The 114,334-nt window shown below is 39.3% G+C and overlaps 3 protein-coding genes across 9 annotated transcripts; all 3 read left to right on the forward strand.

Annotated features, from left to right (window-relative positions):
• The first annotated feature begins 3,867 nt into the window (after positions 1-3,867).
• Positions 3,868-43,810, forward strand: syt3 (synaptotagmin III). Its single transcript, XM_041974995.1, has 13 exons — positions 3,868-4,227; positions 8,838-9,205; positions 11,591-12,021; positions 16,130-16,525; positions 20,254-20,362; positions 20,730-20,906; positions 25,694-25,820; positions 31,140-31,358; positions 33,326-33,446; positions 35,390-35,561; positions 36,186-36,315; positions 38,685-38,778; positions 40,580-43,810. Exons 3-12 carry the CDS (start codon positions 11,871-11,873, stop codon positions 38,772-38,774), a joined length of 1,692 nt encoding a protein of 563 aa, XP_041830929.1. The 5' UTR covers positions 3,868-4,227; positions 8,838-9,205; positions 11,591-11,870; the 3' UTR covers positions 38,775-38,778; positions 40,580-43,810.
• Positions 43,811-50,078: 6,268 nt separating this feature from the next.
• On the forward strand, positions 50,079-71,901 carry med25 (mediator complex subunit 25). 7 transcript variants are annotated; one of them, XM_041971251.1, is made up of 20 exons: positions 50,079-50,215; positions 51,830-51,964; positions 52,054-52,099; positions 52,203-52,327; positions 52,427-52,525; positions 53,191-53,311; positions 53,532-53,688; positions 55,061-55,185; positions 55,333-55,408; positions 55,622-55,872; positions 57,711-57,812; positions 59,593-59,678; positions 59,754-59,811; positions 59,921-60,028; positions 60,984-61,160; positions 68,838-68,954; positions 69,222-69,293; positions 70,108-70,278; positions 70,377-70,500; positions 71,212-71,901. In XM_041971251.1, the coding sequence occupies exons 2-20, from the start codon at positions 51,840-51,842 to the stop codon at positions 71,313-71,315; spliced, it is 2,244 nt and encodes a 747-aa protein (XP_041827185.1). In that variant the 5' UTR covers positions 50,079-50,215; positions 51,830-51,839; the 3' UTR covers positions 71,316-71,901. The 7 variants fall into 7 exon arrangements, with proteins under 7 accessions (XP_041827185.1, XP_041827204.1, XP_041827194.1 ...); XM_041971270.1 differs by having other exon boundaries at positions 70,380-70,500; XM_041971260.1 differs by having other exon boundaries at positions 68,841-68,954.
• Positions 71,902-77,466: 5,565 nt separating this feature from the next.
• Positions 77,467-114,049, forward strand: lrrc4ba (leucine rich repeat containing 4Ba). The gene is made up of 3 exons (XM_041971317.1): positions 77,467-77,582; positions 103,340-103,873; positions 111,424-114,049. Exons 2-3 carry the CDS (start codon positions 103,628-103,630, stop codon positions 113,371-113,373), a joined length of 2,196 nt encoding a protein of 731 aa, XP_041827251.1. The 5' UTR covers positions 77,467-77,582; positions 103,340-103,627; the 3' UTR covers positions 113,374-114,049.
• The last annotated feature ends 285 nt before the right edge of the window (positions 114,050-114,334 follow it).

Consider the following 114,334-nt stretch of genomic DNA (forward strand, 5'->3'; position numbering starts at 1 on the left):
TATACATTCTTTAAAGCATGTTGCTAATGCAAGAGCATTTGCCTTGCCATGCCCTCTTAATGTGATTCTTTTGTAGACTCTACGTTTTTTTTAGATATTTTTCTTGCTCTTTGCTTCCCATTATCATAATAGGAATAATATTAAAATTTCATTTACTTATGCTAAAATAGTTCAAATGACTGTGCCCTTGCCAAGCCCATTATAAAGCTTTTATTATCATTTTTAGTAATAAATAACAGTATTTGAATATATGTATTTAATTGATTAAATTTATATTGCGCTTTTCAAGGCACTCAAAGCGCTTTACATTGAATCCATTATTCATTTCGTTGTCACTCATACTTTGGTGATGGTTAGGTACATGTGTAGCCACAGCTGCCTTAGGGCAGACTGATGGAAACATGGCAGCCAATCTGCACCACAGGACATTTATTCACCAGCGGTGCAGACACTGGAAGCAAGCAGAGTAGAACATCTTGCCCAATGATACAACGATGGACTGGAGGAGCAGTATTTGACCCACTCTACTACCTGCACCACTGCTGGCCCACTTAGATAGACATACATATGCATTGAAAATAGATTATGAGACAAATGCATGTAAAATTTCCACACTTAACTTTCTAACAAGACCTACATGTTCACTGTGCTTGTACCTTATTAGGTGCTCTGTGGACAAAGTCTCAGAGAATGATTAATTTATTGGTATGCTGCTCTTTAAAAGTGAAGGTGCTTGCTTCTGTCTGGGCTGCAGAACTCAGACTACCAAACTTTCTTTTCTGAGTAAAAATGATATGTTTGTGCATGTAACGTTACTCAGAAATATGATCATTACTTAATTTTCCTTTACAGAGAAAATAAACTAAGGAAATTTAGGAATAATATATAGAATCAAGATGAAGTTATTATAGAAATGGATGTATAAGTAAATACCCCCCCCCCCCCATTCTTTTTTCAGTGAATGGGCAATTTTAGTTTCCCCTTGTCGTTGGTGTGTATCACTGCCGGTCTTTTCAAGGGGGAAGAGGGATATATATATATATATATATATATATATATAAATACCATCCACTTAGGAAGAAACACTGATTGACAATTAATCAGTGCTGTTGTACAAATGGAAAAGACAACAGGTGGAAATTATAGGCAATTAGCAAGACACCCCCAATAAAGGGGTGGTTCTGCAGGTGGTGACCACAGACCACTTCTCAGTTCCTGCTTTCTGGCTGATGTTTTGGTCACTTTTTAATGCTGGCGGTGCTTTCACTCTAGTGGTAGCATGAGACGGAGTCCACAACCCACACAAGTGGCTCAGGTAGTGCAGCTCATCCAGGACGGCACATCAATGCGAGCTGTGGCAAGAAGGTTTGCTGTGTCTGTCAGCGTTGTGTCCAGAGCATGGAGGCGCTACCAGGAGACAGGTCAGTACGTCAGGAGACGTGGAGGAGGCCGTAGGAGGGCAACAACTCAGCAACAGGACCGCTACCTCCGCCTTTGTGCAAGGAGGAACAGGAGGAGCACTGCCAGGGCCCTGCAAAATGACCTCCAGCAGGCCACAAATGTGCATGTGTCTGCTCAAATGGTCAGAAACAGACTCCATGAGGGTGGTATGAGGGCCCGACGTCCACAGGTGGGGTTGTGCTTACAGCCCAACACTGTGCAGGAAGTTTGGCATGTGCCAGAGAACACCAAGATTGGCAAATTTGCCACTGGTGTCCTGTGCTCTTCACAGATGAAAGCAGGTTCACACTGAGCACATGTGACAGACGTGACAGAGTCTGGAGACGCCGTGGAGAACGTTCTGCTGCCTGTAACATCCTCCAGCATGACCAGTTTGGCAGTGGGTCAGTAATGGTGTGGGGTGGCATTTATTTGGGGGGACACATAGCCCTCCATGTGCTCTCCAGAGGTAGCTTAACTGCTGTTAGGTACCGAGATGAGATCCTCAGACCCTTTGTGAGACCATATGCTGGTGCGGTTGGCCCTGGGTTCCTGTTAATGCAAGACAATGCTAGACCTTATGTGGCTGGAATGTGTCAGCAGTTCCTGCAAACGAAGGCATTGATGCTATGGACTGGCCCTCCTGTTCCCCAGACCTGAATCCAATTGAGCACATCTGGACATCATGTCTCGCTCCATCCACCAACACCACGTTGCAAGCATGCACAGGTGTTGTAGGGAGGTCATGCAGGCACGTGGAGTCCACACACCGTACTGAGCCTCATTTTGACTTGTTTTAAGGACATTAGATCAAAGTTGGATCAGCATGTAGTGTGTTTTTTTCACTTTACTTTTGAGTGTGACTCCAAATCCAGACCTCCATGGGTTAATAAATTAGATTTCCATTGATAATTTTTGCGTGATTTTATTGTCAGCACATTCAACTATGAAAAGAACAAAGTGTTTAATAAGAATATTTCATTCATTCAGATCTAGGATGTGTTATTTTAGTGTTCCCTTTATTTGTTTGAGCAGTGTGTATTTAATCATATTTCACAAGATTTTGGCTGTTGAATTTCATGGGGATTTGGTTTAGTTACTGAATACAAATTAAACCAAAAGTGAGATCAATTAAACAAATACAGTAAGATTTGAATGGGTCCTGGATCACTCTGTAAAAGTTTGGCCCCAGTGTAAAGAAAGAGTAAGAACCACTGCTCTAGACAAGGTGATTAGTCCTACAGAAGATGTGGACCCCATTAAATGAATGATAATGAAGTATTGTTTAATCATGGAGATTTTAAGTAATTACCAAACTACAAAGATTTATTGATTTATGTCTTTTGTGAGGTGACCTTGGGTCTTGAAAGGCGCCTTGAAATAAAATTTATTATTATTATTATGTCAGTATAATCTAGTAAAAAAATCATCATTGTGCTGTACTTTAAATTATTAGTAGTTCATATGATAAAATCCATCTGTGAGAGAATTTAAAGATATTTTGTTTAATGATTTAAATACACTTTAAAAGTACCTCAGTTCAAAGCATTCCAATGAAGGGCCAAAAACTGAATTTTTGTTGTTGCTGCTGGAATTTCAGGTTTTTAAAAAAAAAGTGCATTTTTTTTTACATATTTTGTTTTTGGGAAGTCACAGTTTAGGTTTGCCTAGAGATCCACATTACCTTCAAACAGCACTGCCCTCCACAATATGCTCCCCAGGACAGATCACCCTCAGGAATACTTAAAAAAAAAAAAAAGCTTCAATTAAACCTATTTCCAATCCAGAAGAACAGAAGAAAAACAGAAGAGCATCTTTATGTGCCCCCTCCTATTTATACAAGGCCTGAAGGAATATCATAATCAAATCATGTCTCCAATAAGCCGAGTCTCAATCTAACTAGATCATGGCCTCTGTTACTTCTGCTGCTTGTTTCCATGGTGCACACACATATTAAAACATGCACCCACCAGCGCACATCCAAACAAGCTGGAAGCCATGTCCTTTTTATTTGGCTGAAAGCCGAACAACACTGACCCTCCATCCCATTGCTGCTCTCTACCACCTGACATCCAAGCAACACCTCTCCCTCACACTCCCCTACCCCCACCACCTCTCTTACTCTTCTGATCCCACTGATGCTGTCATAAAAAAAACGTAACATTTAATATGCCCTCTCCAACCCTCCCACTACCAACACCCCTTTCACCTCTCTAGGGGTCATCTCTAGGGGGATTATTATCTAATCAAATCACTAATAAGACCAAACAAGATCCAGGACCTTTCATATCCACCATGTACCCTGCAGGCTCAGAGACTGTCACCATCACCACACATACATCAGTATGTCTTTAGCACTGGCCGGTCTGTGCAGGAAGAGAGAGGAGAGATGGAGTATTAGTATTCAGAGCACAGGGAGGAAAAGAAGGAGAGGTAGCGAGTGAGCAAAAAAGGGAGAGTGAGAGGGAGGGGATAGTGAAAGGGAGAGGAGGAAAAAACACAAGGAGGGGAGGATAATGTAAGAGAAGAACACTGGAAACCGGAGGTAAAACAGGGGAGGGGAGACATATCATATTGTTCATTTCTCCCTCTCAGTCTGTCATTCCGGCTGCGGGGCTTATTGCTCGGTGCGTCTTGGAGAGAGGACAGAGAGGAGGAGGAGGGGGGGTGGACTAAGTGAAAGAGGGCGGAATGGCCCTTTACGAGCGTCGCATCTGACTAAACCAGCGGAGAGGCTCGTAAATCGGAAACTGGTCACAGAGGAAGACAGTGGTTTCTGCAGCCAAGGTAGGAAGATGCTCGCTTTGTTGCGCCTGTAGACAGCGTGCATTCACCGTCTAAGATATCAACGATACGTGTGTGTGTGTTTTATTCGCATCAAATCTCCCTTTGATCCTGCATCCCGCACTGGGCTCTGCTGAATATGCCCTAAATCTAGCAGCATGTGGCTGTTTTCTATAAATATTTAATGTAAAGCCTGTTATATGTGCTTCACCCTAGCTCCTCTTTATTACATTCTGCCATTGCAAGGTAGCCTATATACCTCAGGCATAGTGGGATGTATGTGTGGAGGCAGGGAGGCAGTCTATAAGGTGAAGTAGGCTGTACAAGCCTTCAGAACAAGTAACAGGCTTGGATTTGTATTACAGGTGTATGAACAGAAGCGATCATCGCTGGTGGCAAATGGTTTAACTTTGTTTTCACGCGAATGACGAGATTTAGGGACAAACAGACAAGGGGGAGCGCGCACGAGCACGCAGAAAATACACAGAAGACAGGTTGACGTGCGTAAGTCGTGCGTAATTCCACCTCCATCCACACCCCCTCGGCCTCCACCCCATCCCATTCTCTCCCTACCCCTTTACCATCAAAGCTACAGATGATCCGGTGTCCCACCGGAGAGGAACGAGTTTATAAAAAAAAAAAAAAAAAAAACTGAGACACACTGAGTCACTCTGACATAATGGTCGGTGAAAAATGAAGTCAGGGTGGCCCGTCGTCTGTGTGTGTGTGCGAGATTACACTCCCTGTCTGTAAATGGGTCCTGCTCTGCAGCTTCACTTGTGCAGGAGACAGGAAGAGCAGCACCAGCATCTCTGGATTCCTGGCTGGCCACTTGCTCTCTATTTCCTGTTCCATGTTATAGATAATTTAGACACTTTCCACTCCAACCGGCCCGAGTGGTAAGATGTGGAAGCTTCAACTGCAACCTTTGATATGTGTGAATGTGGGACAGAAATAGGTGGAGATAAAAGGCGACAGATTCTACTTGAATGTGATGGGGTGTTTGATTGCATGTTTATGGAGATATATGTTCTTAAACAGATATTAAGTCTCACTCTCACCCACCTCATGTTATTTATTTGCTGAAAGGGTTTCCAAGACCTATTATAGGACAGACTAAATTGGAAAAACCTGGAGGCTGAGGCACAGCAAAGCTATTACCTCTAGTCAATAGACATTAATATCCCCATGCTCAATCTTGGCCTCATATGGTGGCATCTCTGTCTCGGTGAAACACAGTGCCGCTCCAGTGGAGTAACCAAAAAGATGTGTTGTAGTAGCCCTATTTGTTTACCCCCCTGCATCAATCTGTCACAGATGAATAAGCAGAAAGGAGTGATGATAGCACTGTCTCAGACAGACATTACTGAAAGGAAGTGATGCAAAACAAAAAGGAGGATGTTCCAGCACTGGCAAAGACAGGTCATAACCCCTATGAATCAGTGATAGTCCTGACGAATGGCGGGTGATCTAAGGGTACATGAGCACATAGATTTGAGGTGGTACACAACATGATACTGCCCAGCAGGGTAAGGCAGGGCAGACAGCATCAAAGTCAAGAGCAGAAAGGAAGAGGTCAAAGAGCTAAGTTGCCAGTCTGTAGAGCTCAGCAGACTGGAAAAAAGAAAATGCTGTCAAAACTGCCATAAAGGTGGAAACATGGGAAGTGTGAAATTTGCTTATACACTTAAGCTGATTTGCAGACTTTAGGGGGTGGGGGTGGCTATAAAAACATCCAGGGCAAAAATGAGAGGTTCAATTAAAGATGACTTCCAGGTATAGATGACAACAAAAGGAAAACCGTGGCAACAAATAGGAGGACTTGAAAGCAGGTTCGATGAGATCTGCCTGAAACATCCTGTTAAGTATAACCAATGGATTAGTCTCCTTTGTCTGCAAATACATTATGTTCATGCAGGGAAAAAGGCGGCTGACTGTGCTCAGTTTTGTAATTACAAAGGTGTTCAGTTTATTCCCTATAAAAGAGTGAGACATTTTAGCAATAAACAGTAATTCCCATTAGTCTAAGCTTATAAAGAAGGAGGAGGTTAATAAGACGGGGCTGAAAGAGATATTAATGAACAGCAAAAAAAGGACATGATCTTAAATCCCCCTGATTATGATGTGAACTCTAAGATTCAATTCAGGAAAACCTCAAGTAAGTAAAACTTTAGTGATTTATTTAATCAGTTAATAGATAAACATATAGCAGAGCCAAATGATGAAGCAGCTAAAGTTGTGGTTTTGCATCTGGATGAATTCTAGGTTTCGCATCACATCTGACAGCAGTGTTTTAAATGCATTATCAGTTTAATTCCCAAACCCCACTGAGGTGTGTGATTATTCCCACAGAGACAGATCCCATGTAGCGATTTGAGATTTCCGTCATACTTGCTGACATGATCCTTCTTAAGAACCTATCCTCTGCAGTTTTTTTTTTTTTTAATCAAATTCACATTTTCAGGTGAGCGAGAAAGAAAACAGATTTTTTTCTTTAAAAAAGTGATTGCGCTGAATATCAGTTATGTATTAGTGTACTCCTCAGCCATGAAAAATGAGATTATGATGGTGTGGAGGTTTGGTTATTGTATAATCAAACTTGGCCCTCCTTTGCAAATACTATTACGTTCCCCTCATTAAAAGAGGATGCAAATATAAATGTTTTATCTGCTTTATCACCTGTAAGCTAGGCTGTGGATGAAACGCTGGGGTGAGCTTTAAAAATGAGTCATTGAGCTGATGCTCTTATCCTTAGAGATTAACAGGAGCAGCTATAACGACCGGCAAAGTATCTTGCTCAAGGACAACCACGTGGGTTTGAACTTGCAGCCTCATTCTTACTGATATACCCTTGGCTTTATATCTAGCTACTAACGGCTGTCTGGTTCATTTTTGTCTGGTGCAACTGCCTTTTTCTTTTTCTTTTTTTTTTTTTTTTCTTTTTTTCAGGCCAGATTTAACTCGTGATCTGATTGGCTTATTTTTTCCATGATTGGAGACTGATCTCATCCAGTTCTCATCTTCTTTCTGTTATGTGATTGGACAGGACTGATTCTTCTTCCTCCGTAGTGTGATTAGACTGTGACCTTGCACGCAATCCTGTCTTCTCCACTCAGCCGGACAGTGACCCTTCTGCTCGACCGGTCTCTGTTGTGGCGTATTCGTTCCCTGAGAGTATTGATCTCAGGCAGAGCAGCAGTCAATGGAGCGTCTGTGGCAGGTTTAGTGTAACTCTGTAACCTACAGTAGGAACATATGTTTCTGGGCTCAGCGTTATCCAACTGATATGATTAGCCAATGTATTTCTGAGGGCATGTTTACCTATGAAGAACCATTCTCTGTAAATATTTGGTTTGGAGGAAATTGCGTCTCCAAAACCTTGATTACCATTGTTGCTGTGTCACCCTCGCCACTGCTTTCTATGATTTTTTTTTTCTTCTGTACCCTTTAGTGCTCCAAATCTTCCTCCCTCTTTATCTGTCTCTCCTTCAATTTAATGTCAACATCTCAATTATGCCTCTCTCTCTGTCTTCCTTTTCCTCCATCTCTTGCTATACAATCGCTCTATCTGTCTGTCTGTCCTCAATTATTTTTTGCCTCTCTCTCTTGATGCCTCTTGATGCTCTCACTGGCATCCGAGGCAGCCAATTTTGTGCCAGACGGCCATTTCTCAGATTGAGATATCGTTGGTTTTAAGTCACTCAAACAGATTTGCTGTCTTAATGGGAGAGAGTGAAAGTGAAGTAAGGGAGGGAGGGTTTGTGCAGGATGTCAGGATGTTGGGTTTGGATAGCGTTTTGGATAGATTTCTGGGCTGGGGTGGACAGAAAAATGGACTGACTTACAGACTTTCTTGACATGACAATGAGAGCTCAAACAAGAGGAAACGTAAAAGCCAGAAAAGCAGAAATTGAGTTGAAGCGCTTCTTGTTTCTGATCTTGTTGAGAGTGAAATATGTCTTTGCCCTAATGCAGTGACTGACTGATGGCAGGGAGACAGATGGGCACATAAGGAGCACTTTGCAAGGGAGGTGCCACTCACTGCATAAAGACTGACGCTGACATTTCACAGAACAACATACATCAGATGATCAATAGTCCTTGCAGCATTTGACGTGGCACCTTGCTTGAGAAATAGGTCCACTGCTTTACAAGGACAAAACAAGTCAGTGGAAAAGTGAGTTGACCTCTTATCATGAGCATTGTCTTTTTGCCGGTGATTTATTTTCCAACCACATCACTTGTACAAGGTTTGTAACACTATATGTTCCATACTAGGGCTTTTGCAGTGGATCAGTATTATTAGAAGTTACTTTGTACATATCCTCTTCGGTCAGAGCCCATGGAGACTTACAGACTGTGAGAAAGCAGAGTTTGGGCATTGACCTGTTCTTGTTTTGACAGAATGGGATCAAAAAGACAGAAGACAGGTTTCTCCTGGATGCAAAGACAAGAAAAACTCTCTATGATAAGGGTCAGATTTTGTTCTCCTCTGAATATTGATGTAGGGTTTAATTCATTGGTGCCTTTGCTGTTGTTTGTGTTTACTGTAGTGTTACCTGTTTTATTTTTAACCCCATTTAGTTGATTGATTGTTTTGTATTGTTTTTCAGGTGTTGTTGGAGAGCTTTGACAGAGTCTCCACAAGTCTGACCGAGGCTTCCATACCATGCTGATGTGTTGGAGCGACCACCTGCACGAAACTACACCAGTTTCTGTTGGAGCTAAAGGACAAAAAGCCTAAATCTGCTCCCAGCTTGCAGTGGAGATATAAAGAAAAAGAAAGCATCTACTGAATTCCATTTTGGATCTTGGAATCATTAGGGAAAATAACAAGCTAAAGGTTATGTATGCACTGCAGAGATCCCTCTATGTCCCTTAGCTAAATCCAGTTCCAAAGAAAACTTTCCATGTAGAGTGTCTCTGCTCTGGCTTGTAATTTCAACATGCCACAGAACCTGGATAGCTGAGTTTAACAAAGGTAAACATCTAAACTACACCTTTATCTATTGCTTTATTACATTTTTAAAATAAAAAAAATGTGGTTTATTTTATTTTCTGTCAAGGCAGTTTATCTCTATTACAGCACCTAAAGCTAAATCTAAAGTTAGGATCATGTGTAAAAAGGTTTTATGCATCAAAAATGGAATAATAAAAGGTACTCGTAGGCCTTAAAATAATGTTACAATTAACATTAGATAAACACCACTTGATATTTTACACCCTGTCATTTACAGTTAAAAATAAGCTGAAATGCAGAAGCAGCATGTGAAAACGAAACCCACCCTCATTCCTTCCATATAATTTAAGAGGATAAGTAGCAGCCAGGTGCTGCTAATCAAATGCACTTGATTAATTGATCATCAGCATTTGAGCACTTCAATAAAAGCAGACGTTTCAGCAGTTCGATGGTCTGGTTCCTTCAGGCATGTGTAAACACAATTATATGAAGGAAAGATATCAGCAACTACCTTAGAGAAGCAATTATTGCCACCTATCAGTCTGGAAAGGGTGATATCCAAACAGTTTGGAGTCCCTGTAAGTTCACTCCAAACTCAGACCATGGAGAGCTTACAGATACATTTCAGACTCCAAACGCCTCAGTTAGCATCTTAAATGTTAAAGTTCATGAGAGCACAATTACAAAATGACTAAACAAGTGTGGTTTGTTTGGAGGGGGTGCAGGGAAAAGCATATTCACTCTAAAAACAACTTGAACTCAGTTTACAATACTTCAGGAATTATGTCCTTTGGACAACATCACCAAAGTGGAGACGTTTGGACATATTGCACTGTGCGTTGTGTTTGGAGAGAACTAAACGCAGCATGTCAGCACAGGCTTCCAAGCATGGTGGTGAAGAAATGATTATATGGGGCACTGGGTCCTTTCAGTCACTCAAAATGTCTGTTTTCCAAAGTATTCTAGCGGCAAATGTGAGTTCATAGGACTGATAGCTAAAGCTTGGCTGAAACTGTCGTGCAGATGGATAATGAGCCAATACACAGCAGCAAATCTTCAACAAAACAAAGAATCAAGGTGTTGTAATGGCCCAGTGAAAGTAAAGACCTCAACCTGATAAAGGAGCTGTGGATAAACAAATGCAAACCTCAATGGACCAAAATGACCCAACAATGTGACTGACTGTGTTGTACAGTTAACAATTGCTGCTGAAGGTTGTTCTACAAAGTACTGAATCATGTGGAGGGTTTAGTTTTTCACACACTGCATAAATAAATAATGACAGGACCTGGTAAGGACCTTTGTTTAATGTTTTGATACGTAAAGCCGTAGAATTTAATCTGTTTTTCACATCACTGTAGATGGTCAGCCAAGAGACACATAAAGAACAACTATTATAAAGAAAACATCTCCCATTCCTACAGTGATTTTGGTGTTAATTATAGCAAAAGTAACACACAATTATGAGAATACACAAAGTTTCAGACTTTAAAACAAAAATATCCATATATAATATCCAGAGATTATACCAACATGGTTATGTGCAATTAAGTGTGCACATTGTTGTGTAAGAATATGGCTGCAATTAGGGTTAGGAGGTTCATTTTTTGATAAATACAAAAGAGAAAAATAAGCTTTTTCTAAAATAAAAATGAAAGCCCGTGAGATTAAGCACGATCTCTGTTGCAATCTTTGTCATAGGTACAGAAGATCCTCAACTTCTTTCGCATAATACTTGTACAATACCACATATTTACCTTGTATAATTCCGAAATTAATAAAATGTATTGTGGACTAAGCCCACACAATTAGCCCAAAACTCTGTTTGTGCCCTTAGAAGTTATCACAGGCTCATTGACACATTGTTTTGATCCTTTCAGCCATATCTACTTTGTATGGCACCTTCATTTACCCAAGAGCTTCTTCCTGGCTGACTTAAAGAGGTAAATGAAAATCTAGTAGAAGTAGCAGTGTGCCCTGCCTGGAGCAACCTCTAAGTCTAAGAAAATCTGTTGACCTATGTGTTACTAGTTTTTGTGTGCAAGGATTAAATACCAAATTTTTTTATGTTACCACCACTGTGGTGGTAACATGAGGCTCATCAGCATGACTTGAAACTAGATAAGGGTAAAATGCTACTTTATCACATATCAGGAATTTTGGCATTAATTTAGCCTACAGCATGATCATAATTAAAATTTTTTCCCTATAAAACTTGTTTCCTGCAATTACTCCTCAGAGGGAATGCTAATGCATCAGAGCCACTGATCTTAAGGATACACACTGATGGTTCTGGCGTCCGTGTTCTCACTTAATGGCAAAGAGGACCAGTCTGCCAGAAACTTGATTTGTACTCTTTTATGTCCTTAGATTCACTTTAGTGATTTTCTCCTACATCTCTTTCAGGGACAGTGAGAGGGGAGGGTGTCGCTCAATCGTACATGGGCATGTCTGCCTGGTCTTTGTGATCCAGACCAAGACACCCTGCAGGGAGCCCCTCCTGTTCTTCCTGCATCACTGCTGCCCCCCTCCTCACCTTCCTCTGCCTTATTTCCCTCACTTCACACCTTGCGAAAGGTGGACGGGTCAACACTGTACTTCTCCAGGTGCCGTCCGATTGGTGAGGGCGGCGAGGGCTGCGCTGTCATTGGCTGACTGCTGGTGAGAGTGCGATGCGGATTGGAGCATGTCGGGGGACTGGGATGAAGACCTGTGTAAGAAGGCGCTGGTGTTGGTGGAGGAGCTGTGCTTCAACTCCCCGAGGGGATACAGCCAGAACGAACGATGCAAGGAGTTCAACTACCTGCTAAGGGGTCACAACAGACAGATGGACACAGGTAACTGACACACCTGGAGAACAATAAATGCTACATTCTGGTTGACTACTTTCCTTTGATAAAACCTATGTTAAGATAATTTTCAACATATAGCCTTACTTTTTTTTTTTAAATCTTTTGCACTGTTGCATGTTTGATTTGTTTTGAAGTGTTTTTAGGCTCCCAAAACACTGGTTGCATGTCAATGAAACACCAAAATGATCAAAAATGTAAGCAAATACATCTCAACTCATTGCTGTGTGGACATGGCTTAAATTTAAACCACACTGGCTCTAAACAGTCCCCAGGTTGGGAACCACTGCCTTAGAGTAACTTATTTCTCCTCTTTTTGTACCACTACACTCACTGTCTTCTGATAGTCTGTCCCACTTTCTTCTTTCACATAATCCCAGTCTTTCCTTGTATATGATTGGCTGCATGGTATTACAATGAAAAAATTAGTCCAACAGCTTTGTAAAGATTCAGCTCTTCTTTTCACTACAAAGAATCAGCTCTCAGAACTAGCTCGCTCATGAGTGACATCGCTATGGGATAGGAGCTGTGGTTAACTTGATTCATGTTTTGTTTAACAAGCTGATAACATGCTGTCACAAACTTCCTAAGCATAGCTCATCTGCTGTGCATAAACATGTTCAGCACGTTCTAAATAGTTCTGATTATTTGCAAAATGTCACTAAAGTTGCAAAAGATACTATAAAGTTCATACGCTTTTCTCTCCTCATGAAAACAACAAAAGTTTTGATTTTCTATTTAGGAAGACCACAGACACTCTGTGGGTGGGGATAATAAAGACCTTTTGAGCCTACAGGGAAGGATTGCAAAGAGCTGATCACCAGCTTTCTTGTGCAACTTATAATTTGATTCCCATTTTATGATTTTTCAAAAAAGTGGTACCATTAGATTAATATTTCTATTATCAACACATCACAACACAACCTGACCGAGGTTATGAGGGACACTCAGAACAACAAACCATGAAATATTTATGTGTGATATTGAAATGGCTTCGGTACAAGTCATTCCATTTCTTAAAAACAACAGAAAAAGAAAACGTCTCAGGTGGATTCTGTAATTGTTCTACCAAAAAAGATTTATTTATACCTCACTAGTCAGAGGATGTACATCCTGTTGAACTGTTGCTTTGTGTACGAGTTCTCATGAGACGTTTGGAAGAGAAATGCAGATTAGTATGGATCTATGGCTTTGTATAGATTAGCCTGGATTGGCTGCGTATTGCCTCCAGAGATTTGGATGGATCTATGAAGAAATGTCATGCCATGGTTTTAGGCATTGGTCCTTCTCGCTTTACCAGCTGTGATTTTTCTGTGTTTGCTGATGGAAGACTCAGATCCCTCAGAGGACTGCTATTGCCGAAAGCTGTCAGCGAATGGCTTGTGTAAGCAGCGGAGACGCGTTTGATGTGGAGCAATGTACGACTCCCAGCAGGGTTGCATCAGTCACTGATTGACAGGGAGTCTCAGTCCCGCTTCATGGCACACTTCACAGGCCCGCTACCCACCCACCTATCCCCCTGCTGACTTGCCTTTTATGCTTTGTGGATTAGCGATGGATCTTTGGCAGGATCAGTGCTCTGGAAGGTACTGCGACTGCCGTAAAGAGAGACAAATGGAGGAAAGTAGTTTGACCCCTGACAGTCGCTGCACACGTTTGATCACAACAGTGTTTTATCAGCGTACCCTGATTCGCCAACCAGACACAACCTATTCCTCTGTCTCTTCATCTTGCTTTTCCCCTACAGATCAGTGCATTAACCTTTCACATCCCAAAGCTCCTCCTCTCTTTTGGTTTTTCCTCTATATCATTGTCAGCTCACCTTGCTCCATTTTTTTGTATCCATTCTTCTTTCTGTATATAACTACCTCTTTGGTTTCTACTCTTTCACCCATAGCATGATAGTTGTATCGACTTTATGAGCCTTCCTCGCTTCCTCTTCCTCTACCTCCTCATTGGAATAAACCCAGTCAGCTCATATGTCTGTTTCAACATGTGAACCAATCTGTTTTCAGCATTCTTCTTCCGTCTTCCTCTATCATCACCCTGCAGCCCATTCTGTTTAGATCCTTTATTTTTCTCTTCATTCCACTTCATCACCCCTCCCACTCCATTACTTTTCCCCCTTCCTGTCTCCTGATCTCGGCCGTCATGTTCATTCTCACCTTGCTCTCCCTTTTTTTCCATCCCTTGTTCCTCAATTCCCACCCCATCTTGTTCTCCACCGAGCCAGATCGATGTCTCCTCGCCCATCCCCCACCTTCGCGGTCCCCCAATCATATCTTTTGAACAAGTGCTGATTAATGACATACACAGAGTGATGAATAATTCACAGAGGAGAGAGAACGAGGAAACAGAGGCAGAGCGAGGGGGGGAGATGGGGAGAAGGTAGAGGTGATGAAGAAAGAGACAGATGCTGAGGAAAGCGTGCAGCGGCAGCCAGCACGGGAGAAGAAATGACAGCGAGGAATGAGGGGTGTTTGAGGGGATTATACAGGAGACAGGGAGGGAAACACTGAATTCCGGGAGATGCAGCCCACAATTGGAAGGTTGGCTGCCTTTGTCTTGTTTTCACACATTTCTCTCAGTCTTGTCAGCTGATTATAAATAAATTTTCATTCTTTTTTCATGTTCATGTTGTCTGAGTCTTGCTTATGAAGACCTTTTAAAATTAAATGAATAAAGGAAAAAAGGGATTTCAAGAAAAAGCAGCAACATGGTGCAATTCTACACAAGCGGCGATAGATTGCACGGCCTGCTTGCAAATAGAAAGGATTGCTAATTAGTGGCGTTGTTGTCTTGAAAGAACCCAAAAGAGGAAAAGACACAGTTTTTACTCAGAAGCCTGAAGGTGGACAAGAGTACACAGTCTGCGAAATCTCCACACAGTATTGTAATGAATCTTCCTGGTCTACTTATAATCCATGCATATTTATGTCCAGGGATTTAGGACTTATTCAGTGTGGACTCTGATTGGTACTTTTAGTCAAGACAGTCACCAGACCAAAAGATGCTATTTATATTTAAAAAAAAAGAAAGACTTCAAATGGCACAGGATAATAATAAATATTCATTGTATATTTAGTCTGTTTATCCATAAATATTCATTTAGTATTTATAAAGGCTGGAACACATGCAGATGCTCTGAACCCCATCTATAAAAGTTCCAAAGCTCTCCAGATGCTCATGTCGGCTCCCGTTCATTTATGGTCTCTGTTTGTCGGAGGCTGTTGCTGGAGCTGCCCGGCAGTCTGATGATGAAACTGCGCTTTTCTTTTCGTCTGTACACTTTTTCATTCAGATGAGTCATTATCCATCTTCCCCAACATCCACAATCTCACCAACCACCCCCATTTGTCAGACCCAATCCTTAAGCTGGCACAGATTAAAAAGCTCATAACCGCAAGGAGCTGCAGGATGACATATAGTAAAGAGACATCACTGTTTTTAATCCCCTTTTTTTCATTAATTGCTTGCCCCACCCCCTCCACTTTGTCTCGTCTTTTTCCTCAAGAACATCCACTCTGCCATCGTTTGCCCCCATTTTACGCTCTAGATTGAAATGTGGGATATGAGCTTCGGAGAATAGCTGCAAATTGCAAATTACGCTTACAGCAGGTTCCCTCTCCTGCTTCCTGATGTGTGATTTGTAGATATTGTGGCAAGAGCGCGTATGTGTGTTAAGCGGGTGTGTGGATTGTTGATTGTGCAGCAGTTTACTGTAGATTTGTTGGGCATATGTGTGATGTGTTAATGTGCAAATACCAATAGCATAAAGATGAGGTTGTTGTTGTTTTTATTCATGCAGGTGGCAAAAAAGACAAAACAAACAATTATGGTGGCATTGTAGATCTGCCAGACAGACCAGCTGGATATTTTGCAAACATGTGGATCTGAGACTTTTATTCTTGCTTCATTGTCTCAGTCTGTTTTCAGTGGATAAACATTAAATGTTTACTAGTGATTGTTTTGATTCCCTTTCTATTCCTCAAATGTCTATGGTCTAAATACCCATAAACTAAAGACATCAGCCTCATGCTGATTGGCAGGTGTTGCTATTTTTAACCTCTATGTTTCTTCCTCTGGTCCTCTACAGAGATCTCTGTCAGCCTCTTGTCGGTAATTGTGACATTCTGTGGCATCGTCCTCCTCTCCGTCTCTCTCTTCGTCTCCTGGAAGCTCTGCTGGCTGCCATGGCGGGACAAGGAGGGTGGAGGTCTGAGCCTGACATCAGGGTTGCTGCCCGGAAGCGCCGGTGTCGGAGGCCTCGGAGGTGCTACGGGGTCATCGCTCTTACCCCCGCAGCTGCAGAGGAAAGAGGGCCACTCCTCTTCCTCCCTCTACCCCTCCCTGGGCCAGCAGGGACAGCACCACCCCCATTTCTCTGACCTGGTGGGATTGGAGAGGGGGGAGGTCGGAGGGGTAGTCGGAGGGCCACATGAGACCCAGGAGCACTCCTACCTGGACATGGACTCCTACCCTAACAATGCTGGTAAGAAAGAGCAAACACCCCTACATGAAACATTAATCTTGGCCTGACTGTGAACACAACGTAATGCCTCAGTCCATAATTTTTATGTTATTATACTCAGAATTAAATAAATTTACAGACTATGAAAATAATTTGTCTGTGCTGCACCAGTATGATGAATGTTGACCATCCTTCCAAAATAAATTAGGTTTCTTTAATGCATTCAAGGAATATGCCTTTATTTGTTCTTATTCTCCTAGCTCACAAAAACCACAACAAAAACCAGCTACAACTTTTCCATTATTAATTTCCTGGTGGCAACATGCTAAACTATGTGTTTAAAACCTGAAGACAATTTTTTCCTGTTTCTCATGAATGAATACATGAATGGTGGATTTTCTTTTAGCCTTGTTTAGGTCTCTGTAAACATGAAAGAAAAAAAAATATCTCTGTGCTAAACTTTCATTAAAGTTTGTTTGCAGCAAACAAACTCAATGCTCTAAAGCTTGCTATAACTGTTTGGTGTACTGATCATCAGTTATTTTATATAGAAAGTATAATAAAAAAACTGACCTTTACCTGGGCAAACATCAGATGCCCAAAGGCAAGTAAATGCAGCATGTGATGTACTTCTATATTTTGTTCTACATCAACATGACCAAACATGACCATGTCGTTGATCATAAATCAGCATTTATACTGCTTCATCTTACCGACTGATAATATTTGTCTGTCTAGACAGTTTTAGATTTCATTAAGAAGATATTAGTTATAAAACCACCAGATGTGATGACTATGCAAACAGCCAATAATGTTGATCAATAATAAAATAAAACTAATAAAACTCGTGATATGGCTTAAGGCTTGTAATCAATGAAGTGCTAGTGTTTGTGCATCAGTTTATATATATATATATATATATATATATATATATATATATATATATATATATATATATATATATATATATATATAAACTCTCCCTCACCCAACCTCCCATATTCCTGTTCATCTCAAGCTCGGGTCCTCTACCAGAGTCCTGGGAGCTTGAGGGTCCTGTGCAGTATCTTAGCTGTTCCTAGGACTCCACTTTTCTGGATGGAGATATCTGGGGTTTCTCTAGGTATCTGTTGGAGCCACTTCTCCAATATAGGGGATACTGCCCCCAGTGCTCCGATGACCACTGGTACTACTGTTGCCTTCACCTTCCAGGCTTTCTCCAGCTCTTCCTTGAGTCCTTGGTATTTCTCCAGTTTCTCATATTCCTACTTCCTGATATTGCCATCGTTAGGAATGGCTACATTGATCTCTACGGCTTTCCTTTGCTGTCTTTCCATGGTCACTATGTCCAGTTTCGTAGGCCACCATCATTTTGTTGGTCTGTATCTGGAAGTCCCACAGGAAGTCCCACAGTTTCTTTGGAGGGTGTTTCTCAATGGGACCTAGGGATCTCCAGTCCACACTCTGCACAGGTGTTTCTGTACACTATGCTGGCTACTTAGTTATGGCGTTCCATGCCTGCCAGTATCTTGCACCCTGCTGTGAGGTGCTGGATTGTTTAAGGGACCTCTTTGCAAAGCCTGCACCAGGGGTCCTGCCTGGTTTGGTAGATCTGGGCCTCGATTGCCCTGGTACTCAAGGCTTGCTCCTGTGATGCCTTTGTGCTGTCCTTCAGTCCAGCCCTCTCTAGCCATTGGTAGGACTTGTTCATACCCACCACTTCAGCTATCTGTCGATGGTACATCTCATGCAGGGGTTTGTCCTCCCATGATGCTTCCTCCATTTCATTCTCCTCCAGGTTCCGTTGCCTGAGGCATTCACTCAGTGCTTCATCCCTTGCAGCCATCTTCCTTGATGTATTCATGGAGCTTGGATGTTTCCCTCTTTATGCTTAGTGTATAGCCTCTGGACACTGGATTTGGAGTGGAACCTTGCATGCATGGTGAGCAGCTTCTGTGTTTTAACGTCTGTAGTCTGAACTTCTTCCTTTGGCCAGCTTATTATCCCAGCCGGGTAGCTGATCACTGGCAGGGCATAGGTGTTAATTGCCCAGATCTTGTTCTTGCCATTGAGCTGACTTCTCAGGACTTGCCTTACTCATTGTAGATATTTGGCTGTAGCAGGTTCCCTTGTGGTTTCTTCGTGGTTGTCATTTGCGTGTGGTATGCCAAGGTACTTGTAGCTCTCCTCAATATCTATTATTCTGCCCTCTGGGAGTGCAATGTGTGGTATTATCCTGCCACTGGGAGTGGTTGGGTTAGAGAAGAACAGCCGGTTAATTTTCCTGGCATCTATTTCTCTTGTGTATGTCCTCAATCGTGCAGCCAATGCTTGGAGTCTTTGTTTGGTAGTTTCCAGAACCTCAGGTATGGGCATCTGGCTGTACCTCTTGGGTACCCCTTTTGTGGTTGTACTCTTCTAAAGTTCTGACAGTTGAATAACTTCCCTTCAAATTGCCTTGATTTTGGCTTCCAACCTCTTCCTCCTATATGGTGCCTCCTTCTTGCCTTCTGGCCAAGCATCTCCAGGATCACTGTTGCCGTACTCATTGGTTTCAGTGATGGTCGCAGTAGGGATTGTTCTTAGTGCTGCGTTCATCAGCTTGAAGATTTTCTGATGGTACTTCACTTATTCTTGCTAGTCGGTGTCGTGGTTGACAGGCTCTTATCTTAGTCATGATAATATCCCTTTGGTCAGTTGCTCTGTCATTCATGTCATTCATCATCATTAGGGCTTTGTACTTAGTTTCTGGGGGGGAAGTGATGTTAACTCCTTCTTCTGACCTATCGTCCTGGCTCCCCCTTGCCGTAGCGTGTTGTATCACTTCAGTCTCTAACTGTGATTGCAGTTCCTGTTTGCGGATGTTGGAACACTGAGCTATGAGTTGTTTTGATGTCAGTGTATAATGTATCACTGATTGAGAATTTTACTGGACCCTGACTGACCCCATTTCAAATGAGATAATGTTTTTTTGTTTGTTTGTTTGTATGTTTTCTTGCTGTTTATTTGTTTAATTATTTTGTTTTTATTAAATCAACTAGAGTTTCATTTTTCAACAATCTTTAGGTTCCTGCAACAATAAATAAAATAAAATAAACACCACCCAAATGCACAGGTTTTTTCCACGGTTTTAATCATGCTTTATTCCCAAAAAAATGATCAGCACATTAACTGTTGAATAAGATAATTATTAGTTGCAGCCTTAAAACAAATAATTTTAATAATGCAATAATACTTTGTCATTTAGTACCTTATGTTGAATTGGTCAATAAGCTAAATAGGAAGCAATTAGAATGAGAAGTTAAGATATAATTTTAAACTAAAGAGATATTTTGGACTTTAAAATCAGTTCCATTACATCTCCTTGGTATCAGCTTGAACCATGATTATTTATTCTGGTCTTGTGCTTCAACTGACTCTGATCACTGATGCAGAATGTTTGTCATTTTTCACGATGAAATGTTTGCTAGCTGCCTTTATTGCAGTTGCATGTTCCTTTCTTTCACATCTCTATCTGCCTTTTTATGCTGCTCATGTTGTGCTATTGTAAATATGTCTGCTCATTCACCCCCCCCCCCCCACCCCCCCTCTCTCTGCCATTAAATCACTGCCTGCTAAATCAAAGTAATGAAATCAATGGGATCAATGATGCTGACAGACACATTGGTCCTAGTGCTTCTGTTAAGAGTGACATTGCTACAGTATTAGCTAAGAGGAGTGTCTTTGGTTTATTTTTCACATTTTGGTAGGAACTCTGAAGCTGAGTCAGACATCTCCAGATGTGCCCAACTCAGAGGGTGGAGCCCATCCACATAAAGACCTGCCTAATGCTCATTCCCAGCAGCAGGTCACCCCACGGTCAGTGCAGAATCTGTATGTATGTGTGTCTTTATTCTACTAAATCCAGAGCAAGGGATCATTAAAGTAGAATCAGTAAAAAATAAATAATGAAAGAGAAAATTTTCTCTAATCATTTTGTTCAAAACAATCATCATTACACACCTATCCCCATTTTGAATTGCAGTGCTGCAGGTGTGAAAAAGGTGTGGCAACTGAGACAAAAAAAACACCAATGGCAATTTTTTTTCTTGCCTCTGCATCTCTTATGTAGCTGCTGAATCACATTGTTGTATCTTGTTTTGATTTTTTTTTTCATATAAGTATGTGTGTGTTGTATGTGCTTCATTTAATATTCACCCTCTGAGCTCTTATGTGTCTGTTGCAGGCCCAAACCCATGACTCACCAGCTCTCCAGCCCTGATTTCCATGGTGAGGAGAAGGAGCAGGTAACCTGCATCGGGCAGATCAAGCCAGAGCTCTACAGACCCAAAGGCGACCAGGGAGATGGCAAACAGGGCGACACCTGCGGCAAGATCAGCTTCCTCCTGCGCTACGCCTTCAAGTAAGTCAGTGGGTTCAAACAGAAACAGCCTACTCACTCAACTCATGTTCATTTTATGCAAAAAGTAGTCATTTTTTATATGCATAAATCATTTATACTATAAAGCTGAACTGCAAATAATGAAACCATTACATCACCAAGTCAGCTGAAAGGTGCTGCACATCGTCCTTAGAGTCCTCATTGATTTTCTCTTTAAACAAATATATATATACACACATATATATCTATATATAGATATATAGATATATATGTATAGGAGCTTAATCACAAATTTAACACTTAAACACAATAACTTATAACAAAAAACTATATTGTTTCATAGTGTTAAAATGGCAGAATTTTGTGGCAATACATCAAAACGTCGTTGAGAAATTCCAGGTTGTGATGCTGTTATCCACAGAGGAATACTGCTACCCTGAATAAATGATGACTGCAGTGCTCCATGAGAAAAAATTAAACACTTAAAGCTAAATCTTAATATTATTTCAAGAATGCAATCAGCCTTTAGTTTAACATAAATATCCATACTGGATGTTAATGGCTCTTTGCATCACCTTAATAAAAAGCAGTGAGTTTCATTAAAAAGCAAAGCAGATACTGATTTGCTGAATTTCTTTAAGGCACAGAGCAATGAGAGGGTGATTCTGTTGATGGAAAATATCCGCCACTGTGATTATTCTCCCTATAAACACAAGAAAAACCTTCACGTCAAGCAGAAATATTTCTGACAGCAAGTGTGGGTTCATCCTCTGACAAAACATCAACTAACACACCACTAACACAAGCTGTGAGTTGCCTCAAATGTGAGCTTATTTTCTCATGATTTCAGTACTGAAATATTAATGTTAAAGAACATGAATCACATGTAAATGACAAAACAGCGACTGTGTCCTGTACTCAACTGAATTCCTTCTCTGCTGGAGATTTTTAGATTAAACACAAAACCGCTGCTTCTGCCATGTGGATGCAGTGACGGGAGGGTGTACACGAGTCGCGGTGTGTGTCGGGTTTCTGGTGGGAGGCTGGGGAGGTCTGCGCGCCTCGCTGTGTCCCAGTTGGCAGTCTTCATTTCTGCCTACCCCTACATGTAGAAACATTGCAAACGGGTGAAAGTGCTGATGGTCAGAAAAGCAAGGAAGCAAGAGGCCGTTTCAATCATGAATTATATATAGTGAGCCACTTTTAACAGCAACCCTGTCAACACATAATAACACCAGACGGCGTTATTGTCAAAGCACAGAGAATTAGCGAGGGAGCTTGATGGAGAGGAGGGGGGAGGGCAGTGATGAAAGCTATTCATGTGTCTCCTTTTCTCATTTAAGTCACAAGATAATTTATGTTGTTCTGTAGTTGCCTGTCATTACACTGAAGGAAAATTGTTTTAGCAAGATGAATAAGAGGAAGCCAGAAAGGGGTAGAACAGAAAAGAGCTCCATGTAGCAAAACCGGTGAGGGCCTGCGTGCAAACACATGTAGAGGTGTGTTAGCACTGGAGCTGTGATCATACCAGTATGTTAATGTGCAAGACCCCATTGTTTGGAGTGTAACAGTCAGAACAACAATGTCAATCTTGCTCAGGTCTGCTGGGAAAGGAATTTCTATTGACAATCCCATTAAAAGCTGACACATTTCCACTGTGGGAATTACAGCTAGCTTTCAGCATTGTCTGCCAGGAATAAGGTTGTGAAATTCGGTCTCTTCGAGCGGTAATAGGTGTATTCTCTCCATCTTGCCTCTGGGATTGTATAAAAACCTTGGGCTTATGTCTTGCTGTGTAAAAAGACATGTGAGTGCAGGAAAAACCTGCCATCTTTTTATGCTATTCAATATCAAATGCAGGAGAATTCACCGTGATCAGGGAGAGGTGTTTCTGTCTGTTTGCTTTTTCTTTTTCTTTCTTTTTTTTTTTTTTTTTGTACAAGCTTCCTGTCATCTTTAATTATCCTACATCTGAATGTTGCTGTGAAGCGCACTGATTCATCACAGTGACTGCAGAGTAACTACAACCAGTATGTGACAAAATCACATTGAAGCTTTTTGGAGTTAGTCAGAGTTTTCTGGTTGAGATATTTATTTGGCTGGAAGCCTAATGGCAGTTTGGTCCGTACATCATCGACCTGATTTGATGTGATTGCAGAGTAGGCATGTTAATCCGACTACATTAACTGGATGTGAGTCAGATGTAAACATGTGTCCCGATTAACCAAGGTTGTAATGTCAACATGCATGTTGCATTTGTGATCGGAACGCATGGACAGTGTACAGTTATATTATGGTTGCTGGGGTCACAGTTTGTATTCGCCCTGCTCATCCTGAACGGGACAAAGTTCACATCTCTCCCCTATAGTAGCTAATGAAGTGCTGACACACTGGTTAACACAGGGAGACACAGTCTAACAAGGTCTGATTAAAGGCCTTCGAGCCATCTTCATCATTATCTGATAATTAAATACATAATAATGGCATGAGAGATGCAGCCATGACTGTGCGATGGAGCGTTCAGATGTTGTGAACATCAGCCTGCTTATCTCTTGCATGCATGCATGTTTGTTTGTGTGTCAGAAATAGTCACATTGCTTATGTGTGCATTTATGGGTTATATATGCTTGGTTTATTATTTACAGAAAAGGGGCACTAATGCTATTTTTGAGACAAAGCTGCTGATTGTTCAATTTCCAATTCTCCTATGCAACCTTTGAACATGTTTTTTCCAAAGAAAATATGCATCACATTACACAGGTACCTTTTAATATTCATGTTATTTTTTTTTATTTATTTATTTTTTTCTTTTTTATAAGTGGAATGAGCTTTAGCTTGTGAAACTAGGTCAGTTTTTCATAAAATATTAAGTAAATGAGTCTAATTTATTTTAGTTCAATAAGTTGTTGAATTTACTGGAGTAAGAAAAATAACGTGACCATTTGACAACAAAAAGACCCCCAAAACATCAGAAAACCTAGAAAGTAAAATTATAATATCAAAATATTTTCTGATTCATATATTTTATGTTATATCTCCTGTTTGGTCTGTTGAACCGTAATACATTTGGAGGCTCAACAGACTATTTTTTTCATTTATATAGGTCAGCACAATCAATATAGAAATTTTTTAGCAGCATATTAGGTGTATTTATTTATTTATTTATTTAGTCTTCCAATAATGAAAACAAATACTGATTTTATTTTAAGCTGAATAACACAGATCAACACCTGCAATATTTATTGTTATTTATTGTTTGTACTTTACTTCAAATCAAAGATGTGCTGATTTGTATTATAAATATTTGTGGTATTTAACTTAAAAAAGACCAGGATAAATAATAACCCCAGAAATTAACTAATTTGTTCAAGAAACAGAAGTTTAGTTGTCTTTGGCAAGCTCTTACATGATTTCTTTGACCTTTTCTGGAAAAGAGAAAGAAAGAAAAGAGCATTGTTTCAAAGCTAGAAATAATGCTTCCAAGCCAAAGCTTCTACTTGGACCTCATAGATATACATCTTTGCAACTCATGACAACTAAAAAGCAAAGTAGAAAACAAAAGTGCTGCCTGAAATATGAGGAAGGTTGCAGGTGCATTAGTGCAACCTTCCAGTCTGAAGCGAGGAGCCAGAGTTTATTGGTTTTCGACAGGCTGACTGGGTCTGTGCATGTTCTCCATGTGCAGATGTACGTTCTCTCCTGCTACTCTGGCTTCCTCCTGCAGTCCAAAAACATGACTTTAGGTTAATTATTGTTTCTAAACTCACCCAAGGAGCATGCCTGGGCTCGTTCCAGGTATTTTGGCCTCCTCCCACAACCCAAAAACTTGCATATTAGTAGAGTGTGTTTGAGCATGCACGGTTGTTTGTCTCATTCATCTTCGTGATGACAACATGTCCAGAGTGTACCCCGTCTCTCACCTGATTAGGGAGTAATTAGGAAATGCTTCAGCCCCTCAGTGTGAACCTGAATTGGACAAAGAGGTCCCCAAACAATAGTCGTTCTATTTTGGTCAAAATAAATACTGCCCAGTTAGAGAAAAACTACAAGTAATAAGCAAACAAATTAGATCCTTCAAGTGCCAACAGTAAAGCTTCAGACGTTTTTGGTGTGTATTTCTGTTTTCCACTTTAATTTTTTCCTCACTCTAATTATTTTTTTTCTAATTAACTGTTTATGAAATGTCAAACATATCATAAAAGAATGCCAAATTTCCAGAGATGACACCTTCAAATTGCTTGTTTTGTCAGACAAAGAAAAGCAGCGACATGCAATAACTGTCTGATCTGACATAACAACTTTTTAAGGATTTTGCGTGATCGTACATTTAAGCTCAGTTTTTTGTTGTTTTTTTTTAGCATTTGTGCTGTAAATAGTCAATCAGCATTGGGATAAATAGATTTATTTTTTTGTCACTTATAAATGAATTGGTCAAAGACATTTGTATTAGTCTTTGTCTGGTATATAATATGACCTCTGTGACTACAAACTTTAGCCTAGTGTGTTAAAGATAATTAATGAGCTCAGATTTGGGCCGACTCTGTCTCACTGACTGTACATCTGTGCTCACCAAGCTCACATCTAACATCGCTGACAATGCAACCATGATACAGCTGCAGAGATGACACACAAACACTTACTATTTTTGCTACTCTTTGCTCCAGAGACTCAGAACCTCCCACACCAATTTGTGTACAGTTCTGTACAGGTGTTGTGTGTGGGGGCTAATCCTGTCTGAGAAACATGGAGTGATTGTGTCCACCATGCTTAGTTTAAAACCTTTTTTTATGTGTTTGTTTTTGTCTCAGTACGGAGCAGTTGGTGGTGAAGATACTGAAAGCTTTGGACCTGCCAGCAAAGGATGCCAATGGCTTCTCTGACCCATATGTGAAGATTTACCTACTGCCAGATAGGAAGAAGAAATTCCAGACAAAGGTACCTCCCACTCACTTCACAATCACCTCTGTCCTCCATGGCATAGCTATGGAAGCTAAATTTAAATAATAACTTCAAGATTTAATCTTAATCAGGTCTGATTTTCTGCTTTCCGTCTGTTTTGTGTTGTTTTGATCATCCTATTATTGTAATCTATTCTAATCTGGGGGCCACTGCTATTCAACCCCTGCTTGTTTGTCTGGTGTTTCAGGACAGCTAAGAACATTTTGGGATGTTTTGTACCAAGAAATATATTATTAGCACTGAAGAAAATTGCTCCCCTCTCATCTAATTTAATCCCTGCAGAGAAGCTCAAAGCTTAAGACTTGACAGCTCAGTGTCCTCACAAATGAAACGTGTAACTCTGATGATATATCCATAAATATGACAGGTACTTTTGAAGAATATTGGAATAAAATAGAGTGCAAATCTGTAACTTCAAGGATTGCAATTGCACACTGAGCTGGTGGAGTGTCAAATGTGGGCTTTCAGTGACAATGAAGCTGTACCAGTTTGAAAATTTTCCCCTCTGGTTTCCTCTTTTGTGCGACTGTCTCCTGCATGTAACAAAAGGCCCTTCAGACATTGAAAGGCATGAATGCTTCACTCATTTGCATAATGCAGCTTCCCCATTGTTTGGCATATAGGTGATTGTTTAATTTCAATCACATCCTAATTAACATTGAATTTTTACACCTTTTGTATTTTGTGCGGCTTTTATCCCTTTTCTAAAAGAGAAACAGATATCACCCACATGTAGATGTCAGGCTTTACTGACTCAGAAACTGGCAGCGTTTCCATTTAATCCACAGCTAACAAGTAATCATCAAGTACTAATAAAGTGGATTGACAGAGCCACTCATGCAGTGACAAAAGTTGTCAGAAAGTCTTCTAAGTGTCACGATTCAATTACAGTGTGCTTTATAACAAATTAATCCCAGCGGTTAATTAAAATACAGCTAAATTTAAAGTTGGAGAATGAGATGAAAACAAATTTACAAATGATGGCCACAATGTGCATTAGTCTAAGTAGTGATTTTAGCTCTCTTTCTATCAGACGGATTAATTTTACATTAAGGAGAGTATTGTGGGCTAAATACAATTATGATCCAGTTTCTAAAAAAAAAAAGAAAAAAAAGTTTTAGCAGCTCAATGATTTTTTTTTTTATTCGCCATTGATCATTGAAAATATTACAAATTTTTACAGAAAGGCTTTTTACTATTTCATTTAAACTCTTAGAACATGTTGAAAAGATGCAGCAACACATGTTAAAACTATGAGGACAGTGCCATGTTTACCTCTCTTCTCTCTTCTCTTCCAAATTATTCTGCATAATAGTTTAAAATATCAAATAGGTTGTAAAGACTTCTTTTTTGTGTGTTTACATTTTGTAGGATTTCCTTAAAAATTCCAAAAAAAAAAAAAATCCAGTTCCAGTTCTATGTCAACAGGTGAACTCTTCTGTGAAATCACCTTAAGAATTCTGTCATCCACTAAACTTGGAAGTCCATGGATAGTTTCTCTCTAGTATTTGAGATACTAGACTTTTTGGAAGCATACTTCCCCCCCATCCTCTTTATTTTGACTTTTCTCTCTTTATACCCAAAGGAGCCTAAGATTCAGCTGTAGTTTCTGCAGCCTGGGTTGGTGGATTGTCTTGCATTAAAAAAGGATTTTACGGTTCTTCCTTTAATACCATGGCAGGAAATGTTTCAGTTACAACCTGCTAGTATTATGCCAAGATCATTTTGACACCCTCATTCATCCTAAAGGGGCCTGTAGTTGCCATATGCATAATTTGTGTACTTCATTGTAATTTCAGTTCATGACTGATTTTATTTAATTTAATCTGTTTCATGATTTAAGTATAATTTAAATGCTGAGTTATTTTTTGCACCGTTATTGTTTGAGTATTGGTATCTCATATATTTGATCTGTTATATGTCATGTGCATGGACAAAATATGAGAACCTGTACTTGAGACGGTCGACTGCTGAAGGGCAGTGAGGAGTTTTATTTGGGTTTGTGGGAAGACATGAGGACTAGGAGAGCTAAAGGTTCTCTGGTAATTTCAGTTTATTAAGCAGTGGTTCTACTGAAGTCCTGAATTTTTATTATTATTATTGAGTTGCGCAATAAAACAACAAATAGGCATTTTTTTTTTTTATTTATTTATTTTTTTTGTGGAGGATACAATTTTTTTGGGAACATGTGTCAGCCATAAGCTCCACATTTAGATGGGTTTTAACTGAAAACCTCCAGGGTTTACCATCTCACTCCCCGTTGCTAATGTTACAGCCTATTTGGGACATGGCAGCCACCCACCATCCATCTAGAACTCCATCTGCAGTCTGGACCATCCAACGTAGCATGGCATCCATCAGTGAATAGAGCAGTTCATGTGCTTCTGAGCCCACTGCAAACATTTTTCTTTGTAAGCATTGGTTAAGGATGGCCCAAATATAACTTTATACACAACTGAAAGCCTCTGGAGAATCCTGTATGGAGGGATTTCATGGAAACCAGCCGTTTCGAATACACTGACAATCATCGCTTACGTTTTCCTGAAATGTCTGAAATATTTGTTTTATTGCTTTTGCAATGATTTCATGTTTCTTACTTGCAGAAAGATATTTTTTTCCCATACTGTATGGGAACAGCGACTTGCTTATTAATGTAGAACAATTTCTGTAACTAGTTTTCCTTAAATTAAACTCAGTTTGGAAACTAATTATCAAACCTGCTTGACATTATCAGCAGTCTAAACAGACAGGACAACACAAAGGAATCTTTTAGAGAAAAACTAAAAGTCAAATATTTTATTAACTGTGCAGAATAATCTGAAACAATCTGTCTGAGACTAGCTGCTGGACCACTGCGGAAAAAATGTCATTTCTAGTGATCTTTGTAATTTATTTATTTTTTTATAGTTTCAGATCTGAACATAGCTATACACTTAAGAAAAATAATCGGATTCAGTTTATTTGATTTTTGGTTGTTTGGTTTGATCTTTCATCCCAGAAGGAAAAATAAAATGTTCTGTTCTTCCTCTGGCAGCAGAACAAGCTCTGTCCTCATGTTAAATGTTCTCCAAGGACAAAGTACGCAACACTTTTAATCAAACTGCCCTCTCCATATTATTCTGTCCTGATACATTTTGTTTTTGAAACACTAGATCTATATAAAAGACATTTCTGGCATGTGTGTGTATTGTTTCCAGCTCAACATGATTCATCCTGTCGGCAGCCAGTCAAACCTTTGAAACTCCTAACAAGTCTCTGGTAGCTCTTTGGTTTACAGCAGCTGATGCTGTTTATGTTTTGAGCTTGCTTTGGAGAAAACTGTAGGAAAGCTGAGTGGTTTGGCATTGGCAAAATGGAAATAAAAACAAAAGGAGAGGAAGAAAAGAAAACCACCTGCTGAATCTCAAATCTGAATAAAGACAGCTCAATGCCAAAAATGTTCCCTAAAAACAACAACTGCTTTCAAGTCAAGTACTGTTACCAAATATGGTTTTATTTTGAAGCCCTCAGGTAAATGTAATTTCACATATGGAACTTTTGATTGTTTCTCAGATAAAAGCCACAAGACACAGACTGAACAATTCAGCAGGTTCTTTGACAGCACTTAGCATGTTTTTAAAGATACAAATCCTCAGAGACGCCTCTGTTCTGCTTATATGAAAAGCACCTGTTTCTGTTTGATTCCTTTTTTTTTGTTGTCAAAGAAATAAAGTTTGTGATTCAAAATGTGGAGTGCAGCAGGTTAGAACATTTTTGAAGATTTCTGATGCATCTTTAACACAGCGTTCAGTCGAGTCAAACAACCTAAAGAGTTTTTGGAATTGATCCTTTTGGAAAGTTTTTGGCTCATGTCTGTGACTAAAATACAATAATCAATGGCAAGACTCAAATGTAAAAATAACTGTTTCATAAAAGGGCAACAGTATAGAATAGTGTTCAAATTGCTATGTAATTATTCAGCATATGCACTGTTTGAGTAATATATTTATTGGGCAGTTAGCCAGTGATGGAGTACAGGATGAAAGCACGATGCATGCGAGGTTTAAATGCATCTCTTCTACTCTGTCAAGTGGCTATTTATTAATTGTAGAGGGCAGTAATGTTATTAGTTGCAGACAAGGAGAGAGGACTGAAAGTGTCATACATTTCTGAAAATATACAGCATATAGGAGATTGTTTTCTTAACTTATCGTCTTTGATGCATTTAGTTCTGTAGAAAAAGAAATTGGTAAATGGCAGAGACGTAACCGAAAGAGTAAGAAAATTTGTGTTTGGTTGATTATATCTCACTTTTAATTATATTAATTGGTATTAATTAGAAATTGGTATTACTTCTACCACCTACCTGCAGCCCGCTTAAGTGTGCCAAAATCCCCTGCAATGTTCTCCTGTTGGTTTTCAGTCCTGTTTGGAGATAATCAAGTGCTGCCAGGTGTGTGCAAGTCACTGATGTATCACTGGCACTTTATTGATAAATACACATCTCATAAATTCTGGAGCCAGGAGCAATCCCATATCTCTAGAATCTGGGACCTAACTCTATCCTCCAGGATGACAAAACTCTCTCCAACAGAACCAGGATCATCACAGAGTTTTTGTCAGCAGAGAGGATGAATGACCTGCTATGAGTCCAGACCTTAACCTAACTGAACACTTGTGGGATCAGACTGGATGTGCTGCACATGTTAGAGTGACCACAACAATCATGCTGGTTGCCCTTCAACAGCATTTAACTGTGGTCCTTTACCACAGCTAAATATGACCAGGCTGGTGACCCGAATGAGGAGCTACTAAACTTTTCTGCCTGCATATGGATATTCCACATTACTAACATCTTTGTTTATTAAAAGAATAAAGTGTAAAAATGTCCAAAATATGTTCCAATTTCCTATTTTATGTGCTAACTTTATACAGCAATGTAGTTGTTATCTGCGTGTTTACTGATGACGCAGTTTTGGAAACTGGTGTAAACATGGTCAGATACTCAAAATTGATATTGCAGAATAATTGAGGCCTTAATATCACTGTCAAATTATCAGATCCCAAACATATGGAGCCAGACACACATCCTCTGACTGTCTTTTCACACAAGGAATACTGCAGCAAAATGTTTCAAATGTGATCAAATTAGCAGTGTAGAAGAAACAGCTGTGAAATAGTCTCTCATTACCTCTTAATTCTACATATTTACCTACAAAAAAATTCAGTTGTACAGTGTCTATTCTAAAAAAATCCACTTGAATCTGTAAGTTCGCATTCAGAGTTTCATCATAATTTTCTGTCTCTGTCTCTCAGGTCCACAGAAAGACCTTAAATCCAGTGTTCAACGAGACGTTCCAGTTTGGCGTGCCGCTGAACGAATTACATTCCAGGAAGCTGCATTTCTCTGTGTACGACTTCGACCGCTTCTCCAGACACGATCTGATAGGTCAGGTCGTGGTAGATAACCTGCTGGACTTCAGCGAGGGCAGCGGGGACAAACCTATCTGGAGGGACATCGTGGAGGGCACTGCGGTAAGACACAACACATAATGTCTGCAGTGGAGATGCTGTAGAAATGATGGTATTAAATTTGAATGAGCCTTGCTGTGGTTTTTGGCAGTTGCAGCTGCAAACTAAGGGCCATAGCTGAGATGATGGGACTGAACCCGTAAGGATGCATATGAAACAAGACAGAAGTCACAGTTTCAGTTGCAGCCTGTGAGAAAGAGAAAGTAAATAAAACATTTTATAAAGACAAATAGTCATAAACTTACAAAAGTCTAAAAGACTATCAGCATGTGCTGCTTCAAGAATGAGCTAAATATGTTTGTAAAGGATTATCAATAAGTTTTAGATACTAAAAATGGCAAATAACATACAAAAAAAAGCCAACAAATAAATCAATATTTGGTGTGGCCACCTTTACAGCTGGATTATAGTTGGCAGACTTGTTGCGAGCATTTTGGAGAACCTGCAGCTCCTCTGTGGATTCAGGTGTCTCAGCTGCTTCCCTTACTCCCTGTAATACCAGACTGACTCTATGAGTTTAGCATCAGGCCTCTGTGGGGGTCAGACCATCTGCTGTAGGACTCCATGTTCCTTTGAGGCCGACAGCAGTTCTTTATGATGCCGCTTGTTTGCTTGAGTTCATTATCATGCTGTAGAATTAATTTGCAGCCAATTAGAAGCCTCCCTCATGGTAATGTCTGACTAATAAAAATTTACAGAAGTGGCCACAATGTTTGCATGCAGTCTGCGTGTCTTAAAGTCCAGAATTCTGTTAATATTATTCATTTTGAGTTCACGAAAGCTAAAAAATTTTAAACTAGAAATGCAAATAATTTAGCTAAGGGCAGATTTTGTCCTGCTATTATTTACAGTCTGATCATATATCCCTGAGTGTTGATAAACACAGAAGCCAAATTACAAGCAAACTAATTGCAAAGTATTTTTATTTTACTCTATCTACAGCCCAATTTACACCATTGAAACTATTTGATTTGAACTAGATTTAAATTCCATTGCAACTTTTGAATGCTGTGACAATCAGGTGAAGTAAAAATATCGAGGGGTTGAGACCATACTGGTGAATTCAGACACCCAAAAACTATGATTATTGATATCTTTGACAGCTGAAAATAATCACTAAGCTCCTTCAGGATAGTCTGATTTTTTTTATTTTATTTTATTTTTTTAAGAATGAAATCATAATAATCATCTTGTCCTTGATCAGACGAGTAGGTGTGTAGAGAGGATGCATTGGAGCTGTGCATACTGCCTGCAGTATAGATTAATTCAGTAATTCAGAGTCTGTAGTGTGAAAAAGCAGTTCAGAAGAGTTGAGATAGATTACTGGAAAGGCACTGCTGGCCACATCCAAACTTTATATTAGGCTATGTCCAAGTAGATTTATATGAAATATTCATATAGGGCTATTAGCAAATTAGATAGAGCAAAGCTTTAAATTTTTTTGGCATGGGGGTTTCATTTATTAAATAAGTTTAAAGCATCAGCATCTCTGTGTATTTCAGTGGTTCACTTTGGGAAGTATTGATTAGTGAGGCTCAAAGCCACTAAGGAGTCATCACGCCACAGTGTGACCTGAATACCAGTAGTGCCATTACTCCGGTGCCACTGAGACCACAGGCAGCGAGAGGCTCAGTAGATGAGAGAGTAGGGAGAGATATAGAAAGGCCTAGGGAATCGTTGCCTCTACTTAACACTTTCCTCCACTCTGGGACTTCGACAGATTGGCATATGATTCATTTACAGTGACGGCACTTCCCCTCTGTCTAAACACTCTGCCTGTCCACATTAAGACTCCTGCTGTCACCCGCCATCAGTCATGATTAGCTCTTTTCAGGCCACGGACAATCATATCACACCAAAGGATATCTGTCTGTTTCTGCTCTTCCAAGCTGTCTCTGTTTCAGACGTAACATGTGTGTGATTGCAGCATCTCTGCTCTGTTTCTGATGTCTGTATGTGGTGATCTGCAGGAGAAGGCGGATCTCGGGGAGCTTAATTTCTCGCTGTGTTACCTGCCCACTGCAGGCAGGCTCACTGCAACAGTCATCAAGGCCACCAACCTCAAAGCCATGGACTTGACTGGTTTCTCAGGTAAAGGATTCACACACATCGTGTACTCAGAAAGCTGAGTGGAAAGTCGATTACAGAAAATGATGAGAGGAAACAGCTGCCAAAACAACTGCTGGTTATGTACATTGCTTTCCTGAGTTGTTTTAGGTCAAAGCATCATTTTGATAAGGAACCTCAAATTTCACATCTATATTGCAAGTAAGCTTTAGATAAAATAGCAGCTTTGATTACATTTAGCACTTTACAGTCATCATCAAGCATCACTAGACCAGAATGCAATGCTGCTCTTCAGAATTAGTTATAAATGATTCAAAATATGCATTTAAAAAGACCAAATCTTCAACTGAACATTAAAATTAATCATATGATTTCTAAATCATTTGTTTGTTTCACTTTAACAGTACTCAGTCCTGTTATTCCAACTTAATAGGTCAAACCAACTTAAATCATTAATGATTTAACGTATTTACTCCCACTTGATTCAGTTTAAAGGTGCAATCAAGGATACCTTAGGTTTGTGTAATTCTATATAAATGTAATGGGTCTAATATAACTTTTATAGTAATCATAAACTGGAATTATGAACAAACTAATTAAATAATATTTTATGCAAAGTTGCACACTGAGATCTTACTTTAACACTTTGCAGAAGTATCTTTAGAAATGCAGTTTGTTGTGGATATGCTGCATTTTTCTGATCTCGCCACAGATTTTCTGCAGGTTTTAAATGTGCCGTGTGTAACAAAATCCTATTACAATGACAGAAAAATTTCATATTACTGTGTTTCTATTGTTATCAACTGACTTTACTGAAATTACTGTTATGTTTTTATTCTCGTAAAATAAGCCATTGATATCTACTTGCCATGGGTCCACATACATGGCAGCTGCCATTTTTGTGCCACTATTTGTGCTACGGTGTCTCTGAATGAACAGCTGAGTGTGGAGTGAGAGTACTGGCTTGTTTGATAGGTTTAAAATGCTGTTTGGGATAAGTAAGAATTTAAAAGGGCCATGGAAGACTGTACACATGTAATTTTTTTTAAGGTCGTTACCTGTACAAGGCCACTGGGTCCACCAGCAGAATGTAAACATACTTGCGTCCACCATTCATTCACTGTGCTCGGTATTTAAGGTCATTGCTATGACCTTCTTCTCAACTTCATGTCAGTAATTAATACACATTAATTTGTTTTATTTAGTCCATTTTAAAATGTTTAGGTCCTTTTCTAACTAATGTACTATATTTGTTTCCAACTCAGTTTGAGTTGTTCCAACTACTTTTACAGTAATACAATTATAATATAATGTAAAGTGCAGTCAAAGTGTACTTTTCATTTTAATGAATTCATTGTTCATTCTCTCCACATGTATACACTGTTGGTGGCAGTCTTTTTTGTTGCGATCAAAACCAGCTCTAAGTGTTAGTTTTAAGTATGTCTACAGGGAAAGAAGCATTTCATAAGCAAATGACACTGTTTACAGAAGCTTATTGTGTTGTTATCCCTCCCTTCAGTATTTGAAAGCCATCATCAGACCCTGCCATGACGGCCATGTGCTGCCACTCCTGCCACATTGATGTAAATCTGATTGATGCTCTATAAGATGCTTACAGGCTGCATAAAACCTGAGTTGTGTGTGTGTGCGTGTGTTTGTGTGTGTGATGTGTGTGTTGCACACACAACCAAAGTTAGTCAACCTTTGTTGCTTTTCTCCCTTTGTATTCTTAATCCAGCTTTCCAAGGTGACTTGACTTTTATGCCTTTCATGTGTTATAGATGCAGATATCTGTGAACAAAATGCCAGTGAGTTAGCAGGAGTCTCCCCCGTATCTTATTCTTATTCTCTCCCTGTCTTCCTGCTCTTTCTCCATCTCTCTTTTTCCTTCCTCTACTTCTCATTCTACATCCCTCAATTTAATTTAACTCCATGTTTTCCTTCCCATCCCTCTTCTTCTGTTTCAGACCCGTATGTGAAGGCCTCCCTGATATGTGACGGGCGAAGGCTAAAAAAGAGGAAGACCTCTATTAAGAAGAACACATTGAATCCTACATACAACGAGGCCCTGGTGTTTGACATTCCTAATGAAAATATAGAAAACGTCTCTATATTCATCGCAGTGATGGATTATGACTGGTGAGCAAGCTGAGGTGTTATTTTGTCGTCGCATGCTCCGGGCACATTAAGAACAAACTGATGATTACCGTCAAGTAGCTGTTTATCTAATTCGTGTTTTGCACATGCAGCATGATGTTGATTTTGGGCTGTCGCATTTTGATGGTGTTGCGGCTGTGTTAAACATGATGAGGGCCTCTCAATAACCAGCCTCCTGGTGGATGATCTCTGTTTTACATAGATGGGCACCTCATGAATAAGCATGATTTATGCTAATGGAAAGGAAGACGGGTAACCCTGCCAATATTTATCTCACTGCTGTTTGCAGCATTACTTGGCTGCTTTATGTGTTTGTATATAAATGCACCGCCTCTCGATTATGTAGTCTACCGAACATTTGGCATCTCTATAGGTGTGTACTTTTGTATGTCTGCCTGCATCCCCACTGACATCAAGCTTTTATCCAGGGCAGTGTGTGTTTGTGAGTTGCTGTTCAATATCCTTTCTCAACTCCTGTATTCTTTTCCCAGAGCTCAAAGTTGATAAATGAGACTCTGCCTGTTTTTTTACCAGCAGTCCTTCTCTCTCTCTGCTTTTAAAACCTGTCCTTTCATCTTTTCTTTCATGTCCCGTGCTGCGTGTCAGCATCGGTCATAACGAGGTTATAGGGATGTGTCGTGTGGGCAGCGATGCTGAAGGTCCTGGGAGGGAGCACTGGGCAGCCATGCTTGCCAATCCACGTAAACCAATAGAGCACTGGCATCAGCTTGTTGAGGTGAGCACATGACCATTCATGTGTGCTCTCATGTTAGCGTGTGTGTGCAAGCACGTGTCCTAAATGTGTGCTTTTCCAATTTTCATTTTGGTGCTAAATGTCACGTATGGTAATTATTAGGCAAGCAGTGACTAAAGCAGCAGCACTGACAACAAAAGAACAAGTGATTGTGTTTTTTTTTTGTTTTTTTTTTTTGTCTTGAAAATAATGAATTGAAATATTCTAAAATGAATAAAAAGCACCATATAGCAACAGAAGAATTTCTTAGCAGGTGATCTACACCTGCTGAACATTATTGTAGCATTTAATTACAATAATGACCACTGCAATCTGCCAAGATCAGTCCAAATTAGCTAAATTAAGGGTCGCTAGCAATCATGAGTGGGTAATTTACTCATGACCCTAATTACCCAGTTGGTTAACATTCCTTGTGCACACAAAATAGCTTAAAAGAATGATAGTAACTAATCTACCAATTTTTACCTTGTTAAAATATATACGATATGGGCTGTTTAGCTCTGATGGAAAAACAGTTAATTATGAAATTCACTGAATAAACTCTACTTTTCATATAACTGTCATCAGAAATTCTTCAACTAAATTACATTCATGTTTCTAATCATTTATCACAGTTCAGCACCACGGACAACGCAAAAGCATCTTGATTGCAAAATTATTAAAGTGTTGCAATAAAAACAATAAGAAAAACACTTTGAACTAAGGTGATAGCCATCTATCACTGAGGATGGTTGCTCCATACACTTCTATTAAAGGGTAAGAATCTAAAAGATGTAGGCATAATTAAAGGGAATATTTGATTCCTTTTGGAAATACTACTGTATCATTTGCAGATAAAAATTCAGTGACAGCATCTCCCCCTGACACATTAAGTCAGGAAGCATTTAGCTGCAAATAGTAGTGATATATGTGTGTATATATATATATATGTCACAAAATATTTAAATTATAAAAAACATCTTGTGAAAATCTAATATTATTATAGTTCTGATAGATCTTAAATCAGCAGTTTATAGATGCGTGTTTTTATCCCATGCAGAAACTTATTCTTTCGCATATTTTCTGGTGTTATGGATCAGTGAAGATGTCAGTTTGATGCAAGGGTAGAATTTCTGAAAAGGAGCTGTCTGTAAATATCGAAGTTCTAATCATTTGGCATTGTGTCCACTCAAATTTTGAGTGTTGTTTTTAATAGTTTCACTGTTCTCATTTGTACCACCTGTCGTCTATGACTCAAATCAATGTGAAATGCACGGTGTTTGTAAGCAGCTTGTCCAGTCTAATACCAGCAGTAAGACAGCTACAACAAGATGGGTGACAATGATGCCAGACATCAATGCCATTCAGTGTTAAAAGTTTGATGATCTGTTCCTTCTACAATTTAGAGAAGGACTCTAAGATTAATAAGCATTGTAAAGCTTGCTTACCAGCAGCAAATTTAGAAATGCTTAACCAGAGTTAACAACCACATCCACTGGAGGACTTTTTATTCATATTGTGCAGTTTAAAACATGGTTTAAAAAACAATCATATGCAGTAACTGTTCAGTTAATCAGTTACATTTTTAACCATAATAAACCACAATAATTTGCATGATTATTTTTACACTACAGTGCAACAACCCAGTCTTACAGGAAAACTTATACATAATGTAGAAGTGTCACACTAAACACTCAGAAACTGTGGGATGTTAACATTTGTTCATTGCATGTTGTTTTAAAAGCATTCAAATAATTTTTCAGTATTTGTTTTGTTTTGTTTTTTTTCTTTTTGTTTTTTTTTTTTTTTGCTGTGGGCCCACATAATTTGGGCAGGCCTAAAAATACATTTACCTCTAGAGAAGTAAAAGATAAACTGGACCTTATAGTTCAAGCTTAGCTAAACATAAAGGATATCTTTTTTTTCTTTTACCCTATCTTGTGAGACAATCAAGATATAAACTAATCAGTACATACAAATAAGCGATACACTTAGGACTTAGAAAAGATAAACTCAGAAACTTAGATTGTTTTCTCTGCTGAGCCAGATGAACTTTCCCTTATTCTCACTCTCAATGCTGAGCTAATTTGCTGCTTGCTATACTTTTCTATTTAATGTGTAAGTTTGAGGCTGTTTTCGGCTCATTCATTAAACCTTTATCTTGAATGTTAATATAAACTATCCCTTTTATGTAAATGACTTGAGTTTATCAACGTTTCAACACTATATGGTAATTATAATAGCGGTAATGGAGGTGATAATGTAGCAGCAGTAGCTCCAGTAGCATTGTTAAAGTATATTGCATAATATTATAAATTGAATTCATTCCTTCTGAAAAAATAAAAATGAACAAAATGTCTTCTTCCTTGCAGGAAAAAGCAGTTGGAACATTTGTGTCAAAGCCTGCCGCAGCATCCTCCCCAAAACCACATATTGTGGTGGACAGTCCTCATTCTGATTAGAACGGTGAGTCTCTCTTGATTTCTTGTTTGTTTTATTTGTTGTTTTGTTTCTTTTTTTAATAGGGTGTATGAAGTACTTATGAGTAGCCATGTTCTCATAGGCACAAGTATTCCGATCAAAAGCCTGATTGGAAGAAAAAAACTGTGAATGTAAACATACCAATCAAAATTTTCCTGATCCAATCACACTCACTTAAATTAATATTTCATTCCAGTTTAGACAGATGGGTTATGTCAGTTGTAGTTGGCATGCATAAAAAAACATATTCCGAAATTTGAGTGGAAATTATCCTCACAGTGCATTCCTGTTATATCAGGTGTACGTCAGCTTTGTGAGGTCTTCCTGAACATTAACATCACAGCTAGTGGAAGGCAGGATTAAAACAGAACTGGTTGATATGCGATACAAATGCATTGTTCGTCATTTTGGAAAATGGACTTGTACTTATTTAGTGTTTTTTCCAGTCAGCTTGACCACTCAAAGCGCTTCACACTACATATCACATTCACCCCATTTAACACTCATACCCTGATAGGCACATCGGGAGGCAATGTTAGGTGTGTTTCCCAAGGACACTTCGACATGTAGTCAGGGGAAGCCTGGAGTCAATCCACAGATGTTCCACTTGGAAGGAGACTGGGCTTCCCCCTGAGCTACAACTGCCCATTTAAAAAGAACGATAACAACAACAACAACAACAAAAAAGTCAAACTAAAATCTACAAGATAGCAATAGATAGGCACACACATCTTTATTTAAAATAGAAATCACCATTTTACTTCTTTTACTGCTGTTTCCAGAAAGTCAGTCCAGACAGCTCTGCACATGTCAGAATGACTTATTCCATTTAAACATGTGATGCTTGTTATAACCGGAATAAAGTTTTCATAGTTCACGGAAACAGAACAGGTTTTACAGTTTTTACAGCAGTCACAGCACTTTTACTTTAAAAAACAAGTAGTGGTCCTGATGGGTGAGCTAAAGCTAAAAGCTACTAAGAATGAGCCCATCAGAGGAGTGACTTCTCACCGAAAACTCAACAATAGGATTATAGCGGCTCAAGCAAGAGCTGTATTGTGGATATTTACACTGCGCCACCTGCATGTCAGTTGTTTACATTTAATCAAGGGCAGAAAATTCCAGAGCAAGAACCCATTGAGACAGTCCAGTTTGCCACACTATGTGGAAAAATGTTCATAGACCTAATCTGAGTATTGTTCAAGGCAGAAGTGATGTTTTTTACGTTGGGAAATTAGCTTTTTCTCTGGCCATAGTCAGAGTTTAGCTTTAGCTCACCCCTGAGTAAACATCTGGTTCTCTAAACAGTGAACCCTAGATTAGAAACTGACTACTCATAAGTATTACACACATCCCGACCTCCAAAAAAGTGAAATATCTCTGTAATCATCATTGAAATCAACAGTATAAACAGTCGAGAATCTCCTTGATATGACTTTGTTAAATGCATGCACTCGCTTGGACTCTTTAAGTACAGCACACAACCACGTACTGTGTGGCAGATGCTCTCCAGTAAGATTAACACAGGAAATCTAGTCAAGTCTTAAAAAGCATGACCAAACTGTGAGTGTGTGATAAAGTGGAGGCTGTGAAGTTGTCAGATGTACGAGCTCTAAGGCAGTAGCATCTGTATAATCTAGATGTTAGGGGTTATGTAATGCATCTCCCCCCTCCTCCTCACAGACGTACAGTACTGCATGCTGTTTATATATTCTCTCACCCCCTCCCCCCCACTGTCTCACGCTTGCTTAATCTGCCTTTTCTCCCTTATTCCCTCTTTCCTTAGGTCATTATCATCTCTCCAGCTCCAGACTTTCCTTTTTTCCTCTCATCTGTGAATAATTCTCTTCATCAAAGAAAGAGAGACGCAGAGACGCTGCTAGTGTCTAACTGCTAGTGCTGTTTTGCTCCTGCTAATGAATAATCCAACTCATGTGCTGTCTCTACTGAGCCGGAAGGGGCAAAAAAAAAAAAAAAAAGAGAGAGAGACAAAACATAACAAAACAAACAAAAGACAAAAAACATACATCCATCACAAGCTACACTTTGAGGGTCAGACTACACATCCGGACATTAAATGATCCTACAGGACTGATATCAGATGTAATTTTGGGGTTTAGCAAGGAGATGCACACACTCTTCTCTTTCACACACACACACACACATGCAAATACACAAAGTTTGTAGTATGTGTGTAGTTCATGTGCTCTTCGAATTAGTGTAGTATGTCATCTAGAAGGGAATGTGTTGTGACAGACTTTTCTCTCTTGAAAACAAAAGAAAAAAAGAAAGCCATCACAGAATGGTCATTCCAACCAGGACCAAAGGTTCATCTTGTACAGACTACGAAGAAGAAATTCTATGTCTAGAGTTTTTCTTTGTGATGTTGGTGTACAGTATATGCCATACTGTATAGGAAAAAAAAACATCTCACATTGTACCTAGCAGGACAAAACATCCATGGTGGATTATCCAGGCTATTTTGGACGCCTTCTCCAGGGTTCGAACCCTCTTGTTTCAGAGTTAACTTGCTTATTTTCCCCAGAGGAAAAACAATAAAAGCGTCCAGTGGTTATTATTGATGTCAAGAGAAGTGAAAAATGAGGACACACTCATCGGTCTGAGCATGTTAGCAACCTTGAAATGTGTCCCTCTTCCTCATGCTCTTTGTCTTGGTCCCCATGGTACTCTAAGTTTTAATTTATTTTTTATAATAATTTTCTTCTGTCATTTTGTCATTTGTGTAATAAGTTTATTCATACCATTGTTACAGTCCACTGAGGATGTGACGGTCTGAGCTCACAAGAGACATGGACTGTGTTCTTGGCTTTCAGGCCAAACCGCCAGACTTTTCCCAGAACCAAACAGGTTTATTAAAAAAAGAAAACAAGCAACCAAAAAACAAAAAAACAAAAAAAAAACAAAAAAAAAACCTGTGTTTGGGATTGGACCAGCATCTATTTGGAGTGCATTCGCTGGAGGATGCATCCTGCAGGGAAGGATATCACCACTCTGTTATTTTTCTATCATTCCAGGACTTAATATTTTCTGTTCTCAAAAAAAAAAAAAAAAAAAAGTCCCCATGCTTCGACTGATCAAATGTTTTTGTCTACAAGTCCTCATCATGTCCCTGACGAGACTTTAGAAGGACACACACGGCCATGTTGCTTTTATTAGTGAGTGTTTCAGTGTTTGTGGGTGTGTTTGTTTTGTATTTGTGCATGTTTGCGTGTGTGTGAGTATGGATGTGTGCCTGCGTGACCTTGTGTGTGTGTGTGTGTGTGTGTGTGTGTGTGCGTGCTTACCGCCTCCCTCATCCTTTTTCTGTCCTCACTCACCCAAAACTCCTGCATCCATGGACTGAAAAGCTTGTCTTGGAGCCAAATGTGTCTTCTGTCTTGTGTCTTTAAAAGGAGCTATTTTGTGTGTGTGTGTGTGAGAGAGAGAAAATCTGTGTGTGTGCGTGTGTGTGTGTGTATACTACTCGTGCCTCATTGCACTAGGTGGGGAAACTGTCTTTCATAGGCATTAGTTTGTATTGTCTATGTTGTCTCTGAAATCAGCTGCCAGTCACTCAGCTCTCCTCTCCTCAGACCCTTTGCCTGATGTAAGTAACTGTGTTGATCGTGTACTTCTTTCAGTAATTTGTGTACTGTATGTCCAAGGGAAAAAAATCAGATGGCATAGGGATTGAAACTTAACATTGCTGGGTGTGTTTTGACTATTTTATTAGAAGCGAGAGAAAAAATATGAGGCTTGTCTGTTGTTGCCAATGACAAATTTTAATCCCCTGAAAGCAAGCAACAGGGAGGTGGTGGTGTGAGAAAACAAGCGCCTGAAATTTCTGCACTTCCTGTGTAAACTGATACAGACTTATAAAGCCATGTCTGTCATTGCTACTACTACTGTAACCTCAGCAAAACAGTACAACACCTCACTACAGCTACTTGTATTGCTATTATTGCCCTTTCGCTCTAATCCTCTCACACACTAACTTGCTTTTACACAGGAGTGTGTTTGTTTTTGAGGGGATAGTTTCTTTCTTTTTACCTCTGGATAAAGAAAAGCAGATACACGGGAGGTTCCATCTTCCATGTTCTCTGTGATTTGCCAGATGGGGGATTATTGATCAGCTTGTATAAATAGATATGGTATTGATCCATCGGTCCAGAGGCCCCATAATTCTTCTTTCCCAGCCTTTCTCTCCCTGCTCGTGTCTACCCTATTTAGCCCTTGTGTTACTGCCTTGTGATAGATTACAAAGCTCATCGTGGAACCAGCACATTCCCCTTATTCTAGTCCTCCCATATCTGTCAGCCAGCCCACCCTCACCCTCTTTCTGTTTCTGTCTGCCTGATTACCGTTTGATTACTCATTCTCTCCTCCAGCAATCCCTACCTTTCCTCCTGCTCTCCTGCTCCACTTCTCCACCTCTCCCTCACCTATCCATTTCCAGCTTTATTTTTCTTTCCAAGCTCCTGCATATTTCCTCACATCCCTCCATCTTCTCCATTGTCTCTCCTCCCTCCAGTCTCTCATCTCTCTCCCCCTCGCCATCTTCTATTGTTTGTGCAGTCCGGAATGGTCATGGGGAAACATGTTTGCATGCTTATATTAACATGAATGATGTCAACTTGATGCAATGAAAATTATATAAGTGATGCTTTAAGCAAAATTTGACAATGAACTTGATACTAATACTACTAATGACGACTAAATGGAGACCTTGCAATTGTTTATCTCTGTGGTCAAAAACAACAACGATGAAATAACATTGTTTATGCTGTATTTATCTTTCTCAAATGGTTATTCTTTTTTGATTTCCAATTGTTTTTTATATATAATTTATTCAAGAGGTTTACTTTTTTATTGGTTAATGGTGAGAATTTGAGTGAGGGGTTCAGTAAGGGCGATTGTTTCAGTCAGGACAGCTGTACCAGGTCACAGAATGCCGGTGAATGTGTAAGTAACAGTGTGGCTGAAGCAACAATGAAGAAAATAAAGGATATGTATCATCCAGCCTTGTGTTTCTGACTTCTTTTAATTGGGTTGGGAGGGAGGAAAAGTGATGAAGCTACTGTCACACAGGCCAGGCAGTGTGTTTTTATATCCAAAGTAAAGCCCTGGGCATTTCAGTCTATATTTGACTCAGGCATTGGAAGGTAACATGCTCTACTTGGACAGAAGCTGTCTAAACCCAACTGTTTTTTTTTTCTTTTCTTAATTTAAAGTACCAAGCTCCCTGAATTTCAGCTGTGCATTAAGTCATGTGTAATTATTCAACCACTTTGTCATGAATTCTTTATTGTGGCTGCATTTTGTCTAAATGCAAACTGGAGCACAACTGCTTGCCCTCTCTGCACTCCTACATCTGCCCTCCTTCTGTTTTGTGCCGCTTTTTTTAAAAATTGCTCATAATATTTGTCATGCGAGTTATTATCTGACGTTACAATGAAAAAGCCCACCAGTAGCAATTTGCAACTCCGGCATTTTACAAGATCTCGACTGAGAAGGAAGCCCGAGCTCAGAAAATGTGCAGGGGAATGACAGAGAAGGAGGAGTAGGAGAGGATTAAACAAATGAAAGAGGATGAAGAGCCGGAGAATGCCAGCGCGGAGGAGGAGGAGGAGAGGAAGAGCACAAATGGGAAAACCTGGAGCAGAGAGAGGAGATAGCTGCATGCAGGATGTGTGTGAACGAGTGTAGAAGTGGAGACAGGAGGTGGAGGAGGATGGTTCTGTATATAGACACACTCATCATGGGGCACCTGCAGTATACTGACAGTGTTAACAATTCAAGAAGAGGGAAACACATGCGCACGCATTTCCATTGCAGACGCACACGTGATAACGTGCCAGTTAGCATGGTTGTAATGCTATAGACTGAGAGAGAAAAAATAAGAGGAGGGGCTGGGGGTGAACTGCTGTCTCCATGGCAACTTTCCCACCGTGCAAAAAAAAAAAAAAAAAAAAAAAAAAAATCATTTAGTCGGAAAGACATTTCACTCAGTTCACTGAGCTGAAAGAGGCAAAGAAGAAGGGAGGGAGAGAAACTTAGACACTGGGGGTGGTGTGTGCTTTATAGAGCTGCTTGTATCACACTGGAGGCATTTATTTAAAGGTACCCAAAAGCTGACAGCAAGGCGTTAAACTCTTTTAATTTTTTCACCAATTTATCAGATTATTATACATAATGACTTCCCTTGCATCATTAAAGATGAATGCAATAGCTTTGGGTGATACTTGGGCACGCTTGATGGGACAATCTGCATGTAGCCAAATCTACATCTTTTATATAACATGTCATTAAACCTGACCCCACCCCCTATTCATGCATACTGAAAAAATTTTGCAACTCAACTCCATCATCTCGTTCGGAAAGTGTTGCTCCAAGAGATGCCAAACTATACGACCACTTATCTTGCCATGTATACAGTTTTGAACATTATATTTGAATTTTTTAATAATACCTTAGTTAAGAGTATGAAAGCAGTTTGCCTCTGCAGGGTGAACAGTGCATTAATACAAGAGTGGAGCCCTGAGATCTGACCTTTTCTGTAAACTGCTTTCATGGAAGATGTTGGTACTCACCTAACATGCAGAAAACTAAGGGAAAACATCCTTTGACATAACATATCTTTTATTTATTAACTAAAAGAATAAAGAGTAAATGGAAACAAAGAGCATGTTCACGACTATCTTTTTTTCTGAACTGCCTTCTTTTACTACATAATCAGCCTAACAACAAGTGCTGGTGGGGGCCGCTGTCACTGATTTTCAAATGCACGACGTAGGTCTGGTGACCTATATGGGCCTAAGTGTATCAGCATGCTGGCTGTGATTACCTGTTGTGAGAGACCATCTGGCCCTCTGTATCCCAGCTGGGTAAAATGGTCAAGAGATGAATTGTCTTTATCATACCACCTGGACCTTGCAGACATGGAGCACAGAGGCCCCATATTTCTCATTCATATTTTATTATGTCATTCTGTGACCAAAACAAAGAAAAGAGAAGAACAGAAAACACGGGAAGAAAGAGAAGATCGTTTGGCTTTCCAAAGGCACACCCTTACAGCAGGCTTTCTGCAATTGCTGGGCAACTGCTTACATAGTGTGTGCTGAAGTTCAAAGCTGCAAGACACACAATGTATCTCCAAGCAGCAAAAAGCATCAAAGAAAGAAGTAAAAGAGGTGCCTACGCATGCAGGCATATACACACACACACATTCACAATCCATCCCGTCACTTTCATTTGACCATGTTGCCCAGTCAGGATAAAAAGCTCTGGTAGGGAGGGTGTTGAATATTTACATACAGCGGGAAGCCCTGGGCATAAACCCTCGCTCAGATAAACTTTTCCTAAGGAGCAAAAAGCAGCCTTGCAGACTGGCATCCAAATGGCAAAGCTGCTTGAGCTCACATATTGTTTTCCCATCAGAATTTGGGATAATTTAATAAAGAACTTTCTGTGGGAGGTTTTGAGTTTGATCAGCTCTGAAGCTTGTATGCTGAATACTGCACTGAGCTGGCTGGCGCTGCCACAGGGGAGTCAACGCCATTGGACCAACAAGGAAAAGTGTGCTGATGTGTTAAAAACATAGGTTTAGCCACTGGTGTATTGCTCTGATCTGTTAACTTGCCAATCAAGGAGCTATTTATGGACATACACATGTGTGACTGTGTGGATATCCTGAATGGATGCTTTTCATTATATTATGAGCAAACATATGCGACATGTGTGTTTTTATGAAACTACAAAAAAAAAAAAAAAAAAAAAGAAAATCATGCTCTGCTTTGCTGTACTGAAATTTTTAAGAGGTTGCCTTTTAATGGAAATCCGAACTTATGTAACCCTGAAAACCAGCTGACATATAAGTTTAGTCTGTCAAGTATCAAATTAAATTGAATAATTTATGATCATTTAAATATTACAAAGATCAAACTATCTTTTTAATTAAGGAAATTACAATCATCATGGCTGTTGTCCTTGGAGCTTTTCTTGTAATTAACATAATATAAATATTTATTAATGCAAGTTGACACGCACTGTAGAAAGAGATTTTTAAGGTACAGTATAGGCTTTTCTTTCTGATAAGTACCCACTATACTTGTTGATATTTGCTGACATCTCCTGGAGAGCTGGATCAACAGCATCTGAATTTTCAGCATTCTTGCTCAGGGCTCTAAAAATAATTAATGGGACTTTTACAATCATGCATTAGACTATGATATAGTACTGAAAAGTTTTTTTTGCCATATTTTGCCTTTTGGGGGCACATATTAATCATCTTTCAACGTCAGTAAATGGCTAACTCAGCAAGTGTGCAAAACACAGTTTAGACTTTGGAATATAAGTCAACTGTTGTGTCCATCAGGAAGGGCAAGTTCCTTCAGCAGGACCTGATTAATAAGCTTAAGCTCTACAGGAAGTATTTATCCTCACCTTCCCCTTTAAATTTAGCTAAATATAAATCTTATAGAAATAAATACACTCATCTTCTTAGGGTGGCAAAGAAAAAATACTTTACTGAGTATTTTTCAAATTCTGTTAAAAATATTAAAGCCACATGGAAAAAAATAAATCAGCTTCTTCAGAGAAAAAAAGCATCACCAAGTTATCCATCAACTTTTTCAGATGGAAACAATACTTTCTGTGACCCATATGATATTGCATGTAAGTTTAATGACTTCTTCTCAAATGTTGGTCCCTCTCTTGCCAAAAAAATTGACAGTTCGAACCTCAATCCATTAGATTATTTAAAAGGTTCATTTACATCATTTAGTCATTTTGTTCCGCCTGATTTGAATGAAGTAAAGGAAATTCTATTAACTTTAAAAATGTCTGCTCCTGGACACGATGAGATCAGCGCTTCTCTTATTAAAGAAGTTGCTTCAACAGTCATTGAACCATTAACTTTTATTTTTTCATTGTCCATGAAATCCGGAATAGTGCCATCAGATCTAAAGACAGCTAAAGTCTTACCATTATATAAAAGTGGGGATCAAACCAACTTTTCAAATTATCGTCCAATTTCAATATTACCATGTTTCTCAAAAATCTTAGAAAAACTAGTATACAAAAGAATGAATCAACACCTAATAAAAAATCAAATTTTATACAATTATCAATATGGTTTTCGCAAAAATCATTCTGCTTATATGGCACTTATTGAATTAACTGATAGAATACATACTGCCTTAAATAAGAATGAATTTGCCATAGGGGTATTTTTAGATCTTTCTAAAGCATTTGATACAGTAAATCATGATATTCTACTTTTAAAACTTCATAAATATGGTTTTAAAGATACTGTATACAAATGGCTTAGAAACTATTTATCAAATAGAAATCAGTATGTTTTTATCGATGATTATAAATCAAGAATGAATTTGATCAAATATGGAGTTCCACAAGGTTCAATATTGGGACCGTTGTTATTTATTATTTATATAAATGATTTTGCTGCCGTATCTAGTTCTGCATTTCCATTGCTTTTTGCAGATGATACTAATCTTTTAATCTCAAACAGAAATATGGCTACTCTAATTAATCAATTAAATCACAATCTACGTAATTATTCAAACTGGTTTAAAGCAAATAAATTATCATTAAATATAAAAAAATCGAGTTTTATTTTATTTGCTGGAAATAAAACATATAGTGATCGAATTAAAATTAAAATGGATAATGAGGAAATAGTGCAAGTTCCATCAGCATGTTTTTTGGGTGTCTGGATTGATGAGAAACTTAGTTGGAAAGATCAAATTGGACATGTCTGCAAAAAGATAACTAAATCAGTTGGAATTTTAAGCATAATAAGACATTATGTTCATACTTCATGTCTTGTAACATTATACTATAGTTTAATTTATCCCTATCTTACTTATTGTAATATTATTTGGGGAGCAACATTTACAACTCACTTAAACAGAATATTCTTCTTACAGAAAAAGTTTTTACGGATAGCTACTTTTTCCAAATCTGATACACCAAGTGCACCTTTGTTCAATAAATTACGAATCTTGAATATTTTTGATATAAACACACTTCTTACTTGTACATTTGTGTTCAGAACTCAATATGATTCCAATTGGCCTTCTTATATTAAAAGTTATTTTCAAAACAACACTCAAATTCATAATTATCCTACTAGACAAGCTACAAATTTACACCTTCCTTTATATAAAACCTTGCGTGATCAATTCTCAATTAGATTCCATGGTGCTAAACTTTGGAATACTAATATTGATCTTGTGGAACCCTTTGTATCACTGACTATGTATAAAAGCAGACTAAAAAATAAGCTGATGGCGAGATATTAATGATTTAAAATGTGAACTGTGAAGATTATTATGTTCTACATTGATGCTGTTTTATATTTATACACATGATTGTACTAATAATATGAATTGACTGGGCGTGGGTTTTTTTTTATAAGCCCATTTGGGCTTCCACCACTTCCATGCACATGAATTTGTACGTTTGACTTGTATTTTTGTATTCTTTTATTATACAGTCTTTTATTATGTGCTAAATAAATAAATAAATAAAAAAAAATATTTTTTAATAAATCTGAAAAAAAGATGAAAAAATGAAAAGACAAGCAAAACTTACATATGCTTTTATCTCTAGGGGCGTTCGAGAGATATAGTGAGTGGTTTCTTAACAAATCCGTAAACACAAACCTTAAAACTGCAGTTTCTCACAATGAATGAGCCAGTTTTACATATTGTCGGTTTTCTCTCCAGATCCCTGGACAGTTTCATCCCTCAAATCCTTGTTCAATACCATACCATACCATATCAGATTTATTTTGAAAAGCACTTTAAAAGAATAGTGGGTGACCAATGTACTGCAAAATAGATCAAATGACAACACAAATTAATTTTATTCATCGTTTGATTGTGTTTTTGTTTATCATAGTTGGGAATAACACGACATATATTAAGGTTTGTGTAATGAAATTACAAAAATTACAAAATTTACAAATTTACAATATATATATATATATATATATATATATATATATATATATATATATATATATATATATATAAGCACTTTCCAGTGAGTTTGTGAGTTTTCAGTTAGTTTGTGACAGAGTTTGACTTACCTAGCTTGTGATGAGACGACGATGTTTTCTCGACAAAAACAGTTTTTTAATGTGTTCGTTCAATAATGACTTCATTGAGATAACGCTTTAAAACCTGAGCGTGGCGGCGCTGCGACTCGAGCGTTCTGTCTATAAGTAAAAAGTGGCGAAGAAGAATTTCCCATTAGCGTGCGGATCATGGCGTCACTTCCGTAAATTGTACAACAAACGCAAATGCTATTCTGTGCTTTCAGTTTTAATTCAGAGTAAATTTACGTTATATTTAGGTTTAACGGATCCCACGCGCCTACTGACGGGTTGCATCGCCAGGTTGGTCCACATCAGTTTTCGGTTAAGTGGTAGATTAAGGTTGTTTAAACTGTATTAGCTTAAATATCTTATTAACGGTTTTCAATGTAGCTAATGCTAAATTAAAAATCTCTGTGCAGATCAGCTGTTAGTGATGTAGCCTTGGTTTCATTTACTTGCATTTTTTGCGTTTTTAACCCTTTAATATAAAGGTACAGAGGCGATTGTCCCGAAAAGACTGAAGTTCACCTTCTGCAATAGTAACAGTAGAAAGCTGCCAGAGGTTCACATCTTTCTGCTTCTTATAGGAGAGCTCCTTCCCAGTTTAGCTTCAAAATGTTATTTTAAATTCGTAATAGAAGTTTGAGTGTAAACTGAAGCAAGATAGATAGATAGATAGATAGATAGATAGATAGATAGATAGATAGATAGATACAACAAAAAATATATTTATTTTTTTTCACTGCTGTGAGGAACATTGAACGGGAATTTGTGGTTTTAAAAAAGACTCAATACCACCCTGATTGTGGCATTGCACAATTTAATTTCCTGTCAGTCAAACTACGAGAATGTTTCTGATTTCTTTTAAGACTTAGTGAAGCGGACTTGAGTAGCAGTTTTTCGCTTTCTCCTGATATATATAAATATATAATATGTATACATATATATATATATATATATATATATATATAGCCTGTGTGCTTCAATTTCTTTGGCTGCATCTGTAAAAAAAAAAAACACACACGCAAAAGCACATAAAAAGGCCAATAATAAGACTGTTTCACAGAAATTAATCACCTCTTGACAAGGCCTATTTCTTCTGCCTCCAGTCTGAAATGACATGACCCAAATAAATGAAGTCTATCTTCACAGCTACAAGGAAAGAAAGCTGAGACATGTGAGATAATTAATTGTGTCAGAATCAGTATATGTGTTACTGTGTCAGAGTGAATTCACCTGGACCACAGTAGAAAATGTCAATGGTTATCTCCTCAAAGAGTCCCTCATTGCTTTCAGTTAAAATTAGAGGACAGCAGCCACAGGTAGTTTGTATTCATTATGTAGGTATGCTTTACGTTAAGACTGCTGCTTCCTGGTTTGGACAGAGCTCTTCTGTGCACAAATCTCATGTTGCCCCTTATACAGGGAAAACTTATCAAGAAGAGATTAAATTGCGTTTTTGCACCAAGAAGGTGATTCCCAAAGAGCTGTTAGCCAAATGATAACATATCTATGGTGTGTAGCATATTCCTTCAAAAGTTCGAGGAAACTGGACAAGTGAAGGAGAAAAAAACAAATTGGTGGGCCTTTAAAACAAAATAAATCTTACCCTTAAGAAATTAACTGAAAGTGACATATTTAAGATATAGAGGGAAAAAAACAACGACCTGACACAGGACTTGAGATAAACATTTTCTGTTTGCTGAAGCCAAATCAGAAATGGTTTCCATGGAATCCGGTGGCTGTCGAGAGGCCATTCTAAAAAAAAAAATGCTGTGTGTTTGTACATGTTTCATTAAATTGCAGCCACTGTCATATAGAAATGAGGGATAGCTTCAGACTTTTGCCCTGTACTGTATAATTAAAGTCTTTCTTTAAAACATACATGGACATACATATGTTCTTTATATCCAGATCGGGACTCATGGAGCCCTCCAGTAAACCTGGCTCCAACCAGGTGGCTGATGTGGTTTTTGTCATTGAAGGAACAGCGAACCTTGGACCATACTTTGAATCTCTGAGGAAAAACTATATACTACCAGCTATTGAGTAAGTACCTTGAACTGATTGCTATTCACTAAGTTGTGTATTTTGTGTTTTAATGAATCAGCATCTGTGTTATGTGCCACCAATCTTAGATATTTCAATGGAGGGCCCCCTGCAGAAACAGATTTTGGTGGAGATGTGAGTGTTTCTCTAATTCCTGTTTTCATTTTTAAGTTTACACTACCATTGGGTTTGAAGGTGGCTGGGATTGGATTATTTCAATTTTTTTTTTTTTTTGCAGTATGGAGGAACACAGTACGGTCTTGTGGTGTTCAACACGGTGGACTGTGCTCCTGAGTCATACGTCCAGTGTCACGCACCAACAAGCTCTGCCTTCGAGTTTGTTTCATGGATCGACAGCATCCAGTAAGTTGCTGAAATTTTTATAAAGTAGAATCGTCGTTTAGTTTAATATTGCCCTTTGTTTATCAGAAATAAGTTTTATTTACATGTGTTTTCACCTAGGTTTATGGGAGGTGGAGCTGAAAGCTGCAGCCTGATTGCAGAGGGACTTTCTGTGGCGTTGCAGCTTTTTGATGACTTTAAAAAGATGAGAGAGCAAATGTACGGCCTTTTGGTTTCATATTGCCACCAGATTCTTCTGATGTTCAAAGTTGCTGTAATATTTTTGCTAGGGATGTACTGATAACACATTTTTTTTTTTTGTGGATTCAGTTCACCGCTGTGGCAAAATAAGCTTCTCTCACAGAGATAAGGCATGAGTAGTAGCTTTGTCATTAATGTGATGAAAAATGTGCACGCTAATTCCTCAGATCCATTTCTTTGCATTAACATGTTCATTTTGACATCCCTCGTTTTTCCACATTGGTATCTGGTTCTGTAGTAACGGAACACTTTTATGAATACTGAGTACAAAGACACGCACATACCGGTACTATCGAACAAATACCTGATACTGGAATCGGTGCATCCCTAATTTTTGCTGTTTTAACCCAAAGTAAATCGTAATCATCTTAAAAGCCACAGAGGGAGATCATTCCACTTTTTCTTAAAAATTAAGAATAACAACCCCATAAAAAGTGCTAGTAATCAGTATTTCTCTTCATATTCATCAGAAGCAGCTGACAGTAGTTCAGTTTGAAAGTTATTTTTTAAAAAATTAAATTTTGTTTACAGTTGCTTGTTCTAGTGTTTAGTAGTTAAAATTCTCGTAGTGTCTCTTTCAGTGATAAAATTGTTGACGCCTTTCTGTCTGTGCGCCATTGCAGAGGTCAAACACACAAAGTGTGTGTGCTGCTGTGTAATTCTCCTCCATACCTGCTCCCTGCTGTGGAGAGCGTCAGTTACACCGGCTGCACAGCAGACAACCTGGTCAAAATCATCCGAGATGTGAGTTACTGTTGACTTTAGACCTACCAGTTAGCTTCACCTTTCCACCACTACTCCCTGATCCCCTAAAGGAAAAGGGACATCTTACCTCTGCATAATTAAACAGTTACCTACTTGTATGATAGATATTTGTTTAGAAATGAAAGGTCTTTTATAAATTAGGTAGCACTTTAATAACTAGGTTTTAATGAATATAAATACTTTTTTTTACCTTTTGTAGAGAGGAATTCACTTTTCTGTGGTGGCTCCTCGGAAGCTGCCTGCTCTGAGGTCTTTGTTTGAACGGGCGTCTCCAGTAGGAGGGGCAGTCGAGCCTGTTCCTGACTATAGTCAGGATCCCTTCCACATGGTTCTCGTCAGAGGCATCTCGCTTCCCGGTGAGAAAAATCATTTATGAGCTTGTTTGACCAGTTTATCCATTTCATTTAGAATGTGGAATCACACCAAACTGCAAAATCATTTGACCATAAACACGGATATGATTAACAAATGTTTCATAAATGAGTTTTCTTATGGTGAAACCTCCTGTAAAAGGTTGAATCACAATCAGAAAACCTTCGACAGAATGATTCAATAATAATTGCTGGTAATGGCGGGACAAAGTTAGTGACTAGTTGAAAAGAAAAGCTAAACTTCTTGCCACTCAGGGAGCCGTTGGGAGATTCAGGGCCTCACAATGGTTCACCACTTTTCCAACCCTGGGGGCTTAAACTCAGGTTGTCCAGAGCCAGCCCACCTCTGTAACCACTACGCTAACATTCCCCAATGTGCTAACACGACAAAGCAACAATCCCAACCAAAAAATCCTCTCTGTTCTTTAAACGATACATAAAAACAGCATATTAACTCTGGATTTCTCTTTGAACAGTCAGAAAAGGCTACAGGTCCTCTACTTGGACTTGGAAGAGTTGTTTCTGTAAACTACATTATAAAATTGAACATTTCTTTTGAACCTCAGCAGGGATTTTTAAAACACAGTTTATCTACCATTTTAAACATTGTTTTCGTTCAGTGCAAATATTGCACTGATCGGACAAAATGTTTCTCTTGAAAGTGGGGCCATTGAGAGATCTTTATGATGAATTAATTGATGTTAAACCCTGTGATTAATTATGAAATCATGAAATCTTGACATCTCTACCAGGATTAGGTGGGTATGCTACAGAAAATGTAAAGTATACGTGTATATATAAAAAAATTATAGAACACAGTAATTGGATTGTGTGATTATGAAGGGGTTTTGGGAATTTTTGTATTTATGTGCGTTATCTGCAGCAACATGCAGAATGGTGCAATTGCTTACAGCAGTGGCAGCTGCATTCTTGTAAGCTTCTTATCTCCAGACACACTTTGGACAGAATGGTAGACATTTTATTTCTCAGGACTGCAAACGACAGGTTTGCATTAACGCTGTTTATCTCTTAGCATGTGCCTCTATTTTATGTGATTTTCATTGTGAACAAGCTGTTTTGATTTCCCAGAATGTTTCTTTTTTGCTCCAGTTAGGACAGTTTCCTGTTATTATTTTTTTACTAATGGGGTTGGAAGATGCTGAATGTTGATTTTCATCCTTAGATGTTAAAGTAAAAAAAAAAAAGATAGCTGTTGGTTTTTCTCACATTTCTGTGTGAGTAGGAGTGATTATATATAATATATAAGCATCTTTCCCTGTTCACAGAACAGAATTCAGTCATTTTATCTCTCAAATACAAAAAGAAACCACTAAGCTTTTTTTCCCACTGTCTTTAGTTTCCTCAGGTGGAGGACCGGGGCCGTTCAAACCTGTCCTCCCTCCTCAGCCGCTGCCGAACAGCCAGCCTGTTGTTGGAGCTTTGCCGGTCGCTCCACCCATCAACCCAACCCACCATTATCCGGTAACAGACAAGCAGCCACCAGCATGTGGCTCCCCGGAGGCCAATTCCCACTATCAGCTTTTGGCTGTGTTTGAGTTTATGTTGTTTATATTCCATCTGTAAAACCTTAAAGCAAACATTGTCTTCATTTATTCTGCTTCCTGACAGAATTCGAACCCCCTGAATGCTGCTCAGATAGCTGCACAGATTGCCGTAACTATGGCCAACAACCAGAAGAATCACTGTAAGTTAGCGGTAGATTGTTGGCCTTTGTGAGCCAAGTTTGTGAGTGTTTAACATTGAAGTATGTTTTTCTTTGGTTGGAAACCCATTATCTGAGACATAGAAGTATAGAATAGAATAAAATAAGCCTTTATTTGTCCCTCACCAGAGTCATTTGCATTAATAGTGTGTCAACAATGATGACATTCCTCCTTTTTTTTAATGGTCCTTCTAGTCACAGGAATGGGCAGTCAGGGTTCTCAGTTCAACAGTCAGCCGACCATCCCACCAGTTCCTGGAATGAAGCTCAGTCAACCCATCATGTCAACAGTTACCACACCAAGCCAGTCAATAATGCCGCAAGTTCCTCCCAATCAGCCACAGCCAGTCCCACCCACCGGACAGCCGGCACCCAGTCAGCAACCACAAGCACCACAACAGTCCACAGCAAATCCACCCACGGCACCGTCAGCACAGCCCAACATGGTACAGTTATTATATTCAAGATAAACAAATACCAACAATGTATTTAAACCAAGGGGTTCCAGTGTTGGTTGTTGTTGCATGGTCACTACTTTTGAGGCAGCCCACTGTGCGATGTGGGTACGTTGTCTTTCACTCAGCATCTGTAAATCCTACAGAACTCACAGCTAGAGATTAAGAGTGTCTGCTATACTGGGTTAGGGTTTGCATGGTGGATTTATACTATAGGTTGTTTAATCTTATGTACAGAGTTGCATTTGCTCTCTGATTCTAAGCTTTGAAGTATGCTAAGTAGGGCTGCAACTAATGACTATTCTGATGGTTGATTAGTCACCGACTATTAAAACGACTAGTCGACCAATCGGATTATGTATCTCATGATTATTATAAATGGATCTTATTTCACTTTCAGCTTTGAAATCTTGCATGAGGTTGTTAAGTAAGTCCGACGTGCCTCCTCTTTAAATGTTCGAGCATTGCAGACGTACTTCCGTGGTACACAAGGTCCACTTTACAAATCTCACATGTATTTAATTTATTTTGTAAGTTTAACGTGAAGTTATCCCAGACTTTTAACTTTCTCCGCCGCGGTTTTCCTCCCTGGTCAGCCACCATATTTTTCCCCTGGTGGACTTTATTGCGCATGTGCAACTCTCAGCAGAGATAAAAAAAGAAGACAATGTCTCACTCTGTATTTTTTTCCCCTCTTTGTGCATGTGCATTGTGCAACTCTCAGCAGAGATAGGATTAGAAGACGATGTCTCACGCTGTAGTTTTTTTTTTTTTTTTTTTTTTTTTTGCCGACAATAGTCGACGGCCAAATTCGTTGTTGACTATTTTTATTGTCGACAACGTTGACTAATCGTTGCACCCCTAATGCTAAACTAACCTTACCATCTTCAGTCTGTTGCTTCAAATGTGTGGATTTTTTTTTCTGTTATTGTGATGTGCTATTTAAAAAGGCTGACAAAACAAAGTGTAACATTTTAACCTCATGTCTAATTCTAGAAATGGGATGCTATAGTTGATGGTAGAAATGTTTTGTAGCTTCTTGTCCGCAGCTTTCAAATCATTTTTATTTTATTTTTTTGTTCTTATTCAGGTAATGTTTTCAGTCATTTACTTAGTTGCCACACGGATCAGAGGAGCTACATTTTTACTCTTTTCCAACAAACTCTTGCTCATATGTGTCTTTGTAAAAACTTGATGTAATGTCTGTCTGAATATGTCTGTATGTCTGGGTTTGTTTGAGGGTCTGTTGTTTGTAGATGGATACATACATGTGACCAGAAGTCAGCATCTTTTTTTAAAAGAGAAGAGTTGAATATGAGACTTTCCTTTTAGATGGATTTTTTTTAAGTGAAATATCGTTTATTTCACATTGAAATATTTTTTAAGACCTTGGCCTTCTAGCTTTTAGATATTTTCATATGTAAGCAATTTAAAACAAGCGCAGGACTGTAGTTTTTGTTGCAGCAATGCAGCAACCTTGGGTCTGAATTTTACCGACTAACACATTAGCTGAAGTCTATCAAAAAGAATTTTAAATGTGAGCTCTACTGTCAGAACAAGGAAATATTAATTTCCCTTTTTGCCAGCAGATGCTGCAGTGTTATTTGTCTTCAGATTTTTGAAAGGAATAATAAATAAAATGAAAGAATAATTTTAGGGTTTTCCACTTAAATCAACTTTACAGCGTTTTAATTTCATATTTCTCTTGCAGACTTGTGTTAGTCACTGGGTTTTCTTTAGAACTGAAAAGCTTATGTATATTTCCAGTCATTATCCTTGCCTTAAATTGTACTGATGGACATCATCTAACCACCTCCTTTCTTTTATAGCCTGTTGTTGCCGGAGGCCAAGGTAGCACCACTTCAATCGTACAACCTCAAGGCGTTGCAAATAAGATCGTGGCATGGACTGGTATTCTGGAGTGGCAAGAGGTAACGCAAAGAGTTTCAGATTGTGTGACAAAACTGTGAGGAACTGATCTAAGCTCTCCACACAGTGAGGATAAAGGTATTTTAAAAACCAAAAAGGTGATCATTTTAAGGATACATTTCTAGCGGCAGACAGAAGATTTCTGTCTGTCTTTGAAAAGTAACAGAATTTGCGTAACGGCTAAAAAAAAAGGTAGATTTTTTATCTACATAAACATTTATGTCAAGGTATCTTCTTTTTGCCTTTCTTAAATCTATTATTTAAACAGTTTTTCGTGTTTTAGGAGAAGTTAGGAGGAGTTTTGTCTGCAGGAACTGGATAAGGCATTAAATTGTAGAGGAGGTCTCTGTTTAGGAGAGCCAAAGAAATATTTCCCTCATGTTTTCAGGATTAAAGAACGGCTCAGAAGATGTTTATATTTCATCATGCATATGTGGGGATCTGTCTTTCAATCTTACTTTCAGCAATTAGAGGATGATCTGATTGTTTTTGTGAACTTGGATGGCCTGTCATCTTAGCGACGCATCAGCTTGCATTAAATCAGAAAAAAAGGGCTCCTGTGATCATCACTGTCTAAGATCCATCATGGTGGTGTGTCTTAATAACCACTTATTGATTACTGTTCAGTATGATTAATTGCACATCTTTTTGCTGTCCTGCTGTTTTGGGTTAGGCACAAGGTCAGATCGATCAGGTTTACGGTTGCAGTTCTGAGCCAAGACACTGGAAGTTGATGGCATTTATGTGACACTCATGAGGTCTTCATGTGTTTGCATTTGGTGGACAGGCTTGGATCAATCCCATCTATGGACAATAGTCCATCCTCCCTCATCTGTTTGTCAGAAGTATTGAAGCCAGTTAAATGGATAGGGAAGCGAATGGGAAGCTGTGGAAAGTTTGAACCTATGAAAACGTGCAGTCACACTGAACAAATTGAGAGCATGAAACATTGCTCTTAATCCCCATCTTCCTCCCACAGTTAACTCATTGGGGCTTTCAGTGCAGGAATTGATTATTTGCTGGAGCAATTTGTAATGTTGGGAAGAATCACACTGCAGAACTTACAACTCATTTGGAGAAAATGGCTGTTGATAAGTAGAGGGATGCCAATACCCTTGGTTTGAGCTTACACTGAGCATAGTGTTATCAATATGTTTTGTTCTGTATCTTTTCTGACTTTACATTTTCATTTACTAAAACACTTTTAAATCCACCAAGATTTAAGGTCTATTGGATTTTGTTACAGTCCACATTGTTGGCTCCATTCCTTTCCTGCTTTTGCAAGCTCTTGAAATAAATAAGCCATTTGTCCGCACTGCATGCATCTGTAATTGAGTGTAGTAGACTTGACTAATGTGTGATTGATTAATCATTTATCCAGTATTGATGTCCTGAAGATGAGATCTGGCAGTTTTCCCAGTGGGAGTTTCTTCTTTTTAATTGCTTGTCCTGATTGGGGTCACTGACAAAGAACTGAGCAGGACATACGACATCCTTTCTTTTTTTTTATCAGCAATCTTCTCTAGTTGCACCCAGGTAGTTTTTAAATCCCACAGCCTCTACAGGACATTTGGATTTTTTAAAACAGCTGCAACAATGTTTTACCTCCATTACCCCGCCTCAGACATCTCTTTTCTCTGGCCCAAATGAGTTGGTGTTACTGGAGAACCACTTTTGCTAGGTTGGACCCAGTGGTTTGACATTTGAAACAGAGAGAAGTTGTTAAAAGTTACAGCATTGAACTCCTTTCTCATTAACTCCGTTATGTTTCCTTCTCTGCAGAAGCCCAAAACCTCGTCTATGGATTCAGCTACCAAACTGACACGTTCTCTGCCGTGCCAGGTCCATGTGAACCAAGGAGAAAATCTGTGAGTAATTAAGAAAACACTAATCTAATCTGTTTGAGCTGTGATCTTACAAATTCTGTTTTTGTCTCTGAACAGCAACACAGACCAGTGGCCACCGAAGCTCGTCATGCAGCTGATTCCACAACAGTTACTGGTGAGATGCTTTTTTTTTTTTTGCTCATTAACTCGTTACACTCACTCTTTCTTTGCAGCAGTGACATCTTAATGGATGATGCATCTACTCTTGCCCGCTTTTTCTGCAGACAACCTTAGGTCACCTCTTCAGAAACTCTCGGATGGTTCAGTTTATCTTCAACAACAAAGACCTGGAGTCACTAAGAGGCTTGTACCGCATCATGGCCAATGGCTTTGTGAGTGATTAGGTTGTATTGAACATGACTCTAGAAGGTGTTCTTGGCTCTTTGATTTATTTTAAAGCTACATCATTTCATTTCCACTGTTACTTGTTTTTTATGTTTGTTAATTAGGAAGTACTGTTAGGAAAGAGGACATGTGAATAAAATTTAGTCTCTTTGGTGAATTCAAGGCAGACTATGAGTTAAGTTGCCACCATTTACTAATTATCAAACAATAGATGTAAGGTATAATGCCCGACGAGGTGTCCATTATCATAAATTAATGGATGAGGCGGAGGCGTGAACCGTCCGACGTAAAGTCCATTAATTTATGATAATGGCCACCGCAGAGGACATTAACCTGCTTATACTATGGTCATTTATGAAAGAAATAAATATTAAATAAATTATTAATGCGTTAGTGTTGTTTTTTACCGTTAAAATCGTGCGTTTTTCACAAGAAGCAGCTGAGTGGACTATTTTGGTGTGACGCGTTGCCACGGTAACCGGCTGTAACACAGAACCTGCGGCTCGTCGACCGCAGTTAAGTTACGTGACACAAAGTCTCATTTCAGAAGACGGGTGCAGCTCTTACAGCTTGTGTGTATCCAGAGGATGATGCGACATTTTGTTTCAAACAGTCCACAGATAGTTTCCTACATCGTTCAATAAGCCTGCAGACTGCTCTGATCTGGTGCGTCTGCAGCCCGGCGTTGGAGTTTCTGTTGCCACGGTTACCAACTACCGTTTAGTCAGCGCAATAATTTACAGCAATAAAGCTATTTGGCCGGAACTTCTTTCATAGGTGTCTATTCTCACTTTTTAATGGACACCCTCCAGCCAATCAGAATCGAGTATTCACCCAGACCATGGTATAATTAAAAGTTTTGTCCTCAAGCCTAAGCCCATCACAAAATTAAAGCTGGCTCCCATGTCAGGGTCTTGATCTGTCCTGTCACCCTCGCTGCAGGCGGGCTGCGTCCACTTCTCCTACAATGGCTCGCCATGTGAAGTGCGGGTGCTGATGCTGCTCTACTCTTCCAAGAAAAAAATATTCATGGGCCTCATCCCCAACGACCAGAGCGGCTTCGTCAATGGCATCCGGCAAGTCATCACCAACCACAAGCAGGTCCAGCAGCACAGAGCGGTGAGTACTGCCAGGAGGAAGAACTGGAGCACATATCTGAGTGGTCAAGGCACCATTTGTAGGGGTGGCGAGTTCCATCTATTTCTTCTCTGCTTGTCTAAAAACAAAAAGTCACCCCCTTGATTTAACTAGGCAAACTGGTTAGACAATTACTGCAAGGGTAAACTGGCAACAAGCTATTTAACCCCAACTGCTGCAGTGAGCAGCTTCTCATTTCTTTAACAACCATGTGGTCATGGAAAAGATTTTAATGTTTCAGAAGGGTCAAATTATTGGCATGAAACGAAGAGGACATCTTGAGATGCTGAAATTAAGAATTTGCTGAGAATTGTCCGTTTTATTAAAAACTGGCAGTATATTGGAGAACCCTAGTCTTCCAGGAAGAAATGTGGTCAGAAAAGAAAGTCTTGAAAGATAGCAATCCGTGATCACTTAAACATTTTGGTATAATCAGATGTTAAAAAACATCAGTAGAACTCACAACTATTTTAATAATAGTCATGATAATAGAAGGGCGCCTCAAGGGATTGGGACGAAACAGCTATGTAGCTTTAAGAGAACCTTATTAGTGAGGCTAACCAAGGAAAAAAATGACTTAAATTTGCTAAAGAGCATAAAATCTGGGCAGTGGAAGAAGGTCATGTGGTCTGACTCCAGATTTACCCTGTTCCAGAGTGATTGTTTGTCAGAGGACAATGAAGTGATGCATCCATCATGCCCAGTGCTTACTGTACAAGCCTGTGGGGAGTAGTCTGTGATCTGGGGTTGCTGCAGTTTGGTCAGGTCTAGGTTCACCAACTTTATGTGTCCAAAGAATGAGGTCAGCTGATACCTGAATATACTTAATGAAAAGGTTATTCCATCTTCCCTGATGACACGGCCATATTCCAAGGTGACAATACCAGGATTCATTGGGCTCAAAGTGTGAATGATGGGTTCAGGGAGCATGAGATGTCTTTTTCATAGATGGATTGGCCACCACAGACTTTAACCCCACTGAGAATCTTTGGGATAGGCTGCGCTTCGCACAGCGTTCCGACTCTCCCATCACCACAACAAGATATTGGAGAGAAATTATTGCAACTCTGGAGAGAAATAAATGTTGTGCCATTGCCGAAGCTTATCGAAATGATGCAACAGAGAATTCTATTGAAATCAAAGCTGAAAGAGGTCCAACGAAATGTTAGTGTGACCTTTTTTTCTTTTTTTAACAGCAGTATATTTTCCCTTCAATACCACCTCCTTTGTTGGCTCAGTGGGTCAGTTATGAATCTCCAGACCACTTCTCTGCTACACACATTACATCAATATACAGTCAGTCCCAGCTTGAAACTCATATGCAAAACGATAGGAGACAGGAGACCAAAACGAAATGAAAACAAGGAGGTGTTACACAGGTGTGTCAGTGAACTGAGGTGCTTTGCTTCAGGCATGATGTTGCATTTTTGATGACCTTTCTTTTTTCAAACTCACTGTCTGTGCAGCCACTTTATTGCAGGCTAATAGGGTTAACATTGGCAACAGGAGCACTATATGACTCCCACATACTTTTGCTTATTAAACATAGTCAACCATCCATGCAATCTTCTGTACCCTTGTTATTCTATTCACACCAAACATCAGTTAAAGCAATAATCAAATAATTAACTGGAAAGGCACTTGTCTTCTTTTACAATAACTGTGCAGTATGGTTTTATTTTTTACTATATAATGCACCAGTAACTTTATAAAAACAACATGCACTACTTGCTCTGCCATCTTTGCAAACACATTTTTAAAAGTGTTAAGTTGTGAAATTCAGCTTTAAACAAGCAAAGTGCTGGGTAAGAATTAAACTTGCAGATTTAGATTATGACTATCTAAAGCAATGATGTGTGCTAATCTTTGAGGATGTCATTAAAAAAAAACCTGATGATGAGGCCTTCAAGTTGTAAAGGTTCGTGTCTCTGAGTTCAGTAGCGGTTAAAAACACTGCTGCCGTGTTCATATGACATGAAAATATCACTGTCTGTATTTGCTCATCTTCATCCCCTGAGACTAGGTGATTTAAATGTGTCCTGTGAATTAGCAGTCTTCTCCATCATGTGGTTCCACTCCAGCTTATTGCATTCATGGAGAGGTTCTCTTAAAAAAAAAAAAAAAAAAAAAAAGCCCTGTTCTGCCCTTCATCTGACATCAGGCAACAAATTTTGAAAATTGTTTACGCTAGTGCCCCCTGCTGGTCATCTCACACAATAAGTATTCATCAAGGAAGTCCCTTTAGATTTGTGTAGCAAGTCTGAGACGTGCTGCTACTATTCAGTGGATCAAACTTCTACATTGAGGCCTTACAAATGATCCCATGAGTGTTGATTTTGCAACCAGTTTCACCTGGTGGTGGTTGCTAGGAGAGGATCTGAAAAAAAAAAATTAAGCTTGGTGTGGTGTCAGTTTGGAGTGAGTTAGGCAAATAGTCTGTTTTAATGTTACAAGGTGTTTTTTTTTTTGTTTGTTGTTGTTTTTAAATAGATTAGATTCAGGTACTTATTATTAATGTTATATTTCTTTTTTGATATTATAATGTGACCAGACAATATTTTAAGAGGGGTCCTTTGATATGTAATGTAACTTTTGTGGGGCATTTCTACGTAACTGATGATGTGCACAGTCAGTGCTGGAGTTTAGATTGTTTTTTATTATGATTATTAAAGTTGTTAAAGTTGCTTCCTTGGATTGTTTAGTATGGAAACTCATGGTGGCCATTCCTGCAGTTGTTTAGTTATGGTGCCGTCTCGAGATCACAAAACTACTATTCATGTGAGAAGTTAATTTTTTCTGATTTATTTTGAAAATTTCGCTTTTTCCCCCCAGATAACCACTCTGTACTGGTAACTGTGAGATAACAAGCTTCATTTTCTCAGTTACAAGAGGCCAAATTCAAGTTTAGTTCAGCTCAGTTAGTGCCTCAGCCTAAAGCAATATTTCAGATTTGTACATAAAAACTCCAAACTTTTTATTATTTTTTCCCATCAAATATTAAACTTGGGCATAAATGAATGAACACAGCAAAAACTACGCCAAACAGGAGTCATAATACCTTAACATGTCCAAAAAGAAGCAGGACAAAGCTTGTTTAATCCCTTCCTTCCCAATGAACATTACTATTGCTTCTTGTTTGCATCTGCCCTCTATCACAGTTACAATTACTTAGAAAAATAAAAAATAAAAAATGCCTGCACATTTGTCAACATATATATATATATATATATATATATATTATGGCTGCCATATGATTAATTAATCATGATTAATCACAACTTTCAAATTAATCATGATTAATCACTATTCGCTATTCTTTATGCCTTAAATTTGCCTGTTTTTACTGCCTTGTATCAACAGAAAGAGCCAATGCTTAAAAATACTTAATGTTAACTGACCTTCTCTTGGGTAAACATCGGATGTCCAAGGGTCAGTAAATGCAGCATGTAATGTGCTTCTATATGTTGTTCTAAATCATCTCTACCATGTTCTAGATCATAATTCAGAATTCATATATCATCATCTCACCAACTTTTTCCATGGTGAAAAAAAAAAACCCAGCAGATGTGACGACTGAAGTTAAACAGCCAACATTGATGAAGACACTCTGATAAAACTGATGATCTGAATAAACACATTTTTTCCTTTTATCATTGAAGTGTGTTTGTGCAGCAGTGATAAAAGTCCTACAGCAGCATCACCCAAAGTAAACACCTGTTGATAAACTATATCATTGGCTGTTTGTTTTACAAGTTTTTCTTCACTTTTTTACTTTAGATAATAACTTTAATTGTAATAATTACATCAATATTTCATAAGAGCTAGACCTAAACAAAGGTCTCATTTGTGACCCCCTTTTCCTGGTCAGTGCTCCTGGCCCCCATCAGAACTTTTCTAGACCTGCCCCTTCATAGCTGAAGTATAAATCCTTTCTACAGTACAGAGTTAAACCGATCAGCTGAGAGCCGTCGCTGCACAGAGACAACCAGAGATCCACTAGAGCAGACACGCTGGTGCAAAACACAGCTGGGCTGTTGCAAGTTTAAAAAAAGAATCCGGGAAAAGTGCGGGTGTGGAACCCTCTCACCGGGAAAAGAGTGGGTGTTAAAACACCCCCATTTTCCAAAGAATGTGTGTTAAAACACCCCCATTTTCCACGAAGGCGACGTCCATGGGTTGCTCCATTATTGCTTTATTCTATAGATCGATCTGGCTGATCTCTATCGTGCTTCTCCACGCCCCGCTGTCATAACAGAGAAAAGATGGATATATGGGGCTTGTCATGCCTCCGCGAAGTCCGTTAATTTATGATAATGGCCACCTCGGAGGGCATTATCATGCTTATACCATGGTCCATTAAGAAAGAAAGAAATAATAAATAAACTATTAATTTGTTAATGTTGTTTTTTACCGGTAAAATCTTAAGTTTTTCACAAGATGCGGCTGAGGGGAATATTTCGGTGTGACGCGTTGCCTGGTAACCGGCTCAAACACAGAACCTGCAGCTCAGTCGGCCGCAGTTATGTTACGTGACACGAACATTTCAGAGGGCCGGTTCAGCTCTTACAGCTTGTGTGTATCCAGAGGATGATGCAACATTTTGTTTCAAACAGTCAAAGTCCACAGATAGTTTCCTACATGTTCAATAAGCCTGCAGGCTGCTCTGATCTGGCACGTCTGCAACCCGGTGTCTGAGTTTCTGTTGCCACGCCACGGTTACCAACTACCGTTTAGTCAGCGCAATAATTTACAGCAATAAGGCTATTTTGCCGGAACTTTTTTTGTAGGTGTCCATTATCACTTTTTAATGGAAACCCTCCAGCCAATCAGAATCGAGTATTCACCCAGACCATGGTGTGTTCTTTGTGTGTACAAATATATATATATATATATATATATATATATTATAAACATAGACATACATAAAAAATAAAAAGTTAAAATATTTAATAACACCCAATCACAGCCTACTCTGCATGTGTCTCACAAAAATCATATTCTCATAATGCATTTTAAATTGGATCATGCCTAGATCTTTTATTGTTTTTTTATTTTAATTTAAGTTTTGTTTCTATCGCTCCCAGATCCAACCTACCATGACAGTCTTAGACCCAATCTGTCGCTTGGTTTGCATTCACATGTGAGATATTTCCCATGACAGTTTATTTGATGCTTGCTGAGATAATTGCAGTCCAGTGATTTATTTGCCACTTATACTTGTTTTGGGTATTTGTGTTACATATTGATTATTTGGGAGTATATGATTTTAGTCCTACATAAAGCTAATAGGAACCCCTTTGCTTTATGTCAAACATTTTATAATATGTTTGTTGATGGCTAGTTTTGCTTAACATTTTTGGATTAAATAAAGGAAAGTGTTCATGTAGATGTTTTTTTTTTTTGTTTTGTTTTTTTTTCAATGCATTATTTTTTTAAGTTTCAGATTTGTTGGTTTATGTCATTCATTTGAGTTTTGTGAGGACAGCAGGTGCAGTGTTGGTTCTGGGCTGTGAGACAGTAGACGATGCCAGCTCATCAGGCAGTTCAAAGGGGAGATAATGGAGGATACAGAGAAGCAAGCAATGGCTCAGCACATAAAAAGAAAAAACTGGAGCATGAACTGAGAGGTTTGAGAGCAGGGGATGCAGAAAGTCCCTCAACTTCAGCAGGAGCTACTGGAAGGGAAACAGAAATGTGCAGCAGGATAGAAAGCTGCCAACTTTTTCAGAGAGATTGGACACTATATACTCTGACTTTAGATGAGTGAATTGACCAGACGAGAGAGACTTTGTGCAAACAAGAGGTAGGACTGAAGAAGTGGGCCCAAACAGTGTTTGACCAATTGGAAAAAGCTGCACTAGGATAAAGTTTCTACCAGCTGGTCAGAGAGAAAGGGTTTAGATGTGTACTGTTGTGTTCATGATTATGTTTTACTGCATTGATTTTTCAATAGAAAGCAGCAAGAAGTTTTAATTGAGTCTTTGATTAATTTGATGGGTAAAATTATAAAAAAAATTTGTCATGCAAGTACAGTAAAGCTTTGAAGGATCCCCTGGTTTGTTAGGGCTAATAGGCTATTTGTGAGGCTAAAAATATGGACCATTTACCATTTAAATCGGAAGTTACTAGAAGGAATGGTCATTTATGTTTATGCTGAAGTTTTTCCAATTTCTAATGAAATGCAAGCCCCCTGTAAAAGTATAGACTAGGGTGTGTGTCCCCATACTCGCAGCAGATGGAAGCCAGTTTATTTCAAATGTGAAAACTTCTAGTAGTTTGTTCTGTCAAAAGCAAGCAGGGGCAGGAAAGTGCGGAAGTTTCTACTTCTGAGACGTGCAGGCCGATGGAGATCTAGAAGACATCATCATGCAGAGTTGCAGGAGGATTGTGAAGCTCTAATGGTTAGATGTTGGTCACATAGTTGGGGACAAAACATCTAGAGGTGAAAAAAGAAAAGGTCCAGATTTTAGGTTGTAAGTGCAAGGAGATAATAAGCCCTGTATGTGGCTCATATTTCTGAATGAGCATCAGGGCAGAAGGAAGAATAAATAAAATTCTAATAAATGTTTGTTTTTGTGCATCATCTCATATACAGTGGTACATGTATACATTGCTAATAATTTAAAAATAAAACATTATTAAAATTTCAATTCTGAAGTTATGGTTTCTCATGCAAAGCCACGGAGTGGCGTCCTGCAAGAACGAGACTTTACTTTGTCCCTTTTATAGCAAGTCTTAAAGGAATATTCTTCCCTTATTAGTGGTAATACCGATTACTGAGATGAGAGCAGGAGATGATTCACAGGCAGCGAAGGAGAAACAAGCACTTTTCATCAGTTCCCTCAAAAGACATAAAGCTATGCGTCACACTGCTGTTGCTGGTCGGAGAACATGCTACGTATTAGCAGAATTTCAGGGTTATTTGCTCAGATTTGGTGAAATGGATGGGTCAGTCTGGATTTAATAAGTTTTGCTTGTTTTGAAGATGAAACACCCTTCATTCCCCTTTCTATTTTCTTAAGTGTGGAAGCTTAAAATCCACTGCAGCACCTGTCATCCTGACTGATTGCTTTGTAAGAGCAGGACTAGGCAGATAAAATGGAAATGAGAGTTTATGCAGGTTTAATTCTCAGTAATCAGAGCCTAAAACAACAACCGCAGCTTGCCTCCATTCTTGTTGCTGTCACCATTTCTTATGTCGAACCGCAGATGGACATGGCATGTGGAACTTTTTATTTATTTTTTATTTCTCCTTTCTATATTATGCTGGAGGCTTTAGTAATCAAGCTGTGGTTTGTTTAAAACCATGAAATCCAAAATGGCGGCCATGTCAGCAGAAGGTGCTTAATGTTGAATCTTGGTTGACCTCCTTGTTTGTTTTTGCTTTCAATCAGCTCACTTAATAAAAAGTGGAAATTCAGCCTCACATTCTGACATTGTTAACAAAGTTAATCTTATTTACATCTAGCAAATATGTGTTCTGTAAATACAGGTTATGCATTAAATGTGTCAGAATATAAAGTGTATTCATACATCCAGAGTAAATTATTCTTTTAACTTTTTTTTTAATGGAAATAACTTGGTGTAAATGACATGTTTTATTTTGTTTTGTTTTTTTTATTTAGAATTTTTACTGACTGTTACGTCATTTTGCTTTAGCAGCAGTTATCCAATGCAGGAGGTCCAATGCAGCCTGGTCAAGTTCCCCCCAATCAGAACTTTCTCAACAGGCCCCCGGGTCCTATTCCTGTTTCCCACAGTAACGTCCAGCCGCAGGTAAATAAATCCACCTGTGTTTGCGTGTCTCACGCTTTTTTTTTTTTTCTCCTCCACATCTCACACTGCCTGATGTTTGTAACTTGACTGCGTGACTGCTTGCTGACTTGCTGATATGAGTGCATGCCTCATAGTAACTCTTGTTTCCTTCACCGTCCTCCTTCCTTTTTATTTTTTATTTTTATTCATTTTTCTTTTTTGTACCTCACTTGCACTACCCCCCTCCCCCCTCCCCCTCTCTTTCTCTCTGATCTGTCCTGCATCCAGTCTGTGGTGGTGGGTATGCCCCCTGTTAGTCAGGTCTCTATTATGGAGGAGCAGCAGAGGCAGAACAACATGGTGAGAAGCCAAGAAGATCTTGAGAATATCTGTTCAGGGATCCCATGAAGAATAATATAACATAATATAAAGATTTTAGTGGTATTTGTAGTCGTAGTAACAGTAGCAGTATTTAGATGATTTTAAAGTCATTTTCTTACTTCTTGAACTTTGCACACACTCCTTCACAGTGTAAAGAATTGTGTGTTTGACATGTATACATACACTAACTTGCCATCAGTTCAGTCTTACTGCTGAGTGTCAGGCTGGCAGACTGACAATTTCCTTAACGCATGTCACTGTTGAACGTGCCTGATGTAGCATGCCCTTAAAACAAAACAACATGTTTAATTAATAACATGCATGTGCAAGTTTGTATATTTTATTAAGTAGAAGCAGTTTGTATTCATTACCATATGATTAACCTCGTCAGAACATATGAGTTCACATATTTGTGTCATCCAAAGGCTGTAGGGAGTAGATCTCAGCTTTACTGATACTGCAGATGTTCAGCATAACTTTGCACCAAAATCTGCGGAAATTTTCATTTTTCTTTGTTTGTTTTTTTTTTTTTTTTTGATTAAATATATAAAATAAAAGTATGATCACATATTTCTTTCCACTCGGTAGAATAACTGGATTTACGTTAGCATTTTTGTTTTTGTTTATCTTTAGGTCAAAGCTGACTTTTATTTCAGCTTTTACCTGGTAGAGGTTCTCAGTAATGAAAAGAAAAACTGCTTTGCTATGCTGAGCTCTGTTTGGGGCAGTCTTTTTCAACAAACTGTAACGTGACAATTCAGAAGCGCTGTTAATATGCATGGTATTCCTTTAGATGACAATGAGAGCAACCGGCCCAACCAACCAGCAGCCACCAGTCAGCGGAGCTCCACCCAACCAGGTTGCACAGAGCGGGCAAGCCCAGCCTCAGGGTCCTATACTGCGTCTCTCAAACCCAGGAGCCAATCCACAGCTTCGCAGCCTTCTTCTCAGCCAGCAGCAGCCAGTAAGAGTTCAACAAATGGATGAAAAGCTTCTCAAACATAACAGCTGCTCTAAAAATCTGCAGATGTTCATGTTAGTCTTCTGTCTTTTGTGTCTTAGCAGCAAAGTGGGGTGTCTCACATGCAAGGCATGATGTCTCACCAAGGCCTAGGACAGCAGTTGGTCCACCCTGCGCCAGGAGGGGGGGCTCAAATGCAAGGCCAGTGGAGGCAACCTCTGGCAGGTCAGCATGCACCATATATGGAGAAATATTTGACTGCTAGATGTGAAAATTTGCTCTTATCCGTCTGTCACTGTGCATCTAAGATAAGATATCTAAAGGTCACATTTCTAAAACAGGACAAATTCTTTTGTCACTAAACAACTGAAGCCTCAGATGTTGACAGTTGGACATAGAAATATCTCTTAAGATCTTTTGATTAAATGTATCGTTCTGCATCTTAACTTTGCTCGACTGCATTTGGAAAAATTTACAGCAATGAGATGTGTCAACTGGTTTTTGCTTGTTAGGTTAACCTGTGCACATTGTTTCTTTACCTTCTTTTGCATATTGACTTAAAAAAATTCCATAGAGGTTCTGGTTCATGTGTGCATTGATGTAAAATGTAAAATTTGTAGCCAGGTTGGTGTCTCTTAGTGGTTTAAAAAGGTGATATACTGCATTCTCACACTGCATCCTCCTAAAGGGAAAAACGTGTCCCCTGCCTGAACTCACTGGCCTCAATTTGTGTTTAATCTAAGCAACTCATGTGAATGAGGCCTAACAAATATCCTTGATAGAAAAACTGCTGTTTGTGCACAATCTTATGTCTGATCACTAATTGTTAGTCAGGTTGGACTTTACTAGAAAAAAGAGCAGAGATCCATACATTTCACCTAGATTCCTCCTCTCTGAAAATATTCTGAAAATATTTTCTTCTGTTTCCATGTGCAGGTCAGATGCTGATGTCTGGAGGTCAGAGAGGAGTCGTACCCCAACAGGGCATGCCCCAAGTCTCCAGCATCATGGAGGATGAAGTCCTCATGGACCTTATCTAATCAGGCGCTGCGGGCTTAGAGTTTTTTTTTTAGTTGAATTTCAGCAGCCCTGCCAGTTTGGACCCATAAATCTGTTCCTTTCCTGCTACAAATGTTCAACATAATTAAGAAATGAATCCTAAGTAGTTTCTTCTTCTGTGTGTTTTTTTTTTTTTTTTTTTTTTTTTTTTTTTATGGGACTGAGCAGCTGGAGTTAATTAGGGGCAGACAATGCCAGCATTAGTTTTTCACATAAATGCTCAAACCGTGGGCAAGCTAATCCCTCATGCTCCACACTGGATTGATCCTGTGGAAAGAGTCAATTATAATTCTCATCTTCTGGTCTATAAGTTTTGTATATTGTCATTGCAATCTGAAGACGTGTATTTTTTTTTTCCTTTTAATTAAGATTTACCTTTTTCTATCTTTTTTTCAAGTTGTTTTATTGGAATGAAATAAAATCATTATGGGAATGAAATAATATCAAGGAGCATAGATAAATGAAACGTTATGTAGTGCTTGTGTTGGCCAGCTGAAGTCTTCCCAGCCTGCACCCTCTGTGTTCCTGCAGCTTGGACCTTTTAAGGGGGAAAAAGAGAGAGCGAGATACTGAAATAGACACAGTAATAGATAGTTCAGTGTCTCTTTCTGCCAAATAGTGTCACAGTGTTAATTTTAACTACTCCAATATGTCGTGGAACCATAGAGGGGCCTCCCTTTGCCAACTAGTTCTACCAGATGGCATCAGTTGGCCATGTTTCCATTGGCATAATGTACAGTCAGGCTGGCCGCGTGTGTGCATGGCACCGATTCCATATATGTGTTCACAGCCTGCTTTCGCAACTCACCCTCAGATGTAAGCTTGATGCATTCATTTTCAATCTTCCACTTCAACAAAAACATGGACCTGTCATGTACCTGATGGTGACATGGCTGCTGGAGCTGCAGAGCAGGAGGACGGGAAGACGCACATGAACTTTCCAAACAAACATATCAGTTTTTGCAGTTACTTGAACACACTGTGTACACATGCACGCTCACCAACAGGAAGTGATGTCAGACCCTGTCACCTGGGAGACAGAGACGGTTGCTAAGAGACCGTGACAGTGGGTTCTTGTTTCTGAGCTTTTCCTCAGCTTTGCTTTCACATGGACTCACACAGATAGACACTAGTCCCTCAGTGGCTGGTGCTCATCCCTCCCATCCCTTAATGACTGGCCGGCCCTCCTCGCCTGGCTTAGACTTGCTTTATCTTCCTCTCTCTCTCTCTCTTTCTCTCTCTCTTTCTTTCTCTCTCTCTCTCTCTCTCTCGCTCTCGCTTTCTTTCTCTCTCTCGCTCTCGCTCTCTCACTCTCCTCATCTTCATCTATCAACCCCTGTCTTACTATGGAACTATTAGCGCCTGTCTGAGCTCATAAGTTTTTCAGTATCTCCTTTATTAAAGGCAAAAAATTCCCTTATGATGAACCATAGTCGTAAATAAATTAGTAACTAAACTGACCTCGAGTCGTCATTGTCACTTAGCAACAACATCCCTGAAAGATGCTAAAGCTTCATAAGCCTGTTACTTTTACTGTTTGTGTTTAGTCAGTGGCATAGCTTCATCTCTTAATAGTGATCCTACCATGTAAGTTTTATTGTAATGAAGAATACACCCTAAAGGAGTAAGTTAGTAAAATCAAATAAACATAATATAACAATCTAACAGTGCAGCTCTGGGATGAGGTGGCACGGGAGTTTCTCATCATGGATGTGCAGCAACTTTGTGATGCTATCATGTCTATATGGAGCAACATTTCTGAGGAATTTTTTCCAACTTCTTAATGAACCTATGCAATGAAGATTTAAGGCAGTTCTAAAAGAAAAAGGGGGTCCAACCTGGTAGCAAGGTGGACCTGATAAAGTGACCACTAAGTGTATTTGACAAGAAGGAACCTTAATAATTCCTCCACTTAATCTGATAGTAAAAATAATTTAAAAATGGCCAAAAACAATTTTAAAAAATGACGAATTACAGAAAATAAATAAAAGCAGATCACTAATACTGGTAAAACAGTTAATGCCAGCCAACATGTCAGTCTTTTTCCCATCATAAACTCTCAAACTGTTTCTTTATCACATCGATTTAAACTCTTCTAAACATGGCAAAATTAGGAAAAAAAATTATTTTCTGGTTAAGAAAGGTCTTGTACCTCTGACTCAGTCATGTCCTTCAGCTTCTCCTTCTACAGTACATCTAGATTATCTGGCTATTTTTGTGGGGTTGTGGTTAAACATTTAGTAAATTATTAACATTGATTAACTAGGCATAGTCTTCTTAAGAAAGGTAGAATGTAGGTCAGTAGATAGAAAGTGCTGAGGACTAAGGCCTTATAAGGAAGTTGATCAGCACAGTCTTTATCAGGACAAAGTTGTGTTAGCTACCTCTGGTCTCATAGCCAGAAAAGGACAGGATGGTCTGCCAAACCGCTGAACATCTGAGTTTATGTGAATGGGAGAATGGAAGCTTGTGTGGATGAGATCATTGCTGTTGTATTTATAGGGCAGGACAGGGAGCTGATTTAAAATATGCCTTGTAGAAGAGAGAAAGTACCTTCTGATCATTACGCTGCAGGGTCAGAGGCCGGTCCTGGGGATACCAGAAGCTCAAAAGTCAATAGCAAACTAAGATGTTGACACTGACAGAGAAAATTTGGCAAGTTTTTTTTAACACAACCCTCATACTCAAATGGGGCTACATTTAAAAAGAAAATTAATGCGCTTTCCAATGTTTTATTGCTAAGAAGCATTTTAATAATAAAGAAATAAACCACTGAACAAAGATGTCCTTACCTCTTACGTTTACATATAAAATCTGCAATGCACTGAATGTTCTAATACAAAGCATTGGAGTAGGAATATAGATCCACAACACTGCATAACATTTTAAATTAAACATAAAGTGCACTTACCCTTGAACTTTACATATGATTGAGGTCTGCTGTTTGATAGCGCTTTTTCTGCTTGCTTTTTTTTTTGTTTTTTTTTTCTTCTTTGTCTTAACTGTACATCAGTTTGAGTCCAAAATTAAAATGTGGTTTGTGATAAATTCTGGTTGTTTTCTGTGTTGGTTACTACCATGAGAAAATCATTGGATTGGTTTATGGGCCAGTTGGGGGAGGCTAAGAGCTAGAGATGAAGATTATACAGCCTGGTGGTAGAAGTGCTGCTCAGCATAATAGGGTTTATAGGCCTGGGGCCAGAGTTTGTTTTATGCCCTGCCAGAGGAGGTGTTGACAGGAGTGAGTACTGGAGGAGCAGGATAGACAGTCTTATTATTAAGCCTCACGCACACAGGATGAATGTGTTGTGATGGTCATGGTAGTAGACGAATTTAGCCTGGAAATGTAGACATGACGGAGAGCAGGAATATGGTTTGAGCAGCATATAACACCTGAAATTGAATTTATCTTTATGTCTTCATGGGTCTGGTGGTGGAGATCCACTTGGCCTCAGTGTGGGTGGAACAGTTGAGCTCTAATAGATGCGGTTGCCAGATATAGGGCTGTTTTAATGAGGGAGGAGCATTGGCTTTAGTGATGAACACACAAGGCTGGTTAACTCTATGTTTAAAAGAGCTGCTTCTTTCTCTGTAGGTGAAAACACAGTGTACACAGGCATAAGCATTGGAGCATTCAACCCTTGCATGCAAGTCACCACAGCCTGAATGTTCAATTTGGTATCACACAGGTTGGAATCTCTGCAGCCGGTGGCATGCTGTTTAACCATCAGATACGGATCAGGGCTCAGTTAGGGCCTCGGAGGCTGTGAAGAGTTCAGTCTTGAGACAGTGTGTGCGGAAGGAGAGGTAGATGCAGAAGCAGCGGGAGGAGAGAGGCAGGCGGCCTGCTCTCAACACCACCGGCATAACTGCCCCACTTCCTCTCACCATGCTATTCCAGCAAAGCAAGGCAAAGGCAGAGGTTTCACTCCAGTGCAGCAACTGCCGCTGAGGCCCCAGGAACCAAGGGCCAAAAAAAAAAAACCCTGAATGTTTTTCAACCAATATGCCAGCACAGCATAGCACACAGCAACCCAAGCCAGAACCCAGGAGGAGAAAGTTGTCTCATCCGCAGGGCAGAAGCAGAAATACTAGATGGCAAGCTTTTTGTCTTCATATGAGAAACATTAATCCTCACAGTGGCTCCCATCTTTATTCATTTATCGGCCTGTGGTGTCCACTCAATCAGTCAGTTAAAAGCTGGCCTGATGGAGAGAGCCCTGCACACCCACCCACAGTGAGGGAGGAGAGAGGTGCGGAGGTTACACTCCACACTATATAGGCTGAGCAGACACTGCAGCAGAGAGACAAACAGGGTGGGTTGGAGAGGAAGAGGAGGAAATGTGAGGGGGCTCTTTTAAATAATGAGCTGAGGAGGGAGGAGAAAGGGTGAGAGGGGGAGGTGAGATAACTGGAGGTGAAAAGCGAGCAGCGAGATTGAGAGGTTCAAAGTAAAAGAGGGGAGAGAACAGTCAATATCGAGATGCAGGACGACGACAACACCTCCACAGACTACTGAGGTATGTATGTGAGAGAGAGGGAGGGAGGGAAGAAGAGTTGGAGGAGAGTGTGTGAGTTAGCGAGAGGGAGGGATATCCACTGCACTGTTGTGTGACTGGAAATTTAATAGAGCGAGGGAGGGAGGCAGGAAGGCAGCAGGGGAGGGGGAGAGGAGAAAGGGAGGAAGGAGCAACGCAATGCAAAAGCAATGAGCGAGAGTCGTTGGAATTACAGAAGAGTGGGACAGGCTGCTTGATCTTCACTGCAGAGTGTGTGTGTGTGGGGGGGGGGCACATTAACATGAACATATTGTGCATAAAGTAGAAGAGGGCAGAGGAGGCCACGAGGAGTGTATGCTGGGTGAACCTCATGGAAGAGAAACAGGTTGGCTACCCTGTTGCTGCATCCATACTTAAAATGTAGGGGTCATTCATTATCCTGATCCACGTCTAAATCTTGTGATGTGTGTGTGAGTTGGAGCAGTTCAGGAAGGAAGACACGTGTCTGAGGGGTGTGTGTGAGAGCACACGCCTGTGATGGAGTACTGGCGTTGAGGTGCAGGGATGTGTGAAAGAGCGATCCTTTGAGTCTCAATATAGAACGTTATCAATCCAGCACTAATCACCCGTCTGAACAACCCCTCCCCCAAACACTCACCCATCTCTCCTCTACTTCCCTCCCTCCTATCCCTCAGCTCTATCTGATGGACACATACCACCCACCCACTCGCTGGCATACGTCCTCCCTTTAACATCTTGCTGAGGTGATTGACAACTCAATCCAGACCAGACCTCTACCCTTAACCTGACCTTGTATACCCCTCTTATCTCTGGGGAGGGTGGGGGGGTTCTTTGATGAACTGTTATCACTTGAGATCAATCACATGACTGCTCCCATTCTTTAAAGGGAAAATGTGGTTTCTGACAATAAACTCAAAAGCACCCTTCCTACTCTTCCACCTCTTTGCCTCTATCACAGCTTGCCAGTCAATATACTTGTACAACAGCTGTATATACCCTGTATATGATGGGATCTGCAATGGCAGCAGGACTCAAATCCAATGAGGCAACGCTGTACAGGTGGGGCTCAGCACTGTGTGTGCGCTTTAGTGTTGCCTAGGGAACGGGCCAAGCACCAAATGTTCCTTGTAACAAGCAGTAAACACCGTCATCATCATATTGTAGAGCTTATTTGATAATGGTATGGGGATATACATGATGAAATGTGCAGTTGAGGAGTGAAATGCATTGTTTATTGCAGCTTGTTGTGAGTTCATAACTAAGTACAATGAGCAAAAGTTATGACGCCATTACGCTAGATGCATGTGTTTATAGTGTTTGGGTTATATAGGCTTTGGCACAGCCTGTTTGGGCGCATAAGTTATTATTAAATCGTTCTTGTAAGACATTTAAAAATAGACATGAGTAAAGCGTCAGCATCCAGCAAGTCCAGCATCCCCATCCCTGTCCCCCAGTGGTTCCATCCACCTGAAGATTTCTGAGACAATTCTCATTATACCAGCGGTGGCAGCGCAGCACTTGGAAAGGCTGAATCTATCCGAGAGAGAGAGAAAGAGAGAGAGGAGAAACGGTGAGGGAGACAGGAGGGAGAGAAGACAGCGTCGGCGGCGGCTCTGCAGTGGAATACGCTGTTATTAGAGGGAAGGTGGGAGCTCTCGGAGTACTGAACGGCGCGTGTGGAGCGAGATGTGTGTCAGGACTTAAACGCAGCATCACAAAAAGAAAAAGGTAAGCCTCGATTACTTTTACAACGAGATGCGCATCCGTGCGCAATGATTCTGTCTGGCGTGTGTGTGGTTTGTGTGTGCGTGCGCTTCTGGCGGACAGTTTTAAGTGCGTTTTCTTGCACGCGCAACAAACTGCTCGGAATTGATATCCGTGTTTATAACAGAGATGATGCGCAAGCTGTCCTCGTGTGTAATCTGGCATTACAGTCTTAAATTTGGCTGATCTCTAGGAATAACGTGTGTGACGAGACAGTCTGATGGGAGAGAGAAATTTGGTCTAATAAATTGATTTTTTAAATCTGATTTATTCCAAATGCGCAATTCAAACTTTTGTTTTTGGCACTTACAGCTTTTTAATGTATGTTATTTGGAATAATTTTGTGTTGAATGTGTTTGTCAGTACAAGTTCATCTAACCTTGTCGATAAGAAGAGCATCCGCTGTCGCACAAGCTGTTGACAGAGCTTAATATTTGATCCGGTTAACGCGCTGCTTTCGCTGAAATCCATCTACTCATATAACCCTCCTCTAATCAGACCAGTCTAACATCTCTCCTCCACGTGTTGTGGGGTTCAGTCTATCTAATCTGGGTTCAGTTACCCTCCCTGGCCCCTGTTGATGACCCTGGATTTTGGTGGAAAATGCGCAGCACCTTGCGGCTTACGCGCGGTGGGTTAAGCTTTGAGTCAGAGCCCGGGGCCCCTCCGGCTGAGAACAAGGAGCAGATAGATTAAGACTGATGAATGAATCTACCGCCTCTATCTGCAACACAATGATACGGTTATAAGGGGATTTAAATGCTAATGTGGAGTGTTTCAGAGAAATCCAAACGGACTGGGACTGGCGAGGGGAGATTGCTGGCAGTACGCGTGCTTTTGGACCAGCTGGATGATCTCCTGAGTTCTGTGATGAAGAGAATAAGTTATTAATGGGCTGTTGGGGAGTAAAATGGGGCACTGGGGCAGGATTAGACAAGACAAAGGTTCTGGAGATGAGGGGGTATGAGCTCTAACAAGCAGGGATGAGAGGCTAATGCACCGAGAAGCCCTTCAACACTTCAATTTTTAGCAGTTGATATTTTTGCCATTAAGCGTGAGTGTTTAGCAGCTTGAATTTTACATGTGGTAAATTTTTACTCACGCAGCCATACTGTAGAATTACTGCTTACCTGTAAACTTAAACAACATTGCAGCTCAACCATTAAGTAAATGACCATGATACATGCCATTTATGAGCCCTCATTTCACCAGCCTTTCTCTGAGAACTAAAGTTGTAAAACTTTTAGAAGATAGTACGTTTTTATGTCACCTATAAAAACGTGTATGTTATTGGGGGCCTTTATACTCAATTGTGAAGAAGTGGGGCTTCTCTCTCTCTCTCTCTCTCTCTGTCTCTTTTGTCTGATGGTTATGAACTGTACAGCAGTGCCAGTCACTACAAGGCCACTGTTACATGAGAAGCTTGTCACATAATATCATATTTAAAGACAGGGTCCTCTAGCTCAGGGGTAGCATTTTAAAATATCAAGACATCTTTGTGCTGCAAAGCGAGGCCAAAATGCCACTGGAATTTGTTCATGTTGAACTTTCCAGCTGCCCTCCTCCCACTCCTTAAACCAGTTACCTAAACTGAAATGGATTAAAAATGGGCCAGGTAGCTAAAAGGCAGCTGTTTATCAGAGTGCTGCAACTCGTATGAAAATTATAACAAAATGTTGTCCAATCAGCATGTTTGGTGTGGAATTCAACGAGCCACAGAAATTTTGGTGACAGAGAAAGTCTGGAACATGCTGAATTGAATTAGTAAAAACCTGGAAGATGAAGGGACGTGTTGCACTGCTTCCATCAAGTACTCTTTTATGCTCTGAAGGTGCAAAGTCACGATAAGCTCTCGACCTATTACACATGCCATTAAAATTGAACAGTGTCATGATTCACAAGGAATGGTGAATATAATTTACTTAAAGCAATACAGGTGAAATGTTTTATTCAGTTTATACTCTGTTTAAGGATGGTGACAGACTCCACATTTGGACATTTTAAGCTTCACAATCTTCAATGTGAGAAACCAAAGGAGAAATATAGTGGTGTTTATATATATATATATATTAATATATATTTTATATAAATCCATGTTTGCCCTTTATGAAAGCTGGAGCAGATCAACATTTTTAACAATTAATACAATAGAACAGACCTATTTTTTGTTCCTCAGCAGCTGAGCTGCAGTAGAAGAACAAATAACAAAAAGAAAAGAGAATTTTTTGGGCAAAAATAGCATTGCTACTATGACTTACTAATTAAAACTGTCAAATATTAATTTGAACAAAGTCACACGTGTCTCTCTTACTCCTGGTCGTGTTGCAAATTAAGCTTCGGCCGAATGATTTCAGTCATTTGAGGAATCAGGCTAGGCTGCTCTTTAATTTCCAAGGCACACCACTTATGCATGGCCGATGAGCTTGATGAAAACAAGCAAGCAGGTTAACAGGGACATGGTAAATTACACCAGCACACCTGGCCTAGAGGGAGGGTGTGACTTTGAGATAATGCTCAGCCCCCCTACTGCTCAAACGCTGCTGGAATATTGCAGCCATTGGGGATTATTTCCAGAAGCGATGTGAAAAAGTCACTGCAAATCCTCCCAAAAACAAACACGTGAGGTGAGAAAGGTCGTGAGAGAAGTCCAGCATATAAATGATTATCCCAGTGCATTTCTGTCCAATGTCAAGGATATGCGCATCTCTAAAATGAAGGCACGATGCTTTCAATTTGGTTAAAGTGTAGTTTGCCTTTCCTTGTCCCTTTACTGTAAAAGGACAAAGAACTGCATTAATTCTGAGGGACATTTATGCTGCTGCATTAGAATGCAATGAGAGTAACTGTTGCCCTAAATTTGCGTGAAACTATGTGAGTTTATGTGTGTGCTTTCAGCACAAACAGTAACCTACACTCATTTCTGTGAGCAGGAGAGAGACTGATATTATGGATGACACTTAAACAGCTCTAATCAGGGCAAGCTGGTCACTGATCTCTTCATAAGGGTGTCAGTGACTGATGGCTGCACAACTTGCTGATGCGCACAGGTTGAAGGGTGAGGAGAGAGTCACTGATCAGGCACGAAAGGCTGGAAATTGTGGGAACAACCTCCAGCTGCCCCGTAAGAATGCAGCATGATGAGCCCCCCCCCCATCTGAGACTTCATATTGCCGCCAGTCACCCTGTGCTCATGCTGTGCCTAGACCTGAGCGTGGATATCTGTGATTCTGCTTTTGTGCATGATGTGGCACGGTTTGAATGGCAGTAACCAGGAGGCAGGGGAGCGCCTGAGCACTGACCCTTCTGTAGCAGAGATGCTTAGCTGCCTGCGATGGCGGGGTGGGTATAATTAGCCATGATTGGTTTGACTGAGTCTCCCTTCCGATCCTGGGTGTTGGCCCTCTGGGAATCATGATGACTGTCTGGGCATTAATTATTGAATAATAGTTTGAAGAATGGCAATGGTTAATGACATAAAAATGAATGCTATAATCCATTGAACTGACATAATTAGAAATGGTGAGATTTCCCTTGAGGAATATATTCTCATCATGACCTAAAGAAGAGAGGGATGGCTGAAAAATGAACTGAGGCGTCTCCTCTGTCGTCCCTCCTCATAAGTTTGTAAATGCACTGGGAGAGCTGTCAGGCGGTACTCGGCCAAATATCAGATCAATGGTGAGCATAGACGGTAAACTTTCAGGTTCACACTGTTCCAGATGAGCTGGCCAGAGAGAGCGGTCAGCTCTGCTGTGTGATATTGAGTTTGGCAAAGAGAAGAGATATTATCTTTCTCTGGTTACATTAAGTATTAGTAAATGTGATTGGGTAATGAAGGCGGTCAGGCTTCAGTGACCACCCTGCTTCGCAGATACTGCTGGCTTGGCTGCATCGAGGCACTGAGTCTTGAGGGAGTTTGTTTCAGGTCAGTGATGGCATAAGAGCTCAATACAGCATTGCAGAGTCAGGCTGGGGCCTTTCCTCCGTCTGCCTCTGACTGGCTGTGCTGGCTGGAGGTGCAACAGTAGTGGCATATTGATGCTGCTGATGATGATGACAGTATAAATATTGATGATGTAAATGGCAAGTAACAGATAGTGAATGAGAGCAGTACACATGAAATTAAAACCTCTGATGACCAAAGTGTGATGCTTAACAGTTTCTTTTTCTTGTTTTTTTCTTTCTGCCTCCTGCTGTTGTTTTTTTCAGCCCGTGTGATTCAGCCTGACACAGACAGGTTTGGTTTCCACGGCACTCTAAGAGATCACAATGAGATGCCTGGAGAGAAGCGTGGGCACACTGTCGCACAAGATGACACGTAATCAAATGTCCTTTTTTGTATCTGGTTGGAGGATGGGTTTTCAGGGGCAGCGATAGAGGGGGTGGCGCTGATGTCACAGTGAGATGGTGGCTCCAGAGGAGGGCGATGAGACATGCCAGCAGTGATCCCGGGAGGCCTCTAAGAGCCTCGGAGGAGGCAGTTAGTGAAGCTGCATGCCATCGCTGTGATAAATCATAGATTTGGCCGTATGGTTAGGACGATTACTCTAGTGCCATCGTGTGAACCCATAGTTGCCTTCACGGTTTGTTTTCCAAGTCCCCAGACTCTCCACGATATATGTAGAGTGTTGACTCAGTAGTACTAGTTTATTTATATATTTTGCCCTTCTTGCACATTCCTCCTGTGGTAGCTTTTGGGTTGAGTGTTGCAGCGGTGAAGCATTCAGGCTCAAATTTCCTTATGTGGACTGAAAACTGTGACTGTTAATTGGTATGCAGAGACATTTACCATACCTCACCCCCACATGAGTTCTAATTTGATCCTTTTATTGAAACGAAAAACATTCAAAACCTTAAGAGCTCATCAGGAGTAACGAGAGGCAATTTTCCTCTTACCTGTGTGCCTGTGGTGACCTGTGTCTAATAATATAACAACTGTTTTGTCAGTTATCACTCATTTATCCGCTTTGAAACATAGTCATTTGAAAGTTTTGTGAGGCTGGGAGCACATTGGATCCGGGGACTTTTCTGTCATGCTGCGGGGCTTAGTCAAGCGACGCCCCGCTTTGGGAGCTGCAGAGCAGGGCCACGGATGCCCCGAGCCCCCGCTGACGTGACGGAGACACGCAAGATGGTGAGTGGTTACTATGGCAGGTTACTATGGCAACCTCAGGTCTCTGTGAGAGCTTCCATTTCGCACAGCGTGGGGGAGAGAGGGAGAGAGAGAGGGGTGAAGAGAAGAAACTGCAGAGAAAGAAGGGTGGAGAAATCAGCAGAGGAGGTGAGATATGGAAATAAATATGCCTTAGGTGTAGGAGAAGGAGAGGAGGCGAAGAGAAGAGCTGATGCGGAGGAGAAAGGAGGAACTGAGGCTTTGAGAGAGAAGGAGTGTAAAGGAGGAAAAGTGATGGAGAGGTGTGAGCGATGGGGTGAGACTCGGGTGTGAGAGGAGCAGATCAGAGGGCAAGGAAGACGATCACATTGGGCCAGATCTGCACTGCACACACACACGCGTGCACACACACACACACACACACACACACAGAATTGAATATTTCAACCCTGTTTTGTAATCAGCCTGGTGCTGCACAGTGTGTCTCCATTCTTTATCTCTCCTTCTTTCTCAGTTTCTTTTCTTTCCTCTCCCTCACCTCTTTGACTTAGTTGGCACGGCGCTCTGCTGTGAGAGACATTGTGTCAGTCTTGGTGGCTGGTCTCCATGGAGACGTCCATCAGTCAGTCCATGTCAGTGTTTTGTGGGCAAAGCCTTATCGTGTTTGTCAGTGTGAGTGTTTATCTGTCTGTGTGTTAGTCAGTGTGTCACTCATAGAGGAGGCTGGGGTGAGGTCTGAATGGATGGGAACCAATAGCGTGTTGCTTATCACACATGCATGCACACGCGCTGGTTTGGAAAGAGATGGGCCTTTATTCATAAAACTCTAAGGTCTTATATACAGTTGTGGAAGTGGAGATTACAGACAGAAGGAGACATAAAAACATTTCTGTCTCTGCTGCACATGTTACACTAACTTGTCTGAATGTTTATTTTTCACCACTGAAATCTGAATTTTATGTGCAGCTTGAAAATCACATGCCCTCCACAAAAGTATTTCTTCTTTTTGAACTAATTTAATTACGTTTTTAGTGCTAGGATATTCCTTATGAAAGGAATATTTTTTGAGTTCATAATCAAAAGTTAGTTAGTTTAAGTAGAACTAAATGGGACTGAAAAATGTACAAACATGTTTCTTATTTTATTTATTTGGTCTGTAATAAATATTTTCATTCTAAGCAGATCTGCTTCTAAATTAGAAATATTATTCTTTTATAGTATAGGAGGTCCTATTTAACAAGAGACATTTAAAAGTGTAAGATTCTTATCTTATATATATATTTTTAATTTATTGCTTTTTCACTGAAACCCTAAGTGAACAAGGAGACGTCTTCTACTGCATAATCTGTTGCTTTACTCTGTTTTTATCTATTTATCTTCTACAAGACAGAATGTTACTGTCCTTATTACTATATTTGCATTGATTAAACACATTTAATTTTTTTTATTAGCATACAGTGGTGTTTTCTGTTACACTTAATTAATATTTAAATGGATATTTCATTGCACATTAACAGTTTAAAAATATATAATAAACGTATTGTCTTGACAAGTTATTTTCAGTTATATTTAGTAAGTGCATGCACATAAAAACGTGAGTTTCTAACAGAAATATACAAGATGTGGAACATGCAACACAGAACAAAACAGACAGCAGAACAGACAGGACAAATTTATAAAAGGTACATTTTGCAAACATAATCACATGACCTAAACAGAATATTATGAACTAAGCTTGACATCAGGTAGTTATGGTCATTATGGTGTATGTGCGTGCAGGTGTTTGCATGTATGCCTGTGTGTGTGGAGTAAACTGCCATCAGTATTTTCTGCCATTTCCCACTTCTACTCTCATTTCTCCATCTGCAGCTTCTGAATGTGTGAAATGAAATACTGACAACCTTGACCTTGACCTTGAGCTGAAAAAGAAACCAACAGAATAATAATTATAATTAGAAATAACCATGTGTCACACTCAGTTGAGAGTTGCTTGATGGCGTGTGCGTGAAAGCTGTGAGCGAGTGAGACGTGACTTAGTGTTTAATTTGAAAGTGCACCTGTTAACCCTAAAGTGTCTCTGCTCTACTTCGTTGAAACACACGGACTTGCCCACTTTAGTTAGAAAATCAGCAAGCTGTAGGACTGTAGTGCCCCCCCACCCACCCAAAATGGTGCAATGGGGGGGTTGGGAAAAAAAAAAAAAACAACAAATTTCAGACTAATGCTCGAAATGCATTTCCTCCACAAAAGTGCCATCATTTTAAATTCAGTCTGAAACTGTGCTGCACAGGAATTCAGCAACACAAACAATGTGTCAGATGTTAGTATTTCCAGCATTTGTGTAGGAGTATTTATAATTGCTTTAATTGCATGCTTTGTCATACTGCAAAACTTTCTGCATGCATTAAAGTGATTTTAATGTGATACAAAAAAAAAAAAAAAAATGCTTGCACAGATTTTTATGTGTCAGAGCTAATCCATTACAGTAAATGTATCATTCATTTTATGTTTCTGAAAATAACCTTGTTGCTTTATTGTAATGTAGCTATTGGTGTAGGCACATGGACATGATGATGCCTTCACGGCCTGGTAAAAAGGTCTGAAATTAACAGACACACAGAAATTTATTAAAGAGGATATGTTGAGTCTCACAGCAGCTCCTGGTGTAGTTCACTTTTATCATCAGAGATTACAGAGCAATCCCTTAAATGCATCAATGTTCCAAGAAGAGCCAGTAAAGAAAGAAAGAAAAAAAGAGAACAAAACATGAACACTCTAGTCTCCAGTTTTATCTAAATTAACACATTTCTTTTAATAAATGTGCAGTTAATTATAGAACTAAATATGTGAATGAATGGGTGAAAGATTTTTATTTTAATCTAAAACAAATTGCACCTAATAATGCATTGAACATTGTGTGGTAATCTCAATTTGCCCATTTGTCTTTAGTTTTCAACCAAAAAAACCTAGAAGCCTAATTTATTTATTTTTTATTCTTTTGTTCTTCTAATTTCAAATGTTAGAGAACTGAAACCCCTCCAACCGTGTTGATACACGGATATGAAATTTATTTATTCGCTCTCTTGCACCCTGTTCTTGCCGATGGGGTTCAGTCAAAAAGAGAGGGAAAAAGAAAAAAAGCCTGAATGCAGCATAGACTGACCCCATCACAGAAATGTCACATACACAAACAATCACATAGTCAGAGCTGACATGCCACAGTTTGACCTCCTGAGCAAAACACACACACGTTCTTTCTCACGAGCAGCAAAAAAAAAAAAGGATAGTGAAGGCAGCATAAAACACAGAAATCCTGAACCAAGCTCTGTCCTCTAAAACAGCTGGGAGCAACAATTGCTCAACTCAGAAACACAAGCAAAAGGTTTTGCAGGAACCCAAAATATTGTGCGATTTTCACTGCTCTGTAAATGGCTGAGAGACATTTTGATTAGCTGTTGGCTTTGGTTTCCCCTCAGCAAGCAGGAATGGAATGAATTGAGTGTATCAACACACTCAACAACCTTTAATACGGATTAATTGTTCATGAAAACGGCATCATGACCGGCAGCACCACAGAATGGACAGTAAGAACTGGATTTCATTTGAAGCCGAGAGCTGGCATTGTGAATGTAAAGATGTTAACATTAAAAGGACCTTCATCCCGGCATGTAATGACAAGTAGTACGGAGCCCCCAGTTAGGGATTTGACCATGTGGGGTGGAGGTAATGTAATGTCTGTTAATGGGAGTGCTTTAGCAGGGCGATGAACACAGTGACTTTTAATCTGCAGCTCTCTGCCTCCTCTGAAAGGGAGGAGGTCCCCCGCTCTTGTAGGAGCAATTCTGAATAGATCAGGGCTTCTCTCTGCATCTTGCATCCTAATGAGAGCAGCACTGTGTCTTTGGACAGTTTGAGTGGGCGAACGAGGTAGGAGACCATGGAAAGGGGTCTGCAGTATATCCTATTTGACAAGGATGAACGGTGATTAAAATGTGCAACGCCAAATTATCCAGTTTAAGTAAAACCCAATCTCCCAATGTTATGCTGTTTTCTAAAAATAAGTGGTTATTGTAACACTGCCGCAATAACCAGAACGAAGTGTTTGCTGCACCAGAATAGAGACAAATGTGGGAGTGCAACAGCATCACAGACTGTGACCTGCCATGAGATCACATTAAGAAGCTTAATAAGTAAGTGGGGAGGAAATGAGGAGGAGTTTCATTCTAATTAATAGTTTATCATACAATCATAAGCTCAATTGACCTTACGTACATTCAGTTGGGGAGTACAAAATGACAGATTAGCTCAAGTGGTAACAGGGTGATACAAGCCATTGAAAACTACATTTAAAATACATCTATTGACCTCCTAGAACATAATATAATAAAAATGAGGTGAACCAATCTTGTGCACTGCATTAAATCAATCAGAAAATCACTGTTCAGAAGTTCATGTGATTCATTCAATTGCTGTTATTTCATGCAAGTATTCAGAAGATTATACATATATATATATATGTATATATATATCTATATATATATATATATATATATATATATATATATATATATATATATATATATATATATATATATATATATATACTGATGAAAAGTGGCTTTTAGGATTTTGAATTTTAGGAATATCATTAGTTAAATCATATCTCTGTCCTGATTTAGCCTGTTCTCACTAGTACTGCTTCACATACTGACTCTTGGTGGGTCTTTAGTGCAGAGGGTACCTTTAAAACGTCTCTTTAGGACGTGCAACGTCAGTGGACATGTCACCACTGCAACGAGGAAAATGTTGATGAAGCTTTCTGTGATTAAAAATGTATTTTGTTTTTTTTTAACACCTAACCATGATGTTAACCTAAACTAATTAATTTTAATGCCTAACCTTGACCAAACAAATGTAATTTAATGTGTAATGAAGTACAGTAATAGAGCAGAGGATGTCAAAGGAAGGACAGGATTAAAGCGAATGGGAAATTGCTGTGTCAGTTTTGGAACATGAGTCCTGTGTTTGGGAATCAAGTGTCCATCCCTCCCCTCTTTTTGTACCATACAATAAAATGGAGAAAAAAAAAGAAAAAAAAAAGAAAAGCTAATTATTCATTCTGGTAGCAAGGAGACCAATAAACAGACATAAAAAAAAAAGGTAAAAGACTTTACGCTCACAGGTCACTTTATTTGGAATACCTGTTCAACTGCTTGTTAACACAAATATAGGTCGCTGGTTCGAATCTTGGCTGGGGGGAGGTTCGAACCTTGAGGGCAGTGGCCTTTCTGTGTGGAGTTTGCATGTTCTCCCCATGTATGCATAGGTACTCTCCGGGTTCTCCGGCTTCCTCCCATCGTCCAAAGACATGCATGTTAGGTTAATTGATTACTCTAAATTCTCCCTAGGAGTGTGTGCGAGTCATTGTTTGTCCCCTATGTGTTGGCCCTGTGATGGACTGGTGACCTGTCCAGGGTGTACCCTGCCTTTCACCTGTTAATGCTGGGATAGGCTCCAGCTAACCTGCGACCCATAATGGACCAAGCGGTACTGAGAACGAGTGAATGAATGTATATATATATATATATATATATATATATTTATATATATATATATTTTTTTTTCCCCCACATTCACACTGCATCCGTGTAATGTATTTGGATATTTTAGGCAAAAGTTGACAGTCAAAGTTAAACTAAATGGAGCTGACAAACACATCTGTTTATGGAGAATTTAGTCGACAGGAGGAGGCTCCTGAACACTGCCTGCTAAGGGCTAACTGAATCCTAACGCAATATAATTAGCAAGAGAGGTTAGAAAGGTGAAAGAAGTGATTTGCTTTTGACTTTTGAGATTGATTCTGTTTACTTCCTGAGGATTAATAAGACCAAATTTCTGTGATCAATGTTACAGTTAAACACACAATATGTCAGGATGCAGATGCATACAGTCCCACAGTTTTCTGTGCAGATACTCTTCTCTTCTTCATCATGCTCCAGGCATATTTCATCTGCAATAAGAAAGAGACATACTGGAAATTCCTCTGTCTCTCCCCCTTTCTCTTACAATACAACATGCCAGCCACTAAATGATATCAGTTATCAGACACAGATTGCATCAAAAGGAAAGCTGATTCAAATATGTCTCTAAATAAACCTATAATTGCTGGTAAAATTACTATCCGGGAGAAAAAAATCAATGGTGACTACAGTTGTTGAGTTTTCACCTGATTCTGGTAGTGCACTGCTGTCCTTAAGTCCCTGTCAATGGGGGGGCTGGTGGGGGATCCACCAGCTGTACTAACATCTTACAACTACTTACATGTATGAATATTTCAATCACCTGGGGGCTCCATCCCCTGGGAGCCAGAAATGAATCAGGTATAACTTAAGCTACACAAAGGGCATTTGTATGCTATTAGTCACACTGCTTAAAGTGTGTGTGTGTGTGTGTGTGTGTGTGTGTGTGGGCAAGTGACGTCAGGACTTCATTCATCGGCGAGGCCAGTGCTCATCCAACTTTCTTTCAGTGCTGGGAGTGGAAGGGTAAACACAGCGCAGGAGGCTGGCAGAAGACACAGAGGGAAGGAAGTTGTGGAGTGCGGGGCTTCCTCTCTCTCATCCAGCACAATAGGACACAGCGGCATACCCCCCAACCCCCCCCATCCAAATTGCGCCCCCACTAACAACTATTCACGATTACTTGCTGTCACAGCCCCATATTCCCATCCCCACCCCCCTTTCATGATCATTAAAAAAAGAAAATCCTTTGTGTGACTTGACTTCTTCTGCAGAATATGTATTTTTTCCTTTGTTGTTTCCAAATAATCAGGGCTTCTGTTTTGTGATGCTGAATTTCCCTTTTTCATTTTTTAAAAAGCCCCCCCAGTCTTTCATCCTAGAGTCAATTTTGCCTGGTGGTTAGTCAAATGCTTTAAATGTGTATAAGTGCCTGTGAAGAGTGTAAGCTTTAAGTGTGATAGACTACCCTGGGACCAGAATGGAGCTGGGAGTGAAGGATAAAATAAGGCTAGATGAACGGGCTGGGCTAAAAATTAATGCTAGTCGGTAGCAGACTGTGGAAGGTCTGGATGGGATTATAATGGGCTGATTATACTAAAACTGTCTCTATGGCAGGATTACAATTTGACATGACTACTGTAGAATGATGAAACAAAATAGATGTGTTTCCTTATATGTCTTTTCTAAATTTGGTAACCTTTTTTTAGCCCAGGTGGCCTTTCTTCTGCATACGGTACACTTTTACATGAGTTGCAGATGTGCCAAACAATATAATGCAGGATAATAAATTAAACTTTAGGGGTTGTTTTATGTTTAGCAGCTGACATTGAGGGTAATCATATTTATACCATCCTAAATGTGTTTCCTCCATATGAGCTGTGCAACAAGGAGCTCATACTTGCGATTAAAAAGTTCTGCAAAGGCCTGGAGCAATTAACATCTGGGAAAGTGCAAGACCTCACGGCAGCCCCTCACTTGATTGTACGGTGGTCTGTCATATTCTTTTCTAATAAGAAGCAGTGAGATGAAACTGATTTGGTTTGGCACTTTTTGTTCACATGCAGTTCACTGGAGAGGCCAGCATCCATGGACTTCTGAATATCCTTATGAAATTATGACTGAGCTGATCTGGTATTAAAAGGACATTTGTCTGCTGGTTGGATCACATTTAAATAACACTAAAACTGCCACAGCTCCCCTGGTAGACAGTGAGATGTTGCTTTGGAAACTTTGGAAAAGTTAGAAGACTGCATTTTTTTCTTCTCTAGTCTTAAATCTCAAAGTTGTATTCTTTAGATGACAGCTTTTTGTTGGTTTGGACCAACTTCCTGTAAAGTTTTTCCTAAAACATTTTATTTTAAACATAAGAACATAATTTCAAAAGTTAGAGTCCCCACTCTCATGCAGAATAGTTTAGCTTGTTGTCTGACTTGCTCACAAGCACATACATGAAGACTCAGTTTGTTAGAGGTGGCTGCACATCAATAAATGACATAAAGGTTAATGTAAAACAAAGACATGTTAGTTTGCTTTTACCATTTACTGCCATTAAACACATTTCATCATTTTGGCCAGACTGCTTCTTTTTTTTCCCACTCCATTGACTCACAGTTGATACAGAACAGCCGCTTCTTTTATGCATGTCTGTTTGTGGAGGCAGGAAGTCTGGCCAAGTAAAAATCATCTGAACTAACTGAATTTCTTCAAATTTAAATATATATATATATATATACTGTATATATATTCTGTTTATGATCTGGGATACCTAGCTAGGTGAAAAAGTCAAATTTCTTTTGACAAAATTTACTTTTTTTTTTTTTTTTCCTGTTGCCACAATTTTTGACTGATTTAAGAACTAACTCATGTTTTGGAAGGATTTACTGACTGACAGTCCAGTAGATTTGCTCCAGTAAAAGGAGAAAATCTGCTTCTAATCTGGTATTAAGTGATGTGAAAAAATGTCAGTGTAACAGAGCATGAGCTATGGACTAATCTCTTTATCGTTATTAAGAAAAATTCAAATTGATTTAAAATATATTTTAAGTCCACATAATAACACTGATTTTGAGAACATCTTATTTTAAAACCAAAATATAATATTATTATTATTATTGTTATTATTATTATTATTATTATTATTATTATTATTATTATTATTATTATTAATAATAATAATAATAATTAAAAGAGGATAAATTTGAATCCTTTAAACTGGGAATCTTTTTAAAGTGGTTGATAATCTGAGACTGATGTAATATACAATATATTTTAAATGGGCAGCATGTAACAAAAGCAAATGTAAATAAAAGAAAATAATATCTATATCTAATGAAATCTGCTTCTGTTGGTATCCAATCACATTACTAAAATAAAATAAAATAATTTGTTTTTATTCTCTTAGAATGAATAATTTATATATCTACTTACCTCAGGATGGACAAAGAACTCTGTGACCACCTTTGTTTGATAGGTGTTAGAGCAGCGTTTGGAATAATTAACACTTTAAAAAAACAGGACACATAGAAGAAGACTACGCATGTATACAATTTAAAAATAGTCCATCAGGCACCCCTAACGACGGCTAATTCAGCATCCATCTTGCATCCCATCTGCAGCCTCCTCTTTAGTCAGTAAAAGTTGGTCCAACGTTGACTCTTGTCTTATCCCTTTCTCTGTCCCTTTCTCTCTATCTTTTCCTTCTTACTCTGCTAATGTCCTCTTACGTTTTTTGATGAATAAGCCACGGCGCACATTTAAACCATGTGTTGATATCCACTTGCTGACATGTGATGCTGTGTGTGAAGTGAAACTCAGCTGTAACATGACGCAGTGTCCCAAAAGCAAAAATTGTGAAATCCAATTTCTCAGCCTTGGGATGCTGCTGGGATAAAACAGCTCCATTAATGTATATAATAACGCCACTTCACCATCAACTCAAGTCAGAAACAATTATTTTAGTGTCAGAAAATTACACAGTGCTACTTTAAAAGTACCATAGAAGAAGACTGTATGTATTTACAACGTTTTGAAATAATTGCCTGTAGCACAGTTATTGCGGCACCTGAGGCCACTGGATCCACTTATAGATGAAAACTTGTTTGTTTCTGGAAGAATTTTGGCCACTGACGGCCACCGTCCATTCCCTGTACTGTGCTTGGCTTTTGAAGTCATTTCTGTTCCCATCTTTTCCGCTAGATGCCAGTAATTCTTACACACTGTACCTTCTTCAGTTTGTCAAAGTCATGCACAGATCTTAAGTTCCTCTCATGAGACACTGAGTTCAGTTAAATATGTCTCTAATGTAACTATATCACCAATAAACATATTTCAGGGCTATGGACTAACTTTTTTTACAAGGAGCACAGTGGCCCCTAACTTAAATTTTTAGGAGCGCAAGCAGAAAGTTTAGGGGCGCACACTAAAATCACCTTGCATAGCAAATATTCACATTTCCTCTCATTTTCACTGTGTTAGTGATAAATACTTGAACAACAAATTCAGAAATTACAATGTCACAATTTTACAATTCACATGTTTTTGCAGTTGACATGACATTAAAAAAACACACATCTTACTGGCTGCACTAATATAAAACAAGCAGACGTAGAACTTGTCAAATCAAATCAGATTTGATTATTTGATTTTCACTTTGTAATAGAAGCAGAATGGCAACTTTGTCACCATCATCCCCCATAGGGCTGATATGACTTCTCCATGTAGTTCCTGGCAATAAACAGCTTCAGGGACTGATACTCCTCTCCAGGCACTGTTCCCAACTCCCCTGTAAGAAAAGTAGCTATTGGCTGTCCTAGAAGTCGCTAATTAGGATAATCAGCCTAGTACATATAGTTGTAATGGATGCTGCCATAAAGAGGGATGTAGTTGGAAGAAATTTATAAAAAGACAACCTAAAAATGACTAGAACAGCAAAATAAATAAATTAAATTAAAAAAAAAAAATAATAATTCTGTCAATATTTTCTTTATTTTTTAGTTCAGAGATGAACATCGTCTGCTCTGAATACAGCTGGGCGCTGCCGCTGCTCCGAGAAGACCAAGCCTCGTATGAGTGCTTTTGGACGGGGGAGGGGTCTGCGCAGTACCCACTTCTCATTGGGAAGAATAAACTAGTCAAGTCAGTCTCCAAAAGTCTCCAATAATACCAGAAAACGTCGCTAGACTTGTCGTTAGTCATTTTAAGAAAAAGAAACGCTAGAGGGGTCTGAAAACTCGCTAAATATAGCGACAAAGTCACTAAGTTGGCAACACTGAGGAATAATAAATTTCCCCAAGACCCGTCTGTTTTCAACCAATTAGCCAATCACAGTGGTCGGCCCGCTCACGTGCACATTGGCTGTCGTCTTCTTCGTTGGTGTTCGTCTCCTTTTCTTGTATTGAAGTTAGTTTGAGTCGGCAAACCAGCAGCAGCTAATTTGCGCATTACTGTGAACTACTGGACTGAAGAGGGACGTAGAAGTTTGTTAGCGACAAAATACATTCAGTTATAATTGCTACAAGAGAAAGACCAGCAAATGTATTGGTCACCATTGCGCAAGTAGCTGAAAAATTCACTTACACTGTCTCACATTTTAGTCACAAAATGCTACCATTTAGTCGCAGTCTAAAGTACTGTATTTGCTTATAGGCCTGCTGATGGTTACTTTTACACCTCAAACTTGGCGAGGCAGTAATTTACAGGATGAAGAAAAAAAAACTTTAAAAAAATATTACATGGGAACAGTTGGTGAAACAGTTAAACATATTATACTCTTGAAAATATTTAATATTTGCAGACCATGCAAACTCTTGTTTCTAATTCTTATTGCAATATGTTGACTTAGGTTTCTGCAATGTCTTGGATGCCTGGGAACGCTCTCCAAAACGATACACAAACACATCTCATTTCCTCGTGTGTGTGTGTGTGTGTGTGTGTGTGTCTGTACATTTTTTTTTTTTTTTTTTTTTTTTTTTTTTTTTGCTAACTAGAAACCCATTCATTCCCGCGGGAATCCACATAACTTCAGTATGGTATGCGAAACTCTGCCGTTTACTTTTCCCCCCTCAGGAATGTGCATAGTGTATGTGATTTATTTATTGGCATAGTTTTTAAATATAAACTACACCCTATGACAGAAAATTGAATGAACAGAGTAGCTAACAGGCTAACAAAGCTAACAAGCTAAACAAAGTGGATACAGTTAACACTATCTGCATGTACAGTTAAAACTGCTTCTGAATTTACTTGGATGAAATCTTTCTGTTTTAGGGGGCTTAAGGTGTGAAACATGCATACGTACCACATAAAAAGACATATAGAAGGGAGCTATGGGGTTAGTTGTAGGACGATTTGATGACACTTAATGAAGTACAATGAAATGTGGTGAAGAAATGTCTTCCTGGAGAAATTGTTATTTTTTTCTTTTTTAACTTTTTTTGTTATTATTGTCAGTGATTTTCTTTTGGGCAGAGTTACTTCCTGTACTTTTGTACTTTGCAATTACTCGAAGAAGCCTCTGACTGAACACTGTTGTTTCCTCACTGTATTGCGTAGAAGGTGTAAATAAATGTTCAACAGCCTTTTCTTCTTGATCTTGATTCGTGAAAGATAATATGGTTGAAAACTCACAGCAAACAGTTCAGTGTGCTACGTGCAGATCTTTCCTTTTACTTTGATATGTTTGAAAAACACTTCAGGACCTCCTCCTTTTAGCTTCCAGCTAAGTTGTTGGCTAACGTCACATTTCCCATAAGGACAGTTGAAATGAAAAATTAAATGAAAAATACTTTATTAATTTATTAATCCCACAGAGAAATTGCAGTGTTGTTAGTTTTTTTTTTTTTTAACAAAAGATGTGAAGAATCATCCATTATTTTCATTTTGTTCTTCACTTCATTATTTTTTTTACATCCTCCAGTTAGAAAATGATTTGAATTTCCTGCTCTTTTCTCTCTGCCTTTGCTACTGTCCTGCACTTGTTTCCTCTTCAACTTGTGTGGGATCTGTTTGTTACGTTGCTCATTTATTTGGTTTTGGAGAGCTAAATCAGTTGATCATGCTAGTCAACAGCTTTTCAGTTGCCATAGGTACTCATTATTACCCAGCGGTACATTCTAGAAAGGTACTAAGATTACTAATATTACACAGTTTTGCCATTACACACACACACACACACACACACACACACATATATATATATATATATGTGTGTGTGTGTGTGTGTTTAGAATAGAGTTTTAAATTAGCTAAAATCTGTGGAATTTTACTTTTGGTGTCTACAGTAAATTTGTGTATGAAGCTGGATGGTCCATGCTTCCTGAAAATTTACTTCAAAAGAACCTCCAAAGATAGAAAAAGAAAAGAACCCCCCCCCCCCTCCACTGCTGGCATTGCCTCAAGGTGCCAAGACTATGTCAGTTTGTAAGGAGACATCCACTTCGTGTTGTTGGCATTCATACTGCAGCAAGAGACAAAAGGGATTGCAGGAAACAAGACAGGAAATGGCTCTGGGTTTTTACTCTCGCCCTCTTCATCACCCCTACACCAACTCACTGCCTGTTGTAAGCAATTAGGCCACAAGCATTATTTCTGTTTACAACTCTTGTGCTACAAATTCTGCAAGATTGTTCCTGAATCGTTTTTTATTGCTGTGTGTTATGTGGACTCTTACTGCTGATATTGATGCTGTTGAGATAGAAGGAGCCAGTTTCCCCAATAATAAAATATTTATTTATTTTTTTTGTTTTTATTGCTCTGAAGCAGCAGTTATGGTCCAACACTGGTCACCAAAATGAAGTATTATAACACAAAATAACTAAATATTTAGCTGTTTGATGGGAAATATGGCTATTAAATTTAATTCAGATTAAGAGATTCAGACAGTGTTGCTGATCAATGCTGATATTGATCAGTAAAACCTTATGATATTTATCTTCTTAGACGTGGACCACAGCTAACTGAATTTTAATTAAATGTAAATTGATTAAATTGATTGAGTAAATTGACTGAATCAGCAGCTGCCATTATACGAACTGTCCCTGATATAGCATTATGATCTGAGCAGATGTGGCGCAGTAACATAAAGGTGCTCCCTGCTGTTAGGAGCAAAGAAAATAAAAAAAACTAAAAAAATCAGTTTTAGGTCATTATTTTAAATTACTTCCTTGTCTCAGAAATTGAGGTGTGTGAGAGCAGATTTTCTGCTGTCCTAAAGCCTCACAGGCACAACCCTGACTGTTGAGATGTCACCACGATCAAGAAAGGTCATGACTCCATTCCCACCGCACACAACCGACATGATGAGCTCTCCTTTTTTCCCCCCTCTTTTTTTTTTTTTTTTTTTTTTTTTTCATGAGGCTGCGTGAGCTGCCATCTTGGTGTGTGCCGAGTCATTATTGATGGGCCTCCATGCTGATGTGCAGACTGGATACTGGAGAGAAGGAGTGTGCTCCTGTCTGTTCGACTCACTGCTTGTTTGATTCTCTACTCCGACTGAATCTTGCCTCTTGATTCTTGTGTAAGTTCTAGTCATTTCCATCCAACAATCTGCTGCACTGCCCATCCATGATCAGTATACTCGACTGATGAGTACTTGCTTTTAGTGGTGTGCTGCTTTGCTTCTTTTTCAAACCATTTGATCTTATGTTATTAGTTCTACATATAAGAATACATATAGATAAGTAAAATTAGCTGTTATTGTTACTTAAACTTAAAATCCTAAAGTAGCTTTTTATGGAACAGATGTCACAGCATCCATCATCGCAGCAAGAATTAAAAACATGAGGATTCAATCCTAAAGAGCCTTTGATTAGTCAAGCATTAAAAATGTATTGTGGGCAACCAAGCATTGCTTATACATACAAAACTTTATTTATTTATTGTTCTTGTCAAGATCTTACATAAATTAAATGTGTAATTACTTGGAGAAGTATGTGTGAAATAATACACAAGGCATGTGAGATTTTTTATTCGGAGGAGCTTTTAATAGTCTTGAATTTTACATTTTAATACATAAAATGCTGTGTGGAAATGTTTTATTTAAGTATGAAAACAGTGTCTTACTTGTTTCAGCTAATTTTCCAGGTCTTCACTGACTTCATGCTTCTCATTTGGAAAATCTTATTAGTAGACTCCTAATACATGCTGCTTATAGTCCACTGCATTGAGCATCACATCTGTTTTAGTTTAATACTACTGTGAGAAGAAGATCTGGTTTCACAAGGAAAGGGAATAATAACTGTTTTCTTCATTAACTTGTGCAGAAAACTTAATCATGATCAATGATTAAAATATTTAGATAAATTACTTAAATATAATTTCACATCCTACCTAAATTTCCTGTTGTAGATTTGTGAATATGCAGGTTAGTCCCTCACTCACTGTGCATCCTCAGATGCAGAGCTTGGGGCTTCTGCAGAGTATCTTAGCTGTTCCTAAGGTGGATGTTTTCTAGACAGAGATCTCTGCTGTTAAAGCCACTCTACCAGTTTGAAAGTCACAGATGTTTCTGTATATATTTCCAGCTAACTGGTTATGAAGCTCCATGTGTGTCGTACCTGCCTTCATCTTTACATGTGCTGGACCATCTGAGAAGCCTCTTTGCACAACATGCACCTGAGGTCTTGTCCGTTGTGGTAGACCTTGACCTTTATTGCTTTTGTGCTTAGTGGCTGTTTTGGTGTGGCGTCAATCAGTATCTCTGTGCTGTCTTCCAGAACAACCTTCTCCAGCCACTGATAGGACTTCTTGATGTTCACCATTTTAATTTGTTGGTACATGCCATGCAGGGGCTTAACCTTCCATGATTGTTCCACCTGTTGGCTTTCAGCTGCCTGAGGTATTCACTTAGCAGTTCATCTCTGGGGGCTTTATATTATGTCCTGTGTGGCTCTGACTCTCACTAGAGCCTGACCTCCGTTTTTCTGCTCCGTGTTCTGGGTGCTGGATTTGAGGTGAGATATCTTGATATGAGAGGCTTCCATAAACTTTTCATTGGGCCTGCATTTGTAAGCAAAAGTATTGAAGTTACAGCTGAGATCTTTACATTTTCATTATTAAAGCTCAGTCTTTAAGAATCTGTTTGGTCAAAACTGAATGTGCATGTTGGCCAGATTTGATTGCTTGGCTTGCAATGTACTCAAACATCCCAAGAGTCTGATTGACAGAGAAAAACATGAGTAGGAGGCTGATTTAGAAAATAGGCACTTTCTTGAAAAGTTGAAGACACACAAACTGATATATTTGATATTTTTCACATCCATCAAAAGTTTCTTAACAAACCGTTTAACTTCCTACTGCATTCACAGCTTTACAGGAAAAATTACCTTCACCTTTGCATTTGGAATTTTGTAGCTACTTGAGATGTGGATAAATAAAACTGTACCATCATCAGCTAGGCATTAACATAACAAAAAATCTTAATGCAGCCTGATGCAAAGCTGCCTCGTGGCTTTTGAAGTGTTGATGTCATTCACACTTTGGTTTAGGCCACTTGTACATTAGTGTATAGGGTACTAATGAGGAAGGACGGGAAGGAGGAGAAGGGTTGATGTGGAATTGGTGGGATACAGCTGGACGGAATGGGAGACTGTGGTGAATAGGTAACCATGGTAACTGCTGGCTAAGATTTGAATGCAGAGAGAGGAATGAGAGAGCAAAAGTGGGGGAGTCAGTGTGTTGGGGAAGTTGCAGTTTGTTTGAGTTCAGTGGGAAAAGAAAGAGTTTGGGCTAAGGGTTAATATGCATCTTTGTTGCAGGTTAATCTTTCATCAAACTACAAGGTCAGCGCAGCATTTAACCCCCCCACAACAAGGTACTACAGTGTTCCAAAAGGGGGGCAAAGGATGGAGGTCTGAGATATAAAGGAGGAAGAATGTGTAAAAGTGCTACTTAGAGCAGATGGGATGAGCTTGCAAAAGAGTTCCCAAAGAGGAAGAGCGTTTCCACTTTTGTGGAAGGACATAGGAGCAGGAAGATCTTTGGAGAAATAAAGGAAGAAAAGAGGATATGGAGGAAAGGTTACAGGTGTTGTAACATGTGGCAGCAGTGAGGGAGAATACAATCAACCCAGCTCTAACTAGCTGTCAGCTCCAACTAGTCTCAGTCTCCTCTATGGACTCTCGCCCCTTCCCACCCTAACATATCAGCTACCATTTTAACCTCAGCCAGCACCAACTCTCTTTTCATCTGTTTTTTTTTTTTTTTTACACTTTTCCGCTCCGGTCAGATGCTGTCTACCTGAAATAGCTCTGGCACTTAAACCTAGCTGGTGAGAGACAAAAGGTGGCTGGGAATTACAATACATAAAAAGGTGACAACAGGTCCAAAAATAACTCAGAGTAGCTCTTTCTCCATCAGCGCTGACAAGGCTGCATGTCAGGATACAGATGATGAGCAGTTGCAGGAGCTGCAGGAGCTGCAAAAGCGGCAGGAGCTGCTGATTGTTGCAAAGCTGCCTGCCGTCACTCCTGCTGCTGCCCTGCTCTCCCTGACCAGAGACGCTGCCACCAGTATGATTTACCGTGGTGTCCTTGTGTGTGTTTTAATGTCATTGAACTTCAGTGTACGCATTATTGATCAATATTGCCCCACCAATCCAAGCCCTCTTCTCTTCCCACTCCCCCTGCAACACATGAGAAACCTCCCTTCATCCCTCTCTCTTTCTCCACCTGTTTCATATTCCCCCATCTGTATTGCCTTTTACCTCCTTCTCTGTTTTAAATGCGCCTCTGTGTTGTTATCCCCCTCCCTCCATCTCTGTCTGCTTTATATTCATCTCTCTATTGAGCCTCCCTCCTCTCTCCTCCTCTCTCTCTCTTTCTCTCTCTCTTATGGAGTGAGAGATTATTAATATTAATGTCTCTTCTTTTCTCTTCTTCTATTTTCCACTCTTCCACTTCTTTTTTTCTCATCTTTTTCTACAACTGATCTCTTTTCTGCAATTCTCACTATTTATACCTCTCTAGGTCTTTATCCCTTTCACTCAGCCTTCCCTCCATCTGTCTCCATCTCTATCTCTTTCTTCCTGCCTGTCTCTCTTTCTCCGGCCCTCTCTCCACAGCTGTTCAGTATTCATCTATTACTGTAGTGTTGATAATTCCCTTCTCTGCCTGCAGCCATACAGTCATCTATCAGATTAATAATCCTTCTCTCCTTATTCTGTTCCCCCTTCACCCCCACACAAAAACCCTCTTTTCTAACTGTGCCAAGTGAGGATGCTTAGCGTGTCCAATGAGTTTGCGTGTTCAAGTCCCATCATTACAAGCATCATCATTAATAACCGTGTCTAGATTGCTAGATGCCCTTATTTAAGGTTATTTAAGTCTAAATAACCTGCAGAGGGGAACAGAGGGTCTCTGCCTTTGCAGGCTGGTGGAGTCTGACTTGACCGGCCATCTATTAGTGCTAATGTAGACTGCACCATTCGCCATATTCTCCAGCCCCTCGAGCATACAACACTACGCACAAGAATAGAATTTGCATTTCAGTCCCACCTTGGTGTCTATGCAACTTAAAAAAATAAAAAAAAGTAGTATTGCTTACTGGATTTGGCTGCTTATTGTTTTCATGGTTTGGGCTATTGATAAGTATGTGTTTAGTAATAAGTGGTGTGTTTAGCAAGTTCATACATCAATATATTATTTTCAAATGAATTGTTATACGTTGTAATTAGTGTTAATAAATAAGACCCTGGCAGAATTTCCTGGAAGCCTCTACCTCACACTAGTGGCGTTATTAACGACTCTCAACATGAAAAGCAAATGTCTCAGAAACCTGCTGCTCCCTGTGACAGTAGCCTACTTGATTCTGACTGACTTGTTTTTTTCCAAGGACAGATTTCCTGTAAAATCCAATGTTATTTCCCACACTGTAAATGTTAGATTTGAAATATTTCTATTTGATCAGTAATGTTCTGCTTAAACCATTTGCTAGAGCAAATTTTAATGATCGTATTTGATTCAAAGTTTGTGGAAGTAAATTAGCCTTTTATTGTTATGCAGGCCTGAAGCAAAAAGTATTTTTTATGCCACATGCCAGATTTTTAATCTTTGATTTAAAGTGATAAACAGTTTGTTTAAAAGACAAGTTTTCTTTTTATAATAATAATAATAATAATAAACAGATAAGCCTTCTTATCATTGGCCCAAGGAATTCAGAGAATACAAACAATCTGTTTAATTTTACTTTTTATTTATTTTTGTATTTTATTTTATTTGCATCAAATCACTTCTGGCTTTTGTACATTTTATTTCTTGTTATCTAGTTATTCTATTTCATTTATTTATTTGCTTTAATTTACTCTTATTCAAGTAGTTATTTCTATATTATTTAATTGTTATTAATCCTTATTTCTTGTTATTCATTTATTTTATGTGAAACTAAACTGACATTTTCCATCTATTTATTTGATTATTTATTTTAGAATTAAATAAATGAAATAAATTTAGGCATTGGGGGGTTAATACAGACCATGATAGTATATTTTTGTATCTGTTTCATTTAGTTCAGGTACAAAAACTACTGTTGTTATGGTTCATAAAATTTTTGAGTTTGGCATCCATCCATCCATCCATCCTGATTCATTTACTTTATTATAAACATTTCACAAACATCCCATATTTTTATTATTCATTGATATTTTTTTTATTTGCATCAGTTTTTTAAAGTGTTTCCAGTTTTTATTGGCAGATTTACAAGCCAAACTAGTTTAAATAACTAAATCGGTTGTCCAATATGTGACAACGTAGGATGGAAACAAAACACATGACGCTTTATATAAACACACAGAGGGCTGTTAGCAGAGCTTTTCAACATCTACGTCACTAAAATATTAACTGTTCAAAACTTATCACTTATAGTTCCTTCTATGTTCTCTGCCACTAAGCTTTCCATTATTTTCATAGTGTTTATCATGAAATCATCATGTTTCTGTTTGAGTTTTGATTGCTTCATTTTGTATTTTTTTTATTTTTTATTGACTTCAGCCCATTTTTAGCTTTTCTTCTAACTGGAAAAAAAAACCAGCAATTAACATTCACATAAAAATAGTGTTATTTATTTATTCAGATTTTCCTCAGATTTTCTTATAAGTTAGTTGCATTGACAGGAGGAGGAAGCTCCTCCTGTAAAACACATCACATTAAAACACATTACACAATGTTTTGCACATACACCATATGTTGAAATATAAAGTTTGGACCGGACTGTGTCTACAGTTGATTTAATAAGACATAAAGAGCAGAAATGGCATTTAACAGTAATTTTTAGCACAAATTTAACAATGTTTTATGTGGTGTAGCGATACTGTATTTTCATTCAGGATCGGGTATTTTTCTGACTTTTAGAATCTAAAATCCAACTTACTAGATTATATGAACACAGTTACTAGAAATTTGCCTAATTTGGGTTTGTTTTAACTGGACTGAATTTGTATCTCTGAAAGTTTCTGGAGAAACTTGACTTGAAGTGACTTGAAGTTAAATTTAACAACTTCAACAGTGGTTTGCTTTTCCTGAACCTGAGATTGTTGCTGCTTAGGGCCTCAAATGTGCTTTTGCGGTTTCTTTCTGTGACAGATGCTGATGCTCAATAATGTTTTAATTAAAATTAATTGCATTATATCTAAAAAAAAATCACCCTTATCTCAGATTTTTATTAGTTATGCTTTAGTGAAGCAATATTTAATACCAAAACATTCTTGCTTAATGGAGTTTCAGAACATTTTGAGTATGATGCAGAATGTGATTACTACACCTCACTGTCCTGCTTTGGATCAGACGTTTTTGCATCTTGGTTTTAACTGTTAATCATAGAAATTAGTTTCTGTCTTACCATGTGTGTGTGTGTGTGTGTTTGATTAGTGACAGAACATCTGCTCTGGGATTATTTGGGATTTGATATGATCAGTGACACAGAAGTTCTGATGCTTCTGACAGTGTTGATTTTTTTTGACAATCCTTCCCATGATAAGCAGTACAGTAGATGTCTTCCTACTGTTTTTCTATTCGCTGTGTGTTTGAGCCGTCTGCGTTCACACTCTAATGTCTGCTCTCTCTCCCTCTCTTTGTCTTTTTCTTTTCTGTTCTTCACAGTACCTCCTGGGTTCTTCGCGCTCCTCAAGCCTCACTCAAAATCCCCAACAGCCCAAGAAAAAAAGGGAATAACATCTGTTTATCTGCATATTTCTATGTTCAAAAGACAAGAGGAGAAAACACAGAGATCGACGAAGGACAAAAACATCTCAGAGGATGTGGAATTAGAGAGAACAAACTGTCACTGGAGGACCGAGAGGAAAGTAAAACGTTTCTCACGAATCCACCAGTGTGGAGTCACCTCACCTGTACCTTCGGATTAAAGAGCAGGGTCATGTCCCAGTTGCCATGCGCATCACCACGCTGACCTGCCGTCCCGGCCCTTCCCCCCTCCTCTTTCTATTGGCCCAGCTGCTACTGTGGCTCCTCCTCCCTGGGCTGGAGTTAGTGGGAGCCGCCTCATCCTGCCCTTCCCTCTGCACCTGCTCCAACCAGGCCAGCCGAGTCATCTGCACCAGGCAAAACCTGGAGGAGGTGCCTGAAAGCATATCAGTCAACACGAGATACCTCAACCTACAGGAGAACTCCATACAGGTAATTATCGGAGGTGGGGAAATCGTGTCAGTGTTGATTAAAAGTCTGCAAACATAGGACACAAAAACTCACTTATGAATGATTTTGCCAATAAAATCCATCATCTTTTGCTAAAGAGAAACACATTAACGCTAATTTGTTTTTTTTTTCTTTGTTGCAGCTAAGTTTAATTTAAGTGTTCAGAAAATAATATTGATTTCCTTCAGCAGCAACTTGTTTCTTGTATAATTATGGTCGCTTCACTGGTTCACTGTTATTATTATTATTTTTAATATTGCAGCACAGCGGAAGTCAGACAGAAAACAGACAGTAAATTTAACCTTAATCCTTTGAAACAAGTCTGAGGCACTTCTTTTAAGAATGCACACATAAATAAATAAATTTACACAGACATTATCACACATGCATCATCTGAGGCAGTTGGGGATACTGTGATTAACTTGTTGCGACAGGTTTTCATTTTGAAACGTAATTTCTAAGAAAAGACAAGAGAGTCAGCATTTATAATAACAGAAAAAGGTACTTAAGCCTCAGCTGAACTGAGAGAATATTACATGAATTGAAAGTAAGACATATTTCCACGATGCCATGCTGCCTTTTGTATCTATTACCTTTTTATCTAGGATCTCTAGACGGCTTTTGTGGTTTTCCTGCTGCAATGGAAGATTGTTTAACCACAAACCATCGATACAAGACACAGGAATCTCCAAATTTGTTAAAGGAACAGGTTGATTTTACGATTTACTGCAGCATTTGATATAATTGAATTCATCTTAATGTTGCTGAAAAAGCTATGCTCTTTTGTGGCTTCAATTTAATTTTCACTACATTTTACCTCTAAGGAAAAGGAAAAGCAAGGAAAAGCAACTAGGGTTGAAAACATTGTTAAAATTTTCCAGTGCATCTCAAAAAATGTGCTGTACACGCTGGACACAGCGGCCTGTTCTTTGGAGAAAACATCTTATTAAACATTATGTGATGTTAAGGGAGCATAAATGGGACATCATGTCACTTGATATAGTGTGCGAGGATTCAAGAAGAGCCGTTAACATGAAAGGAAAAATTAAAGATGTAATAACAGTATTTGTTGCGTTTCATTTTCAGCCCACAGATTTCGATTCGGTTTGTTGTATCCCGAAGCTCCACTTGAAATGATTAAAAATCTAAAAATGTTTTAACACCTGAAGGCATCCTAGATTCTCTGGCTTATTTTTTCCTCCACTGAGTACCCTGAGAGTAAAGCCTTGACAGCTCCCACCCCCTCTTAACATCCTTAGCCCCCCCATGCCTATCACCCAGCCTCCATCTTTCCACTCCCCCACCCACTCCCCCACTCTTGCTCTACATACAGAAGAGGAAATGGCCTGACTCCAGGAGTCTCTGTGTGTCTCACAGAGGGCTTTGGCCACACATATCTTAAACGTTCAGAGATTTAAGGGGCCTTTAGTTGCGCTCACTTACTGGCTGTCTTTGACTTCTCGCCAAATGAGCTCCAGTTGGACCAAATGCTCATGAGTGCCATCCAGGGCCCATGGCAGCCATGATTTTTCAAAATCATGTTCTTCTGGGAACAAAAAAAAAAAAAACAGAAAGAAAAAAAAAATCTCTTTGGGTTGTTTATTTGGAAAATAAAATGAAGGAAAATACCACACTACATGTGTACACAGTTTTAAAAGTGAATCGCTTCATAGACTTGTCTGCTCTAGTCTGCGGCAGCACTTCATGTAAATAGTTCAATACTGATCATCGGCTTATTTGCAAGGGATTCTAATGAGGAGGTAGTAACACCCAGAGTGTCACAGAAATACTGGAATAATCTAAACTGCAGTGTTTGGAGTTACAAATGGGTTCGAAATAGGATCAGCTAGACAATGTGGCTCAGAGTTACTGAGTTTCATTATGTGATGGTGTTATGTCCCGATGTGAGACAGTTTGTCAAATAAACAGATAGATAGAAGGGTGCATTCACACCTAATAGCCCACAAGACTTATTTGGGGCTTGCAGCATTCTGGGTACGGGTTTTCAATAGATGTTTTAGAGATGTCTCAGTTACATAATATTATGAAGTCATGATGATGCAATGCCTCCCTTGAATTAAAACAAAGATCATTGTATTAATGTTTTCACCACAGAAGAGCAAAATACAGTGCTACATCAAATCCTAGAGGTCTTCTGTTGACCATATTTCTATTAGTACATTTACTGCGTTCTTCCATGTCTGGCCTCAAGCTATTTCTCCCAGCTATCATTTCACAGCATATGTTATGGGTGTGTGTCTTCCACTGTGCATTTGGTTTACTTGAAGTGGACCAAAACCTATGTTTGTGGGTGAAACAGAGTTCGCTTCTTTGATGTGCATCAGAGTTCAGTTGCACGTTCACACCGTCCCCAAACAAACTGGCCTTTCCAAGCGAGCAAACTAGGATTTGAATGAGAAGGATTGGTGTGAATGCACCATTAGGACACATTCACACCGCTGCTGTTTGGCGCACTTTAAACAAACTTGGACCACTTCCATAGGTTGTACAGTTTGTTTGGAGCAGTGTGAATACTCATTTGCACTCTGTTATAAACCAAACAAGCGAACTCCGGTCCTTTTAAAAACAGGTTTATGTTCACTTGCAGTGTGAAAGCAAACAGATCAACTAATGAACCCAAGAGAGAAAGTGAATAGAGTAACTGGAAAGCTTGCTGACTTGCCTGCTGCTCATACAGGACAGATCCTGTGAAACCATATTATGTTGTAACGCTGTTTAACCGATTGTTTTATTGGAAGCTCGAGAACAAAAACAAGACAGGATCTCTTTAAATTCAGCAAAGATTTATTCTAATTCAAAGTAAAGCCAGAAACCCTAAGGCTGCATAAATTTATCATTACTTTGTTGTTAATTAGGGATGAACAAGCCGGTTAAAGGGGAAGGATTTCTTTTTTCAGTCCTGGTCAGTGGATGAGCAGGTTTTATCTTTCCTCCTGCTTATTTTCTTCTTGGTCAGTGGTTGTTTTGGGCAATACTGCCCCCAAAGAAGCAGTTGTTTTAACTGCATTGTTCTGCTTGAGTGAAGTGCAATGTGAAAGCAAACCAAACTAAAGGAAGGTGCAACATTTTTCAGGATTCCCCGCTCAATCCAACCAAGTCCCCCACACTATCATGGTGTGAATGCACCCTAAACCTAATTTTGACCAATTAGTATTTTTCCCCCCTCGCATTATTTTTCTTTTCGCACCACTTGCTTATAGTAGGACAATTGAGTCTTTATTGTGGCTCATCAACCACCTAAGCACTAGCTCCAGCCTGCAGAAACTGGTGCTAAAATAGTACAGATTTTTTGCCGCCAGATCAAAGAACCGCTTACATCAGCAGAATGAAGGCAGGGTTTTAGAGACCCTACAAGACCACTTAAGATGTTGTGGCTGCCATCTTTAAAAATCCAGAGCCATTGTAGCATCTAGCCTTCTTAATTCAGTAATAAAAACTAAGCTTTAACATTGATGTGAAGTCAAAGCAGAAGTGTCCTCTTTGTGAATGCAGCCCAATGCCTTGCACTGCACAGCATTCACATGTGTTTTTATCACTTTTTGCAGCTATGTTTTATCAACATTATTGGATGTCTTTTTAATTTTATTGACAATTGCTATTTACAAATTCTGTTGGAAGTCACAGTGAAAAAATTAACAAATAGCAGTCAGCATTTTGAAATACTGGTTGAGAATGCAAAAATCATTCAACAGGACAGCCATTTACAACAGCATTTATAAACTTTGGGACATGGGAAAATCATGATCTGTTAAAATAAAAGTGGTTTTCAACAAAACTTCAAAATACCTAAAAAGTCTAAACATGTTTAAATAGAGGCAGTGACTTAATGACATGGCTCTGCTTGCTGTGGAAAATCAAACCAGTTCAAAGCTGGTTCTTTACAGATCCAAGTGGGAATGGCCTCTATCACCAACACCTACAGTGCTTTGGTTCATTGGGGGTGAATATGTATTTCCCTCTGAGTATGCAGTGCAACCACATGGGTGCTACTAATAATGTAGTCACAGACCCAAACGGACTTGTCTAAGTAAAACAACACCAGACAGTTTCTAGTGTTGTTGGATCATTTTATTGTTTACATTACAGAGCATGCTTTTCCTCTGATTAAGAGTTTTGGTTCTCAAGGGATCACACTATATGACTGATTAACTTCACCGGTCCCAGTGTAACCCCCAACTCCTATGAAAAACCTTCATCCAGCACTTGCATCTGTCAGACAGACAGGTTTCTCTATAAGAGAGAGCTGGTGTGACTGTAGTCACCCCTCTAACATCAACAAATTGTTTAAAAGCATATGGCGGTTTGAAAAGGACATTTTTTTGCAGCTATATTACATAAAAAGTGTTAGTGATTAAACTAACTGTGATTGTAATCTTTAAAACAAGGTAACTATGCTCTACGGCAAGAGAGGCTTATTGATTTGAGCTTCTCTGTATCACCACCATTTATCGATGCAGGGAAGCTACTTACAAGAAGGAAAAAAAAAGCTTTGAAAGCTACTGCTACAAATTATGTACCACCTAAAGAAATTAAAGTACAACGAAGCTACAGTAGGAAGAAATCCAGAGTAACAACTCTGACATTGTAATATGGTTCCAAAATTGTTTTAAAAAATAACAATCACATATTCACAGGTAAAACATTAATATTTCATTATTCATGAGAATTAGTGGGTATCACTGTGTAAAGAGTGCCTTTAGTCCCTACTTGAATAAATCATAATTTAAACTGCAGGTTTTACAGATGAAGCAAGTCAGAGCTAGACATTTGCTTAAGTATGGCAATGATGATACGTCCTCAGGCTGAGGCTTGTGAGCTTTATCCATGATGACGTTGTTGCTGTGTGAGCACTGAGCAATGCCTGCCCTTTTGCACATGCACTACACAAAGGTCAGTTTAGTGTGTGGTGGCGGCTGCCAGACGAATGCATTGCCTGGGCATGCCTTTACAGCAGTCAGGATGAAAACGGTCAACAGGGGTTCAATTACAGTACAGCAGCAATGATGAAATAAGGGTAAACAGTAATGATTACTCTTCTTTAGGGCACAAAGCAATTTGTTGGTTCAGTAGACACAAAAATGGGCAAAAGTAGTTGTTGAATTCTCATAAAAATATAAATATGGTTTTAGTACCACAAAGATATTCAAACATGTAACTAGATTAGATGCAGTTCTGGATCCATGTGCTCACAATATTTTTATCAACATGGATGTCTTGGTTTAATTGTCCATTTTGCCATCCGTAGTCGTGGTGTGTCTGCAGAGCTGATAGGTTACAATCACTGGGGTGGAAGGATCCGCTGCTGATATCAAATATGCATTTATAACTGTGACTCATTCACAGACAGTATTTTATATATTCTTTATGTGAAGCCAAAATGCATTGCAAACTGTTTCATCACTAATAAAAATAAATATGTCAGCATTAGGAGTCCATATTATATGCCATTATGCACCACAATAAATACAAAATCAAAGTAAATAAAAGTTTCAAAGCACTTATTTGATCCTTCTCCATAATGCATGGCATGTCATCAATTATTCCAAAGTGTTTATTCAGTTTGTTATTGTAACAGAAACGTCCAAATATGTTTTTTCTATACGGAAACCAGCCCAATTACCAGCAAAACATTGAAGCATTTTGAATTTTAGCAAACAAAAAACGCAAACAATCAAAAAAATCTTTGAAACACGAAAATATGGTCTTATTTGAACTCGTCAGGTACCCCTCAGTTTCTTAACATGACAAAATGCACCATATTGAAATGCTGTATTTGAAACTATAGCATGGTCTATCTTGAGTCTAACAGTGGTTTTGGTGCCTAAATCAAAGCAAATACTGATTGAGAAAAGAAACACTGTCACCTGGTATTTACTCATGACTTGAACTATTATATATATTAAACATGTTCAATATTTATGACCAAAAATCTTCATGTGTGGGAAAAGCCAACGACTCATGAGTTGTGACTCTGGATTGTGATGTGGAACAGCATGTAGCCAATCAGAGAGCAAGCTGACTAGAGAACAAGGAAGGAAAAAGTCCGTGTTCATGCTGTCTCCAGTCTGTTATTTTCTTTAATTCTGAATTTTTCTGTTAACAATAGTTGCAAGACCACCATCATTACTTCATTACGTATGTCCTCTGCTATGCTGGGTGTTGCGTTTTCCGGCTGTTGCCATGGTTCGTTTTTCTTTGTTTTTCCGGTTGTTGCTATGTTTTTTCTACTTCATTTAGATCATGTTTAATCACGCAAGATTTCTGGCTTCGAGGACTGGATTCTAGATCAGCTGCAGGAGAATATTGTTATGTGTGTGTTGTTCTGTGCTGAGATTATCAGAGCACATCACACCAGTACATTTAAAAGTGTTAAATGTCAGATTTTTTTTTTATCTTCATGTGTGGGGTCTAACAGATCAGATTTAGAAAATCCTTATGTGAGTACCAGCCTTAATGATGACACTTACAGGTATTTTATAGTGTTTTGGTCAAACCTTATTACACTGTAACCCTACAGTCTTGCATATGAGTTTGCAATCATTGTGAGGTTGGAAAATGAAAGTATATCTCTGTGGAAATTACTAAGGTAAGCATGTGTTGGATTGATTTTACAAGTGTATACCTTGGGTCATCACAATCTTATCTGAAACACGCTTAAAATCATATTCCTTTTCATTTTAGACATGGTGTTGTGTGAGGTACTCATGAGTAGCCAATGTTTAACCTACACTAGAAAGGAAAGTCAGAGGACTCTCAGTTTGCAGCTGTAATGGGGATTTTCACACCCTATTACTTCTGTATCAGATAATTATTTACTTTGTCACCACAATTTCTCAGTTGCATGAAGTTCATGGTACAACACGTCCACTGTCCATTGCAACAAGGTCTGGGTTATAACAATATCATCAATACCAATCTCAAAATGGACTGTGTTTTTTTGGCCCAGTCTTTGTCAGTGTGTGGCAAAAAAGTATAAAAATTCATAATACAACATTTGTTAGAAGAATAATGAATTTTTAAATGCTTGTTCTTAAAATGAGCTCTTATTGGGTTCCTGTCCTGACTAGCTTTCAGCTTAGAAACCTCCAAACTAAGAGTTTTCTGAGTGATTTATTGCATGTTACCCTTGAGGACTTTTCACAACTTTTTTGCAAATAAATACTATGTATCTCTTTAAATTACAATGATCTCACTTTAGAGCACAAACCTGATATATCACCCCACAATCTTTTCTCAGACAATGTTGTTCTATTGATGTTACAGAAGAAATTACTCTCCTGAGGACATCTTGTTCATAAATTAATGAAAAATTTTGAGATTATGTATCAATGATTTGCAGAAATATGCTAAAAATAGTCACTCTTTATTCTGGAAGCTGGCTTGGCAAAACACATGCTTTTATTCTAACTTAATCAAAAATCCTTACACTGTAAAATACCCATATATGTCTCTGAACAATTTTGTTTATTCTACACATTGTGTTGTAACTTCATTCTTATTTCTCCCCGTAGGTTATCAAGTCAGACACTTTCAAGCACTTGAGGCACCTTGAAATCCTTCAACTCTCCAAGAATCAGATACGTCAAATAGAAGTCGGAGCATTCAATGGCCTCCCAAACCTCAACACACTGGAACTCTTTGATAACCGCCTCACACTGGTGCCGTCACATGCCTTTGAGTACCTCAGCAAGCTGCGAGAGTTGTGGTTGCGCAACAACCCCATTGAGACTCTGCCAGGCTATGCCTTCCACCGGGTACCCTCGCTACGCCGACTGGACCTGGGCGAGCTCAAGAAGTTGGATTTCATCTCTGATGCAGCCTTTGTGGGCCTCATTAATCTACGGTACCTGAACCTGGGCATGTGTGGTTTGAAAGACATTCCTAAATTGACTGCCCTTGTGCGTTTGGAAGAACTGGAGCTATCAGGAAATCGTCTGGAAATCATTCGCCCTGGTTCCTTTCAGGGACTTGTGTCTCTTCGCAAGCTGTGGCTAATGCACTCACAAGTGTCGGTCATTGAACGCAATGCCTTTGATGACCTGAAGAACCTGGAAGAGCTCAACTTGTCCCACAATTCCCTTCACTCTCTGCCCCATGATCTATTCACACCTCTTCACCAACTAGAGAGAGTTCATCTTAACCACAACCCTTGGGTCTGCAACTGTGATGTACTTTGGCTTAGCTGGTGGTTGAAAGAGACCGTGCCGAGCAACACCACTTGCTGTGCGCGCTGCCATGCTCCCCCAGGCTTAAAAGGCAAGTACATTGGAGAGCTTGACCAGAGTCACTTCACCTGCTATGCGCCCGTCATTGTGGAGCCACCCACTGACCTCAATGTCACAGAAGGTATGGCTGCTGAGTTGAAGTGTCGCACAAGCACATCCACAACATCTGTAAACTGGATAACTCCCAATGGCACGCTAATGACCCACGGGTCTTACCGGGTACGGATATCTGTTCTGCATGATGGCACACTCAACTTCACAAATGTCACCCTGCGAGACACAGGCCAGTACACCTGCATGGTCACCAATGCTGCTGGCAATACCACTGCTACTGCTGTCCTCAATGTTACTGCTGCTGATGCCAGTGTCAACTACACCTACTTTACAACAGTTACTGTGGAAACAGTTGAGGCTGGGGGCGGGAACGATTATGCATTAGTTGCAATCAATGAGACCTTTATTAGGGTTCACCCTGGCCCCACTCCTTCTGACCTGTGGCCAGATGGAGTTCCTACCACGGATTCCTCCCTGCCTGCTGGCTGGTCCTCATCTCCTCGCGCCACTCGACCTACCTTCACTGTGCCAACTGAGCCAGGCTTCTCAGGCCTGGATGATGTGATGAAAACTACAAAGATCATCATTGGCTGCTTTGTAGCCATTACCTTCATGGCAGCGGTGATGCTGGTGGTATTCTACAAGCTGAGGAAGCAGCACCAGCTGCATAAACATCACGGTCCTGCTCGTGCTATTGAGATCATTAATGTGGAGGATGAGCTGGGTCCAGGTGCCAGTGGTCGGGGCAGTGGTATCTCTGGAGGCTCCACTGTGACACAGAGTGGAAGCAGTGGATTAGGAGGGGGCCAGAGCCTCAGGCTGCACCATCCAGAAATAGTCAACTTACCTAACCTGGCTCGATCGGAACATCTCAACCACTACTATAAAACCCATCACTTCAACAACAACATGATGGGTCTGGGCATGGGTCCAGGCTCTGGTATGGGCCTCAACAACAACAACAACCCCTCTCCATGCTCTCAATCACAGACCATATCCTGCTCCCAAGGTCCAACTACCATTGGTGTGGGAACACCCACAGGGGGCACCCTGCCCTCTCCTGTACCACTTCCCCAGTTGGGCCTACACAGTTCTCTGAAAGGCCTAAAGGGAAAAGGCCAGAATGAGCCATTACTTTTTAAGAGTGGCTCAAAGGAAAATGTGCAAGAGACTCAAATCTGAGTAAAAGTAAGGTTTCAAGTAAAAAGCAAGAAGAAAGTAGATAATATGTAAAGACAATAATACAGAAAGCACCTGTGAAACTGACTATATAAGACTGTAACCTACTGTCCCTGTGGACAGGTTTCAGACAAATGAAGTTTCACATAACCAATATTTTGTGGTAACAGACAGGAGCAGATAGGAATATTGAAGAAGACAGTACACTAGTTTGACCAACAGCATCTGCACATAGCTTACTAAAAACCACAAACATCAAAATCATTCATTATGTGCAACCTGCTGTGGTCTTTGGCAAAGTCTGAGATCAAGCTAACCTTTTTCACTCAGTGGACAGCAATGGACAAAATACATGTGCAATGAGTCCCTCTAGGTTGTATACAGATTGCTTCATATATTTTTAGATGCATTCAGTGTACATATTTGGAGGGAGGCATAATATTGGCCATTGAACATGTCGTTAGAATAGTGTTTGGCACTGGCAGTGAATAATAAACAATGATTTGTGTGAGTGGTATAGAACCAGATTTCCAGGAACTGCTAAAACACAGCAAAAGGGAATTCGGAGCAGTGCAGTAATGCTTTCCAGAACATCATAACAGCAAAAAATGTTTTTCACACAGCTCTTTTTTTTTTTTTTTTTTTCTCATTTTACACTATACTGGCTACTGTCTTCTTTGAAGGAAAAAAGCAACAGAGTGGGCAATCATGGGAGAAGAAAAATCATGAGATTTAAAGGACAAAGAGAGATATAAAAAGAGCTGAACGTACATATTATATATACCGTAAATATATTTTCATTCAAATAAATAAATTATAAAGAATCTTTATCAAGCTTCTGACTGAAAAATAAAAGGTCTGAGGAATATATATATATATATATATATATATATATATATATACACATGCGCAGCTGCTTTGGTGGCCCTGCCCACCCTGCCCCTTTCAACTTTTCTCACCTTGG

The sequence above is a fragment of the Melanotaenia boesemani genome, chromosome 2, assembly GCF_017639745.1.
Source record: "Melanotaenia boesemani isolate fMelBoe1 chromosome 2, fMelBoe1.pri, whole genome shotgun sequence".
Taxonomy (NCBI): Eukaryota; Metazoa; Chordata; class Actinopteri; order Atheriniformes; family Melanotaeniidae; genus Melanotaenia; species Melanotaenia boesemani.

What these genes read in the sequence shown, in the direction of transcription:
- lrrc4ba (XM_041971317.1), top strand. Translation starts at nt 103,628, where the DNA reads ATGCGCATCACCACGCTGACCTGCCGTCCCGGCCCTTCCCCCCTCCTC. An exon ending in TACAGGAGAACTCCATACAG is followed by an intron (nt 103,874 to 111,423) that starts GTAATTATCGGA and finishes TTCTCCCCGTAG; the next exon opens with GTTATCAAGTCAGACACTTT.
- syt3 (XM_041974995.1), top strand. Translation starts at nt 11,871, where the DNA reads ATGTCGGGGGACTGGGATGAAGACCTGTGTAAGAAGGCGCTGGTGTTG. An exon ending in GGACTTGACTGGTTTCTCAG is followed by an intron (nt 33,447 to 35,389) that starts GTAAAGGATTCA and finishes CTTCTGTTTCAG; the next exon opens with ACCCGTATGTGAAGGCCTCC. An exon ending in ACTGGCATCAGCTTGTTGAG is followed by an intron (nt 36,316 to 38,684) that starts GTGAGCACATGA and finishes TCTTCCTTGCAG; the next exon opens with GAAAAAGCAGTTGGAACATT.
- med25 (XM_041971251.1), top strand. Translation starts at nt 51,840, where the DNA reads ATGGAGCCCTCCAGTAAACCTGGCTCCAACCAGGTGGCTGATGTGGTT. An exon ending in TATATACTACCAGCTATTGA is followed by an intron (nt 51,965 to 52,053) that starts GTAAGTACCTTG and finishes CACCAATCTTAG; the next exon opens with ATATTTCAATGGAGGGCCCC. An exon ending in CGTCAGCACAGCCCAACATG is followed by an intron (nt 55,873 to 57,710) that starts GTACAGTTATTA and finishes TTTCTTTTATAG; the next exon opens with CCTGTTGTTGCCGGAGGCCA.